The sequence below is a fragment of the Fundulus heteroclitus genome, chromosome 14 (genome assembly GCF_011125445.2).
Source record: "Fundulus heteroclitus isolate FHET01 chromosome 14, MU-UCD_Fhet_4.1, whole genome shotgun sequence".
In the NCBI taxonomy this organism is placed as follows: Eukaryota; Metazoa; Chordata; class Actinopteri; order Cyprinodontiformes; family Fundulidae; genus Fundulus; species Fundulus heteroclitus.
Genome location: NC_046374.1, coordinates 3340635 through 3482071, shown reverse-complemented (window position 1 = coordinate 3482071; position 141437 = coordinate 3340635). Strand labels below are relative to the sequence as shown.

The following is a 141437-nucleotide window of genomic DNA, read 5'->3' as shown; positions in this document are numbered from 1 at the left end:
AAGAAAAAGAGAGAGAGCAAAAGTTAAAAGCTGAAATTACGACAGTCATTTCAATGTAATACAATGCAAAACTGGAGAACAGTAGACTGAAGAACAGTAGAAATCAGTAGAGTGAGAAAATTAGACCCTGATGTCCTCCAGCAGCCTAGGCCTATCACAGCACAACTATAGAGATAGCTCAGGGTATGAGCCACTCTAACTATAAGCTTTGTCAAAAAGGAAAGTTTTAACATTAGTCTTAAAAATAGATAGGGTGTCTGACTCACGGACCAAAACTGGGAGTTGGTTCCACAGGAGAGGAGCCTGATAGCTAAAGGATCTGCCTCCCATTCTACTTTTAGAGACTCTAGGAACCACCAGCAGACCTGCAGTCTGAGAGCGAAGTGCTCTGTTAGGAACATACGGGGTAATCAGAGCTCTGATATATGATGGAGCTTGATTATTAAGGGCTTTATACGTTAGAAGGAGAATTTTAAATTCTATTCTTGATTTAACAGGAAGCCAATGAAGGGAAGCTAAAACAGGAGAAATATGATCCCTCTTGTTGATTTTCATCAGAACTCTTGCCGCAGCATTTTGAATCAGCTGAAGACTTCGAACTGCATTTTGTGGACTTCCTGATAGTAAAGAATTACAATAGTCCAGCCTTGAAGTAACAAATGCATGGACTAGTTTTTCAGCATCACTCATGGACAGAATGTTTCTAATTTTGGCGATATTCCGGAGGTGAAAAAAGGAAACTCTGGAAACCTGTTTAATATGGGATTTAAATGACATGTCTTGGTCGAAAACAACACCAAGATTTTTAACTTTATTACCAGAGGCCAAGTTAATGCCATCCAGATTAAGGGATTGATTAAGAACTTTATTTTTTGAAGACTCTGGCCCAAAGATTACAACTTCTGTCTTGTCAGAATTTAAATGCAGGAAATTTAAAGTCATCCAGCTTTTGATGTCATCAAGACATGACTGCAGTCGAAGTAACTGATTGGATTCATCAGGATTTATGGATAAATATAGCTGAGTGTCATCAGCATAACAGTGGAAATTAATCCCATGCTGTCTGATAATTTTGCCAATCGGAAGCATATATATAGTAAATAGAATTGGTCCAAGGATTGAACCCTGTGGTACTCCACAAGTGACCCTAGAGTTTGAGGAAGATTTATTATTAACATGAACAAACTGGAATCTGTCCGACAGATCAGATTTAAACCAGCCTAATGCTTTTCCCTTAATCCCTACAGTATGCTCAAGTCTTTGTAGGAGAATATTGTGATCAACTGTATCAAATGCAGCACTGAGATCTAACAGGACAAGTATAGACACAAGTCCATTATCTGAGGCCATGAGAATATCATTGGTGACCTTCACCAGAGCTGTTTCAGTGCTATGATGAGCTCTGAAGCCTGACTGAAACTCCTCAAGTAGGTCATTACTTTGTAAATGTTCACATAGTTGATTAGCAACTACTTTCTCAAGAATTTTAGATAAGAAAAGAAGATTAGATATAGGTCTGTAATTTACTAACTCATCTTGATCAAGAGATGGTTTCTTAAGTAAAGGTTTAATAACAGCTACTTTAAAAGCCTGTGGTACATATCCATTTACCAAGGATAGATTAATCATGTCTAAAATAGGACCACTGATCAGAGGGAATACCTCCTTAAACAACTTGGTTGGGATTGGGTCTAACATACAGGTAGAAGGTTTAGATGAAGCTAAAATTTTAGATAGCTCAGAAAGCTCTACTGCTTTTAAACAGTTCAGACACTGCGCAGGTTCTAAGGATTCCTCCAATGCTGCCTCACTTACTGAGGATGAGGTAATCATGTTTGGGAGGATGCCAATTATTTTATTTTTAATGGAATCAATTTTATTTATGAAGAATCCCATAAAATCATTACTGCTAAGAGCTAAGGGAATGGATGGATCAACAGAGCTGTGGCTCTGGGTAAGTTTGGCAACTGTACTAAAGAGAAATCTAGGATTATTTTTATTCTCTTCAATTAATGATGAAAAATATGCTGCTCTAACTCTGCGGAGGGTCTTGTTATACAACAATAGACTGTTCTTCCAGATTAAGTAGGATTCCTCTTGGTGTGTAGAGCGCCATTTTCTCTCCAATTTCCTAACATTGTGCTTCAAGGAACGCAGCTCTGAATTAAACCAAGGAGCCAGCTTCCTGTGAATAATCACCTTCTTTTTCAAGGGAGCTACATTGTCTAATGCAGAACGCAATGACGAAGTCATACCGTTTACAAAGACATCTATTTGTGAATTGGAAGAAACAACATTGCTGCCATCTACAGGGCATTTCTGCAATACGGAGTATATTAAAAAGGGGACAGACTCTTTAAGTTTTGATACAGCATTATCCGATAAAGATCTACTATAATGGAACCCTCTTTTGGGGGTGGAGAACTCAGTTAGATTAAACTCAAATATTATTAAAAAATGATCAGATAGGACAGGGTTGTGAGGAAATACTGTTAATTCTTCACAATCAATGCCATATGTCAGCACAAGGTCTAAAGTATGGAGCCAAGAGTGCGTCGGTTTATGCACATTTTGAGCAAAACCAATTGAATCTAGGATAGTTTTAAAGGCTACACTAAGGTTATCGCATTCTGTGTCAACATGGATGTTAAAATCACCCACTATAATAGCCTTATCAGTATTTAACACCAAATCAGATAAGAAATCTGACAACTCATCCAAAAACTGAGTGTAAGGCCCTGGTGGACGATACAAAACAACAAACAGAAGAGGTTTTATTGCTTTGCAGTTTGGATGAGGGAAACTGAGGGTTAAATGTTCAAAAGAACTGTAGTTATTAATTGGCCTGGGACTAATTAATAAATCAGACTGAAAGATGGTTGCCACTCCTCCTCCTCTTCCCACAGATCTGGGAATGTGGAAATTTGAATAATTAGAGGGAGTTGACTCATTTATACTAACGTAGTCCTCTTGTAGCCAGGTTTCTGTGAGACAAAACAAATCAATCTGTTTATCAGAAATCAATTCGTTAACTAACAAAGTCTTTGGAGGGAGAGACCTTATATTTAATAGACCACATTTAATTGTTTTATTTTTAGGTTCAAGGTGAACCGTATTGATTTTTATTAGGTTTTTATGATTTGTTCCTTTTAGATAAGTTTTTGATCTGTTATGTTTTGGCCGTGGGAAAGACACTGTCTCAATAGGATAATGGATGGGTAACAGTACAGAAGCTGCAGAGAGGTGTGTTAAACTACGGCTCTGCTTCCTGGTCTGGACCCTGGATTGTCAGCATTTAGGAGGACTAATAAATCCGGCCAGATTTCTAGAAAGAAGAGCTGCACCATCCAAAGTAGGATGGATGCCGTCTCTCCGGATCAGACCAGGTTTTCCCCAGAAAGTTCTCCAGTTATCAATGTAGCCCACGTCGTTTTCAGGACACCACCTAGGTGTGTCCTGTTTATTGTTTAGGCTTTAAACAATAAATTGTGTCAGGTGTTAAAGATTGGGTTTACCGGCCTGCTGTTACATGTCTATTGAAAACCCATCTTATCCCGGTTCCAGATTTGGCCGCAAGTGAAAAAACATTAATCAAGAGGTAGAACAGTTAATATGCATATTTAATTCATAGAAATTAAATATGGAGACAGAGTATACATTTACCAATCAAGATGATTTCACCGTGTGGTCGCGAAGTCTGTCTGTAAGTTTTACCAAGACATTCCTTTTTATCAACTTTATAACTCCTCCTGCTCGCTCAGGGGGAGGATGACTGACCCCCTCTCCTTCTGACCCCCCGGGGGGGCAACAAAACTCCATGTTTATCTTACGCTGGCGCAGGGAGAGACAGACACCACTCTGCTTGACTAAGATTTTTTCTTAACACAGGTGAAAATATCAACACATATCGCATATGTTGGTCAGTGTTCCTGTTATTATAAACAGGTGACTTTTCAGTCTTGACTTAAAGGAACTCTGTGTTTCTGCTGCTTTGCAGTTTTTTGGACGTTTGTTCCAGACTTTGTGGAACTTTGAAGCTAAATGCTGCTTCTCCATGTCTGGTTCTGGTTCTGGTTCTGCAGAATAGACCAGAACCAGAACATCTGAGAGCAAGCAGAGACGTTCCCCAAAAGAGAGACAACTGGAATTGGAGCCAAAGGGGTTTTAATAAAGTATTACAGTAACTCAGAGAGGTGAATATGCACCCCTCACATTTCAGAGTATTGTGCACTTTAACATACATTTAAGTTTGTGGTTGTAAACATGACACGTGTGGCAAAAAAATAAAAGAATAAAAAAATGAAGGGGTGTAAACAAATAACAGGAAAAATATCCACTCTTCAGAAATCCACTGGACAGGGTGATGGACCACAAAATGTTTCTGACTAACATAAAAAGGGGTCTGCACATGGAGCTTAGCTTGTTGTGTCAACCACCTTATAGATTGTGAATCAGGGAGTGTATATTGCATTTTTGGAAATATTTAATGTCAGCAGCAGCGGATTAATTGTATAAAATAATTGGTAAATCCATTATAATTTTTTTCTTCTCCTACTGCCAGACACACTGAGGATTGCCCTGTTGGGGAAAACTGGATCTGGGAAGAGCAGCCTGGCCAACACCATCTTTGGGAAGGAAGTCTTCAGACCCAAACATTTTACCAGCTCAGAGGAGGCTCGCTGTCAGGGAGAGACGGGACACGTTCATGGCAGGAGCCTCACTGTGATCGACACTCCTGGCTTTTTCCATTCAGGTCTGTCTGAGAAGGAGCTGAAGGGTGAGATAGTGAGGTGTGTCTCAGAGTGCATTCCTGGGCCCCATGCTTTTCTTCTTGTGCTGAGAGTGGAGAAATTTACATCACAAGAGGAACAGGTCATCAGGAACATAGAGGACTATTTCTCTGCTGATGTTTTTAAGTATTCTGTAGTCGTTTTCACACACGGCAACCAGTTGGCTGATGAAATGAAGATCGAGGAGTTTATTGAACGAAATCGACCTCTGAAAGATCTGGTGGCAAGGTGCGGAGAGAGGTGCCATGTCGTTGATAATAAATACTGGAAAAACAACCAGCCGGAGGAGACCAGAAGCAACTGGTTCCAGGTGGCGCAGCTGATCAACACCATTGAAAAGATGGTGACAAAAAACAATGGCGGCTGCTACACCACCAGCATGCTAAAACACAGGCAGAAAGAAGTATTAGTCTGCCGTTTGTTTAGGAGTTTGGTTACATATACAAGAGAAAAGCGTGTGTTCATTTTTGGTTTGGTGTTGTTTGCAAGTGGGATTATTCTGTGGAGAAGATGGAGAGAACATCCTACACAGATCATCTAAGGCCAGATAAAAAAGGTGTAAACATTATGTCTTGTGTAAATGTGTCATGTATGATCTATGTGCATTCTAAGCCAGCGTCTCACCAAAATGATACCATGATGACGACACATGTTCTTGATTCTTGAATTGGTTTAAATCAGTCCGTTTCATCAATCAGTTTATCAGTTTCCAGCATTTGACTGATTCTCTGCAGCTTGTTTCAACCAGACAGCCGTACAGTCACAATTTAATCGCGGTTTATATTGTTGGCCGAGGACTTTCTGGTTTAAATGTCGCAGCATTAAGACTGAGGCTTTTCAGGATAAAAATCAACATCTTTAGTCCGACCGAAGTTGTTCTTCTGTGGTTCTCCTACTTTTGACCTGTTCTGTGTTTCTGCGCATTTCAATGACAGAAAACTTTACTTCTAACAGTTTTCAGCTGTACATTTTTGTTTCATGAAACTATAAACCATTTCTGTTTAACCTACAAGTAATCATGATGTGATTATCCTTTATTATTGTTCAGCCCCGTGGTAAGCTGAACAACTGTAAGCGGTTTAGCATGAAATGCCACAGCAGACGCTCATGTTGATGAAGCACAAACCTGTCACTATTCTTTGAATTCCATTTGCCAAATAAAGGGATCAAACATGTTTTTGTTTTGTTTTTACGTCTAATGTAAGGTGTGTTCATGGTAGTTTCCTAGTTTTACCCAGCCTGGAGTTTAGGCTTTACTATTAGTTTTGTTTGAGTTAGCGAGGGCCGCCACGGACCGGGACCTGTCAGGTGACTGTTGACACAAAAACAAAAGGAGTGAAACATAAAAGAACCAGAACCACCCAACAACGTGAGACAGCATACTGAAAAAGCAATCCTCTCTAATGGTTAGAGAGCTGGGTGTGTACGTCTTGGAGAGGGCCCAAAGGTTGGTGGTTTGAAATCCAATCTGTCACTCCGGGTCCCTGAGCAAGACACTTGACTACAGATTGCTCCCTGAGCACCGCTGAGTGTTGGCGGCACACTGCTCCCTAAGGGATGGATTAAAGGCAGAGACACATCTCCCCTCTGTAGAACTATTAAAGGAGGTATTTCTTTATAAGCCTGTCTGAGTCTAAGCTGTCATTTGTCAGGAATGAGGCGGAAAATCAAAAAAGGCATTTAATACACTACTGTTCAAAAGTTTGGGGGTCACCCAAACAATTTTGTGTTTTCCATGAAAAGTCACACTTTTTCACTACCATACGTTGTGAAATGAATAGAAAATAGAGTCAAGACATTGACTAGGTTAGAAATAATGATTTGTATTTGAAATAAGATTTTTTTTTTTACATCAAGCTTTGCGTTCGTCAAAAAAATCCTCCATTTGCAGCAATTACAGCATTGCAGACCTTTGGCATTCTAGCTGTTAATTTTTTGAGGTAATCTGGAGAAATTGCACCCCATGCTTCCAGAAGCAGCTCCCACAGGTTGGATTGGTTGGATGGGCACTTCTTGCGTACCATACGGTCAAGCTGCTCCCACAACAGCTCAATGGGGTTCAGATCTGGTGACTGTGCTGGTCACTCCATTACCCATAGAATACCAGCTGCCTGCTTCTGCTCTAAATAGTTCTTGCACAATTTGGAGGTGTGTTTAGGGTCATTGTCCAGTTGTAAGATGAAATTGGCTCCAATCAAGCGATGTCCACTGGGTATGGCATGGCGTTGCAAAATGGAGTGATAGCCTTCCTTATTCAGAATCCCTTTTACCCTGTACAAATCTCCCACCTTACCAGCACCAAAGCAACCCCAGACCATCACATTACCTCCACCATGCTTAACAGATGGCGTCAGGCATTCTTCCAGCATCTTTTCATTTGTTCTGCTTCTCACAAGCGTTCTTCTTTGTGATCCAAACACCTCAAACTTGGATTCATCTGTCCACAACACTTTATTCCAGTCTTCCTCTGTCCAATGTCTGTGTTCTTTTGCCCATCTTAATCTTTTTCTTTTATTGGCCAGTCTCAGATATGGCTTTTTCTTTGCCACTCTGCCCTGAAGCCCAGAATCCCGCAGCCGCCTCTTCACTTTAGATGTTGACACTGGTGTTTTGCGGGTACTATTTAATGAAGATGCCAGTCTTGAGGCGTCTGTTTCTCAAACTAGAGACTCTAATGTACTTATCTTCTTGCTCAGTTTTGCAACGTGGCCTCTCACTTCTTTTTCTACTCTGGTTAGAGCTTGTTTGTGCTGTCCTCTGAAGGGAGTAGTACACACCGTTGTAGGAAATCTTCAATTTCTTAGCAATTTCTCGCATGGAATAGACTTCATTTCTAAGAACAAGAATAGACTGTCGAGTTTCAGATGAAAGTTCTCTTTTTCTGGCCATTTTGAGCGTTTAAGTGACCCCACAAATGTGATGCTCCAGGAACTCAATCTGCTCAAAGGAAGGTCAGTTTTGTAGCTTCTGTAACGAGCTAAACTGTTTTCAGATGTGTGAACATGATTGCACAAGGGTTTTCTAATCATCAATTAGCCTTCTGAGCCAATGAGCAAACACATTGTAAAATTAGAACACTGGAGTGATAGTTGCTGGAAATGGGCCTCTATACACCTATGTAGATATTGCACCAAAAACCAGACATTTGCAGCTAGAATAGCCATTTACCACATTAGCAATGTATAGAGTGCATTTCTTTAAAGTTAAGACTAGTTTAAAGTTATCTTCATTGAAAAGTACAGTGCTTTTCCTTTAAAAATAAGGACATTTCAATGTGACCCCAAACGTTTGAATGGTAGTGTACGTGCAGAAAAGGCACATGTGAGACCATGTGATTAGTGCACATGTCGCAGCACGATGAGTAGTAACAATGTAGTGATGAGTCAGTTGTGAAGGGTTTGGCTCTGAAGTGAATGACTAGCGCCGGCTCCTCACTCCTTCAGAAGTCTATATTAGTATTTCTTTAAAACAAAAACATGAATATCAAGAATATGAAATCCAAAAACACAAATTTAAGCACCCACGGTTGAGACGAAAGTTGCTCCACTTGTAACCCCGGGCAGGTTTCAATAAAAAAGTATCTTCATTCCACTTAGAAGATTGTTTTTGACAGGAAGTGAAACAGGCATCTCGTAAAAGATGATGACAAAACATAAAAGGAGAATCAGTTTTGAAAATATAATCTTTGTACTTTTATTTAGGTTGTATTTTTAAAACGGTCACGTAAAAACATTATTTAAACCATAATCAGGCATCAGTTGAAAATTGTTATTGTCATTACGGTGATCCAACCCTCCCAGTAATTACTGATTAGCTATTCACATGTTTCAATTTCCATTTCACGTGTCTTATTGTATCAAGCTGATCTAAATATTTCTGGGAATGTTCACCAATGTTATGTCATCGCTTAATTGTTGCTAAAGTAAGTGGCTCAGATTGATTTCTGACTAATGCCAGAAGACATAAACCTGTGACGTTTGTCCCTGGTTTCAACTTACATCCCCAGCCTCTATGAAGCTCAATATGTTTCAAAATCCCTAGTTTGTATGGTGGACTTGAGCAGGTGTTCGTTACAATGAGAATTTTTTTACTTGAATCAAAAACTCACATAAACGTGAAATCAATTTGAGCTTGAGTATAAAGTTTTCACTTGGGGAAAATTTGCTCTGAATGCGTAGTTGCAGAAAAGAAATCACAAATGCTTAATATCATATTCTTGTAGCTTCCAAGAATATTGTTGACATAATCACCTCTTTTACTTTATAAATGACTCGAGTCTGACGACACCAAAGTGCTTTACACCACAGTCATGAGAAAATCCTCGTTATTCGATGCTGTAGCGCACATATTCCCTAGTTACTGGGGGAAAATAGCACTCCAGTGTATAACAGAGATCAGTGGAGCAGACTGACAGGAGCAAGGTTGCTGTACATCGGCTCCACCGGACCTTCTGACCACCGGCAGCAGGCAATTTAGCAAGGGACACAATGACTGAGACAGTCAGAGCAGTGGGATAGGTCCGGCAACCCACCAGTTATAGGACGAACTCCCTGAGTCTTGTGCCACTGTCGTAAAAAGTTTACCCGTTGAAAACAGAATGTGATTTGTTTTTTAAGATTGTAAATGTTTCATGAGGAGGTTGGAGTAGTTGTGAAAACTGCATGCCAGAAAGCTTGGGTCATCATTAAAGGTAAGTAGTGCTTTGCAAAAGCTTCCACAGCCCCCTTTTCCAATATTTGTCATGCCATACCAAAATAAAAACGTATGTTTTTATATTTGTTTTCTATACTGTGAAAAACAACTCTAAATCTGAACGTGAGGCACTCATCTGTAACCCAGATGACAGCCTTGCCACAAGATAATCTGAGATGGGCCCCGTCCATGGCTTTCTGTAACAAGTGGAAAATTAAATTAAGTATATCACGAAAACATTCATTACTGCTAAAATAAACCCTCACATCTGGCTAGTTACCCAGCGCAGGAACTCACCTACAGCCTTATAAATCAAAACTACTATGAGTGATATTCTTGATTTTGATTTGTGAGTTGTAAAGATAAAATAAATTCTTCAACACATGGCCATCTAGGAAAATGTTTGTTAGTTAATTCCATTTGAATTAAAGGAATTGTTTTGTTTTTTTATAATTTATTAAAGCTAAAGATAGATTAATGAATCTGATAGATGCATCTCAGTTTTTTCACATGTATAAGTATCAATATCAATCATGTTACTGAACGTTGGCCCTTTTGGCTTTCCATTGTCCATTGCTTATGTGACATATTAAGATTAGAGCTCCAAATGTGCTGGGCAGAAACGTTCTTTAGCGGTATGACTGCCCCTCACCTCCAGCCCAGATCCACTGCAGCTATCTACTCAGACAGACAGAGAGATACACAGATTGACACACAGGTGAAAAAAGGTGGAGTAGCCTGTTTCTCTGGATGCTGCTGTGGGTGTAGCTCAGGATATATGCCTGTAAGTCAAGCAGAACAGCCTGAGTTGAGGAAGTCGTGCTGCAGTCACTCAATACACCTGCCGAAGACTGTCGAGTCCACCCGCACAGGTAAGACTTTCTTCATGATTGTACATAATACAATATTTATTTCTTATTTGAGATGAAAAAGATGGACGACACCGTGTTAGCGAGGTCCCCAAAATTGGCTCTTGCAGCCAAACCTGGACAAGATTTGACATTTCTGTATGCTGTAGGCAAGGGAAGTTTATTCGTATAGCACCGTTCAAACATGAGGTTCATCCAAGTGCTTCGCAGGAAAATCCACACTTAACTTCGAGTACATAATTACATTATTTCTTCCCAGCAAACCTGGCATTGTTCGAAAAGCAACTACCTGTAAAGAGCAGGGGGGCTGTTGTGGGTGTAGCTCAGACTATACTGTATGCCTGTAAGTCAAGCAGAACAGCCTGTGTAGACGAGCTGCAGTCACTCAATACACCTGCCGAAAGCTGTCGAGTCCCCCTGGATGACTTTCTTCATTATTGTACATAATACAATATTTATTTCTTATTGGAGACGATAAAGATGGATGATACCGTGTTAGCGAGGTCCCCGAAATTGGCGTTTGTGGCCAAACCTGTAAAAATGTTCAATTATTTAAATGATGTTAAAATAATTATTTAAATGATGTTAAAATAATATAATGCAAAGTAAATCTGACATTTCTGTATGCTTTCGGCAAGGGAAGTTTATTCGTATAGCACCGTTCAAACATGAGTCTCATCCAAGTGCTTCACAGGAAAACAAAACTTAACTTCAGTTACATGATCACACTGTTTCTTCCCAGCAAATCTGGCATTGTTCCCAAAGCTGCCACCCTGTAAAGAGCATGGGCGACTGTTTCCTGATTCCACTCATAGCAGGAATCTCCAAGCTGCCATTCCATTGTTCTAAGTTAATTAAATCAATCCTCTTGACGTGTTACAATGATAGCCATATGCCTAATTAATAAGGCAATTTAAATCTGGTACTGGACTTCAATTATTTATAGCATGATATCGAAAATGATGGTCAAGAATCTTTCAGCTTTTAAAATCTTAACTGGATTTTTATTTGATTCTTAATTGCCGTTACCAAAAAGTTGGATTTTGAATGCGTCTTTTCATACTTTGGATGTATAAAATGTATTTTGCAACAGGACTACTGAAAGCAGTGGGTGTTTTTGGGGGGAAAGTACAGCACATCTAATACGGAAATATTAGGAAGAAGAATCATGGAATTATAAAAGTCATAAGGCAAACCATTCATAAACAGTTTTATCAGCTTTTGTATTTGTTTTTGTGACAAAGCTAGTAATAAAAGCTAGTATAATATTTATAAGTCGCAGTACCACTATACTAGCAAATCATGAAGCTATTAAAGGTACAGCAAAATACCGCATTTACCTATTTTAGGGGCGGTAAACGTGTCAATCAGATAGAAAAATTCAAAGAGATATTTATCAGTGAGACGATCTAGAGACGATCCTTGTTGTCATCGCTGTTTGCTGTAACTACACCACTCAGGACAGCATCTCACCTGCCCACAGAGCTAACCTCTGTGGGCAGGTTTCTAAAGACGAAACTTTATTAGTAAAAGTTTCACACATTTCATTTTGGGATTTGTAACATATTTTTGACTGAAATGAAATTACTGCCTGGAAAAGCCACATCTGAGTCAGGCATTGACATCAAACTGTAAATCATATCCTGACTGCCATTAAGTACCTGGAAGAAATCCTTAAATCCGTTGGCAGACCCTTCTCTGGTGCACTGTTGCACTAATGTCTCTCTGTCTGCCTGCTTCCACCTCCGCCACATCAAATTGTATAAATTATTATTATTGGGTCCTCCTGGTGCATAATATTGCATGGCCTCATGTGGAAACAGTAAGCAGGACTAGTTACTGTTTATTTATTTATTTATTGGGAGAGGCATACAAAACATCTTGGGGCCCATACTATTTTGTGCGATACTATACACTGCAAAAAAGGAACTAAAAGTAAGTAATATTTTGTTGAAATCAGTGTCATTTTTCATGATTTGAGTAGTTAAATAAGACTATTTGTCAATGGAATGAGTAAATTTATCCCTAAAATAAGATAATTAGATACCCTGCGCCTGAAATAAGATGATGGAGATGAATTGTTCCTATTTTAGTGCAATAAATCTTATTCTAAATGCAAAAAGGCTCATTTACCAGCTTAAGTCAAGGAAAAATACAGTAATTTCAAGAAAATGTTGTTTACTTTTGGTTCCCTTTTTGCAGTGTAAAAGATTAATCTAAGAATCAGTCCTTTACTGGTTGGGTTTCATCACCTTGCAAACTTTCTCTAACCCAGTTTCCGCAATCCCAGTGTTTCTTGCAAACAGAGCAGAACTTCCTTCTCTTGTAGCCCGTCTTTAACTTGTGTGAAATGGTAACCGTGTGTCATTTGTCGCCCAGAAAAATGGCCGACACCTTGTCTCAGGAGCAGGTCCTGTGCGTCATTTGCATGGACAGCTTCACCAATCCGGTGTCCATCCCGTGTGGCCACAACTTCTGCCTGGACTGTATCAGCGGTTTCTGGGACGTGAGCCACAAGTCAGTATGTCCACTCTGCAAGGAGGAATTCCACATCCGCCCAGAGCTCAGGGTGAACGTCGGCTTGAAGGACATCACCGAACAGTTTAAAAGGTACAGAGCCAATGCAAGAACGCGCAATAGTGAAACATGTTCCTTGTCTATCGTGCTAAACGTGAGTTCTCTGTTAAAACAAAGATCTATGAGGAGAAAACAAGCGGGCAAGCCGGTGCCGGCGAAGAGAAGCTCCACCAGACGGTCCTTAAAGTCGGACAACGTGACCTGCGACATCTGCAGCGAGAACAAGCAGGCAGCGGTGAAGTCCTGCCTGGTCTGCCAAGCGTCTTATTGTGAAACGCACCTGGCCCCTCACCTGCGGGACCCGGTGATGACGAAGCACAGGCTGACGGATCCGGCCACCTTCAGCACGAGCCACCTCTGCCGAAAACATAACAAGCCGCTGCAGATGTTCTGCAAGAAGGAGCAGACCCCGGTGTGCACGAGCTGCGTGGAGAGGGACCACAAGCATCATGAAGTCGTTCCCATGGAGAAAGAGAGCAGGAGGATCAAGGTGAGTCTCTTCCACTTCTATAAAATTTAACGTTGATTTAGAATATGAAAAGAGAATTTAATATATTATTCTTACAATATATATATATATATTTATAATATTCCCATGTATTTGCAGATTTTTTTGTCACCACAAAGTGGTTTTGTTTAACTCTTCAGAATACAAAACAATACTGCTAGCCTCATGAACCATGTCAAAGTGATCTAAAGGAAAATCAGTGCATTGATTTGCTACTTTGCTTTTTCAGGCACAGGTGAAAGTGGTTCAAGCAGAGGTTCAACAGATGATTCAGACCAGGCTCAAAAAGAGCGAGGAGATCAAGAACTCTGTGGAGCTGAGCAGGGTACGGCTTTTATTTCATTTCCAATTCAGTCTACAGTTCATCCTTTCAACTTATCCAATGATTTTTCTCCTCCTTTTTGCATTACTTGCAATGATTACGCTGGTACTGCTATACCAGTACATGACCATGGTCAGCTTGATGTTTGATTGAAACATCGCTTATGGGGGCTCTGTTTACAGTGACTCAGCAGTAACCACTGTAACAGACCACTGTATTTAAAATAGTATTTTTGACCTTCAAACTTTACTTTTATTGAAGAATAATCCGTTAGCAGTGATTGCAGCCTTGCAGACCTTGGTGGTGAATACAAAGATATTCTGGATCAGAGCCGCTGTCAGTCTGTCTGTGATTCGAAACTGGGACTGAGGTTCCCCTTCCAGCAGGACAGTCATCTGAAGCCTACTGCGAAAGTATCACTCAAGTGGTCTAAATGTGTTGGAACGGCCTAGTCAAAGACCAGAACTTGATCCAGTTGAGAATCTGCGTTTGGACTTGAAGATCACTGTTCACAAGTGATAATGACCCATCATGAAGGACCTGGAGCAGTTTAGCCATGAAGCAGGGGCAGAAATCCCAGAGGCATGATGTGGCGAGCTCACAGAGCCTGATGCACACTGAAGTTTTCTGTTATTTTATCCTATTTGCTGTTTGCTTCACAATAAAAATATTGTATTTCTTCAAAAATGTAGATATGTTTTCTAAAAGAAATGGCAGAAACTCGCAATATATTCTTAATTCCAGTTTTTGAGGCAATAAAGCATCAGTAATGCAAAGTGGGCGGGTTGAATTCTTTTGAGAGGTCCCTGTATATCCATCTATTTTTCTGCTTGCAGGAAAAACAGGTTGAAATTCAATCAAAGTTTTGCATAATTTACGAAGGTTTTAGCAGTAGTGATGTTAGTGATGGGGGGAAGAGTGGTGCACGAGCTGGGAATTCATCCTGAAACAGGTGGGTTGCTGGTACAAACCCCCACTCTGACCGTGTCAGTTGTTGTGTATCGGGCAAGACAGTTTGCCCCAAAGGCATTTACCATAGTTCAAAACACTTCTTTGACTGTGACAAATCATAGATCTGCTGTGGTTTCTGTTTATCTGCAGATAGATAAAGAAAAGGAGATCCAAACCAGCACTCATGTTGCCAGCATGGCAATCAACGCAATTGAGAGAAACCAGGCGCTGCTCATCGAGGAGATCGAAGAGAAGCATGAAGCAGCCAAGAGGAGAGCGGACGATCTTGTGGAAGAGCTCGACCAGGAGATCGAGGAGCTGCAAAGGAGACGCAGTGAGCTGCAATACCTGGAGGACACCAAGGACCCGCTGCATCTTCTGCAGGTTAGACATGAGCAGAATATCACTAAAAGATCATTCAAAAACAATACACACGAATTGGACATAACACAATCTAATATTTTTAATATGACAGATTGATCAAGGTTAATCAGATATTAATTCCATCTACTTGTCTTGTTAGGAATATAACCATGAGAGTGACAATGCCAAGCTCGTTCCTGACTCAAATGCATTTTCTCAAACAATTTTAGAGCTTCCCATGCCTGAGTTCTCCGGTGTCATCAACAAACTGGTCTGAGGTCAGTGTGGACCCCGACATTTACATCAAAAGGGTGCGTGCAAGTCTCTCCAAGCTGGTGGACCACTGTCATGAACTTGAAAAGAACCTTTGTGCAGAAGGTCAGTAACCAATCAGCTGACATCACAGCAAACGCCGCCCTAGAAGTCCTTCATGAAGGCTTTACTACGTTTGTGTTCAAGTTGATCCGTCGAAATGATTTGAATGAATTGTTTGTTTTTCCAGAAATTACCAAGATGGCCAAATATGCAGGTATGTGTGAAGCTTCATGATGGTTGCTGTACTGGATTTTATAAACTGCCTGAAAGGGAACAGAAACGTTTAGTGTCTAGCAAGAGAAGCATGACGAACCTCAGTGTTGCTGAGTGAGATCTCCTTTCTTTCTATTGGTCCATTTTCAGTGGATGTGACTCTGGACCCTGGGACTGCTGCCAGCTGGCTGCTTCTTTCCCCGGATGGTAAAAGAGTACGTTTTACCGCCGTCCTGCATCTATGAATGCTCCTCAAGGACAGCAGAGTTTTGTTACTTATCCATATCCTGATGGTGATCCGCAGGTGAGCCTGGGCTCCCAGCAGAGGACCCAGCCCCTCCCTAATGACCCACGCAGGTTCGACTCGTGTGTTGCCGTTCTGGGGAAGCAAAGCTTCACCTATGGGAGGCGATACTGGGTGGTTAAGGTAGGAGGCTGGCAGAGCTACAAGCACTGGTGAAATGCAAACACGACACAGTGACAATGTGGACAGAATTTAGAGCTTAATATATATATATATATATATATATATATATATATATATATATATATATATATATAGATAGATAGATAGATAGATAGATAGATAGATAGATAGATAGACAGATAGATAGATAGATAGATAGATAGATAGATAGATAGATAGATAGATAGATAGATAGATAGATAGATAGATGTTTATAAAACACACACAAATGCCACTGTGCTGTTTAATCCTTCACACACACACACACACACACACACACGCACACACACACACACACACACTTGCTTTTATTTGATCTTTACTGATCCTGCTCCATTGAGGCAATGGGTCAATGTAGCTCGAAGTTAATGTTTTAAGATGTGGCCCATCAATCAAGGATTTACTCTTCCCCTTGTTCAATCACATCAACTCTAATTCTGCGCTCTGCATTTGTTTTACAGGTAGGGGATAAGACAGACTGGGATCTTGGTGTGGCCAAGGAGTCCATCAACAGGAAGGGCGCCATAGCCGTCCGTCCGGACAACGGTTACTGGGCAATCTGCAGGCGGAAAGGCGAGAGTCTCCGGGCCTGCCTAGGGCCCTCCGTCACCCTGAACCTCCATGAAATCCCTCTGAGAGTGGCCGTGTTCTTGGACTACGAAGATGGGTCGGTGTCGTTCTACAACGCTGACGCAAAGACTCACATCTACACCTTCAACGGATGTTCTTTCACCGAGCCCCTGTACCCGTACTTTAATCCCTGCCTTCATGACAACGGGAGGAACACGGCGCCTCTCATCATCTGTCCAGCGGAACCTGCCGGGGTTACTGCAGATACTGCAGCGTACAGAGGTTAAACGCAGTGAACGAGTCCACAATTCATTACTCCAGGTTATTGTTACCTTTTAAAGGGTTATCTTTGTTCATTAGTTTCTGATTTTTAACATGTTCAGTACCAGGAAACCATTGGAGAACTTTGGGGAAACTTCACAACTAACGGACAGTCAAAGATGTCCTGCCACTTTTGGCTAGCTTTAAAATAAACCAGTGAAACTGTACAGACAAGTACATGTATAGTTGCATTTCATTAGAAACTGTGTGTTCTGTCAGTTTATTGCCCTTTGCTTATAATAGTTTACATTAATCGTTTGGACTTTTTGCTGTTTTACTTTTAACGGACCCTCAGCTTATTGCTCCATGTTAGGGTTGATTACTAATCATCGTTAGCAGCAAAGGTAGAAACCATGGATTATCTGGTTTGACAGCTTGTTGAATCTTTGTTCTCTGCCTTTCCAAAATGCTTTTGTTTTTTCCGTATCCACCATGTTGTGTAATGAAGGATCCATAAAAAATAATAAATGCATATAAAGGTTCATGTTTCATTTTCTGCTAGCAGCTTCTCTGATGTTTTGAGTTTTTATGGAGCTTGAGGCGAGTGTTAAATGTCTGTTGTTTTCATTCAGCTTGCCAAAAAGATTTATGACACCTACTTTTCAATCAGTTTCCGAGCATAACTACAAGAGCTCTAGTAAACAGATAATGGTTGCACACATTCTGTTGTCTGGATCTGCAGAAAAACACAAACTGTGTACTCTATCGTTGGATACCAATGAGTTATTTGTTTTGGAGCTATGCATTTTAAATGTAGGATGAGTTATAAAAGTTGCATGATTTAAATATTTTCTAAATAATTTGGTCTGAATGCTTTCATGTCAGATTTTACCATTCGGAGCAACAACAGTTTTAAAAGGAAGAACTATCTCATGCTCTGAGCATCTGTCAGGAAGCATCAGGAACCAGTTGTGCAGCATGATTACATAAGAATGAGTAGCAAGCATTGTGCTTTCATGATTGTATGACTATGACTCTGTTGATTTGCTTCTTGTGTCATCACCATGTTGTTCTCATTTTTAACACCTGCGTAGTCGCAAAACTGATAATGATGTTGCCTTTTCGGTGAATCTCCCTTTCTTTCTGTCAGGCGTGTTGTGATTGAAGTTGATGGATGTGCAATTCTCATTCCTGCCACTTGGTGGCAGTCTACTTTATTTTTATTTTTATTGACAAGCCATAATGAAATGAGGCTGCAATAATAAAATAAAAGTAATGCCGCCGCTATCTTGAAAATGTATGGGAGATAAAGCTTTCTGGACATTTCTTATTTAGCCTGTCACCTCTCAGCCACCAGCCACCGTCCAGTCAGCTCAGTCTCCCTCCAGCCACCACCCTACTCTAGATCATCTCCACCTGTTGCCACTAAATATTTACTCTGCTCACCTGTTCATCAGCCTACATAAACCTTCCTCTGCCAACTCATCACTGCCAGAATGTCTCTCATCTCTTCGTCGTTTTTCGGCCAGTATGATGAGCCATTCGCTGCCTGATACTTTATGATCAGCCAGCTGGACTCTTCAGTTCAGTTGTCTGCGTGCTGCAGTTCTGCCAGTTTCCCCGTGAGTCCCTTGCTCTGCCTGTTCTGGTGGTTTTTAGTTCCTGGCCCACATCGCTCAGTCTGGTCTCTCCCTACCTGCATCCTCTGGTTTCCTGCTCATCCCTGCCTGCCTACGCCTGGCCTGCTGCCATTATCCATCTGCTCCAGTCTGGTTCTGCTCATCTGTCTCATCGCCACTATTCAACCTCTCAATAAACCTTTTAAGAAAATGTAACTCCATGTCCGGCTGAATGTCGGGTTCACCAGCAGTAATCATAACAGTAGGAGGATCTTCAGGGGACACAAAGTAACCTGTTGGTTTTAAGTATTTGCACATCATTTTTCACTGTGATCAATTTGTAATTAAGGTCTGTAAACTGGAAGTGGTCATACTGGTCATTTTACTATTTCACCTATTTGATATCAATGCGCACACAGCTGTCAGCATTATACTGTGATCACCTGCTTCTATAAAACGGCGGCTAAACAGCAGACATGAAATGGTTAAAAAAACTGAACTGAAAAGAGGAGCAGCACCTCTACAAGAGCTCTGGAGAGCTCTGGAGAGAACAAGAGAGCACTGAAAGGTCAATTCCACGTAGCGAACTGGCTGGCTTTGAAGAGCGTCGCTGCAGATCAATGCATCGTTTTCTCCGCACGTCTTGGTGCTTTTAAACACCAGCCTGGAAACTGAGAAGCGCTTCGTGCAGCAATCAAAAGCCAGAGAGCAGACGGCATCACACAAACAAACCTCTGGACGACCATTCAGGTTATGGATACTGACATCGTGCAGCAAATACTTTCTCACCTCTTCCACATCTTCCCTCTAAGTATATAGAGTGTATATTTTTTTGACTGTGTGTTTATGTATATATTATTGTTCCAATTCTTTTCAAATATTTGGTATTGAGAGCATTTTACTGTAAAATGATATCGACACGCCTCTGTACTACATAAATTATTTTTAAAGTTGTCCACTTTTTTATGATTATTTAATGCTTTTCCTCTTATCTAGTTATCCTCAAAACAATGTTTCCAAAGGTTCATCTTAACCCATCCAGCCGCTATAATTACTTAAATTATCATTATAATGACTTAAATTAAAGAGGTTTATGTGCTCATTTTAATAGTAATAGTAATAACATCTTTATTGTCATTGAAACATACATTACAATGAAATCTGTTCTCTGCTTTTAACCCATCACCCTTGGGAAGCAGTGGGCTGCCATGTGCGGTGCCTGGGAAGCGTTCTGGGGTTAAGGGTCTTGCTCAGGGACCCAGAGTGCCGGGACTGGGGATTGAGCCAGGTACTTGAATCCTTGTCTGAGTGCAAGCGCGCTGCCCTAACCACTCAGCCACGACACCCCCCCCCCCCCCTCCTCGTTTAGGTGGTGGATCAGCCAATCAGCTCTCTCTGTTTCCACCATCTTCCTTCTTCAGACACTCTTAGGCTCGCTAAAAGTCCTCCTCATTACTCATCACATTTTTCACTTTAGGAGCTCTCTTAGGGTATATGCCTAGGGTCCTATGTGAATAACTTTTATCTCACTGTGGTAAAAGTCTGACAGAAATCTCAGAAATTGAAAATTTCTAAGCTTTTTCCTAAAATGATATCACTAAGATCTTCCTTTAGTCTTAGTTTTCTTTGTAAATACGGGCCCTGGTCTTCTGGTCTGGGCAAAGCCACTCTGCTCCTCCATAATCTCAGGTTAATCGCTCAAAACATTCATTCTTTAATCCAAAGTTGTGAAATGCCTCTACATTCATGCACATTTAAAACACTATGTTGAACTAACAACGCTGCATGTTAAGGGTAACAATTTCAAGAAAGCCGTTGCTCAAATCCTGTGAAGTAATAAACTCCGGCTTTTATTTTTGACGTTCACTGTATCTCCTCCCTCTCTGCTCATTTACTGGATGTTGAGCTTCCTCGTCTGGAGTGGCAAAAAAAATTCCCATCGCCTTCAATGCAAGCCGATGACTGTCAGCGACTGAGGCAGCTGGTTCTCTTCTGTTTAATGGACAGCAGTGTTTGGTCCAGGAGCTGGAGATCGATGAAAACCGGAGGCAAAGATGTTTGTGCTGCTTGTGGCTGTTCTGTTTGGTAAGAAACTCTTTCACTTTTTTCATCAGTTCAACTTATTTTTTAAAAGTTCAACAGCAACTCTGACGCTGCAGTCCTTTCAATGGAGGACGAGATCAGAGTGGAACAGGTTTGTGTGCATACCACAGGTGAGAAAACAGGTCGGTTGAGAAGTCCATTTGAGATGAAACGAAAGAAAGGGTTTTATGTTCGGGCATGTTTATGGAAGAAGCTGTTGCCAAGAAAAAAAGACGAATTAAAGCCATCTGATCTATCTTTATAACAAAAACAAATGTATCTGCCTCTCCCTCCACTGTTTTTACGGGTTTAATTTCAATCAGTTCCCATTAGTTTAAAGGGAAAGCATTTTTGTTTCTTCAAAGACCATTTCAAGAAACAGAAAGAAAAGATGTATATACTCATATACTCATATACTCTGATACTTTGCAATAAATGCAATAATTTATATTATAGAAAATCCAACTGAATTTGAAAGAAATGCATAATATAAGCTCTATTATTTGTAGAAAGTTGTAGAGATAGTAATTAAGTATTGGCTGAGTTGTAACAAATCTTTGATCAACAGACAGAAATTGTCATTCATAACTAAACCCTTAGTGCAAAAATAGTTTTGTACTTTTGTCCCAATATTTCACATTAAAACCACAGATTTCAATGCTTTTAATTATGATTTTTATGTACTGGGTAAACACAAAGGTTTGTATAAATGTCGATACGTTTGCTGGAATTACAGCTACAAATCCTTTGGAGTATGTCCCTTCCAGAGTTAGACCTCCAGAGGCTCCATAGTGGTGTAGTTTTTTTAGGTGAAACAAACTGATTAAATGAAATCTCTAAAACCTGCTTCAGGCGTATTCTTTTGCTTTTATCACTAGCGGGACTTAGTTTTCATTTTAAATTGGTTTTACTGTTTCTTTTAAGCGTTTTTGTGCATTATCTTTTTATTTTATTTTTATTTTTTACTTTTAATTGATGTTTTAACTTGAAGCAATGTACAGCACTTTGTTTTTAAGCACTTTATAAACAATGATGGTATGGTTGCAGTGCAATCTTTGATATCATAGCTCAATCAACGTCCATCTTTCTGTGATTGATTCCACTGCCTTCATATTAACCAAAACTCAACAATAGAGTTTTTCATATTTAAATTGTGTCAAATGAGGCTCAAGAATAGGTTTAGTCGTTTAAAAGTACCCTGAATTGAAAAGGCATTTGTTTTTGTTTTTTCGCTCACAGTTCCTCGGCTTGCTTCAGCTGTGGAGGTGATTAACGTCCGTGAAGAGGCAGAATCTGTTTTGCTGCCCTGCTCCTTCTCGTCTTCTCTTTTGGATAAGTCCGTTGTGGTGTGGAGTCGCAAAGATCTCAATCCCCCTACAGTCCACCTGCGCCTTAGGACGGGCGATGACCTTCAGACCCAAAACCAGCAATACAAAAGTCGAACTTCCATGGAGAGCGACGCTCTGGAAACTGGAGTCCTGAGCCTGACTCTGAGGAAACCTCAACTCATTGACGGTAGCACTTACACCTGCACTGTCAGCAGGCTTGGACAACAGCTGGGAAAGTTAGAAGTTAAGCTGGAGGTCCAGAGGAGCACAGGTCAGTCTGTAGATAACAGGCTGCAATCTGCAAAGATCTCAGGAGATTTATTGTAATCACTGTAATCATGTTTTTGTTAGGAGTTCCCACGTGGGTCACCATCCTTCTGGTTCTCCTGACTCTGGTTATTGCTGCCGTTGCTTGGGCCGCTATTTATTTCAGAAAATTTTTACAGAAAGGTAGGTACTGATGTTTTTTTTTCTTTTATTGTACATGTTTTAGGAGCAGCACCAGATATTTTAAAGCAGTCAGTTTGCTGTTGATGGGGACAACCCAGTCTCACTGGAAAACGTCTAATAGCCACATTGGTCCACAAAGGAGATGCAGTATTGTCACAATTTGAATTCTTAAAAGTAGAGTCAGCATTTCAGGAAATGTAAGTAGATCCCTTATTGAATAATTGCGCATGAGCAAGACCGTCTTACCTGCTTTTCAGCTCCTCTGGGGGATCGCGTGAAAAAAGAATCTCCCAAATGCACTCTGGTCTTATTTGATTCTACTGAGACATTCCTCTTCTTCTCATAAACTTGTAAGACAATTTGCTTCTTGAGACTCTCAGCCATTTTAAAAGTATACGGTGAGAGCCGCGGCACTACAATGAACGGCTAACAACGAAGCTAACCGGACACATAAACACCAGAAGTCCGCATACACAGCCAGTAAGCAGAAACCAACAAGGAACGAGCACGCACACCGGCGTTACGTGAGCCGTCACAATGATACCCCTGGAACTTGAGGAACAGAGGTGAATGAGAGCAGGACCAGTCATCTGACAAAACCTTGCCCCTCGGTGCAAACGCCGGTCTGCAGCTCTCACAGAGATCTAATTTTTCACCTCCTTTGTCTGAATACATAATGCATTTACTACTTTCAGGATGGAAGGACCATTTCACAGATTACAACAAAAAGTGTTTCTGAACAGGATCACCAACTATAGCTATAATGTGTTTCAGTGCTACGTTTTATTTAGCCTAAGCATTTACATTGCGACCCGGTCACGTGACTATCAAGTTTCTCCATGCAAAAAAAACCTGAAAAAAAAATAGAACATGGCCGTCATGCGCCGTACTTTCAGTGGAAAACTTAACGTTTAAAGAAAGCATCTGAGTTTAGATGTATTTTGATGAGATTACTTGGGAAGTATTCATAATATTTATTCAGGAATTGTAGTTATTCTTTCATTTATTAGTTTCTTTCAGTGCGTTCTCAGAAAGACGTGTGAATGTTACATTTTCTACCATTGCTACGGTGGCTGCTGTAGGCGCAGCCATTCTATGTCGCCGACATTCCCGTACATTAAAAAAACATATCAAAGTAAAACACCTGCCGTTATATGCATTTTTGATAACCGCTCTAGTATATAATGTCTAGTATGCATAGTATTTTCACTATCTTCGTTCAGGGAATGTAGTTTCATTTATTAGTTTTGCTGAATATTTCAGTTTCTGTGGACGAACATGGTTACTACACGTTTTTCAGTGAGATTGGGTTGATGATGGACCAGAGTCACCATCTGTTAAAAGACCGTAATATCTATTGAAGACCCACTCCTTCTGGGTTGGGGCCAGTCCCAAAGCAGAGGAGCTCAGGTGCCTTTGTGTCTTAATGATCTATAGATTAATTAAGGCCTTCTCTGCAATAATGCAGACCGACTGCAGTTTGTCATGGTGAAGAAAGAGCTGTACCAAAAGGCTGAACACATAATTTACTGGTATATCAACCCTTCCAACCCGTCATGAGATTGACAGACCGTCCGTGCTCCTCTCTGTGATCAGTCACTGGGATAAACCCAGAACTTGGTGGAGGGGTGACCCCATGATTTTGCATAAACAGCAACAACAACAAAACATAAATGAAGTGAAATGAAGAAAAGTGTTTCAGCATCTATTTTTTGATGTGAGGTCGGCATTTCTCTATGAAATACTGCGGGCCCAAAAGACTTAAAATGAGAAAAAAGAAGTCAGTGCGACTGCTAATGCTAAAGTTTTCTCTACTTTCAGTTCCACACGTGGAAGTGAACTCTGAGGTGGAGTCTGTCCTGCTGCCCTGTATCACTATCACCCGCCTTCCTGAAGATGCCAGAGTGGAGTGGACAGACACTAAAGACAGAAAGGTTCATGTGTACGAGAAGGGGATGGACCGGCCTGATGAGCAGCACTGGTTCTATACAGACCGAACAGAGATGAAAAAAAGGCTAAAGAGGGCTGCAATGTTCTGTCTGACACTGAAATACCCGACAGACAGAGACAGTAAGACTTTCACCTGCACCGTCTACGGCCAGGCCAGGACTGTCCTCCTGAGGAAACAAGTGGAGCTCCTCGTCAGAGGTCAGTACTGAGGATTTTGGGGGTTCACCAGTTAGTGTAACACAGATAGATTTTATTAGGGACTTCAAGAAAATGGTTTGAAAACCTCTGATTATTGTGGTGCCATCCCTTCTCCACCTGTTGCCGCGTACTGTCGGTGTTTCAGTTTTTCTTTAGTGAAAAGAAACACAAATCTAGGTATTTGGAAATATTTCTGGTCACACACAACACAGATATTCATTGTGTCAACCAGATGTCTTCAAAGTGGGGTTAGCTGCAAGGCGGTACTGCAAGGGGGTTGTGAGATTAAGTGCCAACCTCCCAACTCTCACTATATCAGATGTTTTTTGTACCCATGTAATGGCTGGTAAAGATGCACACTGTAGGTGCTTACAATCAGTCCCCATCTAAAGGAAGGAGCAACATCCCCTTCAACTGGCTTTATGGTTCTGGTCCAAGCCCTGACTGATGATGGCTGATTTTATGAGCTTTCAGCAACTTTCCACACGTGTTTGCCCCAAATCTTGCTGTTTTCTCACAATGATCATCATCAAATTTTCTGTGGATATTTTGACTCCACTTTTCATTCATGGCAGCTTTTTCAGCAGGTTGTGAAGCTGCTCCAAATATTGATTGTATCAGGAGGGCTCACCATTGCATCCCAAAGAACTCAGTGTTCACCTTTTCCACCATCAGACAAGTGCGTTTCCACCAAGACTTCTTACTCATACAAATCTTTCCAACTCGTCCCACAAATTTTGAAATCAATACTTGACATAAATAAATAAATAAATACTTTGTTGACTTAAACCCACTTTTTAACATATTCGGTGAATGCTCTGGGTCAGTGTTCCATTGCTTGTGCCAAACCTTTAACTTCCATACAGATGTTTAGAGATGTGCATTGCCCAAACTGAATCTAGAGACCCAATAATTTAATCAAAACAAGAAATAAAACTTTATTTATTTATTATGAATAAACTGGTATTGCTGGAATAGGAACTAATCTGAACTCGTACTGGGATCACTGTGGGGAGAAGAGCAAGGTTAGTGGCTGGGAACAACTCACTGAATGAAAGCCACTAACCTTCTCAGATGCGAGGAAGTTGCACTGGCATCTGAGAAGATTGATCCCAGTGAGACTGATTCCTGCGGCGCCGTCTGGATGATTCGGATCACTAAGGGACTGATCCGAATCTTGATGATGCCAGACAGGGCAAAGGCTAGCGGGGAAGTCGTTGTCAGTTCAAGGGTCATGCACAGGGCAGAGGTTTCCAGAAGGGCAAGGTGTGAGAGAAATCCAGAATCCAGGTGAGATAATCGGTAACAGGAGGCACACACACCGGGCAGAGGTTTCCAAGTGAGGTAGAGAAAGGTCCAAGGTCCAGGCTTGGGTCGTTCACAATAAGCAGGATGATCCAGAAAGGGTCAGAGGCAGACACACTTGGTCGAGAAGGCAAGGCAAGGAGTCAATGTCCAGAGATCAGAAGCAAACAGGAGTATCCGACAAGAGCAAAGCAGGCAAGAGATAACAGGAAATGAGACAGGTTGATAACAGGAGGTCTCACACAATGGCTGTCAAGAATCTGGCAGTTACCCACTGGGAGAGCCAGGAATATATATATACATTTACCTCCAGTGGGAACAGGGCCTACATCACGCAGTCTAGGCAGTTAAGTAATTACGTGGATTCTGCAGACAGACAGACTCCGATCTCTGACATCCCAAGGATTATTGCCTGTTTAGAAGGATCTATAGGAATGAGCTCTGATGCTGGGAAGAAAATCCTTTTCATGGATAAAGATGGGTGGGTCCACTAGGAAGGTAACTGGCAATGAGCCAGCACAATACTGTCTCAGAACAGTTTTCTCCCAGAAAAGCTGTGTGTGTTAAAGAGGTATTGATCATATTTGATAATATGAAGACGTGGCAACCTGGTCCATTTCAGTCTAAGAAATGGACAGTTTTACTTTGCTTTTGACTTCTGTTGTCTTTCTTTGTCTTCTCAGTACCCGAGGTGAAGGTGAACTCTGGGGCAGACTCTGTCTTGCTGCCCTGCAAAACTAAAACCATTCTCTCAAAAGACATTAAAGTAGAGTGGAGCTGCGACGATGTCTGGATTCTGAAGGTGCATGTGTACCAGAACGGTTCTGATAGTCCAGAAGATCAGAGTCCGTTCTACAGAAACAGAACCAAGATGAACAACGACCTACTCGAAACTGGAGACCTCAGTCTGACACTGAAACACCCTACAGACAGAGACAGGCAAACCTATACCTGCACGGTTTACAGCAGAGATGGAAAAATCCTCATGAAGAAACAAATAAAGCTCATTGTTGAAGGTCAGAGTCATTACCCTATATCTCTAACCCAACTATGTTTCTTTTAAAATTACTCTGAAAACCTAATATTTTACCTCTAAAAACAAGGCATGGCTGCTAAATTGGAAAATAAAAGTCTGTGGGCAGAGAAGAGGAGAGATTCATACATTTCTTCTATTCCAATGTCTTCTCAGACTGTGAGGTGGAGGTGGATGAGGGGGAAATGTCAGCCCTGCTGCCCTTCAGAACCACAGGGGATCTGGCAGACGCTATGGTAGAGTGGTGGCGCTATGAGCCCGAACCACCAGTGATCGTCCACAAACATGAGGCTGGCTGTGATCAACATGAAGATCAGCACCCGCTGCACAGAGGCCGGACACAGATGAGGTCAGAAGACGGAGACCTGAGTCTGACTCTGAAATACCCGACGGACAGAGACAGTGGGAGCTACATCTGCAGGGTCAACAGCAAGAAGCTCAAGAGGAAGAAAACGGTGTTGCTCAGAGTTGTCAGTATGTATTAAAACATATGTTTTGATATATTTTATTGACGTGTTCTTATCTACATATTTTTTCAAATACCCACCCTGCAATAGGTCCTTCTAAGTACTGTATAGTCTAGTTTACTTACTGACGAATTAGGGTGAATTAAAAAGTGAACACAACTCCCAGCGCATGACCTGAATTTAAAATAGAAAGCGTGTGACTGGGAAGCATGTTGTAAATGGCTCTATACAATTTCCAATTTATTTCAGAAGTTCCTCACAGCCATCGATAAGCTTACAATCCAGACTGGATAATTAATCGCTCTTCTTCGCAGAATTGGAAGAGGCCAGAGTTAAGGCTTGACTTTAGGGAGGCCATTGCAGTCGTTTAGTATTAAGCCTGCTTTATTCAGTCTAAAGCCGGTTTGGGCTAATTTTCCTGTTGGAACACCCAACTGTGCAAGAGTTTCAATGGTATAGTTGAGGTGAAGTTGAAGGAATTGAAGGTAGTCCTGTTTAGCCTTCTCTGTGTGTTGTGTACCAGTACATCAGACAGAAAAACCGTCCCACAGCATGATGCTTCCACCATCACGTTCCACATTTGAGACGGTGTGATTTGGTTTGAAAGCCTTACCTTGACTCGTCTGAGTTTTCCTTTTGTCATTCCTGCAAAACAGACACTGGTGTTCCAGCAGTCTGCAGCTCATCACAGGTTTCATGATGGTTCCTGGGTTGTCAGTTTGCTCAAACTGACTTTTTGAGAATCTACTATTTTTACGAAAAGCCTTTCCCACCATGGGAGACATAAAATCATCCATCCATCCATTTTCTACACGTCTATCCCTTGTGGGGTTGCGAGGGGTGCTGGTGCCTATCTCCAGCATTCAATGGGCTGAGAGGCGGGGTACACCCTGGACAGGTCGCCTGTCTATCGCAGAGCCGTAAAATCAATTGATCTGAAATAATTTGTGTCTGTTGTGCTCTCAGACCGACAGGTGGAGGTGGAGGAGGGGGCTGAGTCCGTCCTGCTTCCGTTCAAAACAACACCTGATCTGCCTGAGGATGCTAAAGTGGTGTGGTGGCAGCTGGACCCGGAACACATCAAGATCCACGTGTACCACAATGGCTCTGACCAACCTGAAGAACAGAACCAGTCATTCAGAAACAGAACAAAGATGGATGAAGACCTCCTGAAAAGTGGAGACCTCGGTCTGACTCTGAAGCAGCCCACATGTGGAGACAGCGGGAGGTACAGATGTGAAGTTTACAGCGAGACAGAGAAAATACGAAGGGAGAAAACTGTGATGGTCAACGTTAAACGTGAGTCTAGGTTTAAACAGACGTTTGTCCCGCTGTTGTTTGCTCTGTCTGAATCTTTTCTGTATCCTTTGCAGAGAGAAGCCAAAGTCAAAAAGTGGACAGAGGAGACTCCACTGATCCCACTCCTCTGCTGGCTCATCAATCTGTTTGATTCGCTTCTTAGATTAAATCCAAGTTCAGTCGCTTAGTTAGGCTTAATGTTTTCTCAAGAAGACTTTGTTCTAAAGTGGGGAGTCCTTACCTTGTCTTGCTCTTGTTGCTGTTAATGAGCTTTCGTGTTGGGTCAGTAACGGTCCTGGTCGGTGGTGTCCGATAACATGTTTATGCTTCAAATAGAGATCCAAAGGTTTCTGGCACAACTACACCAACTGCCAAGATGCATGAAGGGGGTCAGATATATGATGAGGTGAAAGGTTTAGCAATACTTGAAGTATCTGAAACCAACTTTATAGACAAAGCAACACGTTTCAGCTTGTGGTCCTCATCAGGGTCATTCGTTGATTGACCAGTTCTGTATATTTAGGTTTAAGAACACAGCACAGAATTTACTGCAGGCATGAATGTATCATCAAAGAAGGTTTGAGTCATTAATTCATGCAACAACACAGTAATTCATATCGTTCAAAAATAACAGATTTCAGACGCTATACAAGTCGTAGCAGACCCTAAAGACTAGTTTTGGGCGCTTAAGCTTCTCGGGAAGTGTGTTTGGCCAGGATTCAGCTTTTTGTGGATGTAAATAAAACTGCTTTTTGTGGATGTAAATAAAATAAATAATGAAACTGTGAATGGATAAAAAGCTAGACAGCATCTTCCTTCTAAAATATATTGCATGCACAGCATAAAATCACGAAGGAGCGTGGTTGTTGACTTGCAGCAGGAATGTTTTAGATCCTTTTAGATCTGATGTAGATCCTTTCTGCATATAGTTTGCGTGTTCTCACTATGCATTTGTGGGCTTGTATGGATCTTAAATTGATCATTGAGTCATTCTCACTTGTTCATGGGTGTTCAAATGTCTCTGTGTTGCCCTGTAATGGACTGGCAACCAGACCAGCGTGTGTGCCTCTTCTCGCCCAATAACAATTGAAGCAAGCACACCCCACCCCTACTTGGACCCTATGAGCATAAGCAGGTGTTTACAGAGAATGGAAAGCTCTAGCAGCACAACCAATCTCATCCAGGAAAACGAATGTTGCTTGGAGAAGGCCTAAAATTTAGCTTTGCTTAATTTGGATGTGGCAATGTTGTTTTAACTTTAACACTATCCTTCTTTCTGGTGTCATTATGAAAGAGTCCAACTCCCCTTAATCAACATCCCTACCTCTGTGTATAAGTTATTTACTCATGTATAGTGAGGATTAGGATACATGTGTTTTTCCAAGCCAAATACTGTACAAGGCACCTTAAGTACATATGAGAACATAACATAAGTCTTGTTTTAGGGCATATCTGCCAGTGCAGAGGGGAGTGAAGGTCTGGAGAGGTCACTGTCTGTAGACGTAGAAAACAAAAATATCATTCTATTGTTTTTGTAACAGTTTATTTCGTTTTAAAAGGCTTTGTTCATGTTTTTCAGTTTGAAAACTTAAAAATCCAGAAGGCATGAAAAAAGGCCCAGATCAAAGTCGTGCTTTGTAAATTATAGGTATGTCTAGAACAGCAGTTCTCAACCTTTTTTGAACAAATCCCTGTTTTTATTGGATTGGAGATGTATTTATGCCCCCAACAACTTAATATGCTGCTGAGCATTTTACAGGAAATGAAAGCACAAATTTTAAACATTGCCTCCAAAATGTATGTTTTTGAGACATTGTACATTACTTAACTGGGGAAAATGGTAAACAACATGGAATTGTTATTTTAGTTGTAACGTGACCCTGAGCCCTTGAGTTGCTACTAAGATTTCTCTGGAAAGAGCTGTGAGGTAGAATTTAAGTCAAATTGGTGTTTCGACTGGGCGAAAGGCCACACGGCCTTTGAGGATGATTTAATTGCATATTAAAGGTCACATGAAAAACAATTTTTTTTCTGGTCTCTGATGCAGTTTTGTTGGACCTCTGACAGGTGTGTGAAATTACAATATAATATGGGATGGATGAATAGAAGTGGCTCATATTTATATAACAGTTATATTCACAATATCACAACATTTAACCCATGGTGTTTAAGCAACTTGGAACTGGGGGGAGGGGTAAATGTTCAGCATCTCTGATATATTCAGAGATGCTAATCAACATGCACAAATCACATGATCAACCGTTAACTATGGAGATAATTTCTTGACAAAACGTTGTAAGCAAAAAAATGTGTTGCACACAAATAAAACTTGTTTTGCACACAAAAAGATATGTTTCACACACAAAAAATTGTTTTGCAAACTGTTCGCCAACCTTGCACTCAAAATATCATTTATAAGTTTTCCTTGGGTACAAAACGGTCTGTGCTCGCACAAAACTGCCTCTGCTCGAGTACGAAACAATGCCACCACCGCTGCGGTAAATTTGTGCCAAAAGTCACGTGATGCATTAAGAGTTGTTGTTGTTGTTGTTCAGACTTCCCGACAGCAGGGGGCGCACCCGAAAGAAACTGAAACGCGCCGGTTTGGCTGAGGAAGAAAGACGTGATATCATAGCTCAGTGCAGCTAACAGCATGAGCACCCCACAGGTAACTTTCAAAGCTTTCCCGGTGAAAAAGTAACAGCTCACTTTGCAGATAGAACATGTAAGATTTCAGTTAAAGGTACTGCTGTGTTACAGTAAGGGACCATGTTACGTTTTAGAGCAAATTACATGAAAGCTAGCCTTAGGTTGAATGCCATGCTAAAACAACTTTTGCTTTGTAATGCAGCCACTGTGGTTGGCTTCTGCTTTTACTGTGCTGTGTCAAATAAATAGTACCTGAGTGGATACCCAGATAAATGCATTGTTAACAGATTATAATGTGTTTTTATGTTGTTTTCAACTGACTGTCTGTTGTTCTTATTGGTGTAAACCTAAATTGGTGTTTGGATATGATAATTTATCCTAAAACTGTTAAACCAATGCATGTATGCTTATGTGCAAAACGGATTCTTAAGCAATTTAAAATAATTGCAACGAGTGGATATTGATTATTTGAAAATTGGTAAGGAAATTAATTAAAAATTGCGTTTTCTAACATAAATATGAATGTTACAAGTAAAGCATATAGCAGCAGATCTAGATTATATCTCACTACCTTTCTAACTCCTTAATTTCTTCAAAGTAAAAATGAGGTCATCTGTGCCCAATTGCAAATATGTGTTGTGCACTTAATAAAATTGGTTTGGCCATGGCAAAAACCACAGCTGGAATTGGCCACATGGGCAGATATTTTCTTAAAACGTTTGTTTTCCTCTTGTTAATTTTTTTTTTCTTTAAGAGGAGTATTATCCTTTACATATCCATAACAAATATCTGTTTTCCAGCATCCACTGATGAGGTGAAGGTCATCAAAGTTCTGGGCTAGATGGAAGGCTACCAGATCATCAACCTGCTTTGAGACACGCCGACTTCCATCACAAGACTACCAAGACTTGAACAATTCAAAATTTTATGTAATCTTTAAACATACGGCAGATGATTTGAGCTTGTTTAAAAATAACTTAATATGTAACCGTTTTAGTTCCCAGTATTAACTACTTTGATCACTAACTGTTGCAGCATGTCCTTCATAGCTCTTAGTGGAGCCGTTTAGGCTAAAAAAAAAAAGGCCAGGTTTGAGGTTCTAAATTTCCTGACAGTCTTACATGCAGAAATTGTTTTTCATAGTCCTGTTTTTGGCTTCATCCATTTCATCAGCCAGTTTGTTTTATACAGCCCGCTTTATGGTAATACATGGATTGTTTACTGGGAAAAACCTGGAGAATTAATGGAGTTCTTTCAGTCTTGATTTCAACAATAAAAGCAATCCTTGTGGAAAGGTGTATTCACTTTGATTGATATTGGTAAGAATTGGAAATGAAGACTTCATAAAAGGGTATGTTTATTATGCAATGTGGAAAATAAAGGACTGTTTAATTTTCCCACACTGTTTGCATCCTCAGGTTTATTAACAGCTCCATGTGCCCTTTTTTCCAATAACCTCAGCATTTTCAAAATTTTTATACAGTACCATACACATTTACCATCATAATCCCAGCAGTTCTACACTTTTATTCAGTGAATGCACTAACTTAGTTACATTTCCCTGGCTAGATTTTACTACTTAAAAACCTTTTGCAACAATGGTAACCACAATAAGATTAAACCCGTAAAGTGTTGGTCATACTGGAGAGTAGCAACATATATATATGTGTGTATATATATATATATATATATATATATATATATATATATATATATATATATATATATATATATATATATATATATTCTGAGCCGTGCGATTCAGAATGTCCCAGTGCATCCATGGCTGCCTTCAGTGCTACCAAGTTGTTCAGGGCTCAACACATTGCCAGTTTCAGAAATAGTGACCCCACAGTGTGGGTCATCCAGCAGTCCACTGTTGTCCCAGTCAATATGAGGCAGGCAGAGTCCCTGCAAGAAAGATATATAGAGAATAAAAAAGAGGCCGTGATTCTGTTGCTACAACTTACTGAATATAATTAAATTTATGAAGCTAAGGATGGAAAAGCAAATGACTCCAAAATCCATTAATTATTTTGAAGGACCATAATAAACAGATTTCAAAGAAACCAGTTTCAGTGCCACCTCTCTGATGTACTCAATGTTTTGTTGTATTGGAGTGATCAGATAAATGATCAGATAAATTAATTTCTGGTTTGAAATATACGCATTAATGTGAGAAACTGTATAATAGCCAGCACAAAAAAATCCTTCTTACCTCTGTGATTTCTGGTTCTACCACAGCATGCTGGATGCTTCCCATCTTCCATAACTGACTGAGTGTTAGATTCCCCTCAGTTCTGAGTGAATGGTCATCTCAGCCACTGCTGATGGTGTGAAAACTTAGTTGTAGTCTTGGGACAAATAAATGGTGACAACAGAAGTTATCTAACATGTTTGACAGGTCAAGCGAATTGTTGTCCTCTCCTGAGTGCAGCACATTGTTGTGTATGTTAGTTCCTGCGCACCACACGTCTCCAAAGACGTTTAATTCTGAAAGGAGAGTAAAGATCAAATCATAGTCTAAATACATTATTTTTCAAAAGTCCGTTACACAGCATTTTTAGATCAGAGATAAAACTAAACAGGGCCTTTAACTAAAATCTTACATGATCTATCAGTGAGCTGTTACTTTTTCACCGGGAAAGTTTTGAAAGTTACCTGTGGGGTGCTGATGCTGTTAGCTGTGTTATCACGTCTCTCTTCCTCAGCCAAACCGGTGCGTTTCAGTTTTTTTGGGTGCGCCCCCTGCTGTTGGGAAGTCTGAACAACAACTCAATGCATCACGTGACTTTTGGCACAAATTTACCGCAGCGGTGGTGGGATTGTTTTGTACTCGAGCAGAGGCTGCTTTGTGCGAGCAGAGGCAGTTTTGTACCCGAGGAAAACTTATAAATGATATTTTGAGTGCAAGGTTGGCGAACAGTTTGCAAAACAATTTTTTGTGTGTGAGACATATCATTTTGTGTGCAAAACAGGTTTTATTTGTGTGCAACACATTTTTTTGCTTACAACGTTTTGGCAGGAAATTATCTCCATAGTTAACCAATAGAAACTGAAATGGCTCACACATCAGTTAATGCGCTCTGAAGACTGAGAGGCTGAGGGGAAAAATGAATGTGCCCTGGGCTTATTAAAGTTTGAAAAACAACTAAGGACTGAGACGCTGAGGGAAGAAAAGACTATTTTAAAGAAGAAAAAAAAACTTTATGGGACTAATAGCCCTTTATTTAGTGGGTCGCTGCCAGCTTTTTCACATCTAGACACTGGGAAGTCAGTTTTAGCCTGGGTGTGTCCAGAGCTAACCAGGTTAAGCTGGTTGTGATATTTCGTCTGCATGTGGAAAGCTTGGCTGAATCCTTGCTCCACGATACATGTCACCTCAAGGCACTTTAGAAAGTCAAATTCAATCACATCATACAGACAGCTTGGTCAAAAAGTTCCCTATCTAAGGAAACCCAGTAGATTGCATCAAGTCTGGACAAGCAGCATTCACTCCTCCTGAAAGGGCGTAAGGCCACAGTGGACAGTCATCTCCATTGTCAATGGCTTTGCAGCAATCCCTCATACTGAGCATGCATGTAGTGACAGTGTTATCCACTGATGCTCTGAGTTTGGTGTTCCTTTACAGCGTCGTTGCTCATCTGTAACCTTTAGCGGCATTCTTGGATGCATTACAACATCCCGTACTACACCAACATTATTCATTAAGCACTTTAAAACAACCACAGCTGAAACAATATGCTGCATGTAGCTGCACACTAAAAACTTACAATAAAAAAAAATCTTACATAAGAATATGACACAGGATCAACACAAAATGAAGCTCAGAGGGACAAATGAAAACAAATATGGGTAAATTAAGTCAGGGTATAAAAATGTGTTTTTAGGCATGTTTTAAAAGCAAGCAGTGAAAAACCCTCTTCAGTGTGTAAGGGGAAGCTATTCATTGGTTGAGGAGCAACGACGGAGAATACTCTCCCACCTTCTGAGGTTTCTCCTAAACCTGGGTACTTTCAGAAGCTGTTATTGGCCAATCTGAGGGGTTAAAGAAGGTAAGTAGGAATGGAGAAACTCAGAGCGACGTGGCAGGACAAGAAGCTTTGAAATATTTGAAAACAAGAATAAGAATATTAAAATTAATTCTAAAATGCACATACAAAACTATAGCCACTTTTTTTCCTTTTTACATCTTTTTTGTTACACATTTTTCACTTCAGAAATGTAAATGTAAACTATTGTTAATCCCAAATAATAAAATACAATAAAATCATACATGTCCTTTAAAAAGCATGAAAAGTAAACAGGAAATAAAATGTTAAACCTCTTTCTTTAAAAAAAATAAAATAAAATTGCTCCTGACTTCCATTTTTCCCACTGTCAGTAAAGAGTTGTTGGGTAAAATTAGGGTTTAAAGGAGGGTGAGGAAGTACAGTAGGGTGCCAAATAGGCACGGAACCAGAGAAAGCTTGATGTGATTAAACGTCTGTTTGAACACAGGGGTTCCCTGGAACGGAGAGATAGTCACTGAGAGAGGGGAGAAAGAGAGGAGGAGAGGAGATAAAGCTCGATGTAAAGGCTGGAGTAGGCTCTTGGGAGGCTTTAAGTGATCCCAGAACGAGCTGACTTTTCTGCCAAAGTAAAAGGTGAGTAAAGCTATTTTAGGTTTTTAAGTGTGTCATTTTACTGTTTGCAGAAATGCTTTCGGTTTTGCCAACATTGATGGGAATTTTGTGGTTCATAACATTGAAAAAAAGAACATCTGTTACTTTTTCAACAGAAAACACGTAATTTGTTTTAGGCCATTAGCAAACTTTGTGTTTTATTATTTTGAACAGATTGCATTAATATGTTTTATACTGAGTGTTCAAGTGAGTTTGTGTGAAGGAATGCAGACGGTGAGCGCGATCAAAAAAGGATAGATGCGTGAGAGTGGGAGTGTTTGCCTACAGATGGCCTCTCGGTGGTGCGACTCTGATCGTCCACGTTCCCGAAGCCTTGAGTCCAGCTGGCAGTGCTGATGCAGGCCAATTCCTGGCCAAAGCATTACCTCATCACTTATTTCGATCCTCCTTACAATCTGTTTTCTATTAATAGCCAGGTTTTGCTTATTATGAGCTGCATTTCACTGGTTTTTACTAAGTATAGTTTATTTGAAAATATTTAAATATGAAAACGTTTATGGCAGTATAGATCAATTTCTGTGCTTGGTTTCTATAATAGTAATCATTTGATTGATTGATTGATTGATTGATTGATTGATTGATTGATTGATTGATTGTGCATACTACAGATAAACGCACTTTAAAGAGCTGCACTGCTTATAACAGCCAAACAATAGTTTTGCTTCAAAAAGAAAAGCAGGCAAAGAGTTATTTGACGCGATGTTTTATTTTGACACAAGGCATCAAATTAAGTTTAGTTTGTTTTATTTGAAAATATGAAACCTCTCTGCTTATGGGTTATGTCCTCTCTGCTTATGGGTTATGTTTAGTAAGGTTTTGAAGATTTTATTTTAATAAGAAGCAACAAGAAAGTTGAGGCAGGTGTACCTTCACAGGATATATATCTATATAGCAGTTACAATATGTATACCCAAAGTCATGCGATATACTGCTTCACAGGCTCCAGGCATCCTGCGGCAGCTTCTGTAACCCATTGTCGCATAAGAACCTGGACACCTTGACCTTCGCTGGGGGATCTCCTGTCCTTTGGAATGGAAACCCTGTCATCTTTATACCAACTTAAAGACATCTTCTAAAGGAATCCAGCCAGAGCTATCAGTGTTACCTGAACTACTAAATTAAACAAGAGGACCCCGTGGCGTATGTTTTCTTTTCTGGTGAAATCATGGGCTTCTCGCTTGAGTAAATTTGTACCATAAAAAGTCATCACTGAGGAGGGGAGGAGTTTCTCCAAGGGGAAAATACAAACAAACTAACTAAAAACACTGAAACCGTGACCTAATTTGGAGCTATGGCATCTTCGTCTCTTAAACCTGCACCTTCCTTGGTTCCACAACTGGTCTTTCTTGTTGGAGTGCTGCTTGTCGGCCAACCGGGGCCCTCTGGAGTCAGCTGCCAGAATGATACTGAGCCCATTGTGTTGGAGGGAAAGTGTTTGGTCGTGTGCGACTCCACGCCATCAGCGGAGCCATCGGGCAATGCTCTGGGCATGTCGGTGAGGTCAGGAACAGGTCGGGTGGCGTTTTCAGCCATACGCAACACCAACCATGAACCGTCCGAGATGAGCAACCGCACCATGACCATCTACTTCGACCAGGTGAGTCAAAACAATGTGTACAAACTGAAAAATATCTAATAAAAACAGTATTGCATTGATGCCACAATTCAGATTTGTGAACTAACAATGCGCTGAAACATCATTGACAGGTAATATTTATACCCACAGCAATATCTTCCTTTGGTAGAGATCCAGATCAGCGTGTCATGAAGGCTGACGCTAAACGTTAGTCTACAAGGGACTGAACCCAAACAAGACGTCTACCGTCTTAAAACAGCTAGCAAACTATTAAGATAATAGTAGTTTATGTGAATTTTCAGACAGTTACTCTGATCAGTCATGTGAGGTAAATGTTTGCTATACATCAGAACTTGGTCAGCAAAATCCAAAAATCCCCTCAAATTAGTGTAAAAATATGTTTGCAAAATTTAGAAAGTTATTTAGAATGTAGCCATTTCCATCAACCTTCTCTGATGTGAAACTTCAAAATGTGCACAGAAGTTTTTGATGGAAACACAGCTTGTGACAGAGCAAGAAGCAACTGTGCTCATATTTAACAGGTTGTGTGAATTGCGTGCATCTGTGGCGATTTACCATACATACATAACCAGATGAATGAGAAAGAAAGGACTGTTTACTGGTAATACTGTGCTGCGACTGGACTTCAGTGAAGAAGTGTTGAGACCACTGGGGCAGCCTGAATCTTCTGAAGGACACACCAAGGTGAATGGTTTTGCTCCGTCACACAGTCATTACATTTGGTCTTTTGAGCCAGATAGCATCTTTTCTTGGATATCAGAATCCAGCCTAGTTCAGAGGCTATGTTCACACTGCAGGCCTTGATGCTCAATTCCGATTTTTTTGGGAAATCAGATTTTTTTGCCTGTCCGTTCACACTTCCAAATATATGCGACTTGTATGTGATCTCCTGTGTGAACTGCCTTCATACGCCTAAGTGTCCTGCATGCGCAGTAGAGGACGCGATGACGTCATACGTAGCAAGCGTGCTCATTGTTTGCGGAAGTAAACATGGTTCGTAATGCTGCAACGTATCTTGCGTTCTTTACGTTATTCTCTAAATGGAGCCAGCACATTACCAACGCAATCTTTTTAAGAATATCGAAAAGGAAGAGAGCCAAATTTTAGCGACGTGAGCGGCTTTACTGATACGAACTTCATTTATAATTTTCGAATGACAAAGGCAACCTTTATGTGCGTCTGAACGGATCTCTTTAGCGCTCTCACGTAAAAACACACATCTTCGGCAGCCAGAACAGCGAGTAAACGCGTTGCCGTGGGGCTGTATGGACTTGCAACAGGTGCTTGTTACCGCACAACAGTCAACCTCTTTGGCATAGCCAGGTCCACCGTTAGTGACGTTTGTCAAGTATCAATGACGTACAGGTCGGATAAATGCGACCTGGCCGTACAGACACAGGTCGCATTTGAAAAGAACACATACGCATTGGATTCAGGACCACATATCCAAGTGGCCTGGGTCGCATTTGAAAAAAATCTGATCTGTGTTGTTCAGACTGTCATGAAAAGATCAGATACAAGTCGCATATGGGCAAAAAAAATCGGAATTGGGTCACTTCAGGCTGCATTGTGAACGTAGCCTCTGGACTGAGACCAATCACTGCATCTTCCAGATCTCCAACGGCTAGTAGGGCCAAGATGAAACCCACAGTACAATGCACTACCCTTGGTGGTATCCCTCCACTCATTTAGATCTCCCAGCCCAGTCAGCCAAGCTAGTTCGAACTTCACCACTGATGAATGAAATGGATTGATGAATGGACAGCCTTGGTTAACGTAAAAGCGTACAGACTTCTGGAATGAAACTGGAATCTTGGTGTGAAGACAGTGACCACCAAACAGGGTTAAGAGAGAAACCGAGCCAGAGGATAGGACGAAAGCCCAGGACAGCTCCTAATGCAGTAACCATATTCCATGGTCCAGAGGATATGTCAGTCAAAGTGTCCATCAAGTCAATATTAGGTTCCCCAGAAGAACTGTAGACCAAGAAAGGAGGGCAGACCAAGGCCTATTCCCTGAGCTGTGATACCGACGACAATTGCTTGACCAAGTGTGCCACCTTTAAATGTTTTGATAAGGCCCAAATCACAGACTGGGTAGAGCCAAAATAATAATAATAATAATAATAATGTTTGTATTGTACCTCTTGTTACGAACGTGAATCAGGCAAACCCAGTATTCAAACCAAACAAGTGAGGTTAAGGCAAAAAACAGGATTTTAATAATGAAAACAGGGACAGGCGGGCTCAATAGTCAAAAGGGCAGTCCAAAATCCGGTACACAAAAAGCAGTCCAAAATAGGCAGAGGTACAGACAGGGCAAAGCAAGCTCGGATAACCATGGGACAGAAACTAGTCGGTAAACCGGTAAATCAGTCAGACAGGGCAGGAAAAACAGATCAGGGAACAGGCTGGCTCAGAATCAAAGGCAATCGGGTTTGCATCAACAGGTCACACAAGAAAGGAACGCTGGAACAAAACTCACCGTGGCTCGTTAATGATCTGGCAGAGAACTGAAGACCGAGGCAGAACTATATAGTGGAGTGAGCAGGTGAACGGGAGTGAAGACTAATTACAAGTGACAGGTGGAAACTGAACTGAACTGATTGGCTAGTGACTGGAGGTTGACAGGTGAGCAGATGTGATAGGCTGGTAACTGGTGTTTGGGGAGTGACAGATAAACAGATTGAGTGAGCTGGCAGATTGCTGGGAAGAGACAGAACTGAACTGGAAACATAAATAAAATCAAACTACAATAAAATCTAACCTATTCCATAAACCAAAACTAATACAGAACCTAAACCTAAGACTAAACACAACACACACAAGCTATAATAGAAACCAAACAAGAAAGAGCCCAAAACCAAAACTGATTTTAAAGACCGGAGAGATAACTAATACATCAAAATTAACAAACAGCTGAAACAAAACCCAAATCCTGACACCTCTCACCCATTCACAGCTGGAGATAGAAAACAGCACCCCTCACGACCCCAATAGGGATAGATGTGTTGGATGGATGCTTGTATTGGGGAAGATCATATCAAACTGTTAACTTTACCCTAAAGAAGGCAAGCAGCATTTGCCAAAGGAATCACCTGCAGATCCTTTATGAAGTCAGCACCAAAGAACCCAAGGGACGTACCTGTCTAGTTAGTTCAGCTGCTGAGATGTTTCACTGAAGGCAAGGCAAGGCAAGGCAAATTTATTTGTATAGCACATTTAAGTCCAAAGACAATGCAAAGTGCTTTACATGTCAAAAATACAGGACAATAAAACAGAATAAAAACAAGTTGGAATAAAATGTAGAAACAAAATAAAACGTGGGAAAATAGAAACTAAAAGCAAATATTAAAAACAGTTGGACTACAAAGTTGAACTAATGATGTTTCAGTCATGTCATGCTTTTAGGCCCATACTTTTCATCACAAAAAACTGGCCCTGGAAACTTTGCCTTTGACCCATTATACGGACTCCTCTGCTTCCAGACAATCTTTTATTCCTTTTTCTTTTTCTTTTTTATAGCTGAAGTAAAACCTCATATTCTACTTGTACTTTGCTGAAGATCATCTGTGTCCTCCTAACACATCCTGACAGAACAGTAGACACTTTCGCAATTCTAGATGTTGGATCTGACCAAACTATATCGCTTTCAGCTGCAGCAGAAGAACTAGTCCTGAAGACCTTTTTCTGCAAACCTACGATAGGATGTCCAAACACTAAATGTTGCTTTAGTTTCCTTCATGTGTCTCCAATAGTACAACCTAACAAACCTTGCCAGATAGATCGGCCTTTAGTGCAAAGCACCTGCAGTTTGCAGAAGATATACATATCTCATATCAATTCTGAAGAAGTGATACAGGACACCTCAAAGACCTACCATTACAAACCTTCAGTTGAGTTTCTCCATTACCTACATTTACAAGTTCAAATGTTTCCATTTTGACAGGAGTGAGCAGGGCATCATTCTGTGAATTAAACTGCTTGTCACAGCATTAAAAAGCTGACCAGACTACAACGCTAAAACATATTAAAGTTAACGTGACGTACAGGTCGCCATCTAAAAAATAAAATGTTCCATTCTGCTTTTCAATGCATCTTATTGTTTTGTTTCATGTTGTGACCTATATCTAAGATTTAACCTTACAATGAACCATCTCTTGGTTTTTGTACATCTACAGCACAGAGTGCTGCTGAGTACCGCTAATGCACTCAAAGTAAAATGAGTTGTTAATTCTCATTTGTTCCAAAGTGGTCTTTATTTGCATTCTGTAATGCAGCAGAAAAAGCCTTATGTTCAAAATGCTGATGATAGGTTCCCCCGATGATCCAGCAACAATAACAGAAAACCTAATGGAAGGGGTTCATGAAGAGGCCCAGAATAGACGGGAATGGATGCATCATAAATTCAAATACTACTTCTATCCTGCCAGGACCTGTAAAACATCAGCATTATCTGACACTGCTGCTAAGAATAATTGCCAAGCAGACAGACTGACGGTGGGTCCAGAAGAACCAGTTAGTCCCGAGAAACACCATCTAAGGTACATTTTAGACTATTGCATAAAGAGGTGCCAACCCGGGTGCGTCTCTGGAGAATCACGTGGACCAAGGGGGCTAACCGTTGTTCGGCTTTTCACGTTACATACAGCATCGTGACTCACTCGTTAAAATCCATTATCCGCCACGGTGAGCTGTACAGACAAGCGGATATTCACTCCTCCTGTTTGATGAAACGGTGAAGCAAGCTGGGTGAAACTTCGTCATGTTGTCCACGTGAATTGCTTGCGAGAAAGTGCTAAATGTTTGATTTGGTAATAAATATTATGCTGATTGAACATACAGCTTGGTGTAAAGGTTTTCTTACATTTGACCAACGATAAACACTAACCTACGTATCTTAGATTGCTAATTCGTTGACTTTGTGGTTATAGAAGATTTTTAACGTAGATCAAAATTTAACCTCATCATGTACATCAAAGTACAACATTTAACAAGTCGTCCTCATTGATGTACAGGACTGCTTGTTTCAAAGAGAATTTTTTATCTTCTGATGTGCGTAATGTTTTTGTGCGTCCGATAAATAAAGACATCTGGTTCTTTAAATACACTTTCATTTCATTTGAAGTGTTTCCGCCTCTCCTTCAAATGAGCAGGAGAGGCTCTCTTGTCAGCATTGAAAGATCGAAACACTCAGAAGGAAAAATAGGCTAGCCGGTAGAGCTGAGTGATGAATCATCCTCAAAAAATGTTGCGTAGTTGGCAAAGAATGCAGTTTTTGCTAATTTCGCCAACACTTTCCTGAGTCTAAGTCAGGCTGACCTCCTTCTCTCTCTCCTCTCGTAGATTCTAGTGAATGTTGGCAGCCATTTTGACCCGGCAACAAGCATCTTCGTGGCACCCAGGAAAGGAGTCTACAGCTTCAGCTTTCACGTCGTCAAAGTTTACAACCGGCAGACGATACAAGTGAGAACGGCTTTATTCTTTGGGATTTCACAGGAAAGGCATCTTATACAATGTTGATTTATTTTGACTAAATCTGTACTTGTTGATTAATCAGACTGAATGAACTGTTTCGTGTCATCTGGATTAGGCGGTAGCTTTAATACGGACTTCTTTTCTTGTAATGGCAGGTAAAGACAGAGATGGTGGCTTTCTATCTGAATATTGTTTCCATTTGCCTCAGCGGTTTCCTCTTTTCCCTTGTCTTCACAGGTGAGCTTGGTCCTTAACGGCTGGCCAGTGATCTCGGCCTTCGCAGGCGACCAGGATGTGACGAGGGAAGCAGCCACCAACGCAGGGCTGGTGTTGATGGAGCGAGGGGACAAGGCTTACCTTAAACTGGAGAGGGGGAACCTGATGGGTGGGTGGAAGTACTCCACTTTCTCTGGATTTCTGGTGTTCCCCTTGTAAGGTTCGTTTAGACCATGTGTTGTATAAAAATAAAGATTGGTTTATTTCCCAGAGCTGATGGCATAAAGAGGGAAGCGATGATGGGTGAGTTTACGCTGGAATGTTAGGATCCACATTGGACTGCTTATGATGTGTATTGAACTAGCGGGTGAATTAACTTGACACCAAACAGTCTCGAATGTAATCTCCATTAACCCAGCGCTCTTTTTGGCTTTTCATCTCTTTCATATTTCTGAATGTGTCTTGATGGGCTTATTTAACTCTGGTGAAGCTTTTTTTTTTTTTTGCATGAAAACTAAATGTATCACACGTTTGTTGGCATTAAAGAAATCCCGTCTGTTGCTTTGTCCCTTTCATGCGTTTATCAACTGTGTTGGTGCTAACTCGCTCAAATGTTTAGAGGCGTAATGAAAAGGGTTTTGAGGTGAGCATCCCCTAGGATTAAAAGTATGAAATATACTTATCGTAATAGACGGGAAATAAAAAACAATTGCGCTAACTTGATGTTAATGGGGTACCGCGCGCAAGCTATTTTTAGAAACACAACGTCACGATGACGTCACATCACGTGGTACGCAGTGGGGCAAACTCCAGAAACCTGCCGCTGTTTCGCTGTAAAAGAGACGTGCGTTAGCCTAGGTTTTACTCGGTAAACGACTGCTTTTTCCAAATCTAAGACCATGGTTTTTAAACATTGTTGCTATGGAACGTGCAACAGCGACTCGAGTTACGCTGATCGGCCGCATATGAAGGATGTTTTCTTCAAGACTGCCAATTAGAAATGTGTGCGCTTGGAACACCGGGGCGGTCGGCCTACACAACAGTTCAACCCGGAAAAAGTTACCAAATTCAAGTACATATGTAGCAAGCATTTTGTCGGAGGAAAGGGCACAACCGAAGAACATCCTGACCCAATTCCAGCGACATCAAGTCAAGGTAAGAGTATTTTGGTGGCCGACATGTTAATAAAGAAGCGCCTGCTACCATGACAGCATATAGGCTATCATGGTAGCAGGCGCTAACATGATAGCCTGCTACCAGGATAGCTTACTCAAAAACATTTCAAATGAGACAAACATTAAACATATACCCATTCCTGGACGGTGATTGCAAACAACAAAAAAAAAAAAAAACGGCCGACGCTGCCATGATCGCCGCGCAGAAAAAAAAAACAAAGCTTACTATTCATCAACTCGGCCAGTTTTCCAGTCTTTTTAAGCCCTCGAACCTCAAGCCATCGTTTGAGCTGAAGGTTGGTGTGTTCTTCGACAGTGCGACCAGTAAACCGTGTGCCTGGGACATCGTCTTGGGAAAGTTTAACGGCTGTAAAGTCGGTCATATCGCTGTTTCTGTTGCGCTTGTAATAGCTGGGTTATCCGTGCGTTCTCTCCTGTATGCCCTACCTAAGCGGCAAAAGGGGCGTTGCTCTTGAGACGGTGACGTCACGTGCGCGGTACCCCATTGGAACGTATTGGAAAAAACACTTCCGGTGTTTTTGGCATTTTTTCGTGATCACTCAAAGGTGGCTGAGGTGACGTAGACTGTGCCACAAAGGATTAGCAGCATAAAGCCATTGATTGGCGATTCAATCGTAAGTGAATGAGTAGGTTCAACACGGTTCAGTGAGTTACAATTAATTGTTCGAACCGCTCAGAAAATACCACTGTAGTTCGAGTTTTCAGTTTCACGAAGGAAAACAAACTTCTACAGACTTGGCTATGTAAGCTCTGATGTGAGAATTAAAATCCATCCTCCGATGACCGCCTGTCCAGTGACAGCGCGCTTTTGTCCGGGGCTTTGTCGACTATTATCATTTTAAAAAGAAAAGCAGATGGAGAGGAGCAATTTGGCAAAGGGAAGGTGAGGGAAAAACAAGGAGCGTACATCAAACGAGACGGGGCTCGTGTCATACAGGTACAAATATGTGGGAATATGAGTACATGGGTATACAGGTGTCACGCCACGGTAGTTACCCCCGACAGAATTATCCTCTGGCAGCAAACGCTTTCCCGCTGTGTCTGCATAGAGGCACAGTGTCCGCATGTACACCTGCAGCACAAATAGAGAAGTCAGGTTTATGAATGAATCCTGTGAGGTCAGGGTTAGTGGCAAACAGACCGGCGAGGAGAATCTGCAACAGCTCTTCCTATAACGCCAGTGTTGAGCAAGCAGGGGAACAGAAATTTTCATGACACCTGTTGCACAATACTGGCCGTATTTTATATGAGTGAGTGTGCCATGAACGCAGTATATAAATAACGAAACTAAGAACCACGGCACCTCAATCCCAACATGTTTATAAACATGTCAGCTGCTCCATGCTAACGGACCGTATGGTAATCATTGAAAAATACTACGATTGCTCTTTAAAGCCCCAGAATACAAATCCCAATAAGTGCACATGTAATACGACAGCGGACAAAGAAGCCCATATTCAAGCCAGGCAGAGTGTTGTGCTTTAAAAGATTGATTTCTAATTAAAACCTCTGCTCGCAGCAGGAGGTGACAGACAGGCTCTCTGGGTTGGAACTGGTTCCCATGGACAAGCGTGGGTCATACACAGGCTTTTTTAAATGAATGCCAAGTGTTTTGAACTTTGAATCAGATATGTTTAAAGCATATTTTAACTTGTTATTAATGGGGCTGTAGTATATTAAATTATTTAATATTATTATTAAACTTATATTAAGCAATGGCCATGCTTAGCGCTAGGACCCTGTTTCTTCAGTTGCAAATCTCTGGTTGTTTGAGGATTGATAGTTCAAAGCCAGATTTTTGTTTTCTTATATTAGAAATTAGATCGATAAATAAAAAAACTCAGCACACCGCCAAAAAACATTTAGTGTTAAAATATTTAATGCTTAAACTTCCTTTTTAGAGAAAGGTCCCCATGCCAACCTTTAGCACTATTAATTGAAGATCACTGCTTTATAATATAGAGAAGCAAAACATAAGAATAAGAATAAATAGGATAATGTTACTTCGCTGGCTATTTGATTTTCATGGCATAATAATCTATACATTGTAATATGAGCTTCGTAAAGTGGGTTTCTGAATTTAAGAATGAAATGTAGGTTTTAAGCTGAGATACATGACGGTCTGGTGAGGTATATTGAGTATTGGTAGTGGTGTATTATTATTGCAATGCTGCCTGAACAATCCTTCTTCCTTCTACTCAGTAGAGAGCCTCGCCTTCTTTGTAAATACTTTTAGAGTATATTGGTTGCTTTGTTTTTGTTTAATTTATTCATATCTAAGTTTTCATAAGTTAGAGTTAAAGGAGCTATAAGTAAGATATTTACCATAAAATTATCCAAAATCCTTCTCAGTTGTCACCTGGGATGGAAGTAACATTCCCCATAAACAATCAGCCCTCTCCATCAACAATGTCATAGTCAAGTTTTTCTCCTTTCAAACCTAGAGGTTCTACTTTGGTGCAGTGTGTAGGCTGTGTTTACTTCCTGGTTCCAGAGCCAATCATATCAAAGTTCCCAGGGTTCCCAAAACAGAGCACAGCATTTGGTATTTAATCTTGGTAAAAGAGCAGCAGCCTGCAGACATGGAAGCCAGTAAGAGACACATATCAGATATAGAACAGAAGACGACATCATATGTAAGTAAAAATTCAATGGAGTTTCACAGCAGCAACGGACCATTGAGGAAACGACAAGCTGTATGTATCTGCAGTTCCAATTTGAAACACTAGGTGTCATTATTACTTATTTGCCCTTTTAAGTTACGAAGTTAATTTTTGATGATGATTATTTAATATAATATTTGGTTAATAAAAAGCATGCACAATATGGCTTTTTTGTCTGTTTTCACCGGTTATTCGTTAATTTATTAAATTTTAGTTGATCAAATTAAGTAGCTTGAGTCACCCTATTTGATTAGATGTGTATCGATTATGTGTATAACAATAAATATATAATTTACATATATCCCTCTGTATTTTTATTATTATTTTACTTTATGAACATTTTTGGTGATGGGTGCCCTTATTCTGGCTTGAGCACCTGCCCCCCAAAAGTGCACGTGCCTGGTGAAAACAGGAACAAAAGAAAACCAAAACCCAGACACATGTGGGCTATAACACAGGCAAGCCCAGCTCGCCTGATTTTTATTGTATTTTTCTGTTACCATTACAGAAAACATATGGTTTTAATGGAAGCTTCACAGTTTTTGCATTTGTTTTTCTCTGATTTCTGGTGGTAAACTGAAAATGTTTAACATTTTATCTGCGAAGGAAAAAACCTTTGGAAGCTAAGTTTTAATCTAAAAAAATACATACATGTGTTTCTCATGTTTTGATTTTTCCCAACTTTCTGCAATAACCAACAAAATGTGTTAGCATATGTGTTTTTTAGATAAAACTTATTTTCAGATAATCGCTTTGTAAATCTTACCCAAAAATCCCAATATTGCATAAGTTATGTCGCCGTTTGCTGTGGCAGAAAACTGTATAGGAACTATGTGTTTAATATTAGCCATGGTTAACTCAGCTATTTTGTTCCCTGCAGCCTTGTTTATTATATATCTTCTGTACTTACGTTTTTCAAAGCAATAGATGTATTTTGATATATTGTGAAAGTTAAGATGAATGCTTGTTCTGTACCATCACAACATACATCACAGCACCGGTGTCCTATCAAAATCTATTACAGTGACAGAACTGACACATCGCTTATAATCCCGAATCACTAAGACATCCATCTCCGAGTTTTGTCCTTCCTGCTGATGTACAGAGGCCTCGCTCCATGTCTTTCTCTGCGGTGGATCCGGTGGCAGATGGAGGATTGGCGGTGGAGATGGCAAACAGTGCCAGAAACTTGCTGGGTTCATGCTGAACCATCACAACTGATTTGTCTCAGCTTCCTGGGACTCAGCAGAGGCCTCTGTTAGCGTTACAGAGATTTGTTTATGGAGCACAAAACTACATTATTTGAAGAGAAGACTAGAGAAAAAAAAACATAAAAAACTGTTTTGATCTTTTTATTTACTTAGTCAGTCCAGTTTTGTCTGTGATGATCATAATTCCTTGCTTTTAAACTGTCTGCCAGATATGGTTTGCTTGGGGAGTTAGATTCACCCTCAACACCATACATACCTCTGTTAAAATGTCAGTCTTTATGTTTTATATATATATATATATATATATATATATATATATATATATATATATATATATAGATAGATAGATAGATAGATAGATAGATAGATAGATAGATAGATAGATAGATAGATAGATAGATAGATAGATAAACCGACTTATTTAGGGCTCCTAGACTACAGATTATTTAGAATTAATGTTAGTTTACCACACTCAAGACATCAAATCTTTAAATAGGATTGCAAAATGCAAAAACAGATTTAAGTATGGGTTTATCATAGTCAGCTTTGTTTCAGTTGGAGAACCAAGAATCAATGTAAAATAATTCAGTCCAGGTCTGCTTTATTGTGGCTTTCATATCAGTTTTAATCTTACCGGCTCCAATTAAGAAAAAGCAATTAAAAAGTACCTTTTGAAAATAACTAATAAGTAATAAATAAGTAATAAATAAGTAATAAACGTACTCTAAGCCTATGTTTTTGTTTTAAAGTTTTTATTGGTCTGGTGTGATAATCTAAACTTCCACCTCATGTTTTTATTAGATGTAAGCAAAAAATCATCACAGTCAACCGAAATGAAGGCTGAAAGCATTACTTTGTGTGTAATTAATATTTTAGGATGACTTTTACTTATTTAGTTGCGTTAGTGAAATACATATTTTTTTTAAATAATAATCCAATTCTTTGAAAATATCAAAAGGGGGACATCCTTCATTTTGCTGCATGAAATCTAAACTATGTGATCATTTCATTAAATAAAAATAAAAGGGGCAAAAACTAGAAACAAACATTTATTAGATTTTAAGCAGCACAGTAAACAGATTTTCTTTAAGGAACGCAAAGACTGACTTCAGTGCTTCGCTTGTACCATCAGAATTAAAAAGGACCATGGTTCTAGAGGCTGGAGATGTTCAAATCATGTAGCTACAACGGAAGTGTAAATAAAGCTTTTCACCACTGTTTCACAATGCTCCATACACGGAGCAGCCATATTGGATTGTGTGACAGTAGTTGGTGACCCACCTCTGTGGGTTTTTCTGAAAAAAAAAAAAAAAGCTTGACTTTCTACATGACACGGAACGTATCACAGGTCCTCCACACAACAACAAACTCACACCAAATCCATTTTCTTCCGCAACTTAGAAAAGAAAATCCCAAAACTTTAGGAGAGAACATGCTTTTTGACGAACATTACCATAAAAAAAAAGTGACGCACCCTTGCTGCAACACTTCATTGAAGCTGCAGCACTCTTCTCATAAGTAAAATACATAAATCCAACATGCCATGTAATGCATATTATTCAAAAAATTCACGGCAGTTTTTATTACTGTTTCACAAACATTTGTTATAGGAACCGTGTCCTGCAGTTCCCAAGGACACCTGTAAAAAAAAAATAAAGCAATACAATGCAATGCAGACCCAACTGTAGCACATTTAAATATTTCTATGAACAATATCTTTTAAACATTCCGTTGCATGAGTAGAAGATTACCACACAAAATTATTCCTTCCTGCAGGATTAACGACTTGTTAAAAAGAGATTTTTTTCTTCTTCACATTTCTTAAAAACGCATTTCTGAAAAGCTTCAAAGCAGACCTCTTGTCATCATCGTCAGCCGGTAGTGAGACCGAGTCCTGGCATTTTAAGGCATGTTGGCACTCTGACTGTAGATATTTTCTGACCACAGTTGGTGTAAAAGAAAAAAAGAAAAGAAAAGAAAAATCAGCAGTCTTGGCTGTATTTAAGAGGCTGACTGTGCAAAAAGCTGGCCGGGGTTTTTTTTGCTCGGTGGTAAAACATACTCCAGACAAAAGCTGACTAAAAGCTACAAAGAAAGGCTGATTTAATTCCATTCGTGCAATAAATAATTAACATTAAAAAAACAAAATAAAAACCACAAACAAAACCTGTTTTATTTCAAAAGGGAACCTTAAAATAGTTCTGGACAGTGGGAATGAAATGGGCCGACTCAGCGCTGCGGGGAGCTGACGGTGGACGGCGCCGTCGGGTGCCTCTTCCTCTCGGAGGAGCCAGCAGGGAGGACGTACAAGGTGTTGTTGTTCCCAACCTGGATCCCAGTCACATTGGAGCACTGAATGTGGACGGTCCGAGGTAGAGACGAGGGCTGGCAGGGGAAGGTCTCAGGGCTGGAAAACTGACGCTGCAGAGAATAAAAAAACCCCAGAAATTTCAGGTTTGACCAGACATGCTCAAACGTCTGAAGCTGACTTGAAATCAAAGTCTTCTCTTTGAGGTCTGTGGTGGGAAAAGTGACCTTTAGGCTTTCTTCTCTGTTACTTCTGCTCACTGAAGGCAGTCTAGAATAATGCAGCCTTATCTTAATATAAGATCTACTGCTGCAGCAAACAACTCAGCAAAAGTTAAACATCTTTACAAAAAGCACGTGGCTACTTTTCTTCATAACTGAGGGATTCTTTTTTTTCTACTCCTGAGCTCCATGTGAGCTGGCAGCTCGTGACAGTGGCTCTGTTTTACTACTATGTTTATTCTTAGTTATATATACCCTCCCCACATTTAAACAATATGTTAGCTGCAAAACTAGAGACGGCTCATCCCACTCAGTGGAGTGGGATGAGCCGTGTGATCCTCATGGGGAGGACTTGGATCAATAACAGAATACATCTAAGACTACATCAACTCCATTGTTCCTCTTCTGAAAGCTGAGGTGCTTCTCCAACAGCACGCTCTAGGTCAGGGGTGTCAAACATACGGCCCGCGGGCCGGATCCGGCCCGCCGAACAATTTAGTCCAGCCCTGTGGCTAAATGCATTATCATTTCAGTGTCCTGTCTGGCAATGTGGCAATAAGATGCCACAAAGAGCTCATCAGATTTGACTTTCACAAGTGGACAAGATAAAAGGAAGAGAATGATAAAACAATTATTGAAAAAAACATGTACTTCCTTTAATTGAAAATGTGCAGTTCCTATATTGTCCACGAGGGGCGCTGTGTTTTAATTAACAGATTAAGCTTCAGGTGTGGAAAAATTCAAATCATTTCTTAATTTTTATCTGTTTGATGTATTTTATCATGCAGGACAGTGTTTTTAAGTTCCAAAAAATGTGAATAAATGTTTTTCAACATTGTATAATCACTGTGATTAGTTCTTATGCATAATGCACAAGTAAATGTTTAACTGAGTAAAAGTATTGTTGAAATTGCACATACTTTTCTTAAAAACGCTGAGATTATTCATAATATATTGTGTAAAAGTGAAATTAACTTAATATAAAAATCAACAACAAGTCCACATTTATTAGTTCTATTTAATCTCGCAATGAGTTAACTCGTGTGGCCCTCATGAGATCACATTAAGCTGTATGCGGCCCCTCAACCAAAATGAGTTTGACACCCCTGCTCTAGGTAAACCCAGAGATCATATCTTTGCTGAGGGAGAAGAAAAGGGCTTTCTGGTCAGGAGATAAAGAAGAGCTGTGAGATGTGCAGAAAAGGAGAAGGAAAGACAGCTACAGGAGGAAAACTGAGGTGGAGCTGCAGGACAACAGCATCAGTGATGTCTGGAAAAGCCTAAAAACTAAAATCTCAGGTCACAAACAGAACGTCCAGGCTGTACATGACTGAGAACGAGCTGAGCCAGCACTTCCTGTTTATTTTGGTTTCATGTCAGAAACAGGGCAGTGTGGTCCAGCAGCTACTCTGTCCTCCCGGTAGAGACGGCTGGATTGTTCGCCTTGGACGACTTTAATCTTAAACACCGGGCCTTTAGGTATGACCGAGAACTTTCTGCTTCCTCTCGGTGCTCATCTTCAGCCGTAGTCGATGTGTATTTGTTAGATTACTAGATCTGGATCGCTGCCATTGCTTGCAGTATTTTCCTTTTGTTTCTCGTTTTATTTGATTCACTCGGTAAGTGATGTGACTTCAAATGTAACTGAGTAAAATCCTTAAATCACATTATACTCACATACAAGTAAAGGTTAAGCGTTGGTAAACTACTTTTAGACAGTAGTACACAATCTGTAATGATTTACAGTTTTAATGATAGTAATGTGAGACAATATAACTAGTTATCCCTGCCAGAAAACAAAACTTAGCCAGGGACTGTCTGAGTTAGTGGTCATGATCGCCACCTGCTGGCACAGCATTGGTATTGAAGCATTTTGTTATTCTTGATGAAATTCAACTGATATTATGTTTTCAAAACTGGAGGAGACATTGTCAACTCAATAAAATATGCAGAGTTGTGCAGCCAGAGCTTTAGCAGTTCATGGATTCAGTATTGCCAACATGGCTGACTCCCAGTCTGAATTTACAGGCCTGGCCTCTATAACAGTGGGAAACGTTGTAATCAACTCAACCTCTCGAGAAATCTGTGTTTTGCTTGGTGTCGAGGACAAGACGCTGACCTGGTATTGTTTTAAAAGCTGTTGCTTTAAATCCAGCTGAGAGCGATTTGCTGTTTTGACGTGCGTTGGCCCCCACGATAAAGGAGCTTGGTGGGACGCCTGAATGGGTTCTACAGAGGACAACTTCACTTTCTGGTTCGTTGCTGGGCCGGCCAGGTCAACATCGCACAGGTTTGTTGCCCATCCAGGGGATGCATCTGGGGAAAAAAAAGGAAAAAAATCTCATGTGAAGCCGTAACAGATGAATTATTCTGAATTACTGACCGAATGTTTTCCCGATCATTCGTGTGTTTCTTACCATTGACTGTTGCGTTGTCTCTCTGATTTCCTGCCCCATCACCAGCCCTTTCCTAAAATATAAAAAGATAAAGTTGTATTATTGGTTTATGCTACACAAAACGTGGTTTGACATAAAAACAAATGCGGTAAGTGTTGATTACAAGCAAGTTAACCACTCCATGGGTCTAAAGTAAATAAGTATTACCACAGAGAACAGGCAGAAGTAGACATTGGTACAGTTTTGTGAAATCAGATCAGTAGATCAAAACACTGATGTCAAATAAATATTATCTCTTTCATACAAAATCCTCTTTGTTTTTCAGTAAATTCCAAAATGACTCATGGCCATGATTTTATTTAAATCACATTTTTTTTCTTTTGAAGGATGTTATAATAGCTTTTACATCTACTCTACTGTTCGCCACTCTTTCCTGTGAAAATCCCCACCGAGTGAAGAAGGAAGCGATGTCGACAAAAAGCAGCAGTGTAGCAACACCACAGGACTGACCGAGTTGTTGCAACCGAAGAAAAATATCCCCGACTTCACTTTGCGTCACAGTGTTTTTTTTCCCCCCTCTTCGTTTTCTCTGCTCCTCCTCGTAAACATATCAATGTCACGGTGATTTTGAACAGTTTTTTCTTTTTTCTTTTTTTCGTAAACCCATCTTGGATTTGACACTGGGTCACTTAAAATGGAAGGCTTGCGTTTTGTCACTCCAACAAACTTTTTTCAATCCTACCTGAACCGGTGGCGGTCCTGTCGGCACACTGTCACAATGGTTTGCAGCTTGAAATCTCGGGGCCTCCGCTACACAAAAACAAGACAAAATAATTCATCTCTGTTGCTACTTTACTCTCACCTTCATAAAATGAACAAATGACATGGATGGATGGATGGATGGATTGGATGGATGGATGGGAGGGAGGGATTGTTTAATGATGAAATCAGGCTGACCTGAAGTCTCAGTAATGGAGAGCCTGGTTATCTCCTCTGTGATTTGTTCTTCCTGCTGGTCCTTGAATGAGGAAGAGAAAGACTGAGTCAGACTGGGGCAAAATGTGAGGATCAAAATAACGCCGTTACTGCTCCTCACCAGCTTCTTCAGGACCTGGTGGACGGCGTCATAAACTGTGTGTTTGTGCATCTTGTGCAGTTCTTCTGTCACAGTTGCGCACACTGCAAAAAGAAACCCAAGTTGTCTCAGATCCAACAATTGCACACCCAGCCCCCCCCCCCCCCCCCCCCAAAAAAAGCCCTTCTATTAAAGTTTCATACTCGAACTAATCCATTTGATCTCGCTGGTTAACTTTGGCCTCTTTCTGGACAGATGTTTCATTCAATTAACTACCAATGGCACACTTTGTTAATGTTTAATGTCCATTATGATGCGTCTATTAAAATCACCTACACGGCATAAGAGCAATGTCAGCTACACAAAACATCTATGGCATTCACGGATTCAACGTACTGCCATTGCTTTACATGTAGGGCTGGACGATAATTCAATAACAATATATATCGATCGACAGACATATATCGATGATAGGGAAAAAAAAGTTAATAAAAAGTTCAATAGAATAACAGTTTTCCTTCCTTTTGCATTTTAGCCATGTTACATATATTACAGTCACTACAACCTCCCAACCAATCACAAACGCAGACCTAGGAACTCTCCGTCAACAAGCTCCGCCCCCTTCAAAGAGTTCAGAGAGCCTGTGTTCTTTTTTTCTTGTTTAAAAACTTGCAGTTTTGCTAAAAAGTTGGTTAAAGAAAGGGCTGAGTTGGAATTCAGTGTTTGCGTGTTATTTATTTATAAATAGGTCTCTAAGCAACAGCATAAAATGGCCAGGGCTGCACTTAAAATTTATGTTTTGAGAATTATAGATATCAATCAATATGACTTCTGTTTTATTGATGTTGATATGTCATCCAGCCCTATTTATATGTAATACAAAATATTCAACCAGGACATTGATTCATTTGTGTTAATCGGGTTTCTTATTTCATCCAATTGTTTAAGATTGGCGTTCCACTTGTACTTACTGCGGGAGGGAGGCCTCTGACCGGGCTTTGGGTGCCAACATTTCTGCATGAGGTCGATGAGTGTCGTCAGTCCTGCCACTCCCGGAGCCTGATTCCTGATCTCGTCCAGAGACGGGCGGTCTCCCTGCGGGATGCGGAGTCGCACGATGGGGGACCTGGCATCTGCAGGAACAGTAAGAGATTACAGTCAAAGGTTTGTTAACTTTAAAAAAACAAAAAAAACACTCTGTGGTAAACCTAATGTTTTAAAAATCTGTGTGTATGCACTCAGCCTGTCTGTTAGATGAAAACAGAGTAGAGGATAGATAATGGTAAACACAGAATGTCAACGTCGATTGCGCATAAAGGAAATGCCTTTTAGAGACGGAAAAAAAAACTGTAGCGAAAGATTTTCTTTTTTTCATTTTTAAATGAGTTCAAATTCGGTCCGTATTTTAATTTTTTATATTGAAGATCGAGACCACTTTCGCAGGGATTACCAGGTCAAAAAAAAAAAGGTAGCAGGCACATGTTGCCATGGACAAAAAAACGCGCAGACAAGAATAAAAACATATAATGTGAACCCTTTGACAAATTAAAATCCGGCAGTTCTTATTACAGTAACGGCGTAAATAGGCAACAATTTAAGACTTGAAACAGAAGCACTGTCCACAGGATTTCCATCGTCGGTTTCTCAAGCTAGAATGGAGGTGTACTACGGTTTCAACAGTTTCAGTTCAGATCGGATGGCGTTTCAAGGAAAAGGAGCAGAGAAACTGAAAGCTTTCTTTCACCCTTTCAGTTCAAAGCACAAAATGTCAGCCCAGCGTAAGATGTAACAGTTTTCAGTCCTCTGAAGAAAAGTACATAAATAAGCTGGAACCAAAGTAAAAAAAAAAAGCTTCATATGTAGGGCTAAAAGGTTAAAACTGTTTATTAAATTAAAAACTCAAAGTTACTAAACGTTATCCTTACAGATGAGAAAAGGCAAAAGTTTCTCAAACATTTTTCCAAACCCAAGTTTGGAAAATCATAAAAGCAAATGTCCATTGTTGTTCCAGGCCTTCTAGGACTAAAAGGGAACTCTGACAAAAAAAACATGAGTCAGCACTTTAACAAGTCAGCGACTTACTTGCGTAGGGTTGTTTCCCTGTGACGATGGACCACAGCAGTATGCCGTAGCTGGAAAAGGAAGAGCGGAGAGTTACAAATTACTGCTGCTGCCACTCTCCTTCTAGTAGAGTTAGTAACATTATAACCAGAAATGGAGAGAATGGAGCCCAGAGGTGGTTGTCCACCCATTTTACCAAAAGAGGAAATCACATGAGTGCTTTAATTCAATGCAGTAAATGAGCTTATCCGTCACGTTTCCTCATATTTTTCACTTCCTACCAGGACTGAACGCAGATTCAGCATACACGTGCGGCATTGCGCTGGCAGATTTTATGCTTTGTCCGTATTATTTCCTTTTGAATAAATAAAACTGACTGTTGACTGTTTAACTGTGCAACACTAAGTAAGAGTAACATTTTCACTCATTCATAGAGATTAAGGCTGCTCCAGTGCTTTTCTACCTGTAGATATCAGAGGCCCGTGTGGGATCGTATGAAATTTCAAACGCCTCTGGAGGCATGTAGCTGAAAGTCCCCCCTTCGTCTGTGTTGTTCTTCTTAGAAGCTCGTGAGACGCTGTTGGAGAACCTGGCGAGACCGAAATCTGTGAGCTAGAGATGAGGAGGGCAGGGGCAAGAAAACCAGGATGGGGTAGAGAAGATATTAGTGCAATCATGTCATAATATTTAGACTTTAATATTTTTCATTATGGCACATAACAAATTTATTTAAAGGGGTGTTTTTGTTGGTAGAATTACGGATAGGTTTGTAAAAAAAATTATTGAAAAGCAACGACAACAACCCAGGACAGTGACGGGTGGGTGACTGATTTGTATCTGGCTTAGAATGTGCCTGGGAGGATAGGCCTCCATGTCCTTTAAACCAGCAGTGCACCAACTACAGGTTGCTCAACTGACAGCCGCCAGAATTGACAAAGACTCCTTTGATACGTGTTGAAACATTTTCAGAAAGAACTAAGTGAAAGTCCAGTTGCCTCCAATTTAAGCCTGTTTGCTGTTAGAGTTCACAAAACCAATTTCTTCCGATTGAGTTGCCATTGATTTTGGAAGTAAACAAGTTTAAAGCATAAAGAACATATACCATGCATGTACAGTTCCAATGATGAGTTTATTTAATTTAGTGTGACTCTGCTCCTCTCAGGGTTAAATATTTGCATACAGTACAGCCCTGCCAGTTTTTGGTCAAAGTTCCCTTGGAAGGTTGCGCCTCAACCATTCGCTTTTTGTAACCGGTCAAAAACCTTGTGGTATAGTTCTGGCTGGATATCTGACCAATCTCCCTGGCTGAAATAGTACGCTTCCTTAAACGTGGCTGGTTCCTGGTCACAAATTTGAGGTCAAGGTTGAGGTCAGGGCTCTGAGAACGGCATCCCAGAAGCCACGTTAGCCTATTTTATCTATTCCAAAACCAGTTTTAATGTTAGCGGTCATTGTCCCATAGGAACGCCTAATCTGTCCAGTTTTTAACTGTCTAGCTGATGATTTGACCACAAACCTTGTCAAGCCCATGAAGATCTGTCAGCTTCAGGCCTTGCTTTATTTCTAAGTAAACCTTTTAAAACGCAACACCATGTCAGGCTGAATATCGAGTTCTCTAAAAAGTCCACACATTACAGTGCAGTTCCAACAGACCGTTGAACACCAGAGGTAAGGCTCCTTTTCCATTGCAGAACAAGGAACCAGTAGGGACGCTCAGATCTGTCCTAACTCTGATCTTTCCAAGACCCATTGGAGCCACTTCCACTTGTGGTCCTGAATCCAATTCACCAAGGCGGATCTTATGCATGTTTGAGGCAAAGTTATCAGTTAGCACTTGCAAGACAGCACTGATCAGTGGAGGGAAAATTAGATATTAGACGTCTACTCAAGACGGCTCATATAGGAACCGTTTGAATGAGGGACGTAGCGGCCGTGAACAATTTGTGCACAGTCCTGAACTCGGCATCCCAAAGGGGTTTTCACTTGAATTTCTGCGGCTGCCAGCGCATTCTAATCTGCTCCCTGTATGAAAAATGATTGCGACGACTCTCTTGCCTTTTGGAGTTGGGATGACAGGTGCTGGTATATTCAAAAGTTGTCCTTGACTTCCTGAAGTTATAAATAAACTCGGTCTCTGCTCCACCAGTCCTGCCTGCATCTCCACAGCCAAACACACCTCTGTTTAGCCAAAACCTTGTAAAATGCCAGAGTTTCACATTCTTTCCCTCTCAGACTCAGACTCAGCCATACTTTAATGATCCCAGGGGGAAATGACTTGCTCTCAGCACCCGCTGACACAATAGATGCCTTCTTTTGGACACTTTCATTCCTAAAACCTATGTCTTCCATTGTCATTAACGTTGTTTCACCCTCCTCTGTGCGACTTTGTCTCGACCTCTGTCAGCACACCGGCTCTGCCTCGTTGTCTCGGGATATCTGTTGTAGTCTTGTGGATTCTCTCTCAAGACTTTGACCCCTGCCCGTTTCTGGACTGTCCTCTGGATTATCTCTTATTGGATTTGTGGTTTACTAGATCCTGACCTTTGCCTTGTTTCTCTGGATTGTGGACTTTCTGCTTGTGGACCTGTTTGGTTTGAATAAGGCTCGAGTCAACGTTGGATTCTTCTTTGTGTTTTTGTCATTAGTTTTGGAGTTAGAAAGTAGCTACGCAGCAGATCTTTGTTTTAACGAAAAAGTGGGAAAGAAAAACATATTTTCTGCTTGTTTGTTGTTTTGTTTTTGTTTTCCAAGTTCATATAAGGGTTTAAATGTATGGTACTCTAGCCAGAATCTCTTACCTTGGCGTTCAAATCCAGGTCCAGCAGCACATTGCTGGGTTTCAGGTCCAAGTGCAGCACGGCAGGGGAGAGACTGTGGAGGAAGTTAATACCCAGAGCGATCTGGTGGGTCAGTCTGAAAGCCAGCGGCCAGGGCGGGGGTCCTTGTAATGTTTGCTGATAAAAGAGAAGACATGGTTGTTGATTTTTTTTTTTCCACTGTTTCTACAGATGTGGTTCGACAGCACTATACTGAACGCATTGTTTATTTCTGACTCTTTCAGCTCCCTTTCTCCGTCTGTCTTCTGTTCAATTGTAAGGAAGTTGCTGTTTTGAACTAAACATGGGGAAACGTTGAACTTTGAAGCGGCACCCACGCCACATCTGTTCCAGTAACTGCTGTTTCTTCATGACCTCGTTACGCTTTGAAGCTAAACCACCGTTGGTGCCTGAGCCCAATCAAGGCTTTGTGAAAGTTGCGAAACAGATCTCCTCAAGCCACACGGCTCAATAAAAAAAAAAAAAAAAAAAAACCTGCCATAAGATTTCATGTCGACGGTCAAACCTTCAAAGCTGTTGAGATAACTGGGCTTGGACCAGCTGCCTACCTGGAGGTTGAGCAGAGATCCTCTCTCCATGAACTCCATGACCAACCCCAGCTGAGCGGAGGATCCTGAAGAAGGCGGTCGCCCCTGAAAAATCCCGTGCACGTGAAGGACATAAGGGCTGGATCCTTGACGCATCATCTCCAGTTCGCGCAGCAACGCCTTGCTGGTCCTGTGGTGGCAGGTGTGTCACCGTCAGTAAAACCGTACATGACAGCTCCGCCGATCAGACCCTGTCGTTTCGCCACTCACCCATTGTCATAATGAAGCAGCTTGATGGCCACGTCGCAGCACCACTCCTGGTGCCTGGCTTTGTAGATCTGTCCGAATCCTCCGGAGCCGATCACATCCCAGCCCTCCAGCTGAGAGTCCTTAATCACCACTGGAGCAGGACAACTGAGCAGCGCCATGTTTCACTGGAGACATGTCCAGAAAAATCAATTCCAACTCCAGGGTACATCTGCATGTTTAGAGCCTCTTATGTGAGAACATGTGGATCTTTTCCCTTACAGATGATGTTTTCAGGTTGTTTTTTTTTTACATTATTGTTAATATAGATAAGCATTCAACAGCCTTTTTTGTGGGATATGGTTGATGTTTTAACACATGTATATATTTATATTGTTCGAAGAAGTTCACCAAGTGATTTGAAACCAATCGGTAATAATAGCATTGAAGAAAATAAGTAATGATGCATTGGTTTAGTGAGTATTTCAATGAAATATGTCTCTATATGGACAAAAATGCTCACATCTTGTAATTTTCTATGAATGGATTCTCTTTCCAAAGAGTTTAGAATACATGTTATTTCATTTGATAGGCCTTCTAACTCTTCTGCAACATGTGACCTCTGAACAAAAAATAACTATGAGTGACCTGCCGATAGTAAATATGAGCTGTCGGTGGGACATATCCAGGTTTCTCTCTGGCAGATTATAAGTAGGTTATATAGGAAGTACTGTGGGTATGAAACCTCTCAACTTTTTCAGGTTCCTTTGTCAGGACTAAAACGGCATGGTAAGGCCGCCGCACCCAATGGAAAATTAATCTTTGTGGAAAAACAACAACTTTAAAAGATATTTTGTGACCTAATTTTTAAAAATAAAGCCTTCATGACATGTTTGTGCTTACATGCCCCTATATTTGTATTCTTTACTTAGACCTGTAGACTCACAAACCTCCTTAAACAGCCCATGTCTGACAACATAAATTAGGTTGATAGATTTTAATAGCAACGCATGATCCCTAAAGAAATCCAAGAACAGAAGAGAAGCAAAGCCATATAAACCATACAACCATTTTTCTATGCATTTGTGGATCATGTGAGCACATGTTAAATGTCCCATCCCAGTTACCACGGGGTAAACAAATAACTGGTTTCCATGGCAATGCCATGTGCAGGTATGGCTTGTCTGTTGTGTTTTGGTTTGAGCTTGTGGAGTTATCGACAGCCTCCCGGACTCCTGTTTGATATCGAAGGCCGCCACTGAGCCAGCATTTCGACGTGTCTCAGCAGGTAAGCCAAACGCCGCACCGCGGGATTACGACAGAGGCTCATAAAATGCTCAGCGGAGTGCAATCTAAAACAAGTCAGTATAGGTCTACTTTTCAGATAGCATGACCTGCTCACCTAAACGAGACACGTTTTGATCCAGCTGATTATTGACAAGGGTATAACAAAATGAACAAGAACAGACCCTTTGTAAATGTTGTGTTTCTTTTGGGGGAGGGGGCGTTATTGTTATTCCTCTTACCAATAGACAGTTGGAAATCAACAAGCTGAATATCTACTGAAGTTGGCCAAAATAAAAATACGTATGTCTAACAAATCGCATCCCTACTGATCACAATATGCAGACACGAAGGGTTTTTTAAAATACATGTACTGTTGATACAGCCTTCATAAAACGCTCTGTAGGTTTCTGATAGACACTCTATGATAGTTTGGACTTTTTTTTTTTTTTTTTTTTGCTGTTTCCGCCTTTTTGGTCAGTTGTAAATAATAGCTGTGACTTTGATAGCTGCTTCACTCAAATTCAAACAAGTAAATATCAAAACGTGTGCCCTCCAGGGACGCAGTGACCCCAAACACGGTGTTACCTGTAAACTGTAGCCAAAGAAGAGGAAACAGCCAAGTCAAAGTGTCCCTTTTAATATAGTCAAATGTGGGGAAAGTTGGTAACGCAAGAACTTAATAATTAAAGTACCTCCGCACACGCGGTATAGCTGTTTCTTTTTCTTGCCTATCGTTCAGTCGTTTTCATTCTGTTTATTTCACTTCAGAACCAGGGAAACAACTCTGAGGATCCTTTAAGTCCTCTTTCACAGAAACACACTTTAAAGTACCGTAGCTATTCCCACACCCTCAATAACATTTCTAGTAATTACACAATAGCGGTTCCCGTTAGTGGGCATACCATATGTACTTAAGCCTTTAGGTGGAGGTTTATGTTCATTTCCAACTCATCCCCCATTTTAAGCAGATGTGGTTAGAGCACTTCTCAGAAAAGTCCCAGGTCGGGGGAGCAAACATCATACCTGTCTTCTCTGGGTCACGGAAGAACATTTGTTTAGGTTATTCGTTTTAGTGTTATTTTTCTTTTCTATTGTAAACAAACCTGCCCAAACCTTTTACATGCTATGTTACCTCCTGTATATCACTCTGTAAACAGGAAGTCATATTCTTTTGTTTTTTTCCAGCATCCACAGCACTCAACGTAAAAATCTGACTCAAAACAAATCACTTGTAATAAATAGCTCCACCATCAGAACATAGGCTGAACCTTTTTTGAGATAGCGCTCTATTGACTATAGGGCTGTTCATAGTAATAACAGTTGAAAAGGATGACTTTTTTATTATTAAAAAAGAAACAAAACAAAAAACGATCAACCCTTCTACCACAAAGTCACACTTGTTAGAGGACCAAAGGGATTTTTCTTTTCTTTTGAAAGAAAGAGGGGAACTACTCACCCTTTGGGATTTGTTCTGCTCGCTCATCATTCAGCTGTCATGACAGGGTCTCAGTGGAGTAAAAACCCTCTCATTCCCCCACGTTCATCTCACAGTTTGTAACACTTGGTGGAGAGAGAAGTGAAACTGCTCAGAGCCGTCCCATCAACCTCGCTCACTTCTGCTTCCTGGTTGCACAATAAAGAGCGTTTTATTACATATTCCTCTTGATCAGTCTGACTAAGATTTCTATGAAGACCTACTATTTCACCTTGACAGAAACCAATGGCAAACAGTTTACAAAGTGGTTTAAATACAGTTTTCTACAATATTTAGTCATTACTGAACTGCTTTCAACCAAAAATGAATGAGAACAGTAATTGGGATTTATTTTAGTGTTTTGTTGTTGTTGTTTTTACCAGAAACCATCTGTATATTCCAGATCTTAAAGTGAATCGTGGTATTAGGGATTACTCTCTTGATTATCTTTTTAAAGTTTACGTTGCTTTACGTAAAAGGTTTTGTTCAACTCGGCCAGCAGGGGGCGGTAGAAACATTTAGCGAACAGGAACCTTTTTATGATCACAGCTACAAACACAGGTACCAAATAAAACAGACCTGACGCAGGAAGTCATAACACAGCACCGATAAAGTCAAAAAGAGGAAGCTCTGACTAACACACGTTGTTGCTGTTGGTCTTTATTAATCTGAGAGTTTTCAGACGTGACAAACTTCTGAACTGAAACCATTAGTGAAAGGTCTTGTGCTGAATCGGACCCCTGAGCAGTCTACGAAACTGCCTGACTGTAATGTCGAAAAATACTGTATACTTTCCTGCTAGTAACTTGTCTTCTCGAGCAATGGTCTTGAGAATACAAGAAAGTAGCAGGAAAGAAAAGTAGGATAATAGCAGGGTAGGAAAACGTGGAACGCCATAACCAAGTGGCTGGTACAGTGTACAGAAGCATCTGTTCCCCAGGTCAAAATGAGAGTCACCTCCCAAGGTGGTGGAGAATGACAGAGCTAAGATCCTGTGGGACTTCCAGATACAAACAGACAAACTTCCAACTACTATCTGTCACCACCTGAAACTAATCCACCCTTTTATATCATCCATACTCAAACATTTAGTCGTTACATCAGAGCTGGCAAAACGTCGGACAGGGCCCAGGGTAAAATATAGTTTAGGGCAGGGGTTCCCAAAGTGGGGGTCGTGCGATGATTTGTTGCTGGTGTGCTAAAAATATTTAAATATTAAATACTAAAGTTTAACTTTAACGAGTTTAAAGAAATAATTCTTGGAATTTTATGACTTGATTCCCATAACCCCACCCCCCACCCCTTTTTTTTAAATATATTGTCTGTGTTCATTAATTTTTCCCATTTATATGAACAAGAGTGGGGCTTACAGTCTGACTACTGCTTTGTGACATCAAGGATCACATGTTCTATATTTTGCTTTATAACTGCAAATGTCATATAATGTAGTGTGGGTGTAGAAATGGAAGGTTCCCGGGTGGGTGATTTTAACTGAGTTTAGCAACAACAACAACAACAACAACAACAAACCAATTCATGGTATATTCAACTTAATTTGGCTAAATACAAAACTCTCCTCTTTATTAGACCGTCTATGAAACAATAAGCCCTATAGATAAAAAATCTGAAGAACATTGAATTGAATTTGGATTTCATTGTTTTGTTTTTATATTTTATTATTGTGTGTCTGTCTTTTGATCATTATTCAGATGACTTGTCACCTCTTCTTATCAGTCCACATATTTTAACCAAACCTACTCAAATCATGTATTGTTGCCTCTTTTCGTGCCTTGATAAAGAGTTTGTGTGAACACATAGGATGTTGCATCATATTCTGTTGAATTTTTGTATCCTTTGTGTGTTGATATATTATTGTTCCTTTTTTTAGGAATTCTTTTTAAGGGTTTCTTGTTTACATGTACATGTTTACAGCTCTTGCGCATTGTAGTCTTGTTTCGGTGCTTTTCCTTCTCGTTTTGTTCAAACATAGATTCTGTGTATGTTATTTTGAGCCACATTTATTAATAATTTTATCCCAAATTAGTTTAATTCAAACTTCTCGTTTAAAGAATGACATAGGAAGAAGAGTTGAAGGAAGAAAAAAAGGAATTTATGCTGTTATGGCAAATGAAAATGCCCTATCATTGTGAGTTTTTGAATTTATCAGGTGATTGAGGAAATTCTTCTCATCCTATCTTCAACACGGAAACACGCCCCCTTTCCCCTAAATGGCTTTTTAATAAAGAAGGGGGAAAAAACGTGGTTGGGTGGAAAGTATTATACTCAAGTGTTACCAATCAGGTTCGTCAGAGCAGTGTAGGGTTAAAAAAAGATGTGAAAAAAAAAACACAACAAAAATTCACCTCTGACGTCATTGGAAATCCCCGTTGTGTCTGTCTGACAGACTACAACTCAAAAACACTCTTTTTTTAAAACATTTACTTTTATTGTATACGCCTAACGCGTTGAAAAGAACAAACTCGTGACGATCAGTTGACTGACTGTATGGTTTGAATTTATTTTAAAAAGCCTTATGTGAGGGAAATGTGAGCGCTCTGTTTTCACTTGTTGCGCAGTCGCAGAACACTCGCAGGTACTGCAGCCCCTCTCGTTTGTGTGTCCCGTCAAGCCTCTTTCACTTTTGGCTTCAGGGTTGTTGTTATTGTTGTTTTATTTATTTTCTCGCCGCTGATGTGATGCGCGCCTCGGGCCCGCAGCTCCACCGGGGACCGCAGATCGTACGTCACCGTGGGTGCCCACGCCACTTCCCCGCTCCGCTCCGTCTCCTCCCCACAGCCGAGCGCCGCGGCTGCGCGGCGGAACTTTGGACGCTCAGCCTGTTTGTTGTTGTTTTATGACCGCGGAAGTACCGGAGCAGCCAGGCGCTCCCGGAAACCACCGCGCAGGACTGATCGAGCTCAACTTCAGGGGGTGGAGGGGGAGAAATGAGCGCCCTGGGTTGATGCTGGAAGTTGTCCCGACGCTGAGCTGCTGTTGCGTCTCCAACACGAGGAGAGCCTCTGGTTGTTTCCTGCTTCGTTCTTCTGCCTGGGACAGATGATCTGAGGTAAAACACTTCAGATGCCATGTTGCCTCTCGGGCCCACCTCTCTAACGCTGCTTTCAGTTTAGGTTTCTTGGTAAAAAGCGTCACGGGGGGAGGGTATTGCTGTGAGTACAGAGGGTATTGCTCAAGCAGGCTTAGGTGTTGAGCAGAAGTAAATAAATCTTTCAGCTCTGCCAGAAGGTAAACACAACCTTGACTGTATGATTGTACACTGTTCTTATTCTAGTTTAGACTCCTCATAGTTTTGTTTTCAGTGAATCGTCTATTTTCTTTCCTCTCTTTTAATTGAGTAGTCGTGATTACCTTATAACCCATGAAGGCTGTACACACTGAATCACACGACTTGTGTTTCTCCAGAAGACTGAATTCTCCTCCAGCTGCAGAGCTTGGTGTATCTTTGCATTGTCGATAATCTGATGTGTTATAAGGCTAACCATTATAGTTTTGTTGTCTCCTGGTCGTCTTTGGCTTCTCTGTTTCTTAGGTTTCGTTATAGAGTGTCTTATCATCGTACAGTGGCGTTTATACTTTCGAATAGCTCATATCTGAACTGAAATTAAGTCATGGACACGCACATAACCGTCACCTACCAAATATAGTCTAGCTGGGATGAATCAGAAGCACACTCACGCATCTCCATATGACCCAAACTTAATGAAAGGGTGAGAAAACCCAGAGGTAAATTCCCACCTCTAGATAAACTCCAGACCAATATAATTAATTCCTAACAGCTGCACTTGTTTTAATGTATTACACTGGCACCATAAAAGTGGAGAGTGTTAGCCAATTCTAGACTCTCTGTTGTTTTCTTGTGAAATCTTTGAACTGGCGATAATTATTATTATTAATATTTTTTTTTTTTTGCTGATTCTGATTTGTCTTTTAGAGCTACAATATAAGGCGTTATAAGAACAGCGTTGAAATAATTCCCTCCTAGCCTTTCTGCGGCGTGTGGCGGTAAAACAGGGCTTTCCTGTTGTTTTCAAACAACGACAACGTAAACATGGCACTACTGTTTTTAAACCGGCTTTAACCAATTACCCAGGCTCCAGGGTGTTCGTCTTTAAAGTCGTCACAACGCTGACATGAGCCTCAGCATCTTGGCCACCATCATTTACAGCCGGTTTGGACACAGAGGACAGCGAGAAGACGCTGAAGTGGGGGATGTATCGGCTGCATCGGGACTGCGTGGCGCTACAGCTATGAGTCGTATACCCCACTAATACCCTACCCAAGAACTTTGTGCTTCAAGAATCCCCTAGAACTGCCCACGGCGAACTCATTTAGAGCTCTCATTTAGACAAGTTAAAAAAATACATTTCAGATCCAGACACTGTAACTCAGACCGTCTCAGCTAAAGTCAGCCAACTGAGACCAGGTTGATTGGATCCAGTTTGGGTCCATCAGTGATGCCAAAAATAAACGTCAGCGGGTATCGCAGTTGATTTTTTTTTTTCCCATCAGAGCATTTTAAACCCAACCTAACCAACTGATGTTTTTATGTTTTTTCTGCAGTATGTTTGACTCCCGGCCGCCGCTTTAACAGCCCACGATGGACGGTCGAAGGAGCAGGGGAGGCGAAGGAGGGAGCGGAGATCCGGAGGTAGAGGACGAGTTTGCCTGTGCCGGGATGCTGCGGGGATCTCTGACTTCCCTACACGGCACCGTGGAGCGCATATTCAGGGTGACATTTGGAATCGGGGCGGACGATTTGCCGAACGGGAACAACGGGCAGATATGGCTGAAGCTGCAAGGCCCGGGCAGCGACGTGAAAGCTGCCAAAGTAAGACACCTTCCCTGGTTTTTAGGAGTTTCCTGGGGTTGAATCACTCCAGTGGCTGCGTTTAATGGAGACCCGCTGTTAGGATCTTTTTCCTTTAGCATTGATTTGTGGTTTTAAACAATTAGGTGAACATGACATGTTTTTTTTTACATGGCTGGAAACAGGTGGGTGTTTAAGTTGAGATTCTGGCACATGTCATCTAAAGGGCCAGCTTGACTCCTTACAGTCTATAAACCCTCGCCTGTTCACGCCTTAAAATCCACCTAAATATACGTAGAAACGGTCTTCACTGTGTCTCTTTTATTCTGTTCTGCTTTGGACTCGTGTTCACGTAATGCCGGTAATCCAAGCACTAGGTCCCCACTTTCTGTACGCTTCCCGGAGATCAGCAAGTCTGAACACAGTTGTTGTGAGGTCTGTCACGGATAAACGTTTGAAAGGGAGCCGTGATCCCTGAAGCTGACGGAAGCCACACCAGAGTTGGTATAACAAGTCTAATCAGTCATTTAGTAGGGATGGTAGCAGGGCAACAGTCAGAGAAAGCCCAACTAAGCCCACATGATCGGTGACTAAACCTGAAACCAGCCTGACTTTTCAGGTCGGGGTTTTAAAACGTATCTGCATGTGCTGGCGGGAGACGGCGAAACGACAACCCACTGTTAGTTATGGCATTTTAAAACAAAATTGAAAGCTGTTACCGTTTTTATGATCTCCCTGGTGTGTGATTAAGCTTTCTAACCTGAGAGTTGCTAGTTCGTATAAACAAGGGCAGCTTAATTAGCCCAATTTGAATATTAGCCGAGGCGTAGAGTTGCGGACGTGGGAAAGGCCCGTTTTTTTCCCCCCCTCTTTCTTCGGTGTTAGATGCCGACGTTTCCTTAAAATTAAATTTACGCAGTAATGCGTACGTCTTCGGTAACTAATTAAGTAAGAATGTGTGGACTCAACGTTTCGAGGTATTTTAATGCTATTAGCGGCGGGAATAGCTTTGAAAACGGACAAGTCTGAGGAAAACAAATGAATTTCCTAGTGGCATGAAGATGGCTAGAATCAGTCTTATAAATAGACCAGAAGTACAACGGTTTATTTCAGACAGCGAGGGGTTGGATAAAGGGTGTGAAAAATGAATAAGACCTGTAAGCGATAGGATCTTAAAATAATATCAACTTTTTTAAGTTAAATTGTCCCAGATTTTAGAGAGCAACCTTTCACTAAATGCTTTACAGGTTGTTTAAATGTACAGCCTTTTATTGTGATCCAATCAATCATCCAGGCTGTGATCTGCAGGTAAAATGCTGAAGAGGTTTTCCTTCTCATTGATTACTTTAAAACCAAAAAAAACATCCACGTTTTTCACCCTGTATGTTGTAATGTTAACAAACGGCATGTTTTTAACGCACCTTCTGTTTTGATCTTTAGTAAAACTCAGATCTGTGTTAGGGGTTTATGCTTTGATGGCTAATTGGGAATGAAATTGCTGTCCTTTCACTTTAGAATTCAAAGCCACTACCTTTAATTAGTTTGCTACTTTGGCCCTGATTTTAGAGAGAAACAAATCACAATGTGGTTCACGGTCCTCAGGAATAGAAATGAGAATGGACCAAAGCTATAAATGTGAGGTTAGGCCACCGGAAGTCCACCTTTGGACGGTGTCAGTGTGTGAGGACCATCTGAGGTCCTGAGAGAGCCACTTGAGATGAGATCGGTTTGCTCGCTATGCAGAAGTAGTTTTCCAACTTTGGAGCAAAATCTGCTTTTATCTACACGTACTTTACATACAGGCTGTACATTCCAGCACGTATGTGTAATAAGCGTTCCTGGATTATGGCCTATCTAGTTTTCAAATGCAAAACAGGTGTCACACCCAAACTCGGAGGCAATCTGCTGAGTCATTAATAATGAGCTCAGAAGTAGACATGCAGTAACACATGAAAGCAATTCAACTTTTGTGTTTGAAACTGTCGTCATTTCCTCCTTTCCTTATTGTGTTTGTACCCGTAAATAGAACCTTTTTTATAACCATATAATTAACCTCCGCATGCCAGTTTATTAATGTTTATAATTGTTTTCTTTGGAATAACTGGGCTCTAAACTAGTGCTGATTCTGATTCTTGTTCTAAAGAAGGGTAAGTTTGAAAACTTTTTGAAATATTAGATTATTTTTTGAAAGATTTTATATTTCGCACTCTTTCAGTCGATTGAGACTTGATCCGCGTCTGAGCCTCCCAGCTCTTATGAAATGTGAGAGATAGGACCCCCAAACAAACCATAAAAACTCTGAGGGACCTCCCGTTAGTAGACAATATCAATAGCCACCGCCTTGCTGACTGGGGCCAGTCTCTGCCTCAAGCGGAGGAGTTTAAGTATCTTGGCGTCCTGTTCACGAGTGATGGTAGGATGTAAGGAGAGAGGGACAGATTGGAGCTCCGTCTGCAGTGATGCGGTCCTTGCTCTGGTCTGTGGTGGTGAAGAGAGAGCTGAGACAAAAGGCAAAGCCCTGGATTTACCGGCCCATCTACATTCCAACCCTCACCTGTGGTCATGAGGTGTGGATCATGACCGAAAGAACGAGATCTCAGATACAAGCGGCCGACATGAGGGTGGCCAGGCTCAGCCTTAGGGAGAGGGCGAGGAGCTCTATCATCCGGGCAGGAGCTCCAACAAGCATGCTTCTCTGTGTTGAAAGGAGCCAGTTGAGGTGGTTTGGGCATCTGATTGTCTCCTATTAGGGGTTTCTTGGGCATTTCCCACTCGGAGGAGATCCCGGGACAGACACAGAACTCACTGGAGGGACTATATATCTCATTTGACCTGGAAACACCCCGGCAACTGGAGGATGTTGCCTCCACCACCAGCTCTCAGATAAGCAGAAGACGATGGATGGACGGACGGATGATACTTTAGATATTTATCCGGTTGATTTGTTCACCGTAGCTTAAATATAGGTCATGAGTCAGGTATACAAACATGTTATTTATCCATTTGGTTAAGAAGGAAAGGCCTGAGACAAAAAACTCTAGCATGTTAGTTCTAGACGTTACAGGCTGATACTATTGTAAAAAGTCTCTGAATTTGGGTTTTTGTGCGTTTGAATTAACATAAAGAAAGCGCTCTACGAAGGAAAGAACGTTCCTAGAACTGTGCTATGTTCTCTTTCAGCCTGCAGCGCACGTTCTACATGGAAACGCTGCATCCTTTCCAACCGACAGTTACGCGTGCTTCCTGTCTTTGTGTTTGTTTACGAACGCGTAGCTGTTTTCACCTGCGTCTCGGTACACAGACTTTCACAGCGATTCAGTGTTTTACGCTTTTTTCTCCTTCACATCGGCTGTATTGTTCCTCTGCAGTCTTTTACGAGTCATTTTGCTGTAGATTGCTTTATTCATTTCTGTAAAGAGGACTAATTAACTTTTATCTGTAGTCAGACTGTACACACCCCTAAAGTTTGCTTATGTGACTAAAACTTGCTTTATTTAGCTTCTTATGTAACTTAATTATTTTTTTTTTTTATCACATTTGGTTTCTTTTGTTTTGTTTTTGTTTTCACGGGTTATCGTTTGATCGAACCCCTGTTAGTAATTGTTAACCCAGAGTGGGCTGCTTATCGGCATCAAATGCTGTTAAACGTTTCATGATCGCTTACATTTCTTATCTAATGTTTCCCTACGGTTTAAAGTCCTTTGAATAAGATACCAGAAAGATTGAAAGCATGGCCGCAGTTCTCTTCGTTATTTGGAACGTGGAGAGGTGCGGCACTGTCCCTCTTCCTGCATGCTGCCTGCCAGCTGGCTGCAAGAAGCCTACAACCCTTTTGATTGATTACAGAAATTACACATTCTACCAGAGCAGGCTGCCAACCAGAGATAATATTAGCTTCTGTAAAATAAAATAAACAATCACTAGATTTAGACCTTCTTTTTTTATTTCTTGTTTTTAAAAAAAAAAAATCTAATAAACTAATTTTAATGATAACATCATTGTCGCTTTAATGGCTAATATATTGTACTATTAGCAGTTGTATGAGTGCTTGCTTAATCAGGTTTTAAATAAAAGGGCGTTCTATCATTTTATGAATTTGGACATTAAAGTTGAAAAGTGATGTTTTGGTAATTCCACTCAAACTTGATATCATACAGGAAATTCAAACCTGCGCACACTTGTCCATGATGATGCTTATAATTATTCAAGAATAACGACGAAGCGGCAGACATCCTGAAGCACACAGTTGGGATTGTTTGTAGATGTACAGTCTTGTAATTAGTTTCAGAAAATTAGAAACATTTATTTTCAATAGGAAGGCTACCTTATCTAACCTTGTAATCTCTCCAGCAGGAATATTACTTATTTTAATCTAAGATTATTTTATGTATATGTTTTTTTTTAAAATAGTCTCTGATGTAGAACCGCAATAAAAGATGTTTAAACTGAGTTATGTTTCCTTTTCTTTGTGATAATAAATTAATAATACATGTATTTTTTTTAAATATCTGATTAATAATGCGGACATATGGTATTACCTTTAGTTTGGGGCTGTAGAATAACTGTACCCTGTAAAACGCAGCGCTGAGCTGAAGCCTTTTTGTCTTCCAGTTATTTGTGAAGGGAGTCGTAAATCAGGAGGAGCAGCAGGAGGTCCCGTATCCTGGGGCCCTCCACTGCATCTTCTGTGGAGCCAGAGGGCTGTTCATGGACAGCCTGATAAAAAACACTTCAGCACTCATCGTGGTAAGTACCAAGGATTCACATGCTGATTAAATCTAAATTTTCTGTCAAATTTAACAGAGGCCGTCGTCTATGGGTCAGATATTTGTCTTATGACTTCACAATCAAGTAAAGAGACATCATTTGAATGTTCCCAAGTCTAGATATTATATTTCAGCTTCATGTTGAGCAAACTGAGATATCTATTTCTATAGCCATCACACACTGAGTGGTGATTTGATCATTAATCATGATGGTATAAAGATAAAAAAGCAAATGGCTCAAATTGGGAGCTAATATTTAGAAGTCTTATATTATGTGGAGCAAATGTTTCCGTGTTATTTTTAGTTATTTAAACCCCTTCCACGTTTGAACAAATACCCAAACAGCTTAGTGCGTCATGCTAAGGTTGCCTTATTTTAGATTAGCGATGCAATGCTAATATTGAGCAATATTGTGATATCTAAGAGTTAAATGGTTGTTGATTTAAAAACAAAAAAAAATACAGTATTACTTAACTGCAGTGTTGCATCATGGGCTCCAGTTGAGACATGTATTACAGAAGTAAAATCTGCCTTTACACGAAAGAGGCACGTTGTGGCGGGGAATTTCTTGTCTGATCCTAACAGGTTTGTTGAAAAGTATACAGTAAATGTGCAACCTATGGGAAATTTACTTTTTCATGGCTTTCCTTTTCATTATTAGCTGTGAGGCGTGATGCAAGATAAGTTGGAAATTACCTCACAAAAGTTTCCTTTTATAAATGTAATTTTTGGAAGGCGTGAAGTGAAGAGAAACATACGTCCCAGCGGTCTAATTTTGTCCAGCAGCACTAATGAACGTGCTGACTAAGAGATTTTCCTGCTGGTGGGTGGTGTGTGTTAGCGTGATCTGGTCCGCTCGGTAGAAAGTCGGGGATGTTCAACATGTTGGATTGTCTAGGCCCGGTGTCCCCCGAGGATAAACGAGCAGGCAGCCTGTTCAATGTGATGTGTAGCCAATCATTAACCGAGGAGAGGGAAGAATGCAATGCTCTAAGTCTAAATCATCATCATTGGCCAAGAAATATTTGATCCCTGAAACCGTGTTTTTTTTTATTTGACATTCTGATATGGAGGGAAACTGAAGTATGAAAGAAATCATGATTTAGTTTGGCGGTGATTCACCTCTTCACCCGTCTCCGTTTATTTTTTACGTGGAAAGGGATGTGCGCACATCTCAGGTCCCATTTTGTGCGTACACAAGCTTCATGAATGAGACCCCAGATCGGTAGGGTGAATTGTTAACAAGTGAAATAGCCAAAAAGGCTCACACTACAAGTACCTGCTACCTCTGTAATGTGACACTGGCTACGAGCTTGGGTAGCTTGGAGTCCCTTCAACTCTTTAATCAAGATCATATTCATAGACATCATATTTATCAACATCATAGACTGACCGTCTACATTTTCTATCATGTAAAGTCAGTTTTACCAACATCTTGATAGTGATTTGGTTGGATGTAAAAAGGGCAAGATATGAAGGGACTTTTAAAGCAGGCCTCTTTTCTTAATGTGCTCAAATTCTGAAAAACGTTTACGTATTGGGATCAGTGTTCACGAAGTCTAATGAGTGCTGACTTGGGTTCATTATATCTCTGTGATGTTCCAGTCTACGGTAACAGCTTTTTATATGTTAGAGAATTAGCTGACAAACCTGGAAATAAAATGTCAATGTTCTATGAATGCTGGTAATATGTCAGATTAATTAATTACAGAAATGAGGCCTAATTCTATATATTTAAGCATTCTGCTGAGGTTAGTAACGTGTTTTGTCATAGAGTTGCATGACATAAAGAGATTTATTTTGTCAAATCTGTAGCATTGGTGAGTAAGTGCAATGTACATAATGTTGTGTATCAGAGCTGTGCACTGCAAAAACAGAACTAAAAATAAGTTAAATGTTCTTAAAATTTGTGTATTTTCCCTTGATTTGAGTAGCTAAATAAGATGATTTGCCAATGAAATAAGATGTTTGCACTTAAAATAGGAACAATTCATCTCCATCATCTTATTTCAAGTGCAGAATATCTAATTATCTTATTTTAGGGGTCAAAATACTCGTTCCATTGGCAGATAATCTTATTTAGCAGCTCAAATGTAGGACAAAAACACAAATTTTAAGAACATTTTACTTATTTTTAGATCCGTTTTTGCAGTGTGGCAGCATGTTTCTATGTATCCCAAATTCTACGGTGGCCTTTTTGTGTCATCAAAATGTGTGTGCTACAGTGTTAACTGGTGTAGCAGTATACCCTGGCATCTATGCCACTGAAACAAAAGGTGTGAAAATCCACAAAAGCAAAGTTTGGTAGGGGTGAAACATGAGGAGGAACCTATGGGTTTTTCTTTGGCTATTAGTTAATTAAGGGAAGATTTCATTATTAGAAACAGGCACAAAGGGAACACTGGACACCTTAACTCTAGAGCTCACTTCCAAAGGAACCTAAAGTTGTCTATAATTGGTGTTCAAGTGGTTTTAAGGTCTTGCTAATCTCCAAAATGAAAGATCCTGAAGGCTTATTGAAGTCCCCATGATGACTGATTCTAATGAAATTGTCTTTTGACCAAACAGGTGGGCTCGCCTGGATTCCTGCTCATATCAGGTCTAGCCGAGCCGGTGGTGCGGGCCTACTCCCTGATTGGAGACCTTGTGGCGAGGTATGAAGGCACGCAGTCCAGACGCACCGAGACGGGGGACAGAGGCCTGGGCGAGACCCTGGATTCACGAAGGGCTTTCAAAGCTCTGGTGGAGAACTGGGAGGACAGACACATTCTGGATCTTCTCGTGCTGCCAGGGACTGTGAAGGAAATCCTTCTGGATTTGGTGAAAGAATCAGGCCTTGGGTCGAGCCCAGTCCCAGCCCTGACGCAAGAAAATGGAGGTGCAAAATCGCAAAGGGATACCAGAGATGAATGGAGCAAGTCCAGTGGACCTAAGCAAACACGCCTCGATCCTTTCAACAACTCTGATAGATGGGCTGAAGGAAATGTCGCAGGTTATGACTCTGCAGCCAAGGATGCCTCTTCCCAAGGTCTGTTTTCTCCTGTAGGCCTTAGAGGGAAGGCAGAGGGGGCTGAGGAAAGACTCTCGCACTCTCCTCAGGAAGTGGGAGAAGAGGAACAACCTGAGAAGCTGGCAACAGGCGTCAAGGCAGACAAAGGACAAGGGGACATCGAAGAGCCCGAGCGGCTGTTTTCCATGGGAAACAAGGAATTCAGGCTTCTTTTGAAATTCTTCACCGCGATGGGTTACACGGAGGACGTCGTGAAACGGGTTCTGAAAAAAACTGGACCTAAAGAGGCGTCGCAGATTCTGGACCTGGTTCAACAGGAGCAGGATCTCAGTGACCAGGAGCAGAACATTCGCAGCGGTTCAGACGCGAAAACGCAAGACGGCGTCGCTTTGCATCAAGGGAAAGGACAACCCTGCGAGACGGAGCACAAAGAGGACGAGAGCACAGAGGTGGGAGGGGCTAAAATAAAGCACGGCAACGGGGAATTTAGTGAAATACACGGCGGGGTGATAAGAAACCCCAAAGACTCTCAGGGACAGGTTGGCACAGATGTAGAGGCGCAACAGGAGGACTTTGTCTTTGGGGTGGTGAAGAAAGCAGCTGCTACCTGCGGGTACACCGAGGAGAATGTGACCAAAGTGTACAGCCTCTTGACTGAGGGGTCCACTCACCAGCTCCTTCTGGAGCTGCAGAAAAAGGAGGGCAGGGAGACGGAAAGCTTCGAGGGAGAACCAAGAGAGAGTCACAATGTGTTGGGGGAGAAAGAAAGACCAAATGTCGCACCGGCTGATACTGAAGCGAAGGGCAAACTTGAGCTTTTTATTCACAGAGAGAGAAGAGATTCTGATGAAGGACAAAAAACGGGGCTAAAGCGTTCGGCACAGTTGGCAGAAGCAGACCTTTGTACCTGGACTAATAAACCCCAGCCTGTACCCACTAATCAATACACATCCCAGTCAACTCATCACCAACCTCCAAACACATTAAGAGCTCACCAGGACGTCCTGCAGGAAGTCAAAGGGCCCCCCATGCCTACCTACTCCTCATCCATAGATCCTCCACTGACTCCTTTTTTTCACCCTAACAAGCAACAAGGCCGGACCGGCTATTGGCCCGACCCGGCCCCATCCAAGCAGAAGCATCAAACTCACGCCAATGCATCAAAACACCACGCCGCAAACTCGTCAAAGCAAGAGCATCAAGCTCAGCCCAACATCACCAGAGCAAAGGATAGACGGAGCTTCGTGTCGCCTGCGCCGGTGGTGACGGGGGAGCAGCGCTTTCTGGAGGGTCTTCAAGCCCCCTTTCAGCTAAAACTCACAGACGAGCCTGGGAAAACAAACCTGAGAGCAATCATCATCGACGGGAGCAACGTGGCAATGAGGTGAGAAGTAATACACAGAGCGTTTTTCCTTTTTTCAGACTTATGGGAAGAGCATTCAGCTTTCGATCAGTGTGGGGGTACAGTGGTTAGCACTCACTGGGGGCAAGAAATTCAAATCTTGATGTTGTTTGCCTTGCTATGTGGAGAATACGTGGGTTTTCTCAGTTAGAGCAATAGGCAACTCTAGACCCTAGGTCCAAAGTTCTTCATACCCCGATATTCTTATTTAACCTAGAAGTTTGTTTCTGATATACAAGAGCCCGGTATCTTTTAAAAAGATACTAAAACACTGTAAGAAAACATAAATTCTGAATAGAATATCTCATCCCTCTGTTTTGTTTATAGTTTATTAAAAGATTAAATGTCCAAAGTTACTTCTACGTGTCCCAATACCTACTGGAAAACCTCATATTGGCATTGCACAAGCTAAACCTCTTCTTTCCAGCTTTTTGCATGTTCCATTGGTATTTAGAGAGTTTATCTTTAGTGGTGAGTTCACAGGTTGAACAGATGCTCTATTTAACTATGGCACTCTAAAATATAATACTAGTCTCAGACGTAAGTGTGTTAATCAAATTAAAGGTTTCCTGTAATTCTAATCATTTATTGGGGTTAACGGTACATGTCTGTCTGTCTTGTGCCTGTCTGGGTTGTCCCAGTGAAGGACTGTTGAGCAGTCCAGGATGAGCCACACCTCCCGCTTATTTAAAGTGTAACTCACCCCATGTAAAGGCATAATCGCCCGCAGGTAAATAAATAAAAAATACCACAAGAGTTCGCAGTGCCAAGAGATCCTGAGCTGTAGGGGGATGAGCGGTGGGGGCTGTAGTCACAACGAGGTGAGATGAAATGTTGAAACATGAAGTGACCTTAGTGGTTCTGCCACGGTTTTCGGATGTCTCACCCTCCTCATTACCAGAGGTTGAGTAGAGCTTTGTGGAGCCCACCGGGACTGAGCGCTATAAGTTTGAGCCGCTGGATCAAGGCACTGACTCAGCTATGCCTGAAGTTGGCGCTGCCGAGGGATTGGAGGACAGAATGGGCGCAGTTTCTGAGTGGAAAAGTGATGTTAGCAGCATCATTGCTGACGTGGGCTAACCTTCAAAGCGGTAACAAAAGCTAATCGCTTTCAGTCAATTCCAACTCCTGAGTCTGACTGGGGACTGGGGTCGCATGTGTCTGACTGCGATAGTTTTACAGCCAAACGTCAGGCCAATAGAAAAAAACAGTTGGAAAAAAAAGTGCAATAGCCCCTGTTCAACCCTAAAAGGGCAGCACTAAGACGGTTTTAAGACAAATATCGCAGAACTAAACAAGTTCGCGTAAAATGTTTGAAAGTTGCACAGTCACATTTAAGTTGCACCGTTCGGCCCAGTTTATACAGTTTATCTGCAAAATAAAAGTTTATTTTGAGATGAGCAACACATTAATGCCCCTAGCTCAATTGAGGTCAGGGAAGACCAGGTACAGAAAATGAGAGGGTGGAGGATGTTTGGGTTGGGGTGAAACTAAAAAAAGAAGAAAAAAAACATTCTGCAGGTGTTAAAGAAACAAACTGCACATGAAATAATGGCGTGTCGCCTAAGTGACCGGAGTAGTCCACAGTGTTTACATTTAACTACATTTTATAGAAGTACATTGACTGAGACATATACTGTTTAAACTGAAACGATTGAGGAGGAAATAACCCAATAGTTTACAAAATACAGTTTTGAAAAAACTCAACGGTAGAGCAGAGTGGAAGTGCAGCATCTATCCCAGTAAATGTCAGCAAAGTTAGCATCGAATGTGTTAAAACTTGTGACAGTGTACAGTGAGAGAAGTTCAAGAAGGTATGAAAGATAACACATGACCGGGAGGTGCTATAAAAGCAAGCATTTGAATTTCACTTCTCTTTGCTCTGATAAAGTCTGATTTATTTACATCAGATTTGCGTTTATGACAAAGAATCAGCCACACCCATAATTCTGATCTGAACAAATGTCTAAATAACTTTTCGATTATGACATCTTTCACTTCTTGTTCAGCTTTGTTGGCTTAAAGGCTTTGGTGTAGTGAGGTTTGATCGACAAAAGCTGGCTCTTCTCCAAAGGTTTCAGTTTAAGCGCCTCGTAGCTACGAGCCCCTCTGAGAATCTCACCATACGACTACTTTCACTGAGAATAACTCTGTTTCACTTTATCACAGTACGCTGGTGTATAGTCATCCTGAACATGCCACTCCAAAGTGCTTTAAAAGGCAGCTAGACTTCTCTCGTTTCTTGAAGACGTTTCACCTCTTACCCAAAAAACCTTGGGTAAGAAAAAATGTGTTTTTAACACCTACTCCGCGACCTCCCTAGGTGGTCATACAGCCATTCACACCCTGGAAGATGTGACCAAATAAAGTCATGCTGCCGTCATTAGGGACATGTTTGAATGGCAAAGCGACAACAACCCAAACACTGAACTGAAGAGAGGGTAGGGCCAGTAATACGTGACCTAACGGCCCCACCCTGATGTCCCTAATTTTTAGTTTTTTCTTACTTAAGCCTTGGACCTCTAACCCAGTTTCAGAACCGAAGACAACTTTTGGATTAGAGGTGGAAGGTCTTCAGGAGAGAAGAGCAGATGCCCATTTTGCCTTCTGCTGAAACTCTTAGGAACATTTCTCTGCATTTAATGTTTGCCATGATTTAACAACTTTTAATTATGGTAAAACTGTAAATGTCCTGTACTTCTATAGCGCTTTATCAAGTCCTGAGGACCCCAAAGCGCTTTGGACTTATAACAAAAAAGCAACAATTACTCCTGGTTTTGTAATAATGAATATTACATACGTATTGAATTATTAGCATCTACAACTGAGCGGAAACACCTGTAGTAAGATTTAACCGCCCCCTGTTGGCAGTCCTTTACCCTGGAGAAGCCGTCTTCCTTTAGTGAGGACTTCTTAGGCAAGAAAAGACTCTTGAGACAGAAACTATACTTTAACACTTTAAATCTAAACAACCCAGAGAAATGGTACAGCTCCAGTACTGGGAGAACATGTAGACTTTCTGCACAAAGAGCCAGGGCCAGGATTCAAACACAGGAGCCTCTTGCTGACAGGCAACAGCGCTACCAACTATGTCGATAGATATAAAAGACACGGTTAGACTTGAAAAATGGTTTTCAGTTCAGTTATTTGAATTAAAAAGCTCTGCAAATATTATTTCCAAAGTAACACAACTCTTCAGTAAATCTCAGATGTTTGATAGCAGGTGACATGAAGTCTCTTAGTGCTAGAGGATCCCATATACTGTATAATATCATTTTCTTATTTTATTGTTACATTTTTCCAAGAGGTTAGAGAATAGCAGGAACAAGAGCTACTATGATCCACTAACTGTGTGTCTCTCTCTCTCTGGGTCTTCCTCAGCCATGGGCTGGGTCTTTTCTTCTCCTGCAGAGGAATTGCTCTGGCCGTCCAGCACTTCTGGGACAGAGGCCACCGTGACATCAGTGCTCTGGTGCCACAGTGGAGGCAGAAGAGTGACCCTAGGATCAAAGGTTCGCCATGCTCTTCTTGATGTTTCTTATTCTTCTTATTATTCTTGTTATTATTATTATTATTATTATTATTATTATTATTATAAAAAAAGTGTCTGAAAGTAAGACCTTCGCTACAGTTTTGCAATTTTGTTTACTACAGAATTATTGGCAAGTTTTTTTTCATCTTTTATTTAGAAAATGTTTCAGTGAAAACCTTTTTTTTTTCAATTATGTTCAGTGAGAGAGAAAGAATAACTATGGCAGGTCATGATGCCGTAGTTATTATTCATGTGCTTCTGCACTTCTGAACTTACCCTTTTCATATAACAGAGGGAGCATGAATTCACTTGAAGTGCTGTTGTGGAGACAAAACATCTCAGAACTAAAATAAACCTCATTGTGTGGGTGAACCTGGCTGGTTTCCTTCTGAGCAGACGCAACATAACGTGTGGTTTGCTCCTGCCTCTCAGAGCAGCACTATATGATGGACCTAAAGGACCTGGGCCTGCTCTCCTTCACTCCCTCCAGGGAGGTCCAAGGCAAGAGGATCAGCTCATATGATGACAGGTAGATTTCCTGCTGCTTTCAAGGAGCACCCATAAGTGTTGTGTGTGTGTGTGTGTGTGCAAGCTGAGTGCAGCACTTTTCCCCAACTTAAATAGGTTTTGTTGCAACCATCACAAAATAGCATATAAATGTTAATGTGCAAGGAAAATGCTACATTGTCAGAAGCCACCTCAGTAGTGCATGGAGTCCATATGTATGGAGTTTAATGGTCATTAATCAGAGAGGAGGCCCACAGCCCCCCAAAACCTGCTCTTTATGAAGGAGCGGCATGAAGAAATCCATCGCTGGACGAAAGCCGCAGGACGTCTTATTTTAATTTATTGACAAACGTTGAAGAAGTCACGCCGGTCAGATGAGACCAAAACTGAACCTTTCGCTCTAAATGTAAAACAATACGGTTGCTGGAAAACTAACATTGCACATCACTCTGAGTTAGGGCTGGACGATATAGAAAAAAAATTTTATTGATAAAACTGAAATCATATTGATGGATATCGATAATTATCAACAAATTGAAAACATACATTTTAAGTGCAACCCTGGCCATTTTATGCAGTTGTTTAGTGACTTATATGGAGATACAGAACACACAAACACTGAATTCAAACCCAACCCTTTATTCAACCAACCTTTTACCAAAACTGCAAGTTTTTAAAAAAGAAAAAAAGAACATGTGCTCTCTGAACTCTTTGAAAGGGGCGGAGCTTGGTTCCTGGGTCTGTGTTTGTGATTGGTTGGGAGGATGTAATGACTATTAATAACCTACATGGCTTAATTGCAAAAGTAATGAAAACTATTATTCTATTGAACTTTTTATTAACCCTTTTTTTCCCTATCATCGATATACGTCTAACAATAGATTTATATTGTTATTGAATTATCGTCCAGCCCTACTCTGAATGCACCGTCCTCACGCTGACACAAGGGGGAGGCAGCATCATGCTGAGCAGATTTTTTTATGGCGAGGTCAGGGAATCTGGACTTAAATACGAGAGACTCCTTGGAGCTTTTAGAGGCTACCAAAGACATGGCACTGGGGAGGAGGTCCACCTTTCAGCAGGACAGTTATGCTAAACATACCATCAGAGCTACAGGTTTGGATCAAAGCTAATATGTTGGAATGGCCCAGTCAAAGTCCAGACCTAAATCCAGTTCAGAATTTATTCCTAGTCATGAAAAGTGATGTTCAGCCTCACTTTCCATCCAAGCGACTGACTTTAAGCTGTTTTGCAAAGAAAGACTTGGAAAGAAAACGTTGGAGTTTGTTGCTACAATGTGACAATGTGTGGAAAGGGTCGAGGGGTGGGAACACGTCTGTAAGGCGGTGTGTGTCCCACACAGAGCCAGCCGTTCAGGTGCTTAGGTCTGTACAGACTTGTTTAAATTAACATGTTGAACTAGGGTGCCTCATTGTTTCACGGCACACAGGATGAGTTGAAGAGAGATGTGATGTTTCCTCACCCTGTTTCCCCAGGATAATACTGCAGCTTGCACAAAAAAAAGGTGGAGTGATAGTAACCAACGACAACCTGAGAGACCTCTCAGATGAATCGACTGTATGGAGAGACATCATCAAAAAGAGGTAAAAGATGAGGTTCGGGATGCAGTAATTGCTGTTTTCTAGTCATAATTGGATGTTTGCTTTCAAGAACTTTCCAAAATCCCGTGTTTGATGTTGATCGCCATCAAAGAACCAACCTGGGAATAATTTAAGACGATGAGTCTTAATGGATAAATTAACTCTAATTTTCTGGAACAAGAATTGTAGCTCTAATTGTTCTCTTGTTGCTCTCATAGACTTCTTCAGTACACGTTTGTCGGAGATCACTTCATGGTCCCAGACGACCCCCTGGGCAGAGGAGGGCCTCACCTGGATGATTTCTTACGTTCGGACCACAGGTAACCCAATTGGTGCGAGGTTGTACTCAGAGCGGCATCAGATTGTATCGTTTTTGATACAATCTTTGACTGTTTCTATAAATGACTGAATAAAACACATTTGTTTTATTTTTTTAACCTCTAAAAATTAACAATATGTGCTCATAATGAAATATTTATACACAAAGATTTTGTATTTTGGCTAAAGTAGCATCATCTTACAGGCGATTCTCTCTCTACCGTGAGAAATCTAAAAATAAACAGTTACTATTAAGTGATTGCTTTAAATTTTCTTTATAGAGTTTCTTAAATTTTTTCATCTTTGAAATATTTAATTGTTTTACGCCAAGTCTTGGGTCATTTGCACCCTTTCAAACCTCGTCACTTCTTGTCTGTGTTTGATTGAGGTTTAAATTTCTAGAGCAGGGGTCTGCAACCCGTGGCAGTAAAGGGGACTGAATATAAATGCATACCACACTGCATTTTAATTTGCAAAGCATTTTGAGAACAATGCGTATTTTTTCATTCACTTTACAATTTCGTGTTATTTTAAGTTAGTCTGCGACATAATACCTGCAACCGCAAACATCAGGGTATTGAAGTTTGTGTGAAAACCTCCAGGGGTGTCAGTACTTTTGCAAGGTACCATATATACCACCCTGTTTGTTGTCTTGCAAATATTATTTGCTTTGTCAAACTGAAAAATCAGACACCTTACAGATGCTATAAATGCTAACTTTCAATTCTTCTCACTTCCACAAAGTCAGCAAATTGCCAATGCACTTGTTTTTAATCGAGTGTTCACTGAGCAGGAAAAAATACATTTGATTTGCAGATTTGGTCATACTGATCAAGATATAAATTGTCCAGTTCTGGTCATCTGCTAAGCAATCAGAACTTACCCTGTTCATGTATATTTTGTTTCCTTTCAGGACTCCTGATCCAGGAAATCACTCGTTTGCCGGTTTAGCCAGCACCTTTCCATCCTCCAAACCACCACGCTCCCAAACCGAACCCTTAAACTTCCGTGACCGAACACTCGGGGGCGCTCTGGATGCATCAGGCGGTGGTGGCCAAGGTAGGGGGAAAAGATGGGAAACAGCCGGTCATAGAGCAGCGGTCACTCCGGACAGGAATCCAGAAGAGACAGCTTGCCTGAGGGAGCAGCTGCTGAATGTCTTCCCAGGACAGGACAACATGGTGACGCTGGTGCTGCAGTGCCATGCGGCAGAGAGAGACATAAATGTGCTTTCTGGTCTCATCTTGGAGAAGCAGAACTAGAAATCTCTCTATTTCCGAGTTTAATTAAAACGTTTTCCAGCTGAATTCCTTTGTTTTGTAGCAAAGCAGTTACCACAACACATTAATACAGATTATTCATACTTTACGTGAAAGCTTGCGACAAAGCTTCAACATTATTGAGAGCGCCCTATCTCCTCTGTGTTATCTTTGCAGGGATTTTTTTTTATCTTGGAGTCTTATTATTTATTTAAACATCTGGTTTTAATGGACAGCTTAAGTAAACTGCCGCTTGGCACCTTGAATTTGAAATGCGCATATTCTCCGAAATCATGAGCCCCCAAGACTGCAACTGCTGTGAATTCTCCAATGTCTTTTCCATAGTCCATCTACCAAGTGGGTACGGCTACGCAGCATGTTTAATTTGACATAAATCCTCCATGAAACAGATTAGTTAAAAAAAAAAAACACTGTTGCATTTGTATTTGGCTTGCTACTGCTAACTACAGCAGTTGCCTGTGTAGGCTCTGATGCAGAGGTGGAAAACTATGAATCCAGTCGAGCTCAGGAGAACGTACGTATGTAGCGAAACGTTCTAGGGAAGAATAAAACGTTAAAAGAAAGGCCAGCAGTTTTCAAGATGTGGTTCAGGCAAGAGTTATGTTAGATTACACCGTCTAGAATCCCCCTGCAGCTTTGTGAAAACAGCCCAGGAGACTCTTACTTTTATTGATTGGTAAATAGCTAACCCGCAAATATCAGCAATACTAGCAGCCTATCTTTTTGTTGGGCCCGCATGCCTCCAAGCATGTTGGATTAATTATTTTTGATGTCCAGATAATCATAACTAAGTTATCAGATCCCTTCTATTCCTCTTATTCTATCAACATTTTGATTTCTTCATAAGATCCCGAACGGATGAGTGAAACTGTTAAACATTAGCATGCTAGCACACAGACGGAGTGCTAGCATGCTAATGTGTGAGCGCAGTAGAGATCTGATAATCAGTGGATCTTAAATTAAATAATTTACTACATTGTGGGCATACTGAGATTTTAACAAATGGTATGTTTATGGATATTTTTGATTCAATTTTTAAGAAAATAAATGCAAAAAAAACTTTCTACGTTTGCACATTTAACAGCTGTTATGCAGAGATGTAAAGATTTTGGACTGGGTGTGGGTGTAGATTATTGTTGCGTGAAAATCCTGAAAGAAACACTGAACCAAACCCTGCAACACTCTGTACGTCTGGTTCTATCGTGTTAAATATTGTTGGATTTGACAATCATGCACAATATTTCTACATTGATGAAACAATGACCAAACCAAGAGATGATAGCAAATCAAGAATGTTGTATTGATTTGTTACCATCGCACTAATTTTAAACTGATATTGAAATAATTTTTAATTGCATTGTTTATATCTGTACATTATTAAGAGCATAATAAAGTTATTCTTGTAGTGTTTCCATGGTCTTCTTTTTCTTCCCATTATTGGTGAAAATACTGTAAATATTGAACCCTCTCTGTTCTATGGAGTAAACTTTGTTTCAGTATTTAAAGATGCTGTTTAAGTAACAGGAATAGGTGCGACATTATTACCATCCTGGGAGGAGGTGGTGAAGCCTAGGGATACCTTGGATTTCACATGGACAACAAAGTGAACTGGAGACGCAACTGTGAAGCTGTCTACTAGGAGGCTTAGGTCGTTCAGGGTTTGCAGCAAGATGCTGCAGATCTTCCACAAGTCTTTTGTGCAGAGTGTGCTCTCCCCTGCCATCATTTGTTGGGGTAGCAGCATCAGAGGAACTCACTTAAAGAAGCACAACAAGATGATAAGGAAGGCCGACTCTGTTCTGGGGACTCTTCTAGAACCTCTGGAGATGACGGATCAAAGAAGGATTCCTCACAAAACTAAGAACGTTATGAAATATCTCAAATGTTTACTTTCAGGAAACAGATTCATTTTAGAGCTTACGGCCAGTCGCCGCTGTGCCAAGACTTGAGCGCAAAAATCACTGGCTGCATACAATGCATGCAAATAAGAAAATGTGCATGGTTAATTTTTTTACATAACAATTCACACTCTAATACTTCCAAGAATTGACAGTTTTGAGGGCAAAAAAAGAAATATCCACGGCTGTACTTCATTTATCCAAGTTGTATCTGTGCCCTCAAGATAATGCATATAATGTATGTATTTTCAGGGGTGGAAACAGACCAATGTGTTATAACTCCACTTTAAAAAGTGTTATTGTGATTCATGTTCACAAATTTTATCAACCTTTAAAAGGTTTTCACTTTTGCATGAGAGTGCTACTAAGAAGTCCCAAGTTTTGTGGTCTTCAACAATAACCCTGGGAGCACTTTCTTATTGCAACATGGAACATGTTGAAGGTATCTGGCCAGACAAACTAAAAATACATTAATATAGCCGTTTTAGTTCACGTTAATTGATAGACTGCGATCTATAAGTTAGTTAAGCAGTTTAACATTTAAAAGTAAATAAAATTGTCTCCCAATAATAATAGAAGAATACTGTTGTAGTTAACATATTTTAAAAGGAGTGGGAAGAAGTACAAGCTTATTTAATTCCATCCCATCTTAAAAATGTAGTAATAATTGTCAATTTAATTATTTGGTTGTTTTACATAAATCATATACCAATTACAAAAGTAAAGATACCATTGTCAAACTACAATTTTAAAAATGTGTCTTTCTGATCAAAATATGCATTCCTACCATTATGCATCATCTACATCCTCTTACATATAATGAGTAATCTATGTAATACTTTTAGACATACTGTGTATATACATGCGTACATAGTTGGGTATCTGTAATTGGCAGATATATACTAATATATATATATATATATATATATATATATATATATATATATATTAGTCACAGTGACAAACTTGTGTTTTTGTACAGAAAAAAAATATTGTATCCGAGAACAGGTTTATTGATAAGAGAAGAGGATCAAACAGCTGGAAACCGTGGAACGCAGAGGTATTTAACAACGTTCCTTTATTCGGAAGAAGTAATTAATGGACATGAACCAGTTCACTGGGGTGAGAACTTTGTTTATTTCTTTGATTGTTTATTTCCCAATTTTCCAACTTCCCTAAATACATTCATGGTTAAAAATATCTGCACCTCAAATGTGGTTTCCGTTATCTATCATATCACCGTGTGAGGAATTGTGCATGCAATGATGCATGCAATCACTGATAAACGTTGCACGGCTGTCAACCAAACATGCAGTTCTTTGCTTTTTCCACCGGAGGTCAGACATCACCTCCATTCATCTGGAACGGTGATGCTAACTAGTGCAACTTGATGTGACACACTACACACATATGTTTTGTTATTTCTACCGATTTGTTATTTTTACCACCATTATTTCTTAATTCAGGGTGAAAAATAGACCTATTGTATGTGGGGGGGGGTTTTTTCCCCCCAAATCTATTTTAACCTTTTATTCTCTTGTATTACCTCTTTATGATAAAACATGTAAAAAGGTCAATGTTCTTGAAGTCTTTGTATGAAAACAATGCTTGTTCCTTTAAATCCACATGAGCAACTTCCCGTTTTAACCTGTTTCCTAAAGCTGGAGTCTGCTGGCCAAGTTTCATGTTCAGTCCCTTAAAATAGGGAACCTCTCTGCAAACCTTGCCCTGGCTTCTGCTATGGCTGCGTGTTTCAGAATCAACTATAAAAGCTCAGTGTTAGCTCTCCCCACTTGGTTCAGCGCTATTGTCCACTGTGAATAAAAATGTTTGAATGCATTCAACAAAGCTGCAGTTACTCATAACAAAATTTATCACAAATTAAGCATTAAACAGTTTGGCTTGCTTGATTGTAGGATGTATAAAGAGTCTCAATATTGATAAATGCAGGAGGAAACGCACCAAAACAACACACCGAGTACCAGATAGTTTAGAAATAGTACGGACGCAGTCATCTGTAAAGGAGGTCTTTTCCGTTTCCTTTGCTTCGCGCCACTTCCATTTTGCTATCGTGACTTTTTGTTTTGTTCCTATAAAACACATCAAAATGAGAGCACAATGCATACACAGTGTTTGTGTTTATGCAGGAAGGCAATTTTGTTGACTTCGCAGACGAATACAGAGCCGTGTCTTTCCGAGAATAGATTCCCACTGAACCGGTTCGGTGAGGCCTGCGACAATGGAGAAAAAAGACAGCACATCTATTTTTGGGAACATCCTGAGCGAGACAGAGACTTTGGTTAGTTTGTTTGGTGCTTTAGGAAGGGATTAAAAGCTACTCGTTAATGTCAAGAACTTCTGCTATGTAACAACATCCACGTTCAAAGATGATACGGATTTTGTAGCATTAGAATAAATTCACACTGGGGAAAAAAAACTCCATCCTTCACAAGGTTGGAGCTTAAGAGGGTTCTTTGTGCACAATCTCTTCAGAATGGGTCCTGCGTCCTTCGGTTACTCCTTTAGTTTTTATAGTTTGTCATTTTTAGAGTTGAGCAGTCTACATCTACCTCTTTTTAAGCTTGTACCACTGTAACATTTATCAGAAAGAATTCACAAAGAGAACCAAAGTTTCATAAGTATTGATCATGGTCCGGACTCTGTGAATCAGACACCAGCTTCCAGATCATCAGCCACTTGAAATGTACAGCAATATTACTTACAGTGGACATCACAGAGAGCGGTTATCCTTACAAAAAAATAAGCAAAAGAACTTTTGCTGACAGATTATTTTGGGGGATTTGCCTTCTGTTGCCCCCTGGTGTTGTGTGCCCTGGGCAAAGAGCCATGATGCTCATGTTAAAAACAGCCTCTGCTTGCAAGAAGGTTGATTTTGTATCTGATGAAACCTTTCTAAGTTGATTTGGTCATATGCAGTTTGGATTGATCTGCTGCCAAAGGTTTGTTATTCCCATCAGTTCAGGATGATGCTAACGTGGCTCCCAGGGGCTTCTGGAAGAGAAACAGGACCACAGCATTGCAGATACTCTACCTTCCAAAGTTTGTTACAATGCACCAGACAGAGGACCCGATTATCCAGCCAGACAACAGGAGCGGATTTAAAGAATTTATTAGAGAGAATAATCTCAGTCATGGTTAGGAAACTGCCAGGAGCACACCCATAACCACATGTGGGGAAGAGAGAAAGGTTAGTGGCTGGGAACAACTCAGTGTGAGCGAATGTGCACTCAACAAAAGCCACTAACCTTTTCAGAGTCCGGGAGGTTGCTCTGGATCTGAGCCGTAGATCCTGGGGCTCCACTTGGGTTATGCAAGCGGGCCAGCAGGTGCGTGCTGTACAAGGTAGTTTAAGGGCTGAGGCAAAAGGAATGTCCTTAGTAAAGGCGTGGGTCAGAACCATAAGCAAGATCAGGCAGAGGTTTTCTGGAGGGAGACGCAGGAGGTTTGGTCAGGGCTGAGCGAGAGGTCGTTGTCCAGATATCAGAAGCCAACAGGAGAATCCAAAAAGAGCAAGGCAAACCGGGACAAATCCAAAAACACAAGGCCAGGCCACAAACCGGCAGGCTGTGTGAGGCAGGACTATATAGGCAGAGTGGCAGGTAAAAGCCATGCAGGTAATAAGGGTTAGCGCAGTTGGTTAGAAAGATTGGATCGAGTGCAGACGCAGGCACTGAGATTGTGCTTTGGTGCTGTTAAATCTACTTCTATTCCAGCTCTTCTTGTGTTATCTAGAGAAATGCCTCTTGGTTTGCGTAGGAAACAGCTCATGGCGAATTACGGTGTAAACCTCCAAGCACATGAAGAACATCACCCCATATGAGCTGTGCTTGAACCTTGTTGGGAAGACCAGGGGCGAGTTAATAGGTTTGGAAAATATGGAACCGAATATGCACAAAGCCTGGGTTTAAGTCATATAAAGTTTTCTCCTTCAGTGGTTGTGCTGGAAATGCCAATATGGATAGTGAATGTACTAAAAATAGATATGTGCATGCTGGATCTTAAGTTCAGGGTACAAAGAAAAGCTGTTCTTTTATCAGAATGTGCAGAACGTATAGGCCTGTTGTACCCTGATTGCGTACAGGTCTATGCAGATGGTTTAAAAGATCAGGATAAACAGATTTCAGTTTATACTGAATTATTAGCTGTTTAGAAGGCTTTAGAATGGGTAGATGACACCAGGCAAAGTAAAGTTTTGATTTGCTCTGATTCTAAGTCTGTCCTCCGAAGCTTGAAGTCCTTCGATTCTAAAAGACAAGAATTTGTTTAAATTGTTGCTGCTACACATAAGACTTGTTCAGACAGAGGTCTCAGTCACTGTTATGCGGGTACCAGGACATGTGGGTTTAAAATGGAAAGGTGAAATCTGTGATATGGGTTAAAGTTATGGAACAACGGCAGATTTGATGGAGAGCAGGACCACGGGGAATATTTTTATTTAGTTTAGTTGATAATGTACAAAAAGCAGCTCCACTGTGAAGCATGAAAAAGGTTTATGTGATGATTGCCATGTGGAAGAACCAGTTTGACATGTTTTGTTTAACTGTGCTAATTATAATGAAGAAAGGTCACATCTGGAGGAAGAATTAAGAAAAGAAGGAATTCATCAGTTAAATGTTCATAATGTCGTTCATAGCCTGGAAGCGGGTATTATATACGCCGTGCAAAGAGGGTTAAGAATAGAGTATAGTTGCTCTCTGATCTCACTTTTAAGCAATAGTAGGCGGTAATGCTCCGAGTTGGATGCCACGCACCGGTAAAACACAAGAAGAAGAAGTGGAAGTAGGATCAGCACAGGTGGACCTGCTTCCACTAATTAGCAGAGCAGAGAGCAGCTCAGCGCCAGCTGGAGCAAAACACAACAGAGCAGGAAAGCACATGGTTGCAGAGTGGAAACATTACATTTTGGTGTGACCATCAGTTCCCTTCAATACAACCTCAGTTCTTTTAGGTCCACAGTTTTCAAAGTAACTGCTGCTAATATGTTGGACCACTGACCACAGATCCTCTTGATGTAATCACAGACACATTGATGATGTTGCGGTCAGGGCTCTGTGGGGACGATGTCCTCAGTTCCAGCACTCCTTGTGCTTCTTTACACAGAGGATAGCTCTTTATGACCTTGGCTGTATGACTTGGGTTCTTTGTTCTGCTGCAGAATAAATTTGGGGCCAATTATACGTTGCCCTGATGGCATAGCATGCTGGGTAAGTGTATCTGCCTGTATCTCTTGACATTGAGGACAGCATTATTCCTGACCTAATCTTCAACCCCGCTTGCAGAAAAGCAACTTTGCCTGGAACCTCCGCTGTGCTTCACTGTTGCCTGCAGACACTCGTTATTGGACCGCTCTCCAGCCTCACAGCGAACAAACCCCTTTCTGCTACGGCCAAAGAGTTCACGTATTCGGGTAGTGCTGGCCTAGTGGTTAGAGCAGCGTGCTTGCGCTTTGAGAAGGATGCACGTACCCGCTTCGATTCCAACTGCCTGCACTCTGGATCCCTGAGCAAGACCCTCAACCCCCAAATGCTCCCCAGGCGCCACACAGTGGCAGTCCACTGCTCCCCAATGGGGAAGGGTTAAATGCAGAGAAATTGGGGGGAGTGGTGGCCTAGTGGTTAGAGCACAGAGCTTCGGTCCCAGAGGTTCTGAGTTCAACTCCCACAGACTGCCATTCTGGGTCCCTGAGCAAGACCCTAACCCCCAAATGCTCCCCAGGCGCCACACAGTGGCAGTCCACTGCTGCCCAAGAGGATGGGTTAAGATGCAGAAGTGAATATCTCCATTGTGAGATCAATAAAGTTCAATTATTTTTTATTTCAATTATTATCATTATTGACTCATCGGTCCAGAGCACCTGCTTCCATTTTCTGCGCCCCAGTTCCTACTTTTTGTGCATAGTTGTGTCCATTGGCCTTGCTTCCATGTCGTTGGTATGGCTTTTTGGCCTCAGCTCTTTCACGAAGACCTCTTCTGGCCCAGCTTGTTCGGACAGTGGATGGGCACACCGGGGTCTTCTGTTTTTGAAGGGAAACAAGTATGATGTTTTTCATCTTGCTGCTCTAACTTTCCCTGGCTCACCGCTGCGTCCGCAATCGTCAATATTGTGCTTCTTCATAAGAGCTTAAAACACCAGTCTGTGTCCCGGTTCTGTTTGTGTCAAGTTAAATATTGTGTTTTGTGCATTCCTCAGTTCGCTACCTTTGTTTCCCCCCACCTGTTTGGTATTCTGTTAATTATTACTCACCTGATTTTCATGCAGCTGATAATCCTCCAGTTGTTTTTAATCTCCTGGTTTCTGCTTGTTCCCCAGTGGATTCTTGCGTTAGCTAAACTGACTTCGACCCCGTTGTTCTTTCGTTACCTTCCTGTGTTTCCACACCGTTGTCTTGTTGCTTTCTTGCTGGTTCCTGTGTTCCCCTTTACCTTGTTAGCTTCTCCTTTTCCATTACTTAAGCATTCAGCCATCGTGGCTCTGCCTAACCTCTGTTGCACCTTGGGTCTGCATCAAGGCCAGACCATGATAGTCTGCTCTGAAACATCTGGGAGAGACCTTGCTGATGCAGTTTAAAGACCTCGTGTCTTGTTGCTGGTGGACAACCCGTAAAATGAAAATGTCTTGGTAGTGGAGTTCAGCTCTTCCTCCCCCAGTGTTGAGCCTCCTCCACAGATTTCTCTATTTCAGTTAAAGACTGTTTCAGACTGCGTTTGACATTGATGAACATTAGTGCCCGTTTAAACATCTGACCACAGTCTTACAGAAATTCTGACTTTTTGCATGTATATTGACGTGATTGAGATTCTTTATTTGTTTCCTCACTTTGCATTTTGAAAATTATTGAACATAGTCATTTGTCATTTACCATATTTGCCTAAAACTTTTACACAGTACTGTAGATACTTTTCTAGTTTCAGCTCTTTTTAAAATTTTTAATTATTGTCCTGTCAGTAGATATGGCCATGTTTAGAGACTTCACATTCTCTTGTGACCGCATGCTGAATGGTGAAGATTTGCTTGTCCTGTACGGCATGTCCTCTTGTCTTCATGACGAGGAGAAATTTGCTTTGGTGTCTCATCATATATTTACCCCAGGGAATCAGGGAGCCGTGACTAGGTGATAACAGGAATATAAAACAGAACAATGCTTCTAAAACATCTGTTGTTCTGGCTATTTTTTCCACACATCTTTGTCAGGGGGCTCTGCGTTCTAGCATGTTCAATAACGCAGCGCTAACCTATGCAGTTGTTTTAGTTGGTCACTAAGCAGTGGGAAGAAGTTGTCGAAGTTCTTGTGCGTTGCACTGCAGTGATGATGTTAAAACTATGGGAAAAAGTTAGTGCTGTAGAAGTTTGTTAATTATAACCCCAAAATAGTCCAGTTGGATGATGCTTTGTCCCAGAAAGATTTAATACCCATTTTAACAATTGTATTTTTTTTTTTTTATTGAGCCATCAGCTAAATTCGCTGGCCACAGGGTTCCCACGCTTACAGATACTAAATAGAAAAATAAAGAAACAGACGACATACCTGAAATCAAACATATACTTAAAATCAGTTTTTTTTAAAAACAAAATTCTGAAATTTAACGAAAGTAACGAGGCATGAGAATGGATTTTTATTGTCATCTAAAATTTTTCTTTTGCCATTACCTCAACACAACAGCATACATCGGATCTTAGCACCATACAGACCCTGCCATGGAATAAAGCGAGCCTCTTTGCCAGCTACAACAAAGTGTAAGCGAGTGTGTTTGCTGGTGTCATAAAAACATATAGACTGTCAATATGGATAACTATTGCTGAAACAATAAAATGATCCAACTTGAAGATAAGCTAAGACAAGGGACAAATTGAAAGCTTTGAACAGAAGATTAATTGAGTCTGCTCACATTTAAAATTGCTTCCTTGTTTCTTAAATGACTGTAAATTTGTTTAACTAAAACCGATCCTCAGTTATTATAGCATATTTTATCTTCAGAAACTGTACAACTACTATTGATATGATGATTTGGCTGTCTAATCAACTGTTTCTGAATATTATTATGTCCAAAAAGATTGTCAGTTAGTGCATGTAAAGTTAATTAAAAAATATTTGCACTTTAAAAGTGAAAATGGTTTACGTGATAGAATTAGACAAAACATGCTCCTAACAGTCAATCTGGTATATATTCAAATGTCCTCAGCATTGCACTTTTCTAATATCAGGGCATTCCTCAAATGACGTCAAATTAATGAATTTAGACACATGCATCGCGTCCATCTTGTGGTCGTATAAGCAGAGCGCTAATGCTTGAATAGTTTACTTGTATAAGTCAAATAATGAATAGATCTGTCCTGAATATCACCACAACAAGAATAATATGACAAAAGCAAAACACCGCTGCTGCGTTGGTATGTGCTGGAGTGACTCTCGATATAATGATTGTGACCATACGGAGGTTTTTTTTTCCAATGATTTTCTAAAACCCAGGGAAATGTCAGTAGATATGGGCATGTCAGTGTTTGATACGAGTTTGTAACTGAGAGGACTTTACCGTGGAATTTGACCAAAGACTGTCTCTACCTTTCCTCGGTGGCAAGGAGCCAACACTTGACCAGCCCTGATACCAGCGAGTCAGCGACTGCACCATCTGTGCAGGTAGGCGACATTTATTTGGCTTTTTCTCAGCGGCTTTAAAACAACATACAATCCATGATGGGTGTTCATCTGAGCTTCAGTGTTACATTTAGTCTGCTTATTATTAGCGACTTTGGGTTTGTTTTTTCTAAAGTCAGTTGTAATTTTCATGAGTTGGCAGTTGCAGTTTAAAGGGTTCGTTTCTGAACGTGAAGTCGCTTTTTCCCCCCACTTTTTTTCCCAACAGAACGCCTTTTTCACGTTATTGAGAGAGCAGGGGAGAGAACAGCCTCTCCTACCTTTCTACTAACACTGCTTTCTTTCCGCTCATTTTGAGGCCTGAACGTTTCAACCAACCTTTAAGCTGTTCTTCGCTGGGTTTCTCGATTGAAGCAGGTTGAAACGAAGCTCCTGGGACGTCGTCATCTTCCAAAAATGATTAGTATTGCAGTTGTAGCCATTGTAATTTTCACTCTGTCTGACCAGCCAGGAAACCTGGCAAATGTGACGTCATTTGAGAAATGCTGTTAAGCCATGTTTTTTTTTTTTTTTTTTTTTTTTTAATTTCTCTGCACTATTTTTATCTCGCGTTTCAACTGCTTTTGCAATGACTTCATTGTGTTGATCTAATCTTCCAACTAATCTTTTCTCATCTTTGTTTTATAAATCACTCTCCACTGTGTTTATCTTATGTTTTTAGCTATTCGTCTTTGCTTTTAGTTTGTTTGAATTTGTTTTTCCACTACTTCACCTTGTCTGAATATGCCATTATTATACTAGATATAATCTGAAGTCCAAAAAAGTAATTAAAATAAGAGTTTATAAAAAAAATTAAAGAGTGTGAAGTGCATTTGTATGCTGACAAAGTCAAACCTTTATTAAATACCTTTATGTGCATTTACAGCTGTATAGGTCTTATGGTGTCTTCAGATATTTAGTGATTTATTAAAGTCTCTAATAAATGTAACCGATTTAGATTATTCTAATAAATATATATTTACAGGTTCCAGAGTAGAAAATTTGTAGATAATTATTATTTTGTTGCAGAAGTAAGTGAGTTATGCACGGAGTCAGCCCAGCCAGCATCTCTGCCGTGTCTCCTGAAAAGTTTGATCTTTGCCCGTTCCTCCCTCTCCATCTCTCTCCCTCTGCCTGCCTCTCTGTTTACCTTCCCTCTGTTTGCATTGCTGCTGCTGGACCGGAGCGCTCCCGCTCCCGCGAGCGCATGCGCATTGGCACGCACACCCACGCTCGCGCACACACCTCCCTCCTCCTCGCGCTCGAAGCCGAACTTCACAGAGAGTGTGCGGCTCGCGCGCCGCAGCGAGTCCCGGACTTTTTAAAGGGCTGTTTTAAGACTTAAAAGAAAGGGCTCGGACAGCTGGTCCTTGTTGTTTATCGGTGAGTTGTGGTTTTGTAAATGTTTAGTCGGCCTTTTTGGCGCTGTTCGATAACGACAGGAAGATGACTGAGGACGCGGAGGGACAGACGCTCAGGGAAATCCAACCTTATCTTTTCAGCCGCACTGACAGTGGCAGGAGATCAACGATAACTTTGTCAAACAGTGAGGTATGAATCTCATCCATCTTCAGCACGTATCCCTTTAATTTCTTTGTGTATTTAGTCTTTAACGTTTAAACGTGGATAGTTGGCGACGCTTTTCTGTCCTGTTTTACTGTTAATACTGTTAAATAATAGGTTGCATTTTCTTTACATTGGCATATTATCTTTTAACATCCCAGAGACTGTTAACATGTCGCTGGCATATGTCTCTATTTACAGCACCTCAACTCCTGGTAGTATTAAAAATGTAAAATAATATCTCCCTCCGCCATGTTTTGTTTTTACTAATCAACTTTTGTTTGTCCTTAGTTGTAAAACCCGGAGTTTTTGTTAGCTCTGTGTTGTTGATCAATGGACACTTGGTGTATCTCTGAGATACAAATGAATGATGCAATAATGTAAATACAATTTTAGATCTTCTGTTTTTCACTTGTCCTTTTCAATGTGATTTTGTTTTTAGTGTTTGCTTTCCCTTTGGGGCATTGTTTTTTTTCTTTTTTTGCATCTTTATGTGAGCCATTGGCCTTTTGTCTGGTTGGTTTCATTGGTTTAAGATCTCTTTGATTGGCCCCTTTCAACTGGTTATGCTTTTGTTTGGCCGGGATCTTTTTGTGTTTCTAAATAAAACACATCTAGGACGTGTCGTTTTTAGTTTCAATTGATAACTTTATATTCACTTTTGCATCTTGTCACCTGTGCATGTTTGTTTTAATTCTCATTTTAGTTTGTCCTGTCTTTTTAACAGATTGTCTGCAATTATCCAAGTACAACCCTTTAAAGCAGACATACAGAAGTACCTGGATTGTGTTTTTTTTTGTTTGTTTCTTAGCTTCGGAGACTCCCCCTTTTTTTTTGAGGAAATTGCATCTTTGACCACCAGAACAGAGTAGTGAAACCCTCAAAAAGGAGGAAAGGATACTGGCAGCAGCTCACTTAAAGACGAACATTCATTTATTATCGCTGGCGAAGCACGGGTTTCACCTCTGATTCTCGAACCGCACTCTTATCCTGTCACCTCCGTTTAATGTCCGAACGTTAAGTTGACCCGCTGCGCCACGCAGGTGAGTCGAGGGGGAAAATGTATGACACGGATGAATTACAGCCTAATCCCTGTTGGAACGGTGATAAATCAGATGTGTGGTCGCTACAGGACAGGCAGATTAAAGGGAGAAAAAAATACTCTAATCCTGGAGTTAATGCGACACGAGAGACGGCAGGTTGCATGTGGAGCTGTAGGCATGACATGTTGGGCATAGAGGCAGCTTTTGTTTCCAAGTCAATGACCGGGAAGAAGAGGCAAAAGAGGGAAGCCAGAGAAGTAGAGCTGGGCTGAAGCGCTGACTGTAGGTGTCGATGGAAGGGAAAAAAATGCTTTTAATGTGAACTGGGTGAGTCACTGACATTTCTTTGTGGTCCACACCTGAACAGCTGTACAGTATGTGTGTGCTGTGCAGGAGCTGGTGTCACGGGGGAAGAGCACGCAGGTAGACTAACCCGTTTTGCATAATAGGGAAGTGTGGTATGCGGTATGAAAATGGCCCTAAAACCAAAAGCTAGGTACAGGTTGTGTGGGCTGCTCTTGTGGTTCTCCTTTATGATCATCTTTAACTGAATATAACGCCATTCACGCTTTGCTACGTACTGATTTTGTTCTCTCTCTTTTTTTATTTTTTTGGCAGAAACATGGGACGGAGCTCAGCCCGGAAGATTATGCTTGAGTTAAAGATTCCTTACCGATCTCCGGGACCTCAACCGATCGTCGTACGCTCAGAGACGACAGCGGATCGTCTTTAACTCTACGATTAAACCTCTTGGCGCACCAGGACCGGACTCTCACTGAAAGGGCGTGAAGTTGACAAACCCACCTCAGCGATCCCAAAGAGAGGATAGGGTTATAAGGTTCGTCTAGCGGGTATCCGATTCGGGAGAAACCGAGGGAATAAGTTGACAGACGCGTGCGGATCGCCATGCCAGACGGAGCCTCTCGGGATGAGTCGAGGCCTGGACTAGAAGAAGCGAAGGTGGCCTTAGTGCCAAACATTGTCGTCGTCTCCAGCGATGGCAAGGGCAAAGGCGACACCTTGGAGCTTGATGATTTCAGAGACAAACAGCAAAACGTCGCCTCAAAACTTACCGCTGGGGTCCAGTCCGGACCTGCTGGGCCCCCAGTTGTTGTAGAGGTGGGCGAGGTGAAGACGGCGCACGTTCCCCAACCTCTCCAGGCCAGCACTCTGGTGAGGGGGAGAGACGTGAGCTCCCAGGGCGCTGACCGGGAGCCTCCGGCCGACTCGTCCAGCAGTAAGCTACGAATGGAGACGAGCCCGCCGCCGCAGGGGAACAGCTGCACCGACTCGGACTACAGCAGCGCCAGGTCCAGCCCCGGCTACGCCTGCCGGAGCTTCAGCACGGAGCTCTACGACGGGCAGCTCCTGGAGCTCGACAAAAGGACGCTGGAGAAGACCAGCTCCATTTCTCCCGTCAATCTGTCCGAGACCAGCCTGGACTCGGACAAGGCGAGCAAGAGCAACCTGGACCTTAACAGGGGCGACTCCGCGTGGGACGAAGCGTCCAAAGCGGGGAGCTCCCCCAACGGCGGTCCGCCCGGGTTATCCGGCGTTCCGTCCAGCGTCAGACACGCCAGAGACAGCGTCGTCGCCCCGTCCGAGCCGGAGGACGACGACGGGCAGAGCATGCGGTCTCGGCGGAGCGTGAAGGAAGGGGTGTGCTGCTGCTATCAGGCCACCAACAGGGCGTTCATGCGCTGCGTGGAAGAGACCCCGGCCATGCTGCCCGGGCTGGTGCTCTCCATGATCTTCTGCGTGGTCATCATCGTCGTCATTCCTGCCACACAACGGGTGAGACCAAGACCGCATCGGCTGCTTTTCCCCACGTTGTAGTGGTTTCTAAAGTTACCAGTCTGCGGTGTTGTGACAATTAACTGTTTAAATCGAGCTGTTACAGTTTAGCTCATGCAGAAGAAAATTTGATGATTTGGCGTCCACCGCCTGCAAATGTTAACATCCAAGCTAACATCCCCGACGCAAAGCAGGTCACACTCTGAGAGCATTGAACGTGCAAAGCAGAGTGCAGGAGCTTTTTAATTGGTGGTACGTTTGCACTGGGTGTCAAGGCAGGGCAAGTTCAACTCCAGTTTTATTTTTCAATTAAATTTTATATATAACGGGTCTTTTATTTATGAAGTGTCTCGCCCAAGGAAGGAGCGAGGGTTTCAACAGGCAACCCACCGGTTACAGGATGAGCCCCTAGCTCCTGCGCCACCATACAGAGTAACCAATGTGTTTCACTGGGATTTTGGGAATAGATCCAAACGAAGTAGCACATTATGGTGAAATGGAAAAAGGGTCAGGTCTTTGCAGAAGCACGTCTTCACTGCAAAAACGGAACTAAAAATTAGTCAATTTTCCTGAAATTAGTGTATCTGTCCTTGATTTAAGCAGGTAAATAAGATGATCCGCCAATACAATAAGATTTTTGCACTTAAAATAGGAACAATTCATCTCCATCATCTTATTTCCAGTGCAGGATGTCTTATTATCTTAATTTAGGGGTCAAAATACTCCATTGGCAGATGATCTTATTTACCTGCTCAACTCAAGGACAAAAACACTATGTTTAGGAACATTTAGCTTATTCTTAGATCTGTTTTTGCAGTGTCGCTGCTGTTATGGTTGCAACCCTTTCGAGGTACGTCTCTGTCAGCTTTGCACATCTCAGCGCTGAGACGTTTACCCATGCTTCCTTCAGCCAGATTGGAAGGACAGAAATTTTCAGGCCTTTTCACAGGAATCCGTGTTGCGTTTGTGTGTGGACTTTGACTGGGCCGTTCCAGCACATGACTGGAGCTCTGCCATTCCTGTCCTGGTGTGCCACTGTCCTGCTGCTTTTGGACACATCCCTGCCCCAGTACACCTGAATAAAACGAACGGTTCATCTTCCCTTCAGCTCTGAGCAGCTCTCCATCTGTGCTGTAGAAACGGAAGAAGCCTGACGCTGCCACCGCCATGGTGACGGTGCGTTCAGGGTAATCTGCAGCGTTCATTTTCTGACACACATAGGGTTTTGCGTGTCTCATCAGTCTCATTTAGTCTGCAAAATGGGACTCCTTATTCTTTTCTTCTCAGCACTGTCCAGAGGTGCGGAGAACTCAACAGTTGTCCGTTCGGTAGTTTCTCCCACTTGTAGGCTTTCAGTAGTGCTAAGCTCTTGTCTTAATATAGTTGCTTTGCTGAGTTTATTTAGACATATCAGAGTAGATGGGGGTTAATAAAATAAGAAAACCACACTTTTTAGACGTTTGTGTAAAAAGCTTTAGAAAACAGGTATAAGTTTCTGTCGCGTCACCATTATTTTATTCCTCTAAAATCCCCAGAAAGTTAAAGTAACCTGTTGTCACAACAGTAGGAGCGCGTGCAACGGCGTGACCACGCTGCCTGTCCAGCAGACACCCAGATCCTGTTCTTCAGGGAGGGGGGGGGGACTCTTTTCTTACAAGAAACGGCTAATGTTTGTGTTGAAACTCTCAGTTTGAGGAATCTGTGAATCCACGAATAGAACTTTGTTTAAACCCAGATGAGTCCAACTTCCTCCAGAAACGTGGCGCCACGTTAAGTTTGAAAATTCTTAGAAAATATTACTCATGAATGGGATCGTTTGAACCTGCCTGTGTCCACAACACACCTTTATTTATTTATTTATATATATATATATATATATATATATATATATATATATATATATATATATATATATATATATATATATATATATATATATATATATATATATATATATATATATATATTAGTCACAGTGACAAACTTGTATCCGAGTATTAGTAGGTCATTGATAATAGATTAGATTATCCCATGACCAAATTACTTCAGTGAGTGATTTATTAGCTTAAGTTGTTGTATAAATGTTTAAATTAGCAAAGCAAAGACGGTCTTTCCAGTCAGAAAGGAGACGGCACCGTTGCAGTGAAAAAAGAAATTAGAACATCAAACCTGTTTTTCCCAAAGCCCATTACATTCTGGTGCTATACTTCAGAGCTTCATACGTAGCGTGTGTTTACGGACGGTGCCTGGCACCCCCACGGCCTTTGCGTGAGTTTGAAAATACAGTTTCCATCGACCAGTTTGTATTTTACTTTGTTTAGATAAGTTTTAAATATGATACGCTGAACTGAAAAGGCCTGTATCTATTTAAAAAAAATCCTAATTTGGCAGCCAAATGGAATGCTCTATAAAGATTTAGATGTCTGTGTCTATGGCAGTGTGTTTTTTTAGTAGAGCGTTTGCGTTGAACGTGTAAAGCTTCATTCATGCATGGACGTCAGAGCAGATCAGAGAAAGCGAGCTACGTCAGAGCTTCCCCAAATGATCGCTGGCTCCTCCCCGGAGACGGAACAGGTCGTCACACCTACGCAGACCTCTGCAGAAGTAATTAACATGTTTGGTGTTCTATATTTACTGCACCCATGATATCGTGTGTGTGTGTGGTGGAATGATAAATAATAATAATTGTGTTATTATTTGTCGTTACGGGCACAGAGCCAGTCTTGAAACCCCGGCTAGTTCCCAGCAACATGAAAAACTACAGCCGCCATAGGAGCTGTGAAAAAAAACATGCCCATCTGAGTAGGTTTTTCTGCTTCTCTCATTTCAAATATTGAAGCGTCGGTTCAAAGACACCGTACCACCTGTTTTAAAGCAGAATCTGCCTTTCATGCAAATGAAAAATAATAAAAAAAAGCTTTTAAATTTTGATCAATCTGGTTGAATCCAATGAAAAGCTCAGCAGTCAAAGTCGGTCAGGCCAAAGCACCGCTTTGCAGACGCACATTAAAAGGACGTCCTGTATTACCTGAGATGAATTGGCAGATGAAGTTCACAGCGGCCTGCAAAAGTATTCACTCCCCTTTGGCCTTTTTCCTGTAGTGTCGCCTCTCAGCCTGGAGTTAAAATGGAGTTGGCTCCATTTCATCTGGAGAACATGGCTGCAACTTTTGAAGGCTTCTTTAATTACTCTAAAAGTTTCTATGGATCAGTCTCACACTGCTCCTGCTCCTTCGTGTTGGATGGTTTTTGCTTTTCAGACGTGATCTGCGAGTCTTACCACAGGTTCTCTATTGGATTGAGGTCTGGACTTTGACTAGGCCATTCCAACACATTTAAATGTAGGAGCACGTGCAAACTGCTGAAGTGTTGCTTCAGCAGTTTGCTTCGGGTCATCGTCCTGCTGGAAGTTGAAACTTTGTCCCAGTGTCAGATCACAGGCAGACTGACAGGTTCAGCTCCATCCGTCTTTCCCTCAACTCAGACCCGTTTCCCAGTTCCTGCTGCTGATCATCCCCACAGCGTGATGCTACCACCTTGATTCTCTGTGTTCTTGGGGTGATGTGTTGGGTTTGTGCCTTTGGTTTCTCTAACTAATGACCTCCTGGCTCGGTCTGTGAGTTCTGGTGGTCGGTCGTCTCTTGGCAGGTTTGCTGTGGTACCAGGTGCTTTCCATTTGAAGATGATGGGTCCGATGGTGCTCCAAGAAAATATCAAACATTTGTATATTTTTTCTAACGCCGCCCTGACTTGTACCTCTCAACAACTCTGTCCCTGACTTGTCCGGAGCTCCTTTGTCTTCTTGCTCAGTGGTGCTGCAGCCTGTGGGGCCTTTCAGGAAAGGCACGTTTATGCTGACAGGCCATGGAACACGCAGACTGCACATGGGTCGTCTTCATTTCATTATTTATGGGACTTTTGAAGGTAAATTAAAAAGATGTCCTTAGTTGGCCGACAGAAGAAGAGATCAGGACCACCCGGAGGTCTCATCACCCACTCCACCACCCAGGGACTGACTCAGAACTCACCAAGGGCTCACATAATGGTGCTCTGGGCAAAATAAACAACAGTAACATTAATGATAATAGGACTAACATAATAGTAATGAAAACAAACAATAATGAAAATATCGATGATTAAAAACCCTCCATTAGGGGTGATTGGGTTGTCAGATATCCAGAAACTGATTTAGAAAGACAGACAAAATAAGGTCATTAATAATAACATTAGGAGATGAGTTAATAAGTATAGTTTTATTTTATCAATGTAATATTTTAAGGAATTCTAAAAAAATAGGTTTATAATATTGATGAATGCAGCTGCTTCATTTGTTAAAAGGAATGTGAGGATTTCCAGGAGGACACATTCAGTGAGGTTTGCCTGTGTGTTCAGCGCGTGACAATTTCTCTGGTTCCCAGTTAAGAGGAATCGTTTCCTCGGTGATAATTTGAGAAACGAGCGGCAGAAATGTGTGTTTGTTTTCAACTTTGGCCTGACTGCCAAGCAGACAAATGCAGTGGTTTAAGCACTTGGATGCAGGAAACGGGTTTATTCACGTGGTTCAAACGACTTTATGAAGAAATAAGAGCGCATGGGTGGACCACGAATCGGTGAAGAGGGGAAGTTGCAGCAACATTTTGCGCCAGCTGGAAGTAGGCAACCCCATCCCTAACAACAACTCACCAACCCCCAAAAAACAGAAAAGCAGCATTTTACCCCTGTGATCTAAACTTGTTAAAGCTGTTTCACCCTTCAAGTAGTAAACAGACTCAAATACCCTCAACAGAGCAGGCAAAATGTGAGATTTGGATGAAATGTTCTCCCTAGAAGTCTCTTCGCGTGGAGGAAGAAGTCTAGATCGTGTTTTATAAGAGGTGGTGTTTGAACGTTTTCTGACTTTTCTCATTTCTGTATCATGCAGCTTACTGAAAAGAACCTCCTGGACCACGTCGGCGCCTTGTCGGTGGTGTGCGTGGTCCTCTGCCTGAGCGCCATCTTGCTGGTGTGTCTGCCCTGGCTGGCCACGGTGAGGCGCTGCGGAGGAGCGCTGGCGCTCTTCGTCTGGGGGATGCTGTACGTCACGGCGATAGTCTTCACCTTCACGGGGGGGCCCGTGACCGCATGGGAACAGGTGAGGGGGGGGGTGCCTGTGATCGAGTGTTTGCCATTTTCTCAAGTGCCTTCTACATTTGGAGCTTCTGTCGTCTCTCCTGGCGTCCTCAGGTGGCGTTCTTCCTCTTCCTCACGCTAAGCGTGTACACGGTGTTGCCCCTCTCTCTGGCCTGGGCCCTCATAGTGGGGATAGGAACCAGTGTTTCTCACATCATCATCATCAGCACGTACGTCTCTGTCAAGAGTCCAAGCACACCAGAACTGGCGGAGCAGGTAAGGCCTCACCTTCTCACGGCACAAATGGACCACTGATGGGCTTGGATTTTTCGGTTAATAGCATTATTAGAGAGTTTAGGCTAAGTGAAAGACATAAGCATGGTATAAAGCCTGGCTTCTAAATGAAATCAAGCTTTATACCATCAGGTATGGATGAGGTGTCGTACTTTAAGTGTAGCACCAAGGTTGGCTCAGTGGGCACAGAAGGATGCTGTAGCGTGTGATCAGCCGGGTTTACTTCCTCTGGAAAACATGTAAATGATCCGAGGCGATCTGTCGCTGTTTTACAAGTGCGTCCTCAACCTGCTTGTGTGTAAACAAGCCCTCGTTACAATGCCGCTCATTGTGCTCCTTATACTGTAGACAAATCCATGAAGATTGTCCAGCCTGTGTGCGTCTGGTTCACATGGCGCTGCCGTGCCTCGTGTGGCTCACCAGAGCTTTTAACCGTCTGACGTGCTCTTGTTGTTCCAGCTGGTGGCCAACACCGTGCTGTTCGTGTGCGTGAACTGCTTCGGGGTCTTCCACCTGTGGATGACCGAGAACGACCTCAGGGCGTCCAATAAAAAGCGGGAAGAGTTCAGCGCCGTGCGCTCGCAGAAGGACGTGAAAAAATATCAGCAGGTTGGTATCCTGTATCTATCTCGAAGAGATTCGATACTCTTTGTCAGACAACCATCATAAGTTGCTTGATGTGTGGGGTCCTTTTAATAGATACATTCAAAATAATGGGTTATAATGAGTGTGGTACTCGTTTGGACCTGTACTTTTTTTCTCTCTCTCTCTTCTTACTCATCATTGTTGTTATTACTGTCATTATCATTTATTGCTTTCATTTTTTATTGATATTCTGTTTTTTTTATGGTGAACTGCTTGATACAATATCTCCAGAATTGTCTGTTGCTCCCTTTGACTCGTGTCTCGTGCTTTATTATGCTCTACGGTTTGACAAGTTACTCTTCTATCCTCTTTTATCAGTTTTTCCAGTAAGCTGACACTGTTTTGTCATTTTGATTTTTATTATTGTTGTGCTTGTTTACTTTTTGTTGTTGTATTTGCTTTTTTTTTATGCCTTTGTTGTTTAATTCTGAAAACTATAAATAAATTACAAAAAAAAAAAAAAAATATCAGCAGGTTGAAACGCTCATATGTTCATATTGCAGTAATAACACAGTATTTATTTATGTGTATATTGTATTGTACTCTTGTTCCTCTGTATTCTTTTGTTTAGCGCGAAACCAAGCCGGTCGTACAGATACGCAGAGGTGGCCATCTTCCTGTCTGTCTCGCCGGCTTGTTTCGCCTCCTCTAAATTTAAAATCGTTACGTGTAATTGGTCTCATTAAAGGGCTCTTTACGTGGACAGCCACAGCCTGGTACCTGTATGCTTTCCTTGCTATTAGGCCAATAGATTAATCATTCACCGGTCTGAGGCTCAGCAGCAATAGAAAAGGCAAACCCGAATGGACACCATTCAGTGCAGGCAAACAAAGAGATGAAAGCCGACCTGCTGAGCAAACACGGCCCGGCTTCAAGGAGCCTTTTGATGGCCCTCTCTTTCTGAACATCTCTGGATGACATGGATCCAGAGATCCCATGGCGCAAAGTCTCCGGACTGCCTACCCCGCTTCAGCGCAGACACATTTACACCCGTTAACGCGTGTTTTCCTGTGACGCAGGAGGGGCTGCTGCTGTCCGTGTTGCCACGCTACATTGCTGTGGAGCTGAAAAGCGAGGTCATAAAGAGGCTATCCAAGCCGAGGAGCGACGACCCGAAAGAAACCAACAAACAAAACTTTCACAGTCTTTATGTGCGGCAGCACAGGGATGTCAGGTAACAACCGCACACATGTAGGACAGGTGGAGGGTCGCTGAATGGTCATCACTGATCACTCTTTAGGCTTTGCGGCTGTTAGGGTGCCCTGCCACAGTATGTGAGCTGTTTCACGTTAGCAGATTAAAACCTTAAGACACACACACACACACACACATATATATATATATATATATATATATATATATATATATATATATATCTCGATAATCATCAACAAATTAAAAAAAAATATTTTAAGTGCAGCCCTGGTCATTTTATCCTGTTGCTTAGTGACCTATTTTTAGACACTGGATTCAAACTCAAACCCTTATTCAACCAACTTTTTACCAAAACTGCAATTTAAAAAAAAAAAAAAAAAAGAAGACGTGTTTTCTGAACTCTTTGAAGGGGGCGGGGCTTGGTGATGGAGCGTTTCTGGGTCTGTGTTGTGATTGGTTCAGAGGATATAATGACTGTAATATTAACCTACAAGGAAATCTTTCATTCTATTGAACTTTTTATTAACCCTTCTATCATCGATATATATTGATATTGAATTATTGTCCAGCTATATATATATATATATATATATATATATATATAATTACAAAGATATGAGACGTGACTCATGACCTAGTCACAGTAACGCAGGGCGGGACACCTTGTTTGGTTGGTTTGACACTTGCTGGGTGCAGCTGAAATAAATAAAAGACAGCCCAGCTACTCCTAGCAACATATTTAATTTCTATTATTCGAATATTAAGTCTTTGTGGCTGTTTTGTTCCTGCAGGTTTGTCTGATCCTGTTCTTTATCAACGTGACACATTTCATGACCATACTCTGCATACAGTATATATCCACTTCACTATTGATAAAGACATTTCAAAGTTTCATAAGGTTGATTTATCACCTGACAGTAAAGGATAAATTAGCTAAATGGCATGTTTTGATTTTGATGAATTGTTTCTTTGGGACTTTTTTTTTAATCCCTCTGTGCCTGAGCTCTGTTTCTACATCGTCACCCCATCACAGAGTCTGATGATCTTGCTCCTAAGTAGCTTATTGATAGCTTTGATTTTGTCTGCATTGTTATATTCTTTGGATAAAAGTGTCTGCCAAATGCATGAACGTAAACATTTTTGCTGTTAATATCTGACCGTGCGTTCAAATATCTGTTCGTTTAGCATCCTGTACGCAGACATTGTAGGCTTCACTAAGCTGGCGAGTACATGTACGCCCGAGGAGCTGGTGGCGGTCCTCAACAAGCTTTTTGGAAAATTTGATAACATCGCAAAGGTAAAACTGCAAATTATGTTGTATATAAACAATGTCATGGTTTCCCAAAAGAAAGCTTCATGCAGAATCGGATGTCCAAGGCCCACCGTTTTGTCCTCTGTGCTTCTTTCCGAGCACAGAAGAACGAGTGTCTTCGCATCAAGATCCTGGGGGACTGCTACTATTGTGTTTCCGGCCTCCCTGACCCCATTCCCAGCCATGCCATCAACTGTGTGCGGATGGGCCTGGACATGTGCACCGCCATCAGGTCAGTCGCTCTGTATTTACCTGCATCTGGCCGATTGTGTTGGTTGAGGTGCTCAGCTGTCCTGTTGCTTAAGCCTTTCCACATTTTCAATGATCTGAATTACAAGCATTAAAAATGTACAGCCATCAAATAATCGCACTGGGTACACACTGTAAGTTCTGAGTTCAGAAAATATGTAGAAAATACAAAATTTTTCGTCCACATGTCCTCTCCCAGCTTTCGCCTACACGGCAATGCTTTGAGATTCAGTAAACAACTTTCCAACCACTTTTAGATATCAGTAAATTCCTGTGGCAGTTTTCACCCTAATTATCACTGGTGATCAACAAAAAACTTTATTCTTTTCACCCTAATTCAAATTTACAACTTTTATATTCTGTCTTAAAATATTTTAAGTGTACCCAGTCTTTTTGGCAGCTTAATGGTTGCATCAGTCGATGTTCAGAAAAACACTGCAGCGGTGTCTATCACTCCTAAACAAGCTTACTTTGCATAATCCTCTGTGATCTCTGTTCTGTACACGTTAATGCAAATGCAGAAGACTGAGAGCTGAAGGCCTCATCGGTTGCATTCCTGGGAAATTCAAGTATGAGCCTGATGCAAATGTAATGTGGCAATATTTGGTTCTGTTTCAGCACTGCAGTAGTTTCCTTTAGTTTTCTGGTCTTTGAAACATGCTTAAAGCTTTAATAGCAGGGTTTTCCCCCACCGTATTATAAGCCTGGCGGGTCGCCGGGGTTTACCGGCCCCCCCGCCAGGCTAAACGTTGTTTGTTTATTTCAAATGCCTCGATGTTTGAGAGCAACATAAACAGTCAGAGCCGGGCGATGTGGCTTAAAAATAAAATCTCCCATTTTATTTTACCAAATCCGATTGATCTATCTTTTTTTCTCCCTTTCGTTTCACAGAAAGAAATTTTTAAGAATAATTTAAAAAACTTTTAGCTTTAATTTCAAGCCTTTTGTCTGGGAGTTGACCCGAATTCAAAGTTTTACGAGCTGTGAAACGTGCTTGTAAAACAAGATGGCGGCCGTGCCATATTAATAATTAAAATATAACGAAATGTTTGCTGCAAGCAGTATTACACTATGAGCTAAGAACAGGCTTCACTTCACTTGGGTGACTTCAAACTGGCTTTAAAAAATACATTGAATAAATTAAATTAATGAATAAATTAAAGTGCCTCATATTATGGTAAAAAACAAAGTTTCTTCTTTACAATATCTTGACTATATATTTTCCTAAATATATATTCAGCATTGCATGCTGTTCTCTACATGGAAGCCCAATGAGTCCATTGGCAAAATAAAATCCAGATTTTTCCAAAACTGAAATCTTAAATCCAATTAATCGATTAAATGGATTAATCACCCAGACCCAACGGTCAGTAAAGTTCCCGTCTGGGAGAAAACCTCCCGGTCTAAACAAGCTAACGCTAGCTGGTGTTAGCTCGACGCACACATGTTCCTCGCACACACCTCCCAGGACCCACTGTGACTCCTACCGCCAGGGTTACCCCAATTTCTGGGGGAGACTCTGACTTAGTTTGCAGAGTTACTACATTTACAAAGAACTTCTATTTATATCCCATTCTAACATTAAAACTGGGTGAGCTGATCTAAAGAAGAGGGCACATTTGTTTAGTGTTATTTACAAAGTAACAGTGTATGGGTATATAGCACAGATGAAGTAGGTCTCAGGGTCGATTGGGTCATTCTTTAATCAGGTCTTTCAGAAAACAATATCCTGCTGAGAAACCAAGCTTGACAGGAATTACACATGCAGGTATCCATAATCTGGGTCAGGGATTTATTTATGTCACTTGTCATGGGGAAATGAACTCGTATAAGAGTTGTCGTACTAAACATGATTAGAAAAATATAAAAAAGATTTCTGTTTTCTAAGCTCAAGCAAATGCTTCATACAGACGTGAGAAACGAGAAGCTGTATTCATCTGCAGTTTCAGTATACGGCGCAACACAACAGATGGTAAAAAGGAAACGGGGAAACTGTGTTATGATGCTACTTCTTCCCAGCCTTAAAGACTTTGTTCATGGTTTTTATAATCAAGTGTTCAGAACGAAATCTAAAATTTTCCCAACCTCCTTGGCTCCTTTCAGTGAACTCAGACAGGCTACAGAGGTCGACATCAACATGAGGGTTGGCGTTCACACCGGCAACGTCCTCTCCGGCGTGATTGGCTCACAGAAGTGGCAGTACGACGTGTGGTCAAACGACGTTACCTTAGCCAATCAGATGGAGTCTGGAGGCCTTCCTGGGTGAGAAATAAGAATCTGATCCCATAACTAAAATCAGGGATGGTGTGAAAGCACCAAAAGTGTCTGTTCTTTCCAATAAAAGTCACAATTTTAACTTGTGCTTGTACACGCTGGTCTAACTAGGCGAGTCCACATAACCGAAGACACACTGCAGCACCTGAATGGAGCGTACGAGGTGGAAGACGGGGACGGAGAAAGTCGGAACGCTCAACTTAGCGGGAAAAAAACGTACCTGGTCATTGACCCCAACAAACCCAACAGCGTTGGCCGAAGGCCTCACGTGGTAGGTGTCGGTCTGTATGTGGGGAAGGCAGCCATTGCTACTGTGTATTAAATTAACTGGATTCCAAAAGAGTTTGTGATCGTCTGAAAAAGGTTTTCTGGTCTGTCAGTGATGCGGCGTCGCTCTAAAAACCGCTGTAACAAAGCAAGCGTGATCTTGGCTGTAATTTCAGGGAAACGCTCTGGCTGCAGGCGAGAACAAGCAGCGGGCGTCTGTCCGAATGTCTCAGTACCTCCAGTCGTGGAAGAGCATCCACCCCTTCGCTGATCTGAGCAACCCTGAAAAGAAGAAGCCCTTCAAGCCTCTCAAGGGCGTCATGAAGCGTCCACGGCTGACATCCACTGTAAGCCCGAGAGGAGAAGCCTGCCTGCTTCCCCGTCGTGTTGAGCCGTGTTGAGCCGTGTTGCAAAGGACACGCGGGGCGCTCTCTGTGTGTTGTCTCTCACGGCTGTTTGATCATGGTCTATTGTACGCCCACGGGAGGTGATGATGGGGCGTGTGAGTCTAACAGTGTGTATGTTTGTGTTTGATTCAGGACGGACATCCTTTCTACAGCAGCCCCAACCGGTAGGTACCAAGAGTCTCTTAGAGAACCACAGCGATATCGCCTCCATTTATAAATCCAGTTATCAGTTAAAGGAGCTAAAGAAAATGACCTTAATCGATAATGTCTTCTTTGTTTTAGTCTGTCTATCGATAGCAGCATTAAGGGATCACTGGACACAGTGGACACGGCAGGGTAAGCTGATACGAGATTTTCTTTTTTTTTAATCTTTATTCAAGGTTCTTGTTCCCCAAATATATAAATATAATTTAAAAGATCCATCAGATCTTGTTTTCTCTTTTTAAGTCGCTTCATTGTTTCCTTGTTTCTTTTCATGTAGGAGGAAAGCAAAGAAACTCAACTGGCTGACTCTGTTGTTTAATGACCTCAGCTTAGAGAAACAGGTACGTTTTCCTCTGCAGCCTAACGTTTAACGCTCATTAAAACTATAGGTTGCCCTGCAAAAACTGCCCATATATGCATTCAGCATTCAGCTATTTCACATTTTGTGATGCTATAACCAAAGACTTCAATGCGTTTTAAGTGTATCTTAGTCTAATTGTGAAGTGGAAGGAAAAAGATGCATGGTTATCAAAGTTATTCAGAAATAAAAATCTGAATATTATGTTTGATTTATGTGCGCAGTTCCCTTTACTTTGGTACCAGTACATAAAATCTAAAGGAAACAATTGACTACAGGCAGAAAGTAACTGGAGGAGCTGCAGAGATTCATTTGTTGGTAAGACAGCCATTAGGCCTGCCCTCCCAATAATCTGGCAGAGTGAAACGAAGAAAGACGTCTGGCTTGCAGTTTGCCACAAGCCATGAATGGGAGGCAGCAAACGCATTAGCTAGAAGCTCTGATCAGATGAGACCACAACTTTTTGGTCTACGTCTAAAAGTTTATGACACCCACACTTAACCACGACCCTAAACACACCAATATTTTCTGTAGAGCAACAGCAGTTTGCAGGCCCAACCTTTCAAAACCAGGTATCCTTTTCCTTCCATTCATAATCATGCCCTGCTGTTTTGATCTGGTACCCAATCTACCAATAAAACGGAAGTTACACTGCAAAAGTTAGTGTATTTGTCCTTGATTTGAGCCAGTAAATAAGATTATCTGCCAATTTAATAAGTATCTTTACCCCTAAAATTAGATGATTAGACGTCCTGCACTTAAAATAAGATGATGGAGTTGAATTGTTTCTATTTTAAGTGGAATCTTATCCCATTGGCAAATAGTCTTATTTGCCTGCTTAAATCAAGGACAAATACACTAATTTCATGAAAATTGTACTTATTTTTTGTTCCGTTTTTGCGGTGTAGGGGTTGTAATGTGATGAAACAGGAGACCTTGGCAAGGCACTGTACAGGAAGTCCCCTGTATAAACCCAAGTCTATCAGCCCTTACCAGCTTCTTAAAAACTTGTTTTCCAGTTCCGCCTGTCAAAGGTGAAGAATCTGCACCACTCTGTGAGCTGCATCACGGTGATCTTTGTGACGCTTTTCACCGTCCAGATGCTTGTCTCTGAAAAGTAAGTAGGCCTTTGTTATTCTCTCCACACAGAGCGTTCGTGTTTTTTCTACGGATGACTTCGGCTGTCCTGCTGACTCTAAAACATCCTACGCCGAGCTTTAATGTCTAATTAAATGTGCGCTGAACACTTTTGGGATGAGCAGTCTAACTCTTTAGCTTTGCAACGCTTTCAGGAACTTTCAGATGGCCGTGTCGTACGGTGTGACCTTCCCTGTAATGGTGGCTCTTCTGGTCATTAGTTTCACCGCATACATGAAGGTAAACAAACAGTCGGCTCACGTATCGCTTTGATTGTATACAATCATGTAAACATCTGCGTGATTTGTGAGGAAGAGAGGAAAAAAAGATGCCACACCACTTGAGATTTGCCACATTTTGTCAGGTTGCAACCTTTAAAGCACTTTGCTGGTGTTTTAGGTTGTAGACCAACATAGCATACTGTATATTTATACCATGAAATAGAAAGGGAACGTGTTTTTTTTTTAATAACTGATAACAAATAAAAACCTGAGCACTGTGGCGCTCATTTGTGTTCAGCCTCTTTACGACATCTTTCTGGCGTCTAGGCCCCCCGGGGTCATTTCATCTCAGTGTGAATACAGCTGCTGATGGAAATTCTGCACTGCTTTGTGTTCGTTTGTCACTTAAATGTTAATAAAGTATAACCATGAATTCAAGATCTATGATTATATGATTTCGGAAATTGAGATTTTGAATGTTAAATTAAAGTCTCTGCCCACTTGGCAGCCGCCGAGCAGGAATAATCTTAAAAAAACAACAACTAAAGAAACGTTAATATGAAAATTGTAGTTTAACATTTTTCTTAAAGAGACATGAGCTCCAGTTTTTGGTCTACTGATGTGATTTTGAAATGGTGTAGATTGATGCTATAATTGTGTTTTACGCTTTTTCCCCTTCAGAAAGTACACTCCAGGTTGCCATTAAATGTCCAGTGGGCATTGAAGCTGTCACAAAACGCCACCTTCAGGGCCGTGCTGCGGCTTTTCCTCGTCACTCTGTGTATTCTCATCACTCTGCTCATGGCAATCCTCAACTTTGTGAGTATCGGTGTTCTTTTCTTTTAATGCTAACATTGTTGTAGATATTAAGATGTGAAAAAAAATTAAAAAATAACAGACAGGAATGGTGCATGGATATGGTAGACGGTTACAGTAGATACAATAGATGCAGTACATATGCTTCCATATGCAGATAATTAAAGTAATTAAAGAAATAAAGGGCTTGAAAATAGTGTAGACTACACTGCAAGCTGTCACCAAGAGTTTAATCTACAGGAAATATTCTTGTATCTATTTGGATGAGCGAAAAAGTTATAAACTGTTGCAAAATTTAAAAGGAAATATGAGATATGTTGTCATTTATCTGAGTTTGTGTTGCTTCAAAGGCTGGTTCACATGGCAGGATTTTAAAATAGTCTGCCTATTTTCAAAGCCACACGTAACGATAAAAATCGTAGATAAAACATGAGTCAATACTAGTTTTAGTCATGAACAGATCATTTGGTCTATTATTACTTTGCTTGAAGGCAAGGCAAGTTTATTCATAGAGCCCTTTTCAGTAACAAGAAGATTCAAAGTGCTAAAGGGAACATATGATAGAAAGTCCACGTTTTTAGCCCTCAAACGCATTTTGTTGTGTACTTGGAGTCTCTAGGAATGCATAAAGCTTAGATTTAGTCTGTCCAGGTACTGCCTCGATATCTTTACGTTGTTATTGGGTCACGTTTTTCAAGCCGCTCAGTTTTCAGTGCGAAGCTTCTAAATAAGGTCATGGACTTCCACTTCTGAGTGGGTAAATCAAAATGTTCGGTTGTTCATCACACCGCCCCCCCAGCATGCTACAAACATGGCGCTCTGTGACCCGTAGGAGGGCGGCCTGTGAAGTAAATGGTAAATGGACTGAACTTATCTAGCGCTTTTCCAGTCATGCTGACCACCCAAAGCGCTGTACACTATAGCCACATTCACCCAGTCGCTCTCACTAACGCTCACACATTTATACACCGAGACGCAGCTCGGTAGGCAACTTGGGGTTAAGTGCCTTGCCCAAGGGCACATCGACATGTGGCAAGGGGAAGCTGGAATCGAACCCACAACCTTCTGGTTGCCAGACAACTACTCAACCCATCAAGCCACAGTCGCCCCCGACAAGTGCCTCCTTTGGATTTAAAGAGACGGCATCAAAAAGACCAAAACAGGGAAATGAGGGTAAATTAATGAGGGATTCAGACCAAACCATTGCAGGTCGACTTTAAACCAGAGCTGGATGATTTATATGTGAAAAGGGAGAACTGATACGTCTTTTTTAATAGTCTTAATCCGCTGTGTTTGTGTTCTCTCCAGTTCTTCCTTCCAGGAGCAAACTGCACGTCGATCGCCAACAAAACCGATTTAGAGGGACTCAGACTGTATACTGTGCCTGTGAGTACCTCCAGAGGAAGAATTCACCGAGATTTAGGTTTTGAAAATGATTACAAGGAAACTGAGTTCTAGTACTTGTTTAATGTCAACATTGATTTCTGTTGGTGTTTGCATTCCCCTTGGTTTATAGTAATCTTAGACTTGGTTGGCTAATTATTACATTTTATTTAAACTGGGTTTTATACCAGATCAATCACACTGAAAAAAATATCCCTAGATATAACTTTACTTGATTAGCAGTCAATGAGTTGTTAGTATCCTCCAATCTAACAGTGTTCGTGTCTTAGGTTAACTTTCCAAGTCTGAACATCACACCTAACCAATCTGCGCCTGTTTCTCTCCCCACCCTCCTCTTGGTGAACACATCCAGTACTACCTGTACTGCTGCCTGCTGGCCATGCTGGGAGTGGTGGCGTTTGTCAGGATCTGCTTCTCTGTGAAGGGCTTCCTGCTCACCCTGGCTGTGGTGGTGTACCTCGCCCTCTTCCTCCACGTCTACGCGCCGAGGTCCTACTGCCTTGTGGACCAGCTTTATAACGGCACAATGTGAGTGACACACGCGTTCTAGCCGTGGTCGTCAAGCAAAGTACTGCTGGTGGTGTTTGGGCTGCTCTTAGTGGTACTCAAGATTCTGCCGTAAAATGTTTGCAACTTGAACGTGAATAAACAGGTTTAGTAGCTAAGGTGTAGGCGGAAAATGATGCGTATGTTTTGTATTTTCAAACACTGTTGCAGCAGGCCTACTAAAAGAGGTTCTACAGTATTGAGTGTGGGTAATATTTAACAAGATAAAAATCGTCAAAAATGCAAATCAACAAGGTTTCTTATTACGCCTATCAAAAAGCTTAGTATGCATGACGGCCATATTGGATTGACAGGTGAGGGTTGATGAGATATTGCTAATTTTCAACTTCTCAAACTTCTAGTGACTTTCTGGTACTTTTTGAAACTCAATGATAAATAGATAATTACATGTTGCCCTTCAAGCAAATATGCAGAGTGAATGGTAATGACAATGTTTTTTTCCTGTTTTCACGATCTAACACGTAAGTCTGAATAAGCTGTCACATTGCTGTTTCACAAAGTCTGTCAATATGATGGTATTAAAACTTTAACAACCACTGTAGGCCATTCAAACACAAGATTTACAAGTAAACACAAAATTATATATATATATATTTCAGTGTCTCTGTCCAAAGTGATATGACAAGATTCCCAGAAACAGACTCTACTGTAAGTATAATATCAAGGCAAGGCTAGTTTTCCTAGATAGTATATCTCAGCAGTAAGACTAATCAAAGGGTGATGGAAACATAAACATAATGCAGTGGCATAATATAGGAAGGAAAAGTTGGAGACTGAAATTAATGTTGTTTCAGTTAATCATTTAAATAGAGCAAAGGTAACATTAAACATGTGTGTTTTTAATCTTGATTCAAAAGAAGTCAGGGTTTTAGATTAAATCGTAAAGTCTATTCTCTGAGATCCAGAGAGGCGGGGTCAGGACTTGAGACTACAGTGACCTAAACAGTGACGTGCTCCTAGTGTCAGTGAGGACATGGGCAGCAGCGTTCTGGACCGGCTGCCGCTGTCTGACTTTCTAGGCAGACCTGTGAAGACTCTGTTGCTGTAATTAGTACGGCTAAAGATGGAGTTTTCCACAATCCTTCTGAGACACCAGTTCCTGCTGAACCCTGGACATGTGCTTCAGGTGACAGAAGGCTGATATTATTGTCCCTATGGGCCTCTGAAGGTTCTGTAACCAATTGGACAGAACCGAGTCTTTTTGTCCAAGTTTGTTTTGATTGGACACAACCTTACTGAACTTGATATGAGGTACAGACTACCCTTTTCATTTCTTCAGCAAATAAGTTAGTAAATTTGTTGCACGCTTAGTTAGACCAGAGTTCAGATGCTGCAGAAACAGGAGGCGTCTTAACCTGTCGACCGTGGCCAATAAGGAACGAGCATTAGTATGTTTCTGCATCTCTGTTTAGAGTCACAGTGAACCTGGAGTGCAGGCTTTCTTTCGCTTTCAATTCCACTGTCCTTAAAGTGGTTTATTAAAATATCTGTTTTTCTAATTGAGTTGCTGGAAATTATCTTTAACGCTAAAAGTGGTGAAACAGGGCAATCTCAGTTACTGAGACTCTTGATGAGTCCAAAATGTGTCCTCATTTGTGCGTTTAACATGTTTAGTGTATCACATAGTTGTGTAGCCTCTCTGTGTTGGAAGTCCCTCACTGTGATTGAACAGTCGTACATCACAGATAGGAAAAACTTTACCTTTGTGTATGTTCAGCATGGCTCCAGCGGTGCTCTCTACCTGGACTGCTAGATATTTTTTTAAAAAAGCAACATTTGCCAAAGAACAATTTGCACCCTTACATGTATTTTCTTATATCAGTGGCTAATATTTGCCCTTTTATTGTCAATACACATTTGTTAATTACGGTAACTGTACTCTGAAGTTTTACAGCTTCGTGTTGACACCATGCTCAGCGAATGGGGGTTTAAATGGAAACCAAAAAGTAAACAGTAAAATGTTAATGAACTTAATTAGGGGTTGTTGTAAAGTGTAACGTTATTGTGGAAATATTTGTCTTGATACGGCTGTACGTAGTTCCTGTTTGTGGCCAAAGCAATGCATGCGTGGCTGCAGATAAGAAAGGAATTTGTTGGACGTTTCGGACAGACAGACCCGGCCGGCCTTGCTCTGGGGAGGTTTTAAATTTCGGTTCCTTTGTCCGCCACGTCGAGCTCAGATTGAGAATCCTGGTCTGCGGTTTCAGCTCACCATCATTTATTTAGCTGCTTCCTATAGAAAGAAGCCCTCCTGGGGGAGGCAGACCCAGTTTAGACACGACATATCCGCGGTTGAGGAAATATGCAGGGGAAGTGTGTTATCCTTTCATCTGCTCAGCTCCAGAATTACGTTTTGTTTGTTTGTCTGCAGGCCCGGTGTGCTGAAGGACCCTCAGATCATGTCTGGGATATGGCTGGTCCTCTTTTACCTCGTGTGCCTCATATTAGCTCGACGGGTTTGTCTCTTTATACAAGTTATTGTTCATTACATAAACCAAGTTCAGGAATTGTCTGTTTGAATTATTTGCAACATGTTGAAACGTTGCGTGTCTGTGTGTGTGATTTCCCCCGTCAGGATGAGCTGACGACCCGCGTAGATTTCCTGCTGGACCGCTGCTTCCAGACAGAGCGAGAGGAGATGGAGACCATGGAGAACGTCAACAAGCTCCTCCTTCAGAACGTCATGCCTCTTCACGTCGCCTCCTTCTTCATGGGCAAAGCCGTTCGCAATCAAGTAAATACAGCAGAAATGGGGCCGAGGCAAAGAAATATGAGATGTTAGACTACATCAGTTTTAACTTAAATGAGTGATGAAAGCATAATAAAGCTTATGTGTAGATAGTTTTCTTCACGTCGCTCTTGCTGTTGAGGTCAAAATACTCTCCAGTTATGTCTAGGGACGAGTTCGTCCTCTCATGGAGGGTGAGAGTAAAGTTTTGTTTTATGTGCCTCCTCCCTCTTTCAGGACCTGTACAGCGAGTCGTACGACAGCGTATGTGTGATGTTTGCATCGATGCCTCAGTTCAAAGAGTATTACAGCGAGAGCAGCGGCAACGGAGACGGCCTGGAGTGTCTGCGCTTCCTCAACGAGATCATAGTGGACTTTGATGATGTACGACCACGCAGATGATGCGAAAGAAAGTCGAACGCGCTCTTCTTCTCTCTAACCCTTTCCTGGTGTGTGTCTCAATGCAGCTCCTCTCTAAGCCCAAGTTCTCCTCGGTCGAGAAGATTAAGACGATTGGCAGCACTTACATGGCTGCTGCAGGACTGAGACACTCCCCCGTTGGAGAAGACCATAAGGTGTGCATGCTTAAGGTTTATTAAAAAAAAAACGTAAAATTTTGAATCGCTTGTTTACTTTTTTTAGCAAAGAAGCTCCAGATCATTAAAATAATTTTTTTTGCTAAAGGAACAGAAACCCAGAAATAAAATAGTTCCAACTATGAAGCTGACTAATGAGTGATCTCTGGCTCCCCCTACAGAAAACTGATATGAACTACACTAATATCCGCTCCATGGTGGAGTTTTCAATCGCAATGATGAACAAGCTGGAAAAAATCAACCAGCACTCTTTTAACAACTTCAAGCTCCGGATCGGTGAGTTTTTTTTCAAACGTATGCTGCCAAGAAAGTGGATGCCTCACTGAAAGAGAAATAACGCGTCTGTGATCTATTAAAGTATAAACACACCTGCCTTCTCACCCAAAATCCTCTGTTAAAGAAACATCCCAATACTTCATATCCTCACTGATTTAATACAATAATAAACATACGACTTGTAGAGTTCTATACACTTTTTTTTCTTAATACAATAAGGTTTTAACAGATTCAGTCATTTTCCTGAAATACTTTCATCTCATAACTGTCGTTTAAACCAAAGTTTAAATAAGTAAACAAATTGCCAGAGTTTTTATGTTATATCAAACTTTTTCAGAAATAAAATAAAGCAGAGAAATTTATACAAATGAAAGCAAAAATTATGATAAAATCTTCAGTGCTGCTGTTGATATTATTATTATTATTATTATTATTATTATTATTACCAGTACAAACATAAATTGTCTCTCATTACTGTATATCTAAACACTGGAATATGTTTATTTAAAATAAATAAATGGGGAGGTTGTTGTGGACTTTAACCGTATGTATTGCATTTTTTGTGAAGGATTCATTTTATTTTAAATAATACACTAATAAAAACACCACAAAGACAAAAAGGGATATACAGTCCTAACCACGATGCATTTTACTATTGCAATAATAAAAATGTATCTTTTATGTCAGCATGTGGTAATTGTTCTCCGTCTCCCGCCTACAGGAGTAAATCACGGCCCAGTGATCGCGGGCGTCATTGGAGCCCACAAACCTCAGTACGATATCTGGGGGAACTCTGTGAATGTTGCCAGTAGGATGGAGAGCACAGGGGAGCTGGACAAGATACAGGTTAGAAACACAATGAACACAGTCAGGAATCAATAACTCGTGAAAACCAGGTTCAAACTACAGATTTCCAGTAGAGGAATAAGATACTAAGCCACATTTCATTTGTTTCTTAAAACAAGAACATAATAACAGCAGATAGTTGGATTAACATTAAAAACTGACTTTTTTTTTTTTTCCCCACCACGAACTCAGGTGACAGAGGAGACCTCCCAAATTGTCCAGAGCTTAGGGTACGATGTCACACTCCGAGGGAAGGTCAACGTGAAGGGCAAAGGAGAACTTACCACCTACTACGTTAAGACGGATCATTCGACTCCTCAATTCTGAAACCGATTTAAAGCGAGAGCTGCGAATGAACCCTCCATGAGTCATTCTGGTTTCCACAATGACAGAAACACAACCAGCGGCTGAGAACTAAAGGAAGATGCCGCTGTGTGTTCACACCAGACGCTGACTCAACGACGAAAAAAGAGGATCACGACAACAAAACTCATTTTTAAAGTAGCTGCCTTTGTCTTCTGGAAGAGACGATAAATACATTCCATACTGACGGCTAAAAAAAAAAGTACAACAAGCACCTGGAAGGAGAAAGCGTTTAACTAATGGACCTCTAAATAGCCAGTCAGGCTTACTCTGTACTGTACCGCATCATTCATAGGTTTTTAAATTCCAACACAATGGTAGTTTAAGTTCATTAGAAACATAAATAACCAAATACTGTGGTAAGAGCTGTTGTAGAAGGGTCCATGCCTCGCAAAAGAAACCGGACCTTTCTCTAAAAGCAAAATGCTCGTTCTGCCTAACTAGCGATCTGATCTGATCTGAATGACTATTTAACATGTATTAAAATTATTTTGGATTTTCACTTCTAGAAAGGGGAAAAAAAGTTTTACCTTATGTTTTAGATGTATCTAAATGCACTGGATTGGTATAGAAAATGTAAGAAACGGAGCAAAGAGATGTTTTTCACTCCAACAATGTTTGTCATGTCACAGTTGGAAAAATACATGTTCCTGATTACATAAACCGATGGAAAAATGTGAAAAGGGTACCTCCAACAATTTTGGTTGCTTTTTTGTTTGGTTTAGTTTTTGTTTACTTCATCCTCGAATGAGAGGACCCATAAAAAAGAGTGTCAAATAATGGAATATGAGCAAAAATGCAATTTTATTGTTTACCTTTTCTGCCTGAAACTGTGGAGGTGAGATGGAAAAATTTGATACTGTTGGTTCAAACCTCCCACAGCCTGAAGGGCTGGGGATCCCAGGGTATGACGTCACCGGGGACATTGCTTGGATGCAGTGGCTGTGACGGGACGATGCTTGAAAGGATGGTTTCAAATATGTTTCAAACTAACACGATTATTAGTGTAAAAACGCTCTACACGCGTGAAATGATGCCATGAAAACTGAAGGACACGACATTGCACTTTGACTTGTGTGTGTGTGAACTGTAACCTGTTGTACTGAGGGAATGCTGAGAACTGTGACGAAAGAAGAGCTTTATTATGTTCGCTGTATGGAAATATATTTTTTCTATTCTATTTATATAAAGTAATAATTAAAAAAACATCAATTTATTGGACTGTGTTGTGTGTTGTTTTTGTGTGTGAGTCTGTTTCCGAAGTGCGCGGAGCGTGAACAAGCACGCTCTATGGAATTCCCCCCCACCCTCTTCCTTCGCGTGCGGTAACGCCCACTCGCGTTCTGATTGGCTCGGGCCCCTTCCTTCGTTTCGCCTGCTCGCACGCGATTGGCTGCGGCGGCTGTCCGTCACGCCGCTTCCTGATTCACGGTGCGGTTTGTTATTGAGCGGAGCGCCTTTAAATGTGAAGGGAAATGTTGACGGTCGGAGTTGAAGAAGTCGGTGAGTTTCCAAAAGTTATCCGAGTTGTTTACCGGCGACGCGGGGAGGAATATTTTCTTCCATAGTGGAACTGCGCTGAAGCGGGAGCGAGTCCAAGTTGTGTCGCCAAACTTCTCCGCGGCTACCTGACGTCGCCGTCGCTCCTCCAGGTGCACGGGAAGACGGCGGCGCTCGCGTCGCTTCCTCGTAATGAGAACTATCCTGTTTGTAACCCTCGCAGAGAAAGAAGAAGGCTTCGTTTTCGCCGTGGAGCCGCCGAGATGTCAGCAGCTCACGAGCAGAGCAGGAAGCGCCGTCGCTTCAAGTCGTTCCTGATCACCACCGACCTGCAGGTCCAGGATGATCTGGAAGGTCTCATTGTGCTGAGGAGGGGCTTCATCTGCCTGGAACAGGACCAGGGCAGGATCAGGAGGGACGCCCTCTGGGTTAAGGTACGCCAGAGACTGCTGTCGGTCCTGGAAGGAGCGCAGCCTGCTCGTTGTGATCGGGACCAGTCAGAGAGGTCGCGTTACAAACAGTGGCGTGTTTCAGTGACTGAACGCGGGCTTTGACATAATCAGCGCACTTTCTATAGTGGCTCTTTTCCACAGTCTGTCCCGGTGCGGCCACAATCTCCAGAGTATTTTATTGGGATTTCATGTGATAGACCAGCACAGAGTAGCTCACCGTTCACTAGAACACAGAACATATATAACATAATATGTCTGTCTTATTGTGCCTCTGCTCTGTCTTCTGTAACCCCCAGTCGATGGAGGCAGATGGCAGTTCACACTAACCTGTTTCTGCTGGAGGTTTTCCTTCCCGTTAATGGGGAGTTTTTCTCTCCACTGTCACTTCATGCTTGCTCAGTATGAGGGATTGCTGCAAAGCCATGGACAATGCAGACGACTCTAAGCTTCTCCAGGAGGAGTGAATGCTGCTTGTCAAGACTGATGCAATCTACTGGGTTCCCTTAGATAGGAATTTTTTTGACCTATCTGTATAATCTGGTTTGAATTTGACTTTGGAAAGTGCCTTTGAGAACACATGTATCATGAATTGGCGCTATATAAACAAAATTTAATTGAAAAAATGGAATAAAAACAAAATAAGCTTCTAAAAAGTATCCCCCACTTATTAATCAGGCCCCATTACTCTGATTACTATTCATTTTTAAAGTTAAACCATCATCCCTGAGCATCTTCCTTACCCCCCTGCTGAAGAAAAGCCTCCCCACAGCATCATGCAGCCGCCATCGTGTTTTACTCTTGAGGATGGCGTGTCTGTGGGCCAAAAGGTTCAGCTCCGGTCTCACCTGGCCCGACCGCCATGTTTGCTGTGTCCCCTGCGTGGCTTGTGGGAGAGCTCCGACGGGACTTTCTATTGCTTTCTTTCAACGGTGGCTTTCAGAAGTCCAGACATGGCCTCCTGAGGCCTCCACAGAACCTCTAGACTCAAACCGTAACATAACTCAAACTTTCTGCAGTCAATTATTTGGTTCTTATGTAGGGGAATACAATTACCTGCCACTCCTTTCGGATTTCTGAGTTAAAAAGTAAATCTGAAAACTTCACGGTCGTGCCGTACTATCTGTTGGTTCGCCACGTCAAATCCAAACGACACGCACTGAGGTTTTTACATGTCACTGTTTGATTGCCACGGTTTTACTAGTGAGATCTTCCCCCACTCACTGTAGCCTCTTCCTTTCACCCCCCTGCTTTTTCATGCAGGTGTTGGACAACGGCCTCATGGTAAAAATAGAGAAGAAGTATTTGCTGGAAGTCGCGGGTGACGTGGTCGGACTGGTGGAGCCCGTGCAGGACCTGGACGTTCGACTGGCCCTACTAGGTAATTAGAAATGTCCAACGTAGATCCACTGAGGCGGGTTGTTGAGCAACGACAGGAACGCGTGTGAGCACGGCAGACGTTTCCCACGGGGATCAGAACACGCGTTGCCGTACGTGTGGTCAGATTGCCCAACTTCTCTGTGTTCGCTGTGCATCTTCCAGGTAACGTAGACGCCCTGCGACAGCTGGCGTCGCTCCCTCACGGCGCTCCGCTGTGGGTCCAGATAGGCCCGCAGAACGAGCTGGCGGAGGCAGAACTCAAGTACGTCGGGCCGCTCAGCGGAGGGGGCAGCGCTGTGTATTTTGGAGTGGAGCTAAAGGTAAAAAAATAAATAAAATGTCACCGTGTTTTTTTTCTTTTTTCTTTATAACTCTTGTGTTAAAGCAGATTGGTTAACCAGGTTGGATTTTTCTCTTCCATATAATTACGTGACAGTAATTAGCAGCACAGACCTTAGTGTGTTTAACCTGGATTTTATGCGAGTGACCGACTCGGCCTAGCACGTCGCTGTGGAGTGGAAGGAAAGTCATGCAGCTGTTCTGGAGCTATTGGGTTTAATGGGGTTGTGCTTCTACCAGCTCTGCACATCGACAGCACGGTATTCTGGACCATTCGTCTTTGCCAAACAGCTGCTATGACCTGCAAATGAGCCTGCTGAGGACAGGCGTCCCCTCAGCATGACGCTGCCACCTCCGTGTTCCGGTATAGTCATGGTGTGTTCAGGTCAGCGTGATGCGCAGTGTTACATTTAGCCTGAAACAGCGTTTGATTAAAGAAAAGTCATATCCGTCTTACTGGACATAATAGAGGATTTATTACACTAGACTTTATTTAGGGGTGTTAGGGAGTGATATGCTGGATACAATCACACGCCTCAAAGTGAAGATTTTTATTTTTAAAAATCTATGTGTCACTCTGTTGGTTTATTTCATATAAAACATGCATTTCCAAAGTGCGGCACACATTCTGGGTACCCCCCTGTCCCCAACTGCATTTGAAGAAAGATTTGGTCCACCAGCACAGGGAGCAGATGCAGATGAAAGCTTTTAGTTTTAAATTAGGGCAGAATTATTACAGAAAAGCTAAAATCCTACAATTTAAAATGTTAAGAACCACACAAAGTATTCATCTTTTAATAAACACACTTTTGACGTTCTCTTTAATTTCATAGTAACCTCTATCCAACGGCATTTAATTACTCAAATGCAGACTTTGGTGCATTAAAGTCTGCTTTGAATTCAATTATTAATATTGGCTAATTACAGCAAGTGTGTTGAAAGAACAACTGACCCAAATACTGTTGTTACATTGCTAGACCAAAGGGAGTAAAGTTTATTATTGTTAAAGAGACAAATTATTTTAAATAATTTGCAAACGGAATGACCATCTTTTAATACAACAAATGAGCAAAACCCTTTATTTTACCTTTTGGATCTACAATGATTTACACATTCGTTTCCTACACACGATCTGACTAATTGATTTACTTAAAATGATCGTATTTTATAGAGCAGGTATAAATATTAACACAATTTGTGTTAATTTTTTGGCCCTTGAATTCCTTTGACTTGACAATTTTGTCGTACGTAAAGAAAAGTTTTAAATATGTTTACAGTTGCAAAATGTGGGTATGTAGGGATGTCGATCCCTACATGACTTGTATCAAATAATCTTTATCTTTATTAGAAACTAATTATTTATATTTCTCCCAATAATAGTTACTGATAAACCTGTTGCGTGTTTCCACGGCAGGTTTATCTTAGGGTTGGTCTTTCAGGCTGGATGGTTAAAGTCTGGACTCTCACTGTGCCGCTCGAAATGTTAACATGACTTTTAGTCAGAATAAAACGCGTTCATTACTTTAACCCTAAATCTGCCCGGGGTAGGGATCATTTCTATATCTAGACCATTCTCTATCTCTATATCTTTATGAACTTTTCTTTCATGACTCGTTTCCTCCCTGTCTCTCCTGCAGGGTTCAGCCGCCGGCAAAGGCGCCGGCAGCGGTTCTTACAAGGGCGTCCGCTACTTCTCCTGCCCCGACGGCTGCGGCCTGTTCCTTCCCGTCAGCCACATCCGCCTCCGCCGCTGGTCCAGCAACAGCAACGCGGACGCCCAGGAGAAGTCCAGGGACCATCCGCGCCGCGGCAACCACGCCGCCAACGGCCACCGCAACAACCAGGAACGCTCCAACCACCCGCCGCGTCACATCAGCTTCCACCGCCACCACGCCAAGTTCCAGCCGCAGGCGCAGGCCATACTGTCGCGGACGGCGGAGTCGGCTCCCGTCGCCGTTCACAACAACGTGCGGCGCTCCGCGTCGCCGCCGCCGTTCCACCTCGACCAGAGAGTGAGCGTCAACCTGGACGGCGCTGTCCACGGAGGGGAGGTGCGCTTCTGTGGCGGGCTGCCTGGCCGCGCCTCATCTGGGACGTATGTGGGAGTCCTTCTGGTCAGTAGGAGCCACACGGGACGCGTCATACAGATTTTATTTAATATGCAGCATGATGCTCATCGTGTAAAGGCTGGCATCAGAATTTTAAATCTGTTATTATTATTATTATTATTGCAACAGGACGCTCCTGTTGGTAACTGGGACGGGTTATACAAGAACCAGAAGCTCTGCCACATTCCCTCTCCTCTCTACGGACTCCTGCTTCCAGTCGCCAGTGTCTCTGCAGGTGCCTCACTAGTTTCCTCACACACACGTTGTCTGGTAGCGCCTCCAGAAATGGTTCAAAACATCTACAGCACAATGTCTCTTCTAATTCTCTCTCCTCAGAACAAAAGCCCCCCCTCCCAAATCTTCTTCCCCAACTTCCTAAATCCATTTTGAAGCCACCGTTGTCCCCCCTCGCCAAACCGGGCACGTCGCCTCCTGCTCCGGTTCCTGTTCCTGTTCCCGCTCCCAGGGCGGCCATGTTGCCACCTCCCAGGCAAGCGGTCAAACCCCCTCCCCTTCCCCCTCCTAAACCCTCGCAGAAACCGTTCCCCGCTCGCCCCGTGCCCCCTCCAAAACCTCAAAACCTGTCGCCTGCAGCCGCCCCCACTGAGCAGCCGCAGCACGCCAACGGCTTCCACAGCCCCTTCTCGCCCCTGAGGTCGTCAGACGGCAACGAGCGCGAGGAGGAGGAGGCGGAGGAGAGGGGGGAGACGGGGCTGCAGACGGAGCTGGAGGTCGGGTCCATGGTGGAGGTGAACAACCCGCCGCTCTTCGGGGTCATCCGATGGATCGGTCACATCAGCGGCGTCCAGGAGCCCGTGGCAGGAATTGAGCTGGTAAGGAGAGTTTAGGCTAGACAGCAGTTCTCCTCAGAGTATCCATACTTTATTCCTTATTGATAGTTTGAAATATTGGGAAGTTGGGCTGAAAATGAATCTGAAATGGGACACAAAGCAATCTGAACGCAAGAGCTGGAACATTAAATCAGTGATATAATTAATGAGACATTAGAGTAGAAGAAAAAGTTAAGCATAATGAACCAAAACCAAACGTTTGGTCCTTATTAGAGCCTACTTTGTTCTTCATCGTTCATCTTTGTGTTTGTTTCATATATTTCTCATCACTGAATCCCTGTAAATCTAAATTAGTTTCATAATAAATTTACTCTTTGACTCAGTTAATTTTTGGTCATTTAATGAGAAAGGAAGATAAGTCCCATGACGTTAACAAACGGATCAAGAATCGATCAATAAATGAACAATATATGATATATTTATTCACAATTCACTTGTATAATTTAATGTAAGATGCCACGTATAGGCTATAACATCATTTTTTAAAGTAGACTATATTTATTTCAACAATTACGTCCTTGAACAGGAGTAGAAACAGAAAATGAATCGATTCCAAGATGATGACTGCATCAGAGCATCGGTCTCTAACCCCGAAGGGATTTGATCTGAACTCGATGCCAGATGGGTCAGACGGCATCCTGTCTGTCGCTGCGATAGCGGACCAAAAAAAGTTAAATGACTGCAATGGCAACTCTTTTGTCTTTTTAAAGTAGAGTAATTAGTTTCTTACTTTAGAAACCTGCTTTATTTTTTCACCTTGTAGCTGATGAGGGAGGAATTGCAGGAACTGAACTAAGTTAGCATAACGTCTACCCACTCCCTGACTGCCGGTGATCCTAGCTGCAGGAGATGCTGTAAAACGCGCTCGTCTTTTCCACCCGCTATTAAATGATGGGTTTACCGCTGAGCTTCTCTAGCAGATAAAACACGCCGACCTGCGTAAAACCCTCCAGAACCTTGTGGGAGACTGTGCAGTGGTCCTTTGAAACCAAACTGGGACTCATTTACTCATGGATCCCAAAAGGTTTGGCACAAAAATGGCAATAAGCATCACTAAAGAACACCAGACAGCGGCGAAACATGGCAGTGGCAGCATCAGCATCTGGGTTTTTTTCAGAGTCCAGATGTGGGATAATTTGACGGACTGCTTTCAAAGAGGACAATTCAACAAAAGTCTGCGTGAGAGGGTTTACGGGTTATCTCCTTTGTGTGCCAGGAACAGGAGCTGTCTGCTGGAACAGACGGCAGCTACCTCGGCGAACGCCACTTTCGCTGCCCCACCAACAAGGGGCTCTTCATCAAGCTTCGCAACTGCAGGCGGGACTCCCGATTCCCCGTGCCCGACAAGCCCGTTAATCAAGTGGAGCGGTGCAACTCTATAGGTGAGCGAGCTGAGCCACTTTCCTCAATACTTCAGTAATGTCGGCTTGCAGAGTTGAGATTTTTACCCCGTAGCCTCTCAGCCTTTGCAGATTGGGGCAGCGAGCGTGTGGACGAGCACACTCCCCCGGTGGAGGGGGCCGAGGCCAGGCAGCTCTATGAAGGCCCCAAGAGAGGCATCCAGGGTCACCTCAACTCCTGCTACCTGGACGCCACGCTGTTCAGGTGAAGTCTGCATCCTCTGAGGAAGCAAAAAAAACAAAAAAACCTTTCTAAAGTTGTTCCACCTTCAAAGCTGCACTTCCTGTACAGTTCAAGTGAAGAACGGAGAAACCTTTAGAAAGTACAATAGGGCCAATAAGCTGGTTGAACTACTACTTTAGACGCTCTCGTTGTACAAATGTATCAGTCAGGAGAAGGGAACAAGTGCTTCCACAGCAGCATCACGCGTGTGCTACGCCAAGAAATATTTGGAGGACCTATTGAGCGACACTAGCGTTAGACAAACTGGTTTATTTGGTAGGATGGCGAGACGGCGGCTGTTTCTCAGACACCACCACAGCTGGATACCCGCTGTGAAACACGGCAGAGATGCTCATCATGCTCTGGCCTTCTCTCCAAATGAAACTGGTTTCCTCAAAGTAGAGAGGCTAATTTAACAAACCAAAAAAACTGAACAACGTATTTATGTGTGTGCATACAAATAAATACTGTGTTTTTTTTCTTTTTACATGACCGTGGACACTGTGCACATTTCTCTTGATGCAGCTTACTTCTGAGTGTAGGAGGAGGGAGGGGGGTTAAGAAGTGAACTAATGAAGCCGTTTTTTCCCCTTTTGTCCACAGTTTGTTCTCGTGCTGCAGCTCAGCAGACTGGGTGTTATTTTGGCCGTCTGACGCTGCGGCGAGCCCGAGCTCCAAACAGGCTCAGGACCTGCTCCGCTGTGAGATCGTCAACCCACTGCGAAGGTGTGTGAGTGCTGACACTGATTTGCTTTAATTAGCCAATCACGTCCCTGTGGTAATGTGGGCTGTTGTTGTTGTCGTTCTCCTGCATGATTAAGCACAATGGCCAGGGCCATTTGTGAAATCCAGCTTGCAACCGAGTCTCCTCCACAGAACGTGACTAAAGTCTGCATGTGTGTGCTGCTCTGTGTCTAAGGAATGGTTACGTGTGTGCCAGTAAGACCATGGCTCTGAGGCGCCTGCTGGAAGCTGCAAACAGCAACGCAGGCTTCACCAACCAGGAGAAAGGTGTGCATGCACTGTTTCAGCCCAGGGCCTCTGGTTTCCTGTTGTTTGCTTTGCTTTGTTTTTTTTTTTGTTTTGTTTTTTTTAAGTTCTCAGTGTGAAATGTAAGGAATGCTGTCACACCGCTCACTTCCTGTCTGTCAGATCCCGAAGAGTTCCTGAACAAGCTTTTCCAGCTCCTGAGAGTCGAGCCACTCCTAAAGATTAGGTAAGTGCCTCTCGGCGCCTTTTGTCCTGCCTCCGTCTGCAGGCCCAGCGTGTGAGCTCTGCTGCCGGTCGGCGCGGTGCTGCTCGCCCAACGCTGGTCCAAACGTGGTCACGGCTGCAGCCAGAGAGAGGCGGTGGGAAGGCTGGCGGCGGCTTTGCCATCGTAGCTCGTCTCTGACATGAGTGGCTGCTGCAAGGCGGCACTATGACACGGTTGTGTTCCTTCGTTTCTGCATTCCTATGTGAGAGCGTAACGCAGCTGGAACCTGCCGCCAGTGAGGTTCACACGGTAACGGCGACGACTGGTGTGCAGAAACATTCACACGGATGGATGAAAACGGGGTTTATTGGATCATAAGTGATTTTTGGCCTGGCGTTATAGATCCAGGGCCGCAAGACAAACCTTCACATTTAATTTTTAACACCGAGAAATGTAACACAGGGTTGTTGTTGTTGTTGTTTTTAAAACCAGGCGTACACGCTGAAGATCACCTCAGGGAAAAGTACTTTTCCACCTGTCACACCTGTCCTCCTCCCTGTCTCCGTCTCAGATCAGTGACTCAGCAGGCTCAGGAGTGCCATCTCTACCAGCTCTTTCCACCAACTCGCCCGTCCTCCCCCACCTCACCTGCGTCCCCCCTTGACTCCCCCATCCCCATCGCCTCGCCCGCGGCCATGAGGGTCGCCAGCGTTCAGGCCCTGCTCGAGTCGTCCTTCCTGCACGGCGGCCTCAAGTTTGTCGAGGTAAAGCTCAGGACTTCATGGTCCAGCTGCTTGTAGTTCACGTAAGAGTTTTGCATGTGGGCGGTACGTCTGTGCTATTGTAGTACCCGAGAACTTCAGGGGTTTTTCTTTTTAGTGATTTTTAAACAGAAATCACATGCAGCCCTCTCCCTGAAATCGCTGTATTGTCTGAAGGCAACATTGCTTTAATGATGCCGCTCTTTTGATCTGCCTGTCTCGGCTTCGTCGGCGTTAAAAAGTTAATGACTCAGACAAAACGAGTATGATGTCACATTAAAAAATGGGGTGAAGATGTTTTTCAATTATATTTATATAGCGGCAATTCATGAAACATGTCATCTCAAGGAACTTTACAAAGTCAAGTTCAATCATATTATACAGATTGGGTCAGATTATACAGATTGGTCAAAAATGTCCTATATAAGGAAACCAATTGATCGCATCAAAGTCCCGACAAGCAGCATTCACTCCTGGAGAAGCGTAGAGCCACAGGGGGAGTCGTCTGCATTGTCCATGGCTTTGCAGCAATCCCTCATACTGAGCAAGCATGAAGCGACAGTGGGAAGAAAAACTCCCCATTAACGGGAAGGAAAACCTCCAGCAGAACCGGGTTAATGTGAACGGTCATCTGCCTCGACCGACTGGGGTTACAGAAGACAGAACAGAGACACAACAAGAGAAACAAAAAAGCAAAGAAGCACACATTGATCCAGTAATCTGTTCTACATTAGATGGTAGTAGCGGGTGATCTGTCTCCCCGTACTTCCTCATTCCAGCACAGAGTCTCCTTATCAGCTTTCCATCCAGAGGAACTACTAAGTACTCTCTTAGCTGTCTCTCTGATAGCATCAGCTGTAGTTATCCAGTCATCTGGAAGCACCTCCTGGCTATCCAGAACTTGTCTCAACTCCTCCCTGAAAGCCACACAGCTTTCTTCCTTCTACAGCTTCCACCACTTTGTCCTCTGTCCTTCCTCTGTCCTCTTCATCTTCCTCTCCATCATCCATTCTGTGCAGTCTGGCACCACTCTCAGCAGCCACCACCTTGCAGTCACTGAGTTCCTCCAGATTACATCATCTTCACATGATGTGATCCACCTGTGTTCTCCTACCTTCACTTTTCTACGTTACCATGTGTCCCTGCCTCTTCTGGGAGGAAGTATTCACTATTTCCTCTATCAAGATAACTCCTACACAGTTCCCCTTCCCATCCACGCCCTGCTTCTGAGCTGCTAGCTTTGCTACCTTTCCACTTGTTCCTCTGAACGCACAGCATGTCTGCCAACTCTCTAGTTTTACTTGTCATAGTCTCTACACTCAGACCTAGACTCTTGCCTTTCCTCTTCTCTCTCCGCCCACAGACACGTTTTCCTCCTCTTCTTCCTCGCTGACCAACAGTAGCCCAATTATCATCGGTGCCCTATCAGTCACCCGCACAGGTGGCTGTCCTCATTAACCCAACTTCGACTGATCTGGTATGGAGATCTTGTTATTGACTTGCATGGTACATTTGGCAAAAGTTTTATTCCATTCTGTTGCAGCCCTCTGCATAGAATAAAAATTCTTTTAAAAGTGTTCCTTTCTGACTTTCCTGTCATGACGGGTCATTGGTAGTCTAGATGGGCAGGAGAGTCTGAAAGAGCAGTCACTGTAAAACAAGATTTTAATTAACATTTTAAAACGACAAAACGATGAAAACCTACAAAACCAAATGTTGCACCATCCTGAATGAGTAGAGCACCTGCCTCCCTAGAAATTATTTCCTTTTTAGAAGTTTCTATCCGCTTTTCTTCTTCCGACTTCATTTTTAAAGCCTCACTAGTGCTGAAAATGGGTCGCTTTGAGTTGTCTTCCCTCGTTAATGTGTTCCAGACTAAAGAGTGTAATTAGCCCCTTCTCCTTTTAAAGTGCTAGGCTTTGGTTTCCCGGGGTGAACCTACAGGCCATTTATGTAAATCAGCCAAAGGATGTATGTATGAGTAAAACTGCCGTACACCTCCGGTCCAGCAGGGGGTAGCAAGAAGACACCATAGGCCACGCTCAACTGGTTTGAAGATGGGGTTACACCTCTGATAGGTTATTAAATACCTGTCTGTGTATAGAAAGCTGAAGTGTCATTTATCCATTCTTCTGCCATGGTTCATGGTTTGTAAATGGTAAAAGTGTTTCCTGTCCACCAACTTAGGTTTACATGAAAAGTCAGTCTTGGGGAAATGTGTGTTTTCCGTGTTCTAAGTAAATGAAAGGGCCTCCTTTGATCACTGGTAGTCCATTAAAGTATTAGTCTTGCAGAACTGTGGCATAAAAGTTTAGAATTAATGTAAATGCCGAAAACATCAGGGAAAGATTTTCACCTTTGATATCTGGTACTTGCAGATTTTCCCACAAACTTAGTAAATGCTTTTTCAGCCAAACTGATACAATCTGCAGGAAATCAGACAGTCTGGCTGCAGCAACGGGGTTTTCCCTCTTCAGCTGCTTGGCGATACCAGCCTTTCAGCGAAGGTCTGCCGCTCCTGGTGACTTGGAAAGTAGAGTCAAAATCCACTCATTACCTTGACAAACTGACTGCACTGATGAAGTTTAGATGTGTACTTTCATGTCTAAAAACATCTTAAAACTACGTTTTGTGATAAATAAAGGGTATAAAATCTCCTTACTGCCCCTTTCAAGTCCCAGGCTTGTTGAAAAGTCCTACCCTCAGACTAGATATATCTAGATATTGTCCAGAGCAAAAGGGTTGTACAGTCACTCGGATAGGATCTGTGTCTAACTCGGTAGCTCCTCAGTGGAAAGTGCCCAGGAAACCAACAAGGAAAGGTACCAAGGATGCATCCTGATGAGATGTTTTTGACCAGGTTAGATGATTCGTTTAAATGCAGAGTAGCAGCAGATCTATACAGAAACGCTTCCTGAGTAAGGCACCGGGTCTCCTGTAAGGGAGAGTCCAGCCACCGTACAGCATGCTCTATGCAGCGTCTTGTCGTTTCAATAGCCGTAAATAGGAAAGAGTAGGGGTGTCAACCCCAGTCCTCAAGAGACAGTGTCCAGCATGTTGTAGATTGTCCCTGAGGTTCAACACGGGTTCTTAAAAGATCTCTCCAGAACCTGATTACATGTTGAGGAGCTGATTAGGGCTCCATCCAAATACCCTTAATTATAGCTCCTTGCTCTTGCTCCTTGACGGGGTCAACAATAACTTATCATTGGAAGGAAAGGAGCTTCAGACTGCTGTGCAGATTTCGGACAGCCTTTAACTCCGACGTCATTACATGGTGGATGTGATACTAATCCGGGTCTACAGCTTTCAGAAAATTAACTACAAAGTGCTCGCTCTATTCTCTCCAGACATTTTCATTTATTTCTGTGAGGGGCCTGTGCTTATGTCATGTCACGCAAAGGATTGTGGGATACCTCAAGGTCCGTGGGCTGAATCTGGCCCTTCAAGGCAATTTATCCGGCCCTCGAGCCAAAGAAGATATATCATGTCATAAAGTAGAGATATATATCCTTTTAAATTGTATAAAGTGGCTAAAACTGTCCCTCCTGTAGTGAATATTGTTTTTTTGGGTTTTTTTACTGTGTAGTAACAGCATCCTGCCACTAGATGTCAGTTTCCCCACATCATATAAAAACAACCCAGAAATGTCCAATAAGAGAAAAAGTGATGCAGAATGATTAGTTTAAAGTGTAACCCACCCCAATATCAACTTTCTTTGCAGATAAGCTGTATAAACCGGGCCTAAGGCTGCTACTTTTGTTACTGTGTTTTTTTTTTTTTATATTTCTATGTTAAGTGAAATGAAATATAAAATCAAAAGTCTCATCTATACACATGCAAACGGCCCTTTTAATGACTTCATGATGCCAGAGTGGCCCAATATAGAGACGAGTTTGACACCCCTGCCTTAAGGCCTGCAACACTAGCCGCTGGAGGGAGCATTCGGGCTCCTTTTCCTACCTCCTTCCTAACTGACTGCACTATTCGGACAGCACTTATCATGGTGAGACTGACACAGTTCCGCTTTAGCTAAAGAGTCCTTGCTCTATAAGGGTATTCGGATGGAGCCTCAGTCACTTATTCAGCTTTTTTGGAGCAGAGGAACATCACAAACATGCAGGACTTTGGCTTTTCAGGACAGGAGTCGATCACCCCTGGACTAGACAATCAGGAGATTTGCCTTTCAGCTCAGCTCCTCCTTCCTCATCACAGCCATGGCATGTTTCTCATTGGTAACTCTGAAGGGATCAAATCTAAGCTTCTAAAGGAACAATATATTTGTTGTTCATGGATGATGGTAGGTGTGGACGATATAGGGGGGAAAAAAAAGCATATTGATAAAATAGAAATCATACTAATCGATATCAATAATTATCAACAAATTCAAAACATACATTCAAAGTGCAGCCTTGGCCGTTTTATGCTGCTGCTTAGTGGCCTATTTTTAGATACAGAACAGACAAACACAACTCAAACTCAACCCTTTATTCAACCAACATGTTTTCAAAAGTGCAAGTTTTTAGAAACATAAACAAGAACGTGTGCTCTCTGAACTCTTTGAAGGGGGCGGGGCGTTCCTGCGTCTGATTGTGATTGGTTAGGAGGATGCAACGACTGTAATATTAACCTACATGGCTAGAGGGCAAAAGGAAGGAAAACTGTTCTTCTGTTGAACGTTTTATTGACCTTTTTTTGTTCCCATCATCGATATCATCATCTATATATCCCCATCGATCGATTTATGTATTGTTATTGAATTATCGTGGGGAGATTTTGTCTTTACCTGAGAAAATAAAGATCCCAGTTGTATTCTCTCGCCGACTCCTCTCTGTTGATTTGATCTATTTTGGACTCTCGACAGATGCAACATTGGCAGACGGTTCATTAAGGCTCAGTCGAATGTGTTCAAAACGTCTTTGTGTTTGTATTTATTGCCCCGCCAGGCTCCCTCCTGTCTACTACTGCTAATGCCGCGGTTTGGGAAGGACTTCAAAATGTTTGACGCCATCTTGCCCACCCTCAGTCTGGATATCACAGACCTACTGGACGACAGTAAGAGCCACCAGATCTATTTTTGTGTTTTTCCTCCGTTGCCTAGTATCAGGATTTGATTGTTTCTATTGGAATGTTGTCGGTTCTTGTTATTTATTCCTGAAGATTGATCCGTCTCTTGCTGTTTGTTTGTCCGCGTGCAGCTCTCAGACAGTGTAGTATCTGCCAGGCTGTAGCCGAGTGGGAGTGTGTGCAGTGCTACGGAGATTTGGACATCACTCCTGGACAACTTAAACAATACTGCCAGACATGCAACACACAGGTATCCATTTATTACTTTAAAAGTCTGTCAAAATATTAAAAAAAAAAACAAGAGTGGTATTGATTCTGCTCTTGTTTTCTCCTATGCACTACCAGGTTCACAGTCACAGGAAGCGGACGTCCCACAACCCGGTGAAGATCGCCGTTCCTCAGGGGCAGTGGTCGGGTCCTCTGCATTACAATCGCCAGCGGATGTCTCTCTTTGCCGTCACGTGCATCGAAACCAGCCATTACGTGAGCTTCGTCAAGCACGGACCCCAGGCCTCCGACTGGTTGTTCTTCGACAGCATGGCAGACCGAGACGGTAAGGGGTGGCGGGGGGGAGACAATTTTCTCTTACGCTGTTTTTTTACTTGTGTGTCAGGCCTCACATTTGGTTGTTTGCTCCTCCCCCAGGTGGTGAGAACGGCTTCAACATCCCCCAGGTGAGGCCGTGTCCTGAGGTGGGCCGCTACCTGGGCCTGTCGCAGGAGGAGCTGAGCCGGGTGGACGCCTCCTCTTTGAGGGAGTCGGCCCGCAGGCTGCTCTGCGATTCCTACATGTGCCTGTACCACAGCCCGGAGCTCAGCCTCTACAAGTGATGTGAAGAAAACCCAAGTTTTTTTTTTTTAATTTGATGCACTCACAAGACATGATGTAGCAGATGAACTGGCCTTGTTCTCCCATTAAACAGCATCGACTCATCTCTTGTGTTTTGGTGAATGAAATGTTGTTTTTGCCCTGTGGACAAATATGGCCGAGCCTTAACCGCTCAGGCCTTCTATCTGTGTTTAAAACTGCGCCTCAATAATGTGCACGCACTGTACAGAACCACTGTGCCTCTCATGTGACCTATGTATACTTAACAATACAGTTTGCACTGCTCTATATGGTTGTCGGTAAATCTGTATATAATATGATTGCCTTAAACTGACAGCTAAGATGCACATACATGTTTAACCTGAATTCTTCTTGTACTGTTTAAATATTGCCACAGAAACTATGGAAAATGTTTCAAATAATAAAAGCTTTAGATCTGATCTGGTTTGTTGTATTCTTTGTTTGTTTGGGATTTAAAACAGGATCCTAAGCTTCCTGTGTGTGTTTGACAGAGACAGACAGAAGCAGAGAGGAGAGACGAGGCTGACTGACTTTCTCCAAGGTTTACAGCTTTATGAAATTTTTGCCTCAGCTATGGCAGGAGCGATGCGTATACCTTAACAGTGCAAAATATTTTTAACTGCAGCGAAATTAATTTTATAGGCTGGATTTTGCATATTTGTGCTGAGAGTCTCTTCAGAGACAAAACAGCTTTCAGAGTAAAATGAGAGAAGGCCTCTTTGGATCTGATGCAGCGCGTAGAAAGCTGAAGTGTCCTTTTTCTTTTTTTCCTTCAGGTGTTGTTCATGGTTTGTAAATAGTAAAATTAGAGTTCGGTTTCACCCATTCCGTTCAAGGTTGTCCTTTATATGAACGCTCTTCAGCTTTTCTGGACCTTTGGAGAAAAACCTTCTCATTTCTCCTCGGCCAATCACTGAGCAGCAGTGTGTTCACTCGGTATGAGATTGTTTGTGAGCAAGGCTGGAGAAACATGGGATTGCATTAAAAAAAAAACTTAAACTGAAATGCTTGCAAGCGGGCAGGGTGGTGAACAACCAAGCTCGAGGCGGTGGAACTGCCGCTTTAGTGAGGCTGCAGTAGAGTAGACTGGGGGAGAGATTTGACTTTGAGAAGTAAAACACATCAACCCTAAACATACAGAAAGAGCCAAAATTGAATGGCTTTTAATTAAAACATTTACAAAAACCTGATCTCCAGCAGGGAATCTGTTGCTTGACTTTAGGGGTAGGGGGTGAAATATATTGTTATATTTATAATATGTTTGCAGAGATCCTTGCCAATTTAAATTTGAGACACATGCCAAAAACAATAGATAATAATTTCAGTTTCTAGATATGCAAAGCTGGTAAAGACAGCCCCATAGGACTAATTGCAGTGTGAGATGATTCTTCACTTTGCCACCTTGTGTTGGTCTAGCTCATAAAATCCCCATAGAATGCATGGAAAGATTTTTGCGGAGGAAAATGTAAAAACCAAAATCTTAGGAACAAACAAACTTCTTTAACTATAACATGCCAACCACTTTACCCAAAGTCATAAGAATTAGACCAAATCACAATACGTATACGCACACACACAGAAAGATAGATAGATAGATAGATAGATAGCGATAACGTTCAGTGGATAAAGTTTTATTTAAACGAGGAGTGAAGTTAGTGTTTTGTCAAATGGTTTCATACATAGTTGTCAAAGTAAATAAGTTAAGTGTTAATTTTATTTAGTTTGACAACTATGAATGAAACCATTTGACAAAACTCAAGAGCAAATTCGTGTGAATATATATATATATATATATATATATATATATATATATATATATATATATATATATATATATATAAGTAAATGTGACGGAAGCTTCCTCTCCAATATGGCGGCGTCGCTGACGTACTAACTGCCTTGTGTTGCGACGTCTACGTGCGCCCACGTCTCGGAGCGTAACTGCGCCATCATTGCGGGCCTCTGAACCAGCGAGGGACGGCGGAACAAGTTGTTCTCTGGCTCTCCTTGCGGGCCAACTTCCTCCATTCGGCTGAGAAAGGCCGCGTTAAACGACAGCAGCGGCGGCTTAGATGTCTCTGTGAGGTAAGCTAACCTGGAGCCGCCCGTCCGCCTGCGACTGGTCGACGTTAGCTGACAGCAGCACCCTGTCGGCACCGCGCTGCTGCGGTTCTCACAACTTAAACCAGCTACCGGCTCTAATTCCTGCTCAGACGTTTCCAACAAAAGCCCGAAGTTTTGTTTCGATGGAGCAAATTAGATTATTGTTGACTAAACCTAAAGGCGTTAGAGGTGCTGTTTGTTGCCATGTCAGCTCCTGGGAAGCTCAGCTCAGGCCATCTGCTGCAGAGAGAGACCTGACTCAGTTTATGCTTCAGATCCCATCAAGCTTCTACCAGATCTGTTGCTTTTAATCTGAGCTGATCGCATCTAGAAGCTCTTATGGCTGGATTCTAGTTCAGTCAGGGTTTTTTTTGTGTTCATACAGTCCAGCCATTGTGGTTCAGGGAGTCATTGATCTGCTTTTTATGCATGCTGTCATTAGCGGAAGTCTTCCCACCCCCCCTGGACCTCCTCACCGTCCTGCTCCAGCAGGCACTGAGGGGAGGACCAGCACAGACCAGTGGAGAAGTGGATGGATAATCACATGGTTTATTTTTACTCCAGTCTTCTTTGTGTATTGCCTCGGTCCTTTTAAAAGCCACACGTTCCCCACTGGACCTGTTCTGGACCTCCGCTGAACACAGGAGGAACAGCTCTGGTCTCTAACCCCTCGGTGTGGCCCTCCTGCTAGGAGCTGAAGGGCGACACGCAGACAGGGAGGTTCTCCAGTCGTTAGGGGGTTTGCTGGTTTTCCTGCATTTGATTTTTTTTTTTTAAATGGTCTGTTTTTCTTTTTCCTAAACGCGTGCAGGTCTCTGTCTCTCACCGTCTCCGAGGGACCAGCGGCGAAGTTTGTTGTCATGGCGTCTCCAGGGGGACAAGGAGGAGGAGGAGCGCTGTCCACAAGAGGAGGCGGCGGGGCCCGGAGGATGAAGTGGTCCCTGGAGCTCAGTGCGGGAAACACCAGGTAGACGTTCACAGCGGCGCAGCCTAATCCCTGCGGGAGCCTCGGGCCCCGTGTCGGTATTTCTCTACCCAGGAGGTCAGCAGGGTGTGACGCACCGGCCCCCAGTAGCCCCCCCCCCCCCAACCCTTTCAGCTTCTCATCAGTTACATCACTCTGGCAGGAACTCGCAACCATGACTACTTTTAGTCAGGTTACAATGATCAATGTACTTCTTTAGATGTGCAAACAGCATCATTTTATTTACATTAATGTGTATTTAATTATTTTTAAGAGCCTGAAACCAGGGCCGTTCCTCAATATGCGTACTTGAGTGTTCTCATGTTCTCGTGACACGTCATCTGCCTCAGCACCGTTCTGATGGGCAAGAACAGCAGACTAAGAACGGACCAAATCTCCGCATGTTGTTCTCGCCCCGCCCTCTTTATCCAGCATCAGAGCAGACTGCGTTCTTCAGACTGGTCGCTTTCCCACAATGCACCGCGGCCACAGCTTCATTCTTGTTTTATAGCCACAATTCTGTAATTTTTTTGCTATTAAAATATTATTGTTTTGAAAATGTTTTCAACCAACTATGGTGTAGTATAAATAGTTTTGTCCATCCATCCATCGTCTTGCCCGAGCCACCTCAACTGGCTCCTCTCGACGTGGAGGAGCAGCGGCTCTACTCTGAGTCCTCCCCGGATGACTGAGCTCCTCACCCTATCTCTAAGGGAGAGCCCAGACACACTACGGAGAAAACTCATTTCAGCCGCTTGTATCCGGGATCTCGTTCTTTCGGTCACGACCCAAAGCTCGTGACCATAGATGAGGGTAGGAACGTAGATCGACCGGTAAATCGAGAGCTTCGCCTTTTGGCTCAGCTCTCTCTTCACCACAACGGATCGGTACAGCGCCCCCTTCACAGCAGATGCTGCACCAATCCGCCTGTCGATCTCCCGCTCCATCTTCCCCTCATTCGTGAACAAGAAATAAATAGTTTTGTTTGTTAAAAAAAAAAGGCTAAAGAACTTAAATTATAATTTATTAAACACAAAATATTACCTCTCACATTCATACAATTCATTTTATGATCAGTCTAAGTAATAATTTATCATCTAAGGACTAATAACAGGAGGTGAAATGCAGGTCCAGACGAGCTGTGAGTGTGCTGATGTCACGACTCCGCTTCTGTTCCAATACACAGAGAGACGTTCTGCGTTCTCCCGTTCTCCCTAGGTCCGCACTTCCTGTGTTCTCGCCTAGAACAGACTTGAATTTAGAAACGGCCCATGTGTAGCCTCCCGAATCCAGCTTTGGGGATGTCTGAGCTACAGATTTCTGCTCCAGACCTGTAGGTGGCAGTAATGTTTGCTTTCTAATAGTCATTTCACAGAAAAAAAGATCCTCACTATAAGTTTTAGTGCTTTCCGATCAGGAGGCTGCTGCGTCATCACGTCACTATGATGACAGAGTGTAACGTTTTATTCATCTTGATCACTAAATGCTGTAATGAGCCACACGTCTGCACCATGATTAAATCTAATTAAGTTTTGTTCCTCTCTGCAGCAGCAGGAACTTATCTGTGGCCTACTTTACGCGTAAATTACTCCGCACACTTCAGCAATACGTTTTCAAATTCTACTTTACAGTTAAAGTGGAAAGACGCGCTGGTAGAGGGGGACAGATCCTGCGATGACTATTTGTTGATTTTTGCAATGCATTCTGGGTGTGGTATACCCGGCCGAGGCCGCGGAGCATCCACAGATAGATCCGTCGTGAATTAGCCAAACGGAGGACGAGGGGAATTACACGGACTGGAGCATCACTCGGCGTGTCTCTGGTGGACCACTCCACAGCGGTCGACGTTCCAAGCAGCCTCCTGATCAGACGCACTGCCTAACACAGTTTTTTCCCTCAGGAAATAACTTGTCCAGCTTGTGGATAACACCTTTCTACTCACACACGAGCACCCACCTGGTTCTCCCTTAGCCGGGGTTAGACTCCTGGCCGTTAACTGTGTGATTGTGAGGTTGCTTTTTAGGGATGAACGTTGTTGCTCTGTGTCGTTGGGGTTTCACGTAGCAGCGA

At 41.9% G+C, this 141437-nt stretch overlaps 9 protein-coding genes and 1 long non-coding RNA gene across 14 annotated transcripts in view; 8 read left to right on the top strand and 2 right to left on the bottom strand.

Annotated features, from left to right (window-relative positions):
- LOC105919171 (GTPase IMAP family member 9-like) overlaps positions 1-5947 on the top strand; it is a 7424-nt gene extending 1477 nt beyond the window's left edge. Inside the window, exon 2 of the mRNA XM_036146918.1 lies at positions 4562-5947. Coding sequence (XP_036002811.1) covers positions 4562-5331 — 770 coding nt within the window. The 3' untranslated portion in view covers positions 5332-5947. The remainder of the gene's footprint in view (positions 1-4561) is intronic.
- Positions 5948-10290: 4343 nt separating this feature from the next.
- On the top strand, positions 10291-17439 carry LOC105919184 (E3 ubiquitin-protein ligase TRIM39). The gene is made up of 10 exons (XM_021311662.2): positions 10291-10354; positions 12731-12961; positions 13046-13418; positions 13666-13761; positions 14860-15093; positions 15303-15450; positions 15575-15601; positions 15751-15815; positions 15905-16027; positions 16528-17439. The coding sequence occupies exons 2-10, from the start codon at positions 12735-12737 to the stop codon at positions 16921-16923; spliced, it is 1689 nt and encodes a 562-aa protein (XP_021167337.2). The 5' UTR covers positions 10291-10354; positions 12731-12734; the 3' UTR covers positions 16924-17439.
- Positions 17440-20465: 3026 nt separating this feature from the next.
- LOC110367087 lies at positions 20466-29355 on the top strand. The gene is made up of 8 exons (XM_021311663.2): positions 20466-20601; positions 21838-22197; positions 22278-22376; positions 24198-24524; positions 26513-26845; positions 27019-27336; positions 28296-28628; positions 28703-29355. Exons 1-8 carry the CDS (start codon positions 20571-20573, stop codon positions 28777-28779), a joined length of 1878 nt encoding a protein of 625 aa, XP_021167338.2. The 5' UTR covers positions 20466-20570; the 3' UTR covers positions 28780-29355.
- Positions 29356-33055: 3700 nt separating this feature from the next.
- LOC118565868 lies at positions 33056-33981 on the bottom strand. Its single transcript, XR_004932677.1, has 3 exons — positions 33939-33981; positions 33496-33770; positions 33056-33188 (listed from the first exon to the last, which is right to left on the bottom strand). It is a non-coding gene; the product is annotated as an uncharacterized LOC118565868 (long non-coding RNA).
- Positions 33982-35806: 1825 nt separating this feature from the next.
- si:dkeyp-74b6.2 (cerebellin-1) lies at positions 35807-43971 on the top strand. Its single transcript, XM_012854426.3, has 4 exons — positions 35807-35923; positions 36902-37559; positions 42905-43024; positions 43274-43971. Exons 2-4 carry the CDS (start codon positions 37254-37256, stop codon positions 43469-43471), a joined length of 624 nt encoding a protein of 207 aa, XP_012709880.2. The 5' UTR covers positions 35807-35923; positions 36902-37253; the 3' UTR covers positions 43472-43971.
- A 5595-nt stretch (positions 43972-49566) lies between these two features.
- On the bottom strand, positions 49567-63419 carry ripk3 (receptor-interacting serine-threonine kinase 3). Its single transcript, XM_036146080.1, has 14 exons — positions 63334-63419; positions 62737-62903; positions 60018-60181; positions 59769-59937; positions 59182-59337; positions 56847-56995; positions 56405-56454; positions 55294-55455; positions 54344-54426; positions 54205-54265; positions 53990-54057; positions 53269-53320; positions 52971-53167; positions 49567-50743 (listed from the first exon to the last, which is right to left on the bottom strand). The coding sequence occupies exons 3-14, from the start codon at positions 60173-60175 to the stop codon at positions 50552-50554; spliced, it is 1497 nt and encodes a 498-aa protein (XP_036001973.1). The 5' UTR covers positions 60176-60181; positions 62737-62903; positions 63334-63419; the 3' UTR covers positions 49567-50551.
- Positions 61218-85410, top strand: khnyn (KH and NYN domain containing). Of its 3 annotated transcripts, none has more exons than XM_012854438.3 (9): positions 61218-61281; positions 67336-67603; positions 72194-72328; positions 74917-76742; positions 80142-80272; positions 80725-80821; positions 82296-82403; positions 82619-82720; positions 83632-85410. In XM_012854438.3, exons 2-9 carry the CDS (start codon positions 67373-67375, stop codon positions 83978-83980), a joined length of 2979 nt encoding a protein of 992 aa, XP_012709892.2. In that variant the 5' UTR covers positions 61218-61281; positions 67336-67372; the 3' UTR covers positions 83981-85410. The 3 variants fall into 3 exon arrangements, with proteins under 3 accessions (XP_012709892.2, XP_036001972.1, XP_012709891.2); XM_036146079.1 differs by lacking the exon at positions 61218-61281 and adding an exon at positions 61309-61354; XM_012854437.3 differs by lacking the exon at positions 61218-61281 and adding an exon at positions 65263-65821.
- A 10396-nt stretch (positions 85411-95806) lies between these two features.
- On the top strand, positions 95807-121394 carry LOC105919179 (adenylate cyclase type 4). 3 transcript variants are annotated; one of them, XM_012854434.3, is made up of 26 exons: positions 95807-95933; positions 97775-98950; positions 103872-104081; positions 104174-104335; positions 104813-104962; positions 106018-106172; positions 107339-107450; positions 107570-107697; positions 109818-109976; positions 110100-110259; positions 110432-110602; positions 110795-110826; positions 110945-110998; positions 111144-111207; positions 112244-112341; positions 112517-112601; positions 113264-113401; positions 114707-114784; positions 115155-115330; positions 117741-117825; positions 117945-118103; positions 118335-118481; positions 118565-118672; positions 118855-118969; positions 119691-119815; positions 120008-120142. In XM_012854434.3, exons 2-26 carry the CDS (start codon positions 98063-98065, stop codon positions 120140-120142), a joined length of 3894 nt encoding a protein of 1297 aa, XP_012709888.2. In that variant the 5' UTR covers positions 95807-95933; positions 97775-98062. The 3 variants fall into 3 exon arrangements, with proteins under 3 accessions (XP_012709888.2, XP_021167335.2, XP_021167333.2); XM_021311660.2 differs by having other exon boundaries at positions 95812-96101; positions 120008-121394; XM_021311658.2 differs by lacking the exon at positions 95807-95933 and adding an exon at positions 97135-97156.
- Positions 121395-121594: 200 nt separating this feature from the next.
- On the top strand, positions 121595-136719 carry si:cabz01101003.1 (ubiquitin carboxyl-terminal hydrolase CYLD). Its single transcript, XM_021311661.2, has 17 exons — positions 121595-121681; positions 121902-122112; positions 123391-123508; positions 123670-123827; positions 125484-125960; positions 126084-126189; positions 126291-126787; positions 128022-128187; positions 128269-128410; positions 129032-129154; positions 129348-129439; positions 129581-129644; positions 130195-130387; positions 135331-135439; positions 135583-135701; positions 135797-136004; positions 136097-136719. The coding sequence occupies exons 2-17, from the start codon at positions 121942-121944 to the stop codon at positions 136279-136281; spliced, it is 2928 nt and encodes a 975-aa protein (XP_021167336.2). The 5' UTR covers positions 121595-121681; positions 121902-121941; the 3' UTR covers positions 136282-136719.
- A 1509-nt stretch (positions 136720-138228) lies between these two features.
- emc4 (ER membrane protein complex subunit 4) overlaps positions 138229-141437 on the top strand; it is a 9040-nt gene continuing 5831 nt past the window's right edge. The window contains exons 1-2 of the mRNA XM_012854433.3: positions 138229-138385; positions 139215-139370. Coding sequence (XP_012709887.1) covers positions 139264-139370 — 107 coding nt within the window. The 5' untranslated portion in view covers positions 138229-138385; positions 139215-139263. The remainder of the gene's footprint in view (positions 138386-139214; positions 139371-141437) is intronic.

Bases quoted from the DNA above. Each gene is read 5' to 3' on its own strand.
- LOC105919184 (XM_021311662.2), top strand. From the start codon at position 12,735: ATGGCCGACACCTTGTCTCAGGAGCAGGTCCTGTGCGTCATTTGCATG. The intron at 15,094-15,302 runs GTTAGACATGAG...AAACAATTTTAG, and splicing joins ACCCGCTGCATCTTCTGCAG to AGCTTCCCATGCCTGAGTTC. The intron at 16,028-16,527 runs GTAGGAGGCTGG...TTTGTTTTACAG, and splicing joins GGCGATACTGGGTGGTTAAG to GTAGGGGATAAGACAGACTG.
- LOC105919179 (XM_021311660.2), top strand. From the start codon at position 98,063: ATGCCAGACGGAGCCTCTCGGGATGAGTCGAGGCCTGGACTAGAAGAA. The intron at 106,173-107,338 runs GTAACAACCGCA...CTGTTCGTTTAG, and splicing joins CGGCAGCACAGGGATGTCAG to CATCCTGTACGCAGACATTG. The intron at 109,977-110,099 runs GTGAGAAATAAG...TGGTCTAACTAG, and splicing joins GAGTCTGGAGGCCTTCCTGG to GCGAGTCCACATAACCGAAG.
- khnyn (XM_012854438.3), top strand. From the start codon at position 67,373: ATGGACGGTCGAAGGAGCAGGGGAGGCGAAGGAGGGAGCGGAGATCCG. The intron at 80,273-80,724 runs GTTCGCCATGCT...CCTGCCTCTCAG, and splicing joins GAGTGACCCTAGGATCAAAG to AGCAGCACTATATGATGGAC. The intron at 82,721-83,631 runs GTAACCCAATTG...GTTTCCTTTCAG, and splicing joins TTCTTACGTTCGGACCACAG to GACTCCTGATCCAGGAAATC.
- LOC110367087 (XM_021311663.2), top strand. From the start codon at position 20,571: ATGTTTGTGCTGCTTGTGGCTGTTCTGTTTG. The intron at 22,198-22,277 runs GTCAGTCTGTAG...TGTTTTTGTTAG, and splicing joins GGAGGTCCAGAGGAGCACAG to GAGTTCCCACGTGGGTCACC. The intron at 28,629-28,702 runs GTGAGTCTAGGT...TATCCTTTGCAG, and splicing joins TGTGATGGTCAACGTTAAAC to AGAGAAGCCAAAGTCAAAAA.
- si:cabz01101003.1 (XM_021311661.2), top strand. From the start codon at position 121,942: ATGTCAGCAGCTCACGAGCAGAGCAGGAAGCGCCGTCGCTTCAAGTCG. The intron at 125,961-126,083 runs GTCAGTAGGAGC...TTATTGCAACAG, and splicing joins CGTATGTGGGAGTCCTTCTG to GACGCTCCTGTTGGTAACTG. The intron at 136,005-136,096 runs GTAAGGGGTGGC...CTCCTCCCCCAG, and splicing joins CAGCATGGCAGACCGAGACG to GTGGTGAGAACGGCTTCAAC.
- si:dkeyp-74b6.2 (XM_012854426.3), top strand. From the start codon at position 37,254: ATGGCATCTTCGTCTCTTAAACCTGCACCTTCCTTGGTTCCACAACTG. The intron at 37,560-42,904 runs GTGAGTCAAAAC...CTCCTCTCGTAG, and splicing joins TGACCATCTACTTCGACCAG to ATTCTAGTGAATGTTGGCAG. The intron at 43,025-43,273 runs GTGAGAACGGCT...TTGTCTTCACAG, and splicing joins ACAACCGGCAGACGATACAA to GTGAGCTTGGTCCTTAACGG.
- ripk3 (XM_036146080.1), bottom strand. From the start codon at position 60,175: ATGGCGCTGCTCAGTTGTCCTGCTCCAGTGGTGATTAAGGACTCTCAG. The intron at 59,338-59,768 runs GTAGGCAGCTGG...CTCTTTTATCAG, and splicing joins GATCTCTGCTCAACCTCCAG to CAAACATTACAAGGACCCCC. The intron at 53,321-53,989 runs GTAGGATTGAAA...TTTATATTTTAG, and splicing joins CAGGACCGCCACCGGTTCAG to GAAAGGGCTGGTGATGGGGC.